General features: G+C 53.9%; 1 protein-coding gene across 11 annotated transcripts; it reads left to right on the forward strand.

Annotated features, from left to right (window-relative positions):
- The first annotated feature begins 998 nt into the window (after nucleotides 1-998).
- Nucleotides 999-82,879, forward strand: DYSF (dysferlin). 11 transcript variants are annotated; one of them, XM_068679482.1, is made up of 57 exons: nucleotides 4,625-5,274; nucleotides 7,274-7,329; nucleotides 7,810-7,901; nucleotides 9,247-9,352; nucleotides 9,712-9,826; nucleotides 9,923-10,116; nucleotides 10,389-10,517; nucleotides 10,726-10,788; nucleotides 10,911-10,961; nucleotides 11,050-11,080; nucleotides 11,645-11,760; nucleotides 11,915-12,041; nucleotides 12,174-12,277; nucleotides 12,574-12,642; nucleotides 12,726-12,769; nucleotides 13,658-13,740; nucleotides 14,840-14,881; nucleotides 15,356-15,471; nucleotides 15,705-15,818; nucleotides 15,996-16,173; nucleotides 16,579-16,703; nucleotides 17,371-17,477; nucleotides 19,578-19,770; nucleotides 20,173-20,328; nucleotides 21,280-21,411; nucleotides 21,514-21,680; nucleotides 21,752-21,866; nucleotides 22,100-22,205; nucleotides 22,622-22,764; nucleotides 23,679-23,852; nucleotides 26,778-26,871; nucleotides 27,080-27,157; nucleotides 30,390-30,571; nucleotides 31,630-31,770; nucleotides 32,832-32,861; nucleotides 33,229-33,255; nucleotides 34,072-34,113; nucleotides 36,805-36,906; nucleotides 38,019-38,180; nucleotides 38,374-38,539; nucleotides 38,860-38,933; nucleotides 42,971-43,033; nucleotides 49,093-49,191; nucleotides 49,863-49,991; nucleotides 50,648-50,803; nucleotides 52,826-52,917; nucleotides 54,893-55,063; nucleotides 55,596-55,738; nucleotides 57,867-58,006; nucleotides 59,719-59,807; nucleotides 60,071-60,166; nucleotides 63,210-63,351; nucleotides 71,364-71,463; nucleotides 73,185-73,363; nucleotides 74,057-74,166; nucleotides 74,504-74,651; nucleotides 79,907-82,879. In XM_068679482.1, exons 1-57 carry the CDS (start codon nucleotides 5,181-5,183, stop codon nucleotides 79,943-79,945), a joined length of 6,336 nt encoding a protein of 2,111 aa, XP_068535583.1. In that variant the 5' UTR covers nucleotides 4,625-5,180; the 3' UTR covers nucleotides 79,946-82,879. The 11 variants fall into 11 exon arrangements, with proteins under 11 accessions (XP_068535585.1, XP_068535587.1, XP_068535586.1 ...); XM_068679484.1 differs by lacking the exon at nucleotides 4,625-5,274 and adding an exon at nucleotides 999-1,147 and having other exon boundaries at nucleotides 9,712-10,116; XM_068679478.1 differs by having other exon boundaries at nucleotides 4,623-5,274; nucleotides 9,712-10,116.
- Nucleotides 82,880-106,402: the final 23,523 nt, after the last annotated feature.

Genomic DNA, 106,402 nt, shown 5'->3' on the forward strand with positions numbered 1-106,402 from the left:
TGCTGCGTGCAGACCCCCCAAAAAGACGAGAGCTTCAAAAGCGTGCAGGAGGAATTCAGACAATCAACCCCCTGGCGGGCCGGGGAGCAGGATTCAGGGTAAGAGAAGCCCACTCGGCTGCTTCCTCCTCCTCCTCCTCCTCCTCCTCCTCCTCCTCCTCTCTCCCTTCCCTGCTGGCAGGGGCTGAGCTCTGCAGACAGTGAGCAGCTGCGGCTGGCGTGCTGCTGCTTAACTGCTGCCTCCCCGGTCTGATTACCAGTGACTCTTGGGCTTACACGGTTCATTTTTAAGAGAATTCCAAATTTCTGCCCCAAATAACGGGGCACAACCTGGAATTTCTTGAGAAGAGTTGGTCTGCGCCGTGCCCCCCAATTTGTGCCTGGCCTCATCATTTTCCCCAAAACCACACCCCAGCTCATCTACCAGCATCTCCGGGGCAGGGGCTTTATTTCAGAGCTGTTTTTTTTTTTTGGGGGGGGCTCCCCGTGCCCCCATCTCCTGGGCACAGCTCTGGGGATGCAGCCGCAGCCTCCCGGCACTTTTGGGTGAAATCCGCGGGCTTTTAGCAAAGTTCCCTTTGCGTTTTCTGGATATTTAGCTTGACCAGCCCCAGCTCCTTACTGGGGGCTCTCACAAAAGGGGCGAGGGTTGAGGGGGGGGGGCATGGGGGGCTCCTGTGGGGGGGGGCACAGGGACAAAGCAGGACCCCAAGGGAGCCAAGGGGACACCGCAGGTTTTGGGGTGGTGGCCTCTGGGTGAACCCAAGCCACAAACTGGGGTTACTGGGACACGGGAACAGGACCGGGGGGGGGGAACACACATTGTGGGGGGGGGACACACATTTCGGGGGGGCCCTCCCTGACCCCCCAGCTGCAAATCCCGACCCCAAAAACCTCTGAGGGACCAGGGGGGCGCCCCCGGATGGGGAAAACCGAGGCAACCCCGGGCTCCCTTCGCCTTTAAGGGGCGGGGGGGCGGGGGGGGGGGCTCTGCTGCCGCAGTGCTTGGCCGGGGGGGGGCCGGGAACGGGGTTGGGATCGGGGTTGGGATCGGGGGGCGATGCTGCGCGTCTTCGTGCTGCGGGCGGACAGCCTCCGCACGCCCGATGCCGACATCAGCGACGCCTACTGCGGGGTCCAGTTCCGAGGTGGGGGGGTCTGGGGGGGGCTTGGGGGGGTCAAAAGGGTCGGGGAGGGGTTAGGGGGGCGTGGGGGGGGGTTGGTGTCTGCGCGCCCCCCACCCCCGTGCTTGGAGAGCCCCCGGGAATGGAGGGGGTCTGATGGGAAGGGGGGGTCTGGGGGTGGGGGGGGTGTTGGTATGGGGGGGTCGCGTTATGGGGGGGGTCCCGGTATGGGGGGGGGTCCTGGTGTGTAGGGGTGTGGGTGTGGGGGGGTCCCATTATGGGGGTCCCATGCATGTATGGGGGGCACAGTGTATGGGGGGGTCCTGTTATGGGGGTACCGTGGGGGGGGGGTCCCAGGATGGAGGGGGGGGTGGATGTTCAGGGGTCCCCGTATATGGGGGGGGTCCCATTATGGGGGTCCTGTGCATGTGCGGGGGTCCCAGTATGGGGGGGGGCGTGGATGTGTGGGGTTCCCGGCAGAGGGGGGGTCCCATTAAGGGGGTTCTGTGCACGTGCAGGGGTCCCACTATGGGGGGGGGGTGCATGGATGTGGGTGGGGGGTTTCCGATACGGGGGGGGGGTCCCATTAAGGGGGTCCCAGTGGGGGGGGGGGCAGCACGGAACCACTGCGGGGCCTTCCCAGTTCCTGCGGGGCTCCCAGTTTGGGGCTGCCTCTGGCCTCCAGCCCCCCCCCCCCAGCAGCGGGTCCGTGTGTCACGGAGCCACCCACAGCCCCCCCTGTGCCCCCCCCCCGGGGGGGGGGGCTGGAGGGCACATAGCTGAGCGGTGAGCGCAGCACTGGGGCTATTTTGGGGCTATTTTGGGACGGCGCTGCCCAGGGGACCCGGGGGACGATGGCTGTGGGGGGCTGCGGGGTCCCAAATGTGTCCCCCCCCCCGGTGACGGGAGAAACGAGGGGGTGTGTGATGTGTCGTGGCTGGTTCGCGGCGTCCTGGGGGTTTTTGGGGTGAAAAATGCCTTTTTATGGCTTTTTGGAGAATGGGGAGCGCGTGTCTGTGTCCGTGTGCCCGTGTCCTGGGCTCTGCAGCCGGGGGGGGCACCTCGGGGGGGGGCTTCCCAGTGGCAGGAGGTCCCCGTCCCGCTGTCAGGGTGCTCGTTTTTGGGACCCCACCCCCCAGGTCCCTGATGCAGGGAACGACCCCTCCTTGCTCCATCCCCAAGCTCTACATTCGGGGGGGGGGGTGTCACCCCTTCACCCCTGCTGCCCCACCAGTGGCTCCCAGTCCTCCCAGCTGTCCCAGTGCTGGGTTCCTCGCAGCGTCCCCAGCTCCTGGCGCTGTGACATCTCCGGGCTTTGTCGCGTTCCCAGGCCCGCTGCTTTGTCATCGCTCCTGCAGCATTCATCCAGTCCTTGTGCCCAGTTATCCCAGTGCCTGCAGCACCTGGGGTCCCAGTGCCCCATTACACCCAGTACTCGCTTATCCCAGTTCTTGCAGCATCCCCAATCTTAGTGCTCACTTACCCTGGTGCTTGAAGTATCTCTGGTCCTAGTGCTTGCAGCATCCTTGGGTCCTGGTGCTTGCTTGTTCTGGGGGTGCAGCACCCTGGGGTCCTGGCGCTCCGTTATCTCCAGTGCTCTGTTATCATGGTGCCTGCAGCACCCTAGGGTCCTGGTACTCTGGTATCCCCGGTGCCCTCTGTCCTGGGGCGTGCAGCACCCTTGGGTCCCTGTGCTCCGTTATCCCTGGTGCTCTGTTATCAAGGTGCCTGCAGCACCCTGGGGTCCTGGTGCACCCTTATCCCCAGTGTCTGCTGTCCTTGGGTGTGCAGCACCCTTGGGTCCCGGCACTCCATCATCCTCAGTGCCTGTTTGTTCTGGGGGTGCAGCACCCTGGGGTCCCGGTGCGCCCTTATCCCCGGTGCCCGCTGTCCTTGGGTGTGCAGCACCCTTGGGTCTCGGTGCTCCGCGTGCTCTACTATCACGGTGCCTGCAGCACCCTGGGGTCCTGGTGCTCCGGTATCCCCAATGCCTGCTTATTCTGGAGGCATGCAGCACCCTTGGGTCCCAGTGTCCGCTGTCCTGAGGGGTGCAGCAACCTGGGGTCCTGGTGTGCCCTTATCCCCGGTGCCCGCTGTCCTTGGGCGTGCAGCACCCTGGGGTCCCGGTGCTCCGTTATCCTCAGTGCCCGTTTGTTCTGGGGGTGCAGCACCCTGGGGTCCCGGTGCTTCTTTATCCCCGGAGCCTGCTGTCCCAGGGCATGCAGCACCCTTGGGTCCCGGTACTCTCTTATCCCCAGTGCTCTGTTATCACAGTACCTGCAGCACCCTGGGGTCCTGGTGCTCCGGTATCCCCAATGCCTGCTTATTCTGGGGGCATGCAGCACCCTGGGGTCCCAGTGTCCACTGTCCTGAGAGGTGCAGCACCCTGGGGTCCTGGTGTGCCCTTATCCCCGGTGCCCGCTGTCCTTGGGCATGCAGCACCCTGGGGTCCCGGCGCTCCGTTATCCCCGGTGCTCTGTTATCACGGTGCCTGCAGCACCCTGGGGTCCCATTGCGCCCTTATCCCCGGTGCCCGCTGTCCCAGGACATGCAGAACCTTGGGGTCCCGGCGCTCCGTTATCTCCAGTGCTCTGTTATCACGGTGCCTGCAGCACCCTGGGGTCCTGGTGCTCTGGTATCCCTGGTTCCCACTGTCCCAGGGCGTGCAGCACCCTTGGGTCCCAGTGTCCGCTGTCCTGAGGGGTGCAGCACCCTGGGGTCCCGGCATTCTGTTATCCCCGGTGCTCTGTTATCACAGTGCCTGCAGCACCCTGGGGTCCCGGTGTGCCCTTATCCCCAGTGCCCGCTGTCCTTGGGCGTGCAGCACCCTTGGGTCCTGGCGCTCCACCATCCTCGGTGCCTGTTGTCCCGGCGCATGCAGCACCCTTGGGTCCCGGTGCTCCGTTATCCCCGGTGCTCTGTTATCACGGAGCCTGCAGCACCCTGGGGTCCTGGTGCTCCGGTATCCCCAATGCCCGCTTATTCTGGGGTCATGCAGCACCCTTGGGTCCCAGTGTCCACTGTCCTGGGGGGTGCAGCACCCTTGGGTCCCGGTGCTCCATCATCTTCGGTGCCTGCTGTCCCGGGGCATGCAGCACCCTGGGGTCCCGGTGCTCTGTTATCCTCAGTGCCCACTTGTTCTGGGGGTGCAGCAACTTGGGGTCCTGGTGCTCCTTTATTCCTGGTGCCCTCTGTCCCGGGGTGTGCAGCACCCTTGGGTCCCGGCGCTCCGTCATCCTTGGTGCCTGCTGTCCCGGGGCGTGCAGCACCCTTGGGTCCCGGTACTCTCTTATCACCAGTGCTCTGTTATCACGGTGCCTGCAGCACCCTGGGGTCCTGGTGCTCCGGTATCCCCAATGCCTGCTTATTCTGGGTGCATGCAGCACCCTTGGGTCCCAGTGTCCACTGTCCCGAGAGGTGCAGCACCCTGGGGTCCTGGTGTGCCCTTATCCCCGGTGCCCGCTGTCCTTGGGCATGCAGCACCCTTGGGTCCCGGCGCTCTGTTATCCTCAGTGCCCGCTTATTCTGGGGTCATGCAGCACCCTGGGGTCCCAGTGTCCACTGTCCCGGGGGTGCAGCACCCTGGGGTCCTGGCACTCCGTTATCCCTGGTGCTCTGTTATCACGGTGCCTGCAGCACCCTGGGGTCCTGGTGCTCTGGTATCCCTGGCGCCCACTGTCCCAGGGCGTGCAGCACCCTTGGGTCCCGGTGCTCCGTTATCCCCGGTGCCCTCCATCCCGGTGCGCGCAGCACCCTTGGGTCCCGGTGCGCCCTTCTCCCCGGTGCCCGCTCTCCTTGGGCATGCAGCACCCTTGGGTCCCGGCGCTGCGTTATCCCCGGTGCCCCCCGCCCCGGTGCGCGCACCCGGCCGCCCCCTGCACCCCCCGCAGCTGCCGCACCGAGGCGCTCCGTGGCACCGCCCGGGCGCCTCCTCCAGCGGCCGGGGAGGGTCGGGGCGGGGGCCGGGACCGGGACCGGGACAGGGAACGGATCCTGCCCGGTGCGGGGGCCCGGCCTGGCCTCTCTCTCGGTGCCCTGCTCGCCCCCCCCCCAAGCCATGCTGCGCTGCCTGCTCCAGCGAGCCAGCCACCTCCCCAACCTCGAGAAGGGGGACAGGCAGAGCGACCCGGTGGCCAGCCTGACTTTCCGAGGTGAGGGCACCCCAAATCTGCCTTTTGGGGCTGGGGGACGGGGGTGGGGGGCAGGATTTTTTGCTTTGCCTGGGGCGAGTTATCTCCATTTCCAAATTTTTTCTGCAAAGCCCGGGGTCCGCGGGGTGCCCGGACAGGACGTATGTCCTGTCCGGGCACCCCGCGGACCCCTGGGCTTTGCCAAGCTCCATCCTCACCCCAAATCCTTGCAAAATTCCCAGGGGACCCCCACGCGCTCCCCACTACCAGGTCCATATCGACCCCCTCCATCCCCATCCTCCAGCCTTGCTCACTGGTGCGGTGCATCCCTTGAGGAGGGGGGGTCCCCAGGGTGGGCTCTGCCCTCAAGCTTTCGGGGTGTGCAAAGTGGGTGGGGGGGGAGTGAAAAATCCCAACGCTTTGGTGGCAGTGGGGTTTTTCCCCAGGGGAGGAGCTGGGGGTGAGCACTCAGCGCCGTCCCCAGCTTGTGGCACAGCGGGGGGACCCCAGAGGGCACAAAGTGGGGTGGTGCTGCAGGGCGCTGCGCCCTTGGGTGCCCTCTTGGTTGCTTTTGTGCTTTGCTCTGATTTAGGGCTTTTAATTGCTAGCAGGAGATTTGTAGTAAATACCTAAATAACCCCATGTCTTGGGGTCCATCCCGTCGCTGTTGGCACGGGGGGGGGGGATGCTCAGAGGCTTTCCCCTGGGGCAGCGGGGCGATGCCTCCGCACCTCGAAAGCGCCCGTTGGGAGGATGTTGTTTCTTTGGCACCCGCTTCCTGGCGGTGGAAAAATGTCCATTTTTAGAAAAAAAAAATAAGGAAAGGAAAGGGATGATGAGTGGCTTCTGAGCAAGCCTTTCCTGTGCTGGGCTGCGGGGTGGGGGGAGCGCGGAGCTGCGAGGTCCCAGGGGGCTCCCAGGGGTGGGCTCCATCCGATGCAGAAAACAGCTCCAGGGCCAGAGCCTGGAGGCACGGGGGAATTCCAGGGCTGTGCACAGCCAGGAGGAACTGCGAGCAGGAGCCGTGCCTGACACGAGGGATGTTCAACGTCTCCAGAGCTCGAGGACGTTCCCCAGAGCTGGGCACGGTGTGGGGACACGTCCCGTGGGGCTGCCTGCCAGTGCCCGGAGCCCTCCCTCCTCCCGCTTGGCTGAGCTCAGGGCCGGAAGGTGCAGCGGTGGGCTCTTGAAAATCTGAAATGGGAAAAGCTGAATTTGGCAACGCTTAAAAAATAAAATCACAAAAATAAAATTAAAAAAAAAATATATTGCAAAAATAAAAAAAACAACAACCAGGGGGGCTGCTCGGAGTGCGTGGTCTGGGCTCCCCGGCGGCACCGCGGAGCCTCTCCGTGCGCGCCTGGCACCGTACGGCGGGGCCGGGGCCACTCGGGGTCCTGTGGGCTTTGAGTCACCGCTATTGTTCTCCTGCTCTTCCTCTTCCTCTTCCCCTGGGCTTGCGGCCGTCCCTTGGGTTCGGTGTGAACCCGAGGCTCCGGGTTTGGGCGGGGGGCACCGCGGGCTCTCGGTGCTGGGCTGCACTCAGCCGCTGCCACCTGGCTCCACGGGGACAGGACGAGGTGGCATCGTCCCTGCCCTCACCTCCTGGGGGTGCCTTGTGCCACCCCCCTGGTGGAGCCCAGGATTTTCTCCCCTGTGCCGTGCGGTGTGGGGGCCCTGGGTCCCGGCTGGGGCAGGATTGAGGTGCAGCGAGGGGCTGTCCCGCTCCCCGTGGTGCTTTCTAACCCAAAAAATTCTCCCCGGAGCATTTTTAAGGGGAGGCAGAGCCTCCTCCCTGCCCTGCTGTGGGGAAACTGAGGCACGGCACAGCAAGAGGGTTGCCTGGGGTTTTCCTGGGGCTCGTGGGGCAGTCCCAGAGCCCAGCCTGTGCGCAAAGTTTGGGCAGATCCTGCCCCCGGGAGCCTCTCACCCCCCTGCTGTTCCCCCGCACACATATCGGGGGAGGGGATCTGAATTTTGGGGCCGTTCCCATCAGACCCATGCGCATTGCTCCCCACAGGCGTGAAGAAGAAGACAAAGGTGATCAAGAACAACGTGAACCCAGTATGGAACGAGGTGAGCGTGGCCCCATCCCCGTCCCGGTGCGCCCGCGGCTGTCTCGGTTCCACGAGGACACGGGAACGGTGCGGGACGCATCCTGCCGGGGGCACGGAGAGCCCTGAGCTGGCTCCGCACGGCCCCTCCGCTCCAACCTCTTCCCCTTCCATCAAGATCTTATCAGGGCCAAGCACGCAGATTAAAAGAAACGGTACAAAAATACAGCAGCTTTGCAGGGAAAACAAGTGGTTTACGCATCAGCCTGGCCCAGGGGAGGATATTTTTTCCTTCTAACCCTGACCCGGGGGGGTCAAGGTTAAAAAAATGGCTTTTGGCGAGCGAGCAGGAACGCAGTTTAGGTGCAGCAATGCTGCGTGCCAGCTCCCGTCGGTTTTCTCCTTTAGCTTTTTAATTAACCCGTGGTAAAAACCTGTGAAAATCACCAGCTTTGGGGCTGAGCTTTCCTCCTGACGCCTGCTCCCCTCTCCTCCCCTGCAGGGCTTCGAATGGGACCTGAAGGGCACGGCGCTGGACCCTGGGTCCGAGCTCAGCGTCGTCGTGAAAGACCACGAGACCATGGGGAGAAACCGGTAGGAAAAGCACCGGGGAGAGCCCCGTGCAGCCTCCCCGGCTCCGTTTTATCTCTCCGTGCGCGCCCGAGGCTTTGCAAATCGGACTCGGGGGGGGTGGTGATGCATTGGTGCATCGCTGCCCCGTTTGCAGCGGGGGCTGAGGTTGCTGGTGGGAGGCGGGCGCCGCATTTCTGGGCTGCTTTGCACAACATTTGGGGAGAAAAAATAAAAAAAACTGCTCGGGGCACGGAGCACGCACACAGGGAGCCTTGTGCCCGCCGCCTCCGCTCGTGGCCAGGCTGGTGCCGCGAGGCCACGGTGATGGGCGCACGGCCCAGGAGGTGCCACGGCTCTTTTTTTTTGGCCAGGATTTGGCCAGGCTCTTCTTGGCCAGGCTCTTTTTGGCTGCTTACAGGAAAAAAAAAATAAAAAAAAGCTTGGAATTGATTGATTTGTGGGCAGCACGTGGTGGGAAGCGCGGCTCTGCAGCCTCCGGGACGGGGAGGATGGCCCTGGCGTGGCCGATCCCCGCTTCCAGCGCCGATGCTGCTGCTGGATCTGCTGGAAATTGGGCTCGGTCCAGCTCGGTGGCTTTGTGCCCTTCTATAAATAGAGGGGGGCAGAGGGGAGGAGGCTCCGGCTCTGGTGCAGGCACCTCTTGGCTGCCTGCGGGGGGGTGCAGCCGCTCCTCTGTGCGCCCCCGGAGCCCCCACGTGGAGCCTCTCCTGTTTGCTGGCCCCTTCCCCGCTGGCTTTTTGCCTTCCTTTCCCTACGGAGACGGCACCGAGCTGCCCCTCCGCCGGGGTGCTGCCCCATTGGGGCAATTAGCAGCGACCCCGCTCCTCTTTTGGGGGGCACGGCCCTATTTCCGTGACCGTCTGCAGAGGAAATGGAAGGAGACGGGGAGGGGAAGGCAGTCCCCTCCCCGTGGGAGAAGCGTTCGGGCTCTCCAGCCCTCCTGAAGTGGTGGGGAAGGAAACGGGAGCAGCTTTGATATCCTGGACTCCTCTGCCCCGCTGAACCCCCCCAGGCCATTTCTTTCCCCGTTTTTATTCTGGGTGCAGCTGGCACAGAAAGTCCATCCAAGGAGCTGGCAGCTCCCTGCTCCCCAGAGCGGCTTTCCAGGTGCTTTTTTTTGTGCTAAAAAGGGCACGGAGCCCCCAGAAGTCCCCACATTGTCTGAGCGGGGCAGGCAGCCCAGCCCCAAGGCTCCGAGCATCCTCCCAGCAGCATCCAGGTGGGGACGTGGCCGTTTACCCCCCAAATCTGGGAATTGAGCTGGGAATTTCCAGCAGCTGCTCCTGTCCCCAGTGTGGTTCCTTGGCCCCTTCCCCCGCTGACCCCCCGTGCTCTCGGCCCCCAGGTTTTTGGGAGAAGCCCGCGTGCCCCTGCGAGATGTCCTCTCCTCCCCCAGCCTGGCGGCCTCCTTCAACGTCCCCTTGCTGGATGCCAAGAAGCAGACCACCGGGGTGAGTCCCTTCCCTGGGGGGGGCCGCGCCATCCGCTCCTCCTCAAGCTGCCCCCTTGGCGTTCCCATGGGGGCAGCAGCTTTTTGCCCCTGGGGCCATCGGGGACCCCGTGGCCCTGGCCCCCCAGCCTGGCAGGGCCCCAGTTTGGGACCCGTTGCCCCATCCTGGGCCCTTCAGCTTTGCTTCACGAGCTCGGGGAGGGGGCAGCAGGAGGACACCCCCCTTCCACGGGGTCTTCCATGGGGACCCCATGAGCTGCGCCAGGGGGGTCACCCCCTGCATCCACATGGGACCCCCTCCTCTGCGCCTTGCAGGCTGTGGAGAGCTCTGTGACACCCCTCCTCTTATTTTTTCCCCAGGCTTTCCTCATCCTGCAGGTGTCCTACACCCCCCCTCCGGGTGCTGCTCCCCTCTTCCCTCCTCCGTCCCCCCCTGAGCCATCGCCGGGGGCTGCCGAGCCCGACACGGTCACCGGTAATGAGGGCGCCCCACGGGCGGCACGGGGGGACACGACCCCCACGGCCCACCCGAAGCCCCCTCAGCAACCTCCCTGCCCCCTGCCCCGCGCAGAGGCGCCCACCGAGGAGGAGGAGGCTGAGGACCGGCCGGCCACGGGGGACGAGACGGAGCCTGCGCCCTCGGGGCCACCGGGGTCCGAGCCCCCCTCGCTGCCCCGCAAGCCCCCGGTGCACCACGTCCACGGGGTGAGGCGCAGGAGGAGCTCGCCCAAAAAGCCCCTGTCCAACAAGCCGCAGGACTTCCAGGTGAGGCGTGGGCAGGTTTGGGTGCATCCTTTTTGGGGTACCTGGGTCTTGGTGCATCCTTTTTGGGGTATCTGGGTCTTGGTGCACCCCTCTTAGGGTATCCGGGTCCTGGTGCATCCTTTTTGGGGTATCCGGGTCTTGGTGCATCCCTCTTTGGGGTCCCTCTTGGGGGTCCCGGGTGCTGGTGCGTCCCCCGTGGGGTACCCGGGCAGTGCCCGGTGCCCACCCCGGCTGCCCGCTGAGCTCTTCCCTTTCTCCCCCTCCTGCTGCAGATCCGGGTGCGGGTGATCGAGGGCCGGCAGCTGCCCGGGGTTAACATCAAGCCCGTGGTGAAGGTGACGGTCGCAGGGCAGACCAGGAGGACCAGGATCCGCAAAGGCAACAGCCCCTTCTTCGACGAGGTGAGGCCTGGGGGTGGGCATCGGGAGAGCCTGGGGGGAGCTTTGGGGGTCAGGACCCGAACGGAGGCACCGGCACAGCTCAGGGGCCGGGGTTTGGCTACAGCCCGAGCTGCACCAAGCAGACACTTTGGCTCCCCGAGGTGTCCCCCAGCCCCACGGCTGTTTGCACAGGATGCTGGTGCTCAGCCCTTTGCCCTCTGCCCCTCAGACTTTCTTCTTCAACGTCTTCGAGTCGCCAGCCGAGCTGTTCGATGCGCCCATCTTCATCACGGTGAGCCGCTCCGGTTCCTCCCTGGGGGGATCGCTCGCCCCGTCCCCTCCCCACGCTGCCCAGGGACCCGTCCCTGCTCCATCTCGGTGCTGCACTCACTGCTCTGCCTTCTCCTCCTGCAGGTGGTGGATTCTCGGTCATTTCGGGCGGATTCGGTGCTCGGGGAGTTTCGGGTAAGGCTCGCGCCTCTTCGCCCCTGATCCCAGCCTCTGGGGCTCGCAGCGTGCTCAATCTCGCTTGCTTTCCTCTTGTTTTTCACAGATGGATGTCGAGACCATCTATTCGGAGCCGAGTGAGTTCAGCAGCTGGGGCTGCTTGCTGCGGTGGGGGTTGATCTCTCTGGGTGACAGTTTTTTGGGGTCAAACATAGGGGACACGCTGAGGCTGTGCCCTGGGACAGATCCACCTTGTGCTGCTTAAACAGTGCTGTGGTGGCTGGGGAGGGGGTAACGCGCCCACCTGGGCACACCGGGGGGCTTGGTGTGACAGCACGAGCACATCTCACCGACGTTGGGCAAACCCATAAAAATTCCTTGGAAAAATCTCACCAACGTTGGGCAAACCCATAAAAATACTTCGGAAAAATGTCACCTACGTTGGGCAAAACCCATACAAACGCCTTGGACGAGCCCTGACCCACCTGGATCACTGGTAAGGGCCAGCAGGGGGTGACCAGTGCGTGGCTGTGCCTTGGTCACCCATCGATCTGTGGAATAAAGCAACAAAAATCTTGGGTGGCTCCCGCCTTCCTCGATATTTTACTTCCATCTTCATTACACTGAAAGAGGGGTCCTGGAGATGACGTTTTTCCCTGCACAAAGATCTCACCATCCTCGGGTGTTCGTTCATTCCCCAGAGCACGCCTTCCTCAGGAAGTGGCTGCTGCTCTCCGACCCCGAGGACTTCTCCGCGGGGGCCAAGGGCTACCTGAAGGTCAGCCTGTTCGTGCTGGGGCCCGGAGACGAAGCTCCCGTGAGTATTGGTTTGGGACGGATGGACGGACGGATGGACGGATGGATGGACGGATGGATGGACGGATGGATGGATGGATGGACGGATGGATGGATGGATGGATGGATGGGATGGATGGAGCGACTTTTTGGGTTTTCCTCCTCTCGCCCCACAGATGGAGAAGAAGGAGGTCTCGGAAGACAAGGAGGACATCGAGGGGAACCTCCTGCGTCCCACCGGGGTCACCCTGAGAGGGGCTCACTTCTGCCTGAAGATCTTCAAAGCTGAGGACTTGCCCCAGAGTGAGTGTTTCCCCATCCCATGGCATGTAGAGGACCAAGGGTGCCGATGAGGAAGCTGCGCCCTCAGCCCTGTCCCCGGGACCTCACCGATGTGGTCCCCGCGGCCCTCCCAGCGCCTCCTTTTCCCCGCAGTGGATGACGCCGTCATGGACAACGTCCGGCAGGTCTTTGGCTTCGAGAGCAACAAGAAGAACCTGGTCGACCCCTTCGTGGAAGTCAGCTTCGCGGGCAAGATGGTGAGCGGCCGGAGAGGGGTCCCCCGGGCTGGGGACGTGGCGGTGGGTCGTGGCACGCCGTGGTGGCAGGGACGTGGGGAGGGTGGCACGCCGGGCGCACCGAGGTGCTGTTGTGTTAGGAAGCCACTGGGGGTGGCTTTTTGGGGGTCCTGGGGCGAGACCCCCGAGCAGCCCGTTGCACCCTCTGCCTCCTGCGCAACGCAGAGCCCCACGGGCCGGGGACATTGAAGGGAGCCTTTATTTTGGGGATGGGAGACTTGAGAAAAGTCACCCCCATCCCGCTCCCACACCTCCAGCTCTACTCGAGGATCCTGGAGAAGAACGCCAACCCCCAGTGGAACCAGTGCCTGACCCTGCCGGCGATGGTGAGCGCCGTGCCCGCTCCCGGCTGCCCCCCAAAACCCCCCGGAGCCCCCGGCCACCGCTCACCGCTCCGCTCTCTTCCCAGTTCCCTTCCATGTGCGAGAAGATGCGGATCCGGGTGACCGACTGGTGAGTGGGGACACGGCCCCGGGATGGGGACAGGGTGCGTGAGGGTGTTGGAGGGGGCACCAGATACCCTTAAAACCCAGGAGGAGCTGAGGGGGTGGAGATGCGCTCACGGAGCAGGGGATGCTTGGCATGGGATGGGTTTGGGATGTGGGATGGCTTTGGGATGTGGGATGGGTTTGGGACAAGATGTGGGATGGGTTTGGGACAAGATGTGGGATGGGTTTGGGATGTGGGTTGGGTTTGGGACGTGGGATGGGTTTGGGACGTGGGATGAGTTTGGGACGGGACGTGGGATGGGTCTGGGACGTGGGATGGGTTTGGGACGGGACGTGGGATGGGTTTGGGACAAGACATGGGATGGGTTTGGGACAAGACGTGGGATGGGTTTGGGACGGGACGTGGGATGGGTTTGGGACATGGGATGGGTTTGGGACGGGATGTGGGATGGGTCTGGGACGTGGGATGGGTTTGGGACGGGACGTGGGATGGGTTTGGGACAAGACATGGGATGGGTTTGGGACAAGACGTGGGATGGGTTTGGGACATGGGATGGGTTTGGGACAAGACATGGGATGGGTTTGGGACAAGACGTGGGGTGGGTTTGGGATGGGATGTGGGATGGGTTTGGGATGTGGGATGGGTTTGAGATGAGACGTGGGATGGGTTTGGGATGTGGGATGGGTTTGAGATGAGACGTGGGATGGGTTTGGGACGGGATGTGGGATGGGTTTGGGATGTGAGATGGGTTTGGGACAAGATGTAGGATGGGTTTGGGACATGGGATGGGTTTGGGATGAGACGTGGGACGTGTTTGGGACGTGGCCGTTTGAGACACGGCTGTGTTTGGGACATGGGATGCATTTGGGACGAGACGTGGCCGTGTTTCAGGGACCGCCTGACGCACAACGACATCATCGGCACCGCCTACCTCTGCATGTCCAAGATCTCGGCGCCCGGCGGGGAGCTGGAGGGTAAGGGCGGGTGGCAGGACGTGGCCCTCGGTGCATGCCCACGGAGCCGTGCTGCACGCTGCTGGCCGGGGTTGGTGCTGGCCAGGAAGGGCTCTGCCAGGTCACCGGGGCTGGGGGAGAAGCCGGGGGGACGCGGGCAGGGTGCTGGTGGTGGCACCATCCCGCGGGGGTGGCTCCGTGCTGTGGCCCTGCTGGATTCGGTCCCTGCTGCTTCGTGGCCCTACAGATCTTCAGGTCCTAATGGGGCCATGGGGAGGGGTGGTTGCAGAGCTGCAGCCGAGGTTTTGTGTCCTCCTTTGCGACCAGAGGTGGCTGCAGGTGGTGACAGCGGTGTCACCGGCGCAGGAAGGTGCCACCTCTCCCTGCTCCCACTGACGGCTCCTCCTCAGGTGGCATTTTGGGGCTGTCGGGGTGGGGGCTGAGGTCCAGCCTGTGCTGAGAGCAGTGTTTGAGGTGCCTGAGTGAAGGGCCACCACGGAGGTGCTGTGAGGGACCGGGTGGGTGACGCCGACCGTGTCACTTGTGCCGAGCGGGGAGGGACGCGGGATGCGCTCGTGGCGATTTCTCTGCTTGTGGGGCTGCTGCGAGCCGCGGCGGGGCTGGAGCAGAGGCTGCCCTAAAGTGCACGAGTGTCCTGCTGCTAACGAGCCTGGTGGCACCTGGTGGCACCTGGTGGCACCTGGTGGCACCTGGTGGCACCTGCTGGCACCTGCTGCCCTCCCGGACCCCTGCACGTGCACATCGTCCCCGCGCCTCCCCGCTTTGAAGTGTGGCTCCCGGGATGGTTTGGAGAGGGAATGGGGGGCCAGGTAGGGAAATGAGGAGGCTGGGAGGGGTCTGTGGGACTGGCAACCCCCTGCCCCTTGGATCCGTATGGCTTCTGCAATGCACGGAGCATCCTTCATCCCTCGGGGCTTTCACATGCGCCCTACGGCCACCAACCAGCCTCACCCTTTCTCTTCCTCTGTTGGCACTGAGAGCTCATGGCAGTGCTTCCTCCTCCTCCTCCTCCTCCTCCTTCTCCTTCTCCTCCTCCATAACCCGCTGCCCTTTCCGTGCGCTCCCCCTCCTAACCTCTCTCCATTTCTTTGTGCCTCAGATGAGTTTCCTGCTCTCGCGAAGCCTCTGAAAGCCGCAGACCGTACGTCCCCTTAGCCTCTCGGTTTGCAATCGCCACCCTGGTAATTTTTTTTTTTCCCCTGCTGTCGTTGCCACCGTCAGGGCCAGAGCGTTGGCCAGAGCTGGGAGCACCTCGATGGGGGAAACCTCCCAAGCTGGGAAGGGCTCCGGTGTCCTCCCCTCGGTGGCTTTGGGGCATCCCCAATGGTTTTGTGGTGTGGTGGCGTGTTGTGTGCCGAGCTGTCGGGGTCCGGCGTGGTGCTTGGGAGCTCGGAGCAGCACCACAAAAAGGGTTTCAGCTTCTCATTGGCTCGAGGTGCCCAAAAACCGAGCGCTGCTGCTCTTCCAAGCGCTGTCCCGTGGCATGAGGCACCCCGGGGCTTCTGGAAGTCCACGCAGCGCCCTGGCAGCTCCTGGGCTTGCAGGAGACGCAGTGTTTTGGTGCCCACTGATGTGGGTTTTGGGTCACCAACGGCTCCTTCCCTGTGCCCCGCAGTGGACGACGGGCTGGGCTTCCTGCCGACCTTCGGCCCCTGCTACATCAACCTCTACGGCAGCCCCCGCGAGTTCACCGGCTTCCCCGACCCGTACGAGACGCTCAATTTGGGAAAGGTGAAGTCGGCTTCTTGCCAGCACGGCCCGAAATAAGTTAACCTTCCTCCTTGCCAAAAGCAAGCTGCTGCTAACCCGACCCGGCTGCCTTACCCGGAGCCTTGCCCCAGCTCTCCCCGCCTCCAAAACACCTCCAGAATTGCTTTGCCCGATCTCTCCGCGAGGCCAAACGAGCGGAGAGGTGCCGGGGACGGGCCCCTGGGTGCTGACCCTGTCCCCGGTCTACCCCCAAGGGCGAGGGCGTCGCGTATCGCGGCAGGGTGCTGGTGGAGCTGGAGACCCGGCTGGTGGAGCACGTGGAGCAGAAGGTGGAGGACATCTCCGCCGACGACATCCTGCGGGTGGAGGTAACGGGGTCGCTGCTGGCACCGGGGGTCCGTCCTAAATCCCACCCCAAATTCCCTCGAGGCACCGCGTCCTCTTCCCTGCCGTCACCTTTGCCATCTCAGGGGCTTTCCCGGGTTGGTGTTTGGGGGCAGTGGGGGGGTCTGTGCGGAGACCCCACGTCCCCGTCCCTGTTGCAGAAATACCTGCGCCGGCGCAAGTACTCCCTCTTCGCCGCCTTCTACTCGGCCACCATGCTGCAGGACGTGGACGATGCCATCCAGTTTGAGGTCAGCATCGGCAATTACGGCAACAAATTCGACAACACCTGCCTGCCCCTGGCCTCCACCACGCAGTACAGCCGGGCCGTGTTCGACGGTGAGCCGGGGGGGGTCCCACGACCCAGCTGGATGTGGATGGTGTCTGGTGGGCTCTGTCTGAGCGAGGGATGGGGCCAGGAGGACCCCGGAGGTGTCTTCAAGCTCAGCCACCGGTGTGCGTGGAAATGGGTGACCAGGGAGGCGTGGGGAAGGCAGGAGAGCTCTGGGCATGGGGTGTAGGGTGGCCACCCAGCCCTAACAGTGCCCAATTCTTCTCAAGGGGGAGCCAGAGCTTTAGGGTGGCCTTTCCCTGGGGGCTATGGCGTGAGGTGTCCTCACCACGCTGCGGTTCCCGGAATCCCAGAACCATCTAGGTTGGAGGAGCCCTCCAAGATCTGGTCCTGAGCAGGGAGGTGCCCGTCACCGTGATGTCCCGAGCTCACCCGTGTGTTGTGCCCTCCAGGCTGCCAGTATTACTACCTGCCCTGGGGCAACGTGAAGCCCGTGGTGGTGTTGTCGTCCTACTGGGAAGACATCAGCGCCCGGACTGACGCTCAGAACCTCCTCCACCACACGGCAGACAGGCTGGTGAGTGCCACAGGGACAGGGACAGGGACAATCCTGGCTGCATCCCACCTGGGGGCACGGGGAGAGGATGGAGACCATCTCCGTGCTGGGTCAAGTTTGGGGTTTGTGGGGTCCCAGGTGCCCTGCTCAGCCATGGAGTGAAAGGGGAAAGGGAAATGGGTGTTCCTTGGAAAATCCCTTTCCTGCGGAGCTGCCTCTGCTGGTGTCAGAGCCTCGGGGTGCAGGAGCCCCGGGATGAGCAGGGGCTGGAGGTGCAGCAAGCCCTGGGCTCTCTGCTTGCCCAAACCCGGGCTCTTTCCTCTCCTTCCGTGGCTTCCAGCTGGTGCGGGGGTCCGCACCGTGCTGGATGGGAAGAGGGGGCCACCCTCACCTCTGTGGGGTGACAGCGGGGTGCGTCGCTGTGCCACCCACCGGGGAGGCTGCGCAGATGCCAGAGGCAGGGCTTCCTTCAGTTTTGGGGCTGTTTATGGGATTTCCTGCTGTGCTGCACACTCATTTCCCCAGGGAGCTCCAACAGGAGCAAATCTGGGGGTGCAGAGCGCTGGCAGGGCCAGGAGGGGGTTTCCAAGTGGGGCGCAGCCCTGGGTGCTTGCCGGGAGGCTCCTGGAGGTGGGGAGGAGCGGGGTGCCGGGGGTGAGCACCCCCTCACCCCCCCCGTGTCGTGCAGGAAGCCAACCTGGAGAAGGTCCAGCTTGCGCTGAAGGCCAAGTGCTCATCGAGCGAGCTGGACTCCCTGGGTGCCCAGCTGCTGGATGATATCATCGCCGACTGCAGGTACTGCTGCCAGCCCCTCCGTGCCGTTTATTGCGAGAGCACTTATTTATCTTGGAAGGGATGACTTCTTCTTCTTTTTTTTTATATTTTTATTTTTTTTTAATGCTGAAAAAAGGGCGGTCGTTTGCTAATGTTTACTTCAAAGGTCGCTGAGCCAAGGCACGGAGTTGGAGAGGTGGCGGTGAAGGCAAGTCGTAAATTCCCAGCCCGGCTCACCTGAATGAGCCGCATTGTGCCGCGGGGCCGGGGCTGGAGCCCCCACTCTGGGGGGGTCGCCAGGGCCAGGAGCCACCCCCTTGGTGGCTCCCCGAGGGGTTTTGAGGGTGCTGTGTGTGAAGCATCCGTGCCCAGCACCTGAAGGCTGTTGTGCTGTGCCTGTTGTGTGTCCTGTGGAGGGGATGGAGGTGTTGGAGACGTGGGGCTGGATGGTGTGGGCATCCCGCAGCCCCCCTGCCTCCACTCCGGGCAGATGCAGGATGGGTTGTCGTGGGACTGAGCTCTGCTTTCATCTCCTACGTGGTCTCCTGGAGTATTTCCAGGACTCTCCCCATCCCCAGGGTGGTTTTTGGTGCTTCAGCTCAGCAGAGAGGGAGAATTTGGTCCTCCCTGTGGTCCTTGAGGTCCACGTTCTTCCCCTCCCTCCCCAATTAATGGGGAGGGAGGGGAAGAACGTGGCTGCGAGCTGTGCCAAGCCCGTGGCTCCCCTTGCTCCTTGCCCCTCTCCATGCTCAGCTCTTGCTGTAAGCAGCTCCGGAGGGGCTTGGCACAGGGACCAGGGTGGTACACGGTGGTGGGGGCTGCTGTGACAGCTCCGATGGCTTTTTTGGGAGGATTTCACCCCATTGCATGCTGTGCCCTGGGGGACGAGCTGATCCATGCAGCTGGACCTCTCTGTGGTGGCTGGGCTGGATGGCTGGGGGCAGGTTGGATGCGCTCAGCCGGGGCAGAGCTCATCAGAAGGAATTTGGGCTGGATTTCGGAGTGATGGGACAACTCCAGCTGCTCCCCGATGCTTCCCTGCTCTGCTGTGAGTGGGGCACGGGTCTCTGGTGGAAGGCCCCAAGTGGGAGGCGATGTCTCCACCTCCTGTTCCCAGTAGGAAAGCAGCAACGTGCCTCAGATCACCTCCCCAGGTCTGTTTTCGCAGCTTTTGGGTGAAGGGAAGTGCTCCTTGGAGCACTTGGCAGTGGCACCCAGACGGACAGAGCTAGGGATAGAGCAGCGGCAGCAAACCCCAGAACCAGAGGCACGGCATTGCAACACGGCTCTTGGTGCCAATGCTCTGACCTGGAGCTTCAGGGGCTGCTCTTGGCTCTGTTCCCACCACGGTGATGGCCCTGGGAGAGCGTTTGGCTCCGGTGATTTGTGCCCCAAGGGACATCAGTGCAGGACCCATGGCTCTGCGTGAACTTGATGCTCCTATTTATCTTTAATCTACTTCATTGTGCTTCTACATTTCGCTTGGTTGAGTCCATTGCCTTCCATTTGCCCACGGGAGCACAATTTAAGTCCCTGGATCCTCTGGGGTTTTATAGGGTTTTTAATGCACCGCACACACCCTCGGTGAGCAGGCTTAACCCATTCTGTGGCTCCTTTTCACAGCTTTATAACAAATTTCCTCCTGGTGTAGCTTTACAGTTTGTCTGTCTGACATTGAATGCAACTGCCGTGGATATTTTTAGCTTGGGTTTATTTTATTTTCTCTGTCCCTGCACGGCTGGTGAGGCACGTTGCGGTGTGCGGGGCGGGTGAGCAGCGTCCTGCCTGGCACCGTGGGGAGCAGCTCCACTTCATCACCCCATTTTGCATGGAAAGCCCTAAATGGCCCCATCCTCCTGAAACCTGGATGCAGCAGCTTGAGTCAATTCCTATTAAAATGTCCACGTAGTGTGCAGGGTGATGTTCACGGCTCGGTCAGGCTCCACGTGGCCCCTTCCAGCGACGTCCTCGCTCTCAGCATCGCCGTGCTCCCCAAATGCATCTTCAGGGCCTTGTTCCTTCTTTGTAAACTTGCCGAAAAAGAAGGAAAAAAATAAAAAGAGAAGCCCCCAGCGAGGGTGAGGCTCCCAGGAGCTGCTGACACCACGTCTCTGCCCGCAGCGTGCCCCTGCCTGATGTGCTGGGGAAGCCGGCCAGCACCCACCTGGACCAGAACATGTACCGCTTCCGCAGCACCAACCTGGAGCAGGTCGTGCAGGCGGCGCTGAAGCTCAAGCACGAGGATTTGAGCCTCCCCGCGGTGCTGGAGCAGGCGGAGGACTGGCTCTGCAGGCTGAAGGCCATGGCGGAGGAGGTAACGTGGTGATGCTCGTGGTGATGCTCGTGGCGATGGATGCGAGCGATGCCGCGGTGCTGCCCTAGTGGGGAGCCGAGGTGATGGCTGGGACCCCATGCAAGGATCGTCCCCGTGCCCCCACCTCCCTTTAGGAAGGTTTTGCAGACAGCCGTTAAGGTTTAGCCAGGCTCACGATGAAGCTTTGCCAAAAAATCCTCAGCCCAAGCTGCTGCAGGGGGCTGGGCTGGCTGCAGGCGCAGGGTGCGGGGACACGCGGGGATGCTCTGCTCAGCCGTGGGCTCACGAGGTGGCAGGGGGCCCACGTGCCATGTCCCCCCCATGGGATTTTGGGCATCCCCGACTCGGATACCTGTGCCTGTCCTCATTCCGTGATGCTCAGCTGGCATCCATCCCTTGCAGCCGCAGAACAGCCTGCCCGACGTGGTGATCTGGATGCTGCAGGGCGACAAGCGCGTCGCCTACGCCCGCGTGCCGGCCCACGAGGTCCTCTTCTCCAAAAACATCCCCGGCTGCTGCGGCAAGAACTGCGGGAAGCTCCAGACCATCTTCCTCAAGGTGCGTGGACTATTTATCTGTGTGCACTTGTGCCCAGATATAACCATTTTTAAAACTTTTGTCCTAAAAACGGAGCAGGGAGACCCGTAAGGAGGAAAATGTGAGTCAGTGCAGTCTGATTGCAGAGTCCGGTGAGCCTGGGGCTCATCCCCATCCCGTGTGGGCTGCAAGGACAAGGAGATGCTCGGTGCCTTGCCCTGTGCTCGCCTGGTGGAGCCCCAGCCCCACTGCAAACCCAGGCTTTGTTCCACCCTGGCCATGGCACCCCAGCACCGGGTAGGGTTAAGCTCTGGCTCGGAGCTTAAGCAAAGATGGGCGCAGTTTGGCCCAGTCAGTGCATTTAAAATTTTTTTTTTTAATATTTAAATTTTGTAACGTTCTTTAATGTTTTTCAAAATTCCTGACCCTCCGCCACCCCATGAAATTTAAGCTGTGGCCACCTCTGCCAGGCACTTACCGAGCTTCTCGCATCTCCAAGGATGTTTCTTTGGCCTTTCGCTGCGTGCCAGCCTGGGAGCAGACAATCAGTGCCGAACAAGCTCTGAAAAAATAAAGCGAAATAAAATAAACTGAACAAATCCCAAAACCCCAAGCCCAGCTGGCAAGCAGGAGGCAAACCAAAATATATTCTGCTTTTTTTTTCTGCACTTTAGCTCGGGATGGAAAACTAGCATCACTCGAGGGAAAAAAAAAGTGACCGAGGGAGAGAGAAAGGGCAGCGAGATGTCTCCTTTCTTGTTCTTTATTTTTTATGCTGGGCTCTCTGTCCTAGCCCTGTCCCCCCACAACGCAGCACCCCAACCCCATGCTGTGTCTGTAGGTTCCTGCTGCCCCATCCAGGGTTGTGGGGGCTTCGTAACCCCCACCCTAAAGCAGATTTTGGCCTCCCATCCAGCGTCCCCCCCGTGGGCATCCCACACGGGGACGTTAACGCGGCTCTGTCTTGTGCAGTACCCCCAGGAGGAGGCAATGGGACCCAAGATCCCTGCCCAGATCCGGGTGCAGCTCTGGTTTGGGCTGTCCGTCGACGAGAAGGAGTTCAACCAGTACGCCGAGGGGAAGCTCTCCGTCTTCGCCGAAACCGTGAGCATCCTGGGGGGACCCTCCTCGCTTTTCCATCATCCTAAGCAATGGAGAGGTTGGAAAGGAGACCCCATTAACACAGAAACCTCTCTGCCCCCTCAGTACGAGAACCAGACCAAGCTGGCACTGGTGGGGAACTGGGGCACCACCGGCCTGACGTACCCCAAATACTCGGACGTCACGGGCAAGATCAAACTGCCCAAGGACAGCTTCCGACCCTCCACAGGCTGGACCTGGGCCGGCGACTGGTTCATCTGCCCGGAAAAAACGTGAGTGATGGTTTTTTTGGTAAAATTACAGAGTTTGGGTGGGCTCTGCCCTGACCGCTGCTGCTCCCCAGGCTGCTGCACGAGGCGGACGCCGGGCACCTGAGCTTCGTGGAGGAGGTTTTTGAGAACCAGGTCCGGCTGCCCGGGGGGCAGTGGATCCAAATGGCCGATGCCTACACCGATGTGGTAAGGACGGTGTGGGGTCGGCGGGCAGGGGCTGGGGGGTCACCAGGCAAGGCTGCGGGTGCAATCCCTTGGGTTCGACCCCGTTTGTGCTCACTGGGGGCTGTCCCGGAGCCTGGCCTGGAGTGGGTACGGCCAAAAGGGCCGAGGGAAGCTGGCACAGGGCTGCAAGGGTCAGTGCCACCCTGGGTTTTTTTTTGGGACTGTTTGGTTGGGATCCCTGTTTTGTCCCGCAGAACGGGGAGAAAGTCCTGCACAAGGATGAGATCGAGTGTCCTCCGGGCTGGAAATGGGAAGACGTGGAGTGGGACACCGACCTCAACAGGGCCGTGGATGAGAAAGGTACAAGGAAGCAGCAAGGGGCAGTTTTCATCCCCTTAGCTCTGCCCGTCGTGGTGTTCCCTCCCACGGTCCCATCGGGTACCAGGGGTGACGAAATCCCCTCTGTGGCTGCCTGAGCTGCAGGAGAAGGGGGTCAACCCTTGGGGGGTCCCTCACCCCCTTTGCTCTGTCCCAGGTCTGTGGGGTGGGCAGCCACAACAGCATCGCTCCCCTCGCTGCTGGGGAAGGGCCTTCACGGGGGGGCTTTTGGGGCTTCTTTGCCCAGTTTAGGGGAATACCACCTTGTGCCTGGACAAAGCTTGTTGTGAAAACTGCTCCAGCTCTGGGTGTGAAGAGAGCCGGGAGGCCGGCGGGGGGTGGTGGTGGGCGGGGGGTGGTGGTGGCCTCTTCACCCGCGTGTCCCCTTTGTCCCCAAGGCTGGGAATATGGCATCACCATCCCCCCGGACCGCAAACCCAAGGCCTGGGTGCCGGCCGAGAAGATGTACCACACCAACCGGCGGCGGCGCTGGGTACGGCTCCGCCGGAGGGACCTGGCACAAATGGAGGCCATGAGGAAGGTAGGCCGGGCCTGGGGAGAACGGGGGTGGGAGCAGCTCATGGCCATGTCCCCGTCCCCGTCCCCTCCCTTAGAGCCTGGTGGTGCTTTGGGGCCTCTGTGGTTCGCCCCTGGGGGGTCGACATCTCCCAGGGGTGGAGGCCTCTTTGTGGGGTGAAGCTGCTTAGGGGAGAGCTGTGCTTGCAACCAGGGCTGGCCCAGGTCCCAGTCCGTCCCAGTCCCAGTCCTGCTTCCCTCTAGGTGGTGCAGTTGGACTGCGAATGCCACCGCAGCACGGCAGCGAGGTCCCCAGAATATTTCCTCCCGGTTTTCTCCATCTACGCACAGCTTTGGATAGAAATCCTGGGGTGTTCCCTGCCACCCCGTTTGCCAAAAGGGATGCAAATGTCCCGGGGAGGTGACAGAGATCTGGGGAGAAAAAAAAACCCTTTGTGTCCTCGTGACTGATGCCCTGGAGAGGTGACCCCATGGTGGCAGAGCCGTGGTGGCCGCCGCAGGGGTCAGAGGCGGTGGCACAGCAGGGGACAGGCTGGGATTAGGGAAGCGGTGGTGCTGTCAGGGCTGGGAAGGATACGGCCCTATTCTTGCTCTGCTCGGGCAGCCCCCAGCCCAGCGAGGACCTTCTGCAGGTGGGCTTCACCCAGCAGAGGGTCCTGAGCTCCCGTCAGGGACCTCGGCACAGCACGGCTTTGGGGACCCCGCAGCAGGCAGCAGCTGGAGGAGGCTGAGCTCTTAGCTTGGGTGGGCACAACCCTGACCCCACAGAGCTCAGGACGACCCCCCACACATGTGGGCATCACCCATCAGCCGGGCTGGGGTCCTGCTCTCACCCACGGAGGGCTTTTGGGGGTGGTGGGACCGAGCCACCCCACCCCGGCCACCGGTGCTGAGCGCCTGTGGGGTCCCGTTTGGCAGCACAAGCAGGAGGAGCTGGACGGGGAGGGCTGGGAATACGCCTCGCTCTTCGGCTGGCGCTTCCACATGAAGCCCCGGCGCACCGATGCCTTTCGCCGCCGCCGCTGGAGGCGCAGGATGGAGCCCCTGGAGCGCACCGGTGCCGCCGCCGTTTTCGCCTTGGAGGGGGCCCTGGTAGGTACCCGCCCGCCGCCCGCTGTTTGTTTAGCTCATGTTCTGGCTTTCCTGATACTCGGGATTTCATAATCCGTTGGCTTTTCCAATAGCTGAATGAAAACCAACCGCGGCAGCACAAAGCCCCTATTATTGGGCTTTTTTTTTTCTTTGTTTTTTTTTTCTTTTCCCCTTTTGGCTCTTTTTTTTTTTTTTTTTTCCCCTTCCTCTGCTCCGTGCTGTCCTGCCCCCTGGCCAAGGGCTGAGCCACGACCTGTCTGGGACGAGCTGCTCCGGGGTGTCCTCTTGCTTTGGAGCTTGGCGTACATCGGCTGGTCCCATTTGGGGGGTCCTGGCTGCCACCCACCCCCACGGGGACCGGTGGGACACCTGGTTTCACCCTCAGACCCATCCATCCTAGTTTTGGCCAGACAAACCTCCTTCTGCATCCTTTGCATGGCACTCATGGGGGCTCTGGCTGGAAAACCCCATAACGTTTTAAGCCCCCCGGCTGTGTTTATCCCCCCCAGTGCTATGGGATGGGGGGGCAGTCACTGGGTGGTGGCTGCCCCCTTGCAGAGGGGCTGCTGGAGGGTGCCCACCGGGCTGTGCTGCTGCAGTGCACCCATGGCTCAATTTGGGGGGTCCAGGTGGGGGACATCTGATAGGGCTGCCTTGGGGATGGTCCCGTAGAGCATCGTGGCCCCAACACAGCGATCAAATCCCCCTACACCAAGCCTGAAGTGTAAATTTTCCCCACTTGAATCTCAGCACAATGCAAGGAAAACCCTCGGCGGTGTCAGGTCCCAGGAGTTTGCAGATTTGTGCCCTCCTGGCTCCTCTCTCACACCCGGGCATATTTCGCAGGGCGCTCCAGTTCCCAATTTCACACCTCGGGAACGAGGGCGCTGAGCCACAGGGGTGCTGAGGATGAGGAACACGGGGTCAGCGCTGATTTTTCTCTGTTTTCGGTGCTTTTGAAGTGCGGGCAGCGGGAGGCAGCTTCCCTTGGCTGAGGCGTGCAGGGTCCAAGGCTCGAAGCACTTCTCCTGCTGCCCGATCTGAGCGCAACGAAGCAGAGCAGGGATTTTGTCAGGAGAGGGAGCCCGGAGCCTCCCCGAGCTCAGATTTTACCCAGGCTGGGGATTGTGACTGCCACTGATTCCTGGAGCCTCCCACAGCCCCTCCTGCCTGCTGGCTCCTGTTTTCCACCACCCTCTCGCCCACGTCCCCGTGCCCTTTCTGTGGCCGTGGCTGGGTTTGCCCGTGCGTGGCGCAGGGAAACCGAAGCGGAGGGAGGAATAAAGTGCAAAGTCAGGCAGAAAACACCAGCACCCCATTCCCTGAGCTGTTCGTGAGGGTTGTTTTCCAACAGGAGGGTGATACCGAACACACCAGAAGGAAGGTGTCTTGGATGCAGGAATGTGCACGGGATTTGGGGTTTCAGGGGGGAGTCTCAGCCCGCGGGGCTGATGCCCACAAAGCACCCGGAGCTTTTGCTTCTCACAGTGGGTCCAAGCTGATGAATGGGGAGCTGGTGGTACAGGAGGCTTTTAGCACCCGAAATGTTACACCGTTTGCAGCACTGTGCTGTCATTTCCAGCTCGTGAGCTCCTCTCCAGCCTGCATTTCACCCTGCGCCCACCCCATGAAAGCTGAGCATCTTTCCGAGTCCTTTCACCCCGGACTGGGTGGCTTGGCCCCCACCTCTGCCATATCAGCCTCCTTCCCTCTTGGGGATGATGTGTCCTGGTTTTTCTGGGACCTGCTGCATAGCAGCTGGCTCGTCTCTGATGGTTACAGGAGACAGACCGCAGCCACGGCTCCACGAGCTCTGCGGCTCGGGGCCGTCTCCAGTTTCGGATGGAAATCCCAGAGGCTGTTCCCTGGAGCTGCGAGCAGCCCTCCCACCCCGTGAGCCTCATTTCTTCTGATCCTCCTCTGAGCAGCAGCTGAGGGAAGCCTTTTTGGCTGGAGGAGAGCTTTGGGGTTTCCGTACCAGCCTGGAAAATCTTGCCTGTCTCCACCGGCTTCTGCGTTCACCCCAGCTTTGGCTCTGCACCAGGTGTGACCGACCCTGGTCCAAGGTGGTTTAGGGTGGTGGGAACCCCCTTTTGCCCTGCTGCATGGATCTGGAGCATTTTGGAAAGGCAAAAAAGCCTCTGCGGACCACCTAAGCTCCTGATCTGTTTTCGGGACCGGGTGGCTCTGGGATCCAGAAACTCCATCCCAAACCCTTTTTCATTTTTCCTTCCCTTCCCTTCTTTTTTTTTTTTTTAAACGCTCCCGTCTCTCCCTAGCATCTGATAACTGAAAATACTCAGAGATCAGCTTTACGCTGCCTGGAAAGCCATCTTTATGCTCCTTTTCCTGCAACTATTTCAAGCGGGACGTGGCAATTAAGAGGTGCTAAGCGGCCAAAACAAGAAGAGGAAAGAGCCTTGGCCAAGGTCGACCCGGGCTCCTTCCAAGCAGCGGCCGGGGCGTTTCTCTGCGCTCGACACCAGCTGTATTGCTGTTTCCCGAGTTTATACCCCATTAATTTTGCTCACAAGGGGACTTTGTGAAATCGCTGTAGCCGCTGCCCCAAGAAGAAGAGTGCTGTGCCTTGCGGAGGGGCTTTGCTGAAATTCGGGTGGGTGGCAGAGGAGCCAGGACCCATCGGCTGTGGGTTGGGGTCCCTCAGCTGCTGGGTGAGGAGGAGGAGGAGGAGGAAGCAAGGCCATCTGACTCGGTGGCTCTGGGGCTTTGTTGACCCATCCCATTAACTCCCAGCATGGTATGGGTCAGGATCTGGGGTGCAGGAGAGCCCCAGGGTCACCCCATGGGTGTCCCCAGGAGCCTGACATCCCCTCGGACACCCCTGTGGACCAGCACCTGCAGAGGTCCCAGTACAACCAGTATCCCACTGTCTCCCAACCAGTCTCCCATTGCTTTGTCTTGCAGGGGGGAGTGACGGACGACCGGAGCGATGACGGCAAATCTGTGTCCACCCTCAGTTTCGGTGTCAACAGACCCACCATTTCCTGCATTTTTGACTGTGAGTCCCCAAGGGGAGGGCAAAATTCTCCGGAGCAGCAGCGTGGGGGCTCCGCTGCGGGCACCCCATGGCCCCAAATCTCCTCCAGTGCTGATGGGTGGGGATGGGGCTGGGCACGGCTCCTTCTTGGGGACGTGGGCACGGACTTGTGGTGCTGCCAAAGCTCACCCTGAGCTTTTTTCTCACCAATTTCCCATTCCCCTGGCAGATGGGAACAGATACCACCTGCGCTGCTACATGTACCAGGCTCGGGACCTGATTGCCATGGACAAGGACAGCTTTTCAGGTGAGCCCAGCTGCGTGCATCCACGTTTGTGCTCATGATTAGCGCTCTGATGAACGCCGGTAGGGTCACTGAAGCAAATTTCTGCAGCTTTGGGGTGTTTGTAGGGGTGTTTGGCAGCCGTGCAAAGGTGCAGTGAGCACCTGGGCGCGGACAGGCACCGTATCCTGCATCCTCAAGAGGATTTCTCCTCCGAGCTAAGAGCAAAGGGCTCATGGTTTGGGGCTTGCTGCGAACCAAGGGGCTCTGCTGAAGGAGAGAGACCCCGTTGGTTAGGAAATAAAAAGCTCTTTTGAAAATTTGGGTGGGAAAGAAAATACCTGAGAGTGGCAGATGGTGGTGGGGACATCTCAGAAAATGGAATGAAATAGGAGTTGAAGTTAGGATCAGGTGCGTCGTGCTGGAGGTCGATGGGTGTGGGTTGCTTGGGTGCCGAGGCTGCAAAGAAGCATCCTAAAAACAAGGTTGCTTGGTTTTAGGAGCATTTTGTTTGCAGCAGGGGCAGAAGCGTGGATGTGGAAGCGGGGACATGCTGGGGGCTGTCCTTTGGAGCCCGAGCTGGGTGAGGACTGGCCCTGCAGCCGGGTGGCCCCATGTCCTTGTCCCCACGGCTCTTTGGTGCTTGTGACTCCAGCTGCCTTTGTGCACGGCCGTTAGTGCTTCCGTGTCATTTTGAGGTGGAAAACCAGCAAAATGGGGATGTTGCTATTTATCCCTGAGTCAGAGCTGGGGCTGGGGAGATGCAAAAAATCCCAAATGCTGCGTGGTGGGGCTGTGTTTGGGACGTGAGCACCCCTCAGCAGCGGTGCCCATGGGTGGGCGCATCCTGCAGCCCCCCAAGACCCTCGCTGTGACCACCCCACTGCGGGGATTCACAGAGGGACCGGGTTTGGGATTCCTCCTGGGGCTGACACAGAGGTGATGGACATTGGGTGAGATTCAGGGACAGTCCCCAGAAGCGGTGACATCCCCGTGCCGGGCAGCAGCACCGTGGTCCCCGGGGGGCTCGGGCTCCCCCCGCTGTTTGGAAGCAGAGGGGTGCGAGGTAGGGGCAGAAACACCCCGGAGAGGTGCAGGGGCACCCAAACAATCACCCAGTGTCTGCGCCCACCGAGGTCCCGTCTCCACAATGGGGTTGTTGTTCGCAACGGTGGGGACCGAGGTGATCTCACGGCCCCGATGGCGGAGCGGGGAGGGAGTCCCTTCCCTCGGAAAAACCCAGCCAAGGACAACATGAGTAACAACATGCCACAATGTGGAATTGTGATCTCCGCTGCCTTAACAAAGCATAAAGGAGTTCATTAAGGGGGCTTTACACAGTTATAAAAATAAACCTTCTGTGCACACGAGGGTCTAAACAAAGGGGCTTTATGGAGGCCTCCTTTAAAAAGAAGAAGGGAAAAAAAAAGAGCAAAAAAGCAAATCCAAACCCATGTTTTTTTTTGTTTATTGTAACGCATTCTGCTTGCCTCTTACTGGAAAAAAGCGCGTAAGTGGAAAAGGTTCTTCCCAGCGTGAATAGTGCTCGCTCCAGCCGGCCACCTCGCAACCAGCCCGGCTCATTAAACACGTCTGCTGCGGTCCGGACGCCAAGAAGGAAAATACATCCCCCCGGCCCCCCCAGCCTCTGGCAGGGGGAGGGAGCTGGGGGATGCTGCCCTGCTCCGCCAGAGCTTGCTGTGGGGTTTTTGGGGCTGAGCTCCATGCCCAGGGCATGCAGGGGTTGGTGTGCGCCCCTGTCAGCTCCCCGTGCTCTGCGTGGGGGGCACGAGAGCTCCTGTGGGGCTGGGGTCCCCTCCTAGGACTGTGGGGTTTTTGCAGTGCCGAGCGTTCATGGGGTCTGCTGTGCTCCTGGCCACCAGCAGCTCTCCTGGGGCTGGATTTGGGGTGACCTGGGGGGGACACCAGAGCGTGCTGGTGGCTCTCCGTGCGCACTGTGGTGTTCCTGCGTGTCGTGGGACGTCAGGCTGGCTGCCCAGAGCAGGGCTGGTCCCTGTCCTTCTCCAAGGGTCCATCAGGTCACCGTGACGTGCAGGTGCCCAGAGCCTTTTTTGGGTCAGGTGAGGTGCAGCCGTCCTGGAGACCTCATCCTCGACGGGGACCAGTAGGTGCTGCCAAATTTAAAAGGGTCTTCAGCCCCCATGGGGCCTTACAGTGTGACCCCAAATATAAAAGGGTCTTCTTGCCAAATATAAAAGGGCGTTCAGCCCCCATGGGGTCTTACAGCGTGACCCCATGGCACAATTTTGGCCTCGGTCCCTGTCCTGCCTCTGAGGCTGCCTGGAAGGGAAGGTGTCGGAGGGGACTCAAATTTCAGGTTTCCGCTGCTAATTGATCTCAGGCTTCCTGTGTTAATTGCTCTTGCTGTTGGGGGAGGCTGCTCCTCACTGCTGCTGCCCGCAGCGTTTCCCCAGGTGGGGGTGAGGCTGTGGGAACAGCCCCAAATAGTGCCCGAATGTGCCCAAAATCCAGGCTCTGTGAGGCACCTGCAGCTCCCCATGCACCTGGTTCAGGGTCTGGTCTTCACATCAGGGTCAGGCTTGAAGTCACTGCTCACCCACACTCTTTTGGGGAAAAGAAAGCCACAAAATAAGCCAATAAATGAACTTTTTGTGCTTCCTTGCTCCTTGTGGATGGGGCTAGGAGTCATGAAAACAACCTGGACCAAGACAGACCAGGTCAGACGGAGAGGAAATTTCTAATGCTATGGCAGCAGAGCGCTGGGAGATGGTCACAGCACCTTCACCAGCTGGAGATACCGCCCGAGGACAGGGTTGCTCTGGTTTATGTGGTCTCAGGGGATATCTGAAAGGTTTGGGACAAAATCCTTCATTAAAAGTTTTTAAGGAAGGGAAGCTGCATTGGAGAAGAAGGAAGGTTTTTGCATGGTTTCTATGATTTTAGAATAGTTTCTGCATAAATAAACTGCTAAGTTGTGTGCTACATTGTGGTTTTCTTGCCCCAAAAAGAGCTGCAATAAGCAGAGGTCTGGACCGGCCCTTTATGAGGAGCAGTTCCACAGGCTGAGACTTTTGAGCTTGAAAAGGGAGGATTTAGGCTCAGCAGGATGGAAACTTGCAGAACTCCAGGTGGCCTGGGTGGGCAGGGGTGGGCTGCTCCTCTCCTCATGAAGGGCCTGGGGGGTTTTGGAGGGAGACAGGACCGCAAAAACCACGAGGGGAGCCTGGTTATGGTCTGATTCAGCCTTTAACCTCTTGCCCACCGCCCCTTGCAGATCCGTATGCCATCGTTTCCTTCCTCCACCAAAGCCAGAAGACGGTGGTGATGAAGAACACCCTGAACCCCACCTGGGACCAGACGCTCATCTTCTATGAGATTGAGATCTTCGGGGACCCCCAGAAGGTGTCCGAGTCCCCTCCCAACATCGTGGTGGAAATATACGACCACGACACCTACGTAAGTGCGCTGGGGCACTATTTCATGTAAACTACAGGAAAATTGGCTGAGCCTTCGTGGTGTGAATGTGCTGGGGTAAACGGGAGAAACACCCAGCACCATTCCTGCCCTCTGGGCTGCAGACCTGTAGCATCTCTGGGTGGCTCAGGCACTGACCTGGACTTTTGGATGATAAAAATCCAGCGAGTGGCCGTGCCAATGATGCCCGTGGTGCCCTGCTGTAGTTTCCAAGGCTGCGTGGATGTGCTGTGTTGCACAGCAGCCCAATTAGCCATGGTTCCTTGTGAAAAAAAAGCTTGGGACAGGATTTAAAGCAGTTGTGGGAGCAGGAGGACCATGCGCTGTTTGCCCAGCTGCCCACAGGATCCAAAGTGCCTTGTAGTGATGGCATTTTGGAGATAACCCCAAATGCCACAAGGGCAGGAGGGCTTTCAGACCCCGTGTAAGAGCAGTGCCTGAACGCACGGCACCACCAACACCTCGGGAACATCTCGGTGCATCTCCCCCCTCCTCTCTTCCCTCCTCGGGGTGGAGGTGGTGTCGTGCCCTGCAAAGAGAGCCCTGACCTCTCTGCTGACCCCAAGGTCCTGCTTCAATTCCTGTAGCTGCTGTGCTGGGACCTAAGTTATCACACTTTTTGTCACTCCTGGGAAAGCTGGAAGCTCCTCGGGGTGGCAGTGAGGGCAGCCGGAGGTCCAGCTGGGGGCTGCAAACGGGCTCGTTGGGAGCTGCTGGTCCTGCTCTTGGGGCCAGCAGCTGGACTCGATGATCCCTGGGGTCCCTTCCAGCTCGGGGTGCTCTGTCGTTGTGTTCTGTCCTTCTGTGTTGCTCTCAGAGCTCCTGCTCTGAAATTGTGCCATAGCAGAGGGATCTCACCTCCCGTTTAAGCCAAAATGTGCAAAAAGGGTGCGTTTCTAGTCCTAGCAGTAACAGGGAGGAGCTGGAAAACCTGGGTCTGTGCGGGCATCCGAAATCCTCTTTGGGTGGACGGGTTCCTCGTGGGTCAGAGCCGTGGCTGGTGTCTGAGGGGGGCTCCCTGTCCCTCTGCTGCCTTGCAGGGTGCGGACGAGTTCATGGGGCGCTGCGTGTGCAAGCCCAGCCTGCAGCGCTCACCGCGGCTCTCCTGGCACCCGGTCAGCAAGGGCAACAGGAGCGTCGGGGAGCTGCTGGCATCCTTCGAGCTGATTCAGAGAGAGAAGGTGAGCTCCCCGTCCTACTCTGACTGCAGTGTTGGCTTCTTCCCTCTGTGTCTCAGCACTTTCCCAGCCTTCGCTCGGTGCTGTTACCCCCGCTGGGCTCGGCGCCTCTCCGGGTGCCCCTGCGCAGCTTGCAGAGCACTGGGAAGAGGCTTGGTGCTGGATCCAAGCCTTGGCTGCTGGGATGCTGATTTGGGAGGTGCTGCGTCCATCCAGCCAGCCTGGCCAGGCTCACTTCGCTCCAAGCCTTGGCACCTCTGCGCCTCCGGAGGAGCCCAGAGCATCCAGCCCCAGCTTGCTGCCCTTTGCTCGGAGCAGAGTTAATTTCTGGAGGGGATTTACGAGAGCTGGGGTGGGCGGTTACTGCTGCAGCAAGCTGCCCAGCTCTGCTGGCTGCTCCCCTAACGAGCCGCAGGGGATGCAGGCTGCACCGCGGAGCCAGCCCGGGCTGGAGAGGCTGCTCTTCGTGCCCCGTGCGCTCTCGTTCCCTTTCCACCTTTTTCATCCCTTGCTTTTCCACTGGCTGCAGCCCAGCTCTGCCTCCGTGCCAAGGGAAGTGGATGGGAGCCTCCATCTGCCCCTCCTGCTTCCCCTTCCCGGCCCCCAGGTGCTAATTGGGAACGGGGTCCCGCAGCTCCCTCCTCTCTCTCCCTGCCATGTGGGTCCCAGCGCTGCTCCTGCATGCTGCTGGGGATGTGCTGGGGATACTGGGGGGACCGGGGATGTGCCCACATGGGGATGCTGACATCGGCCATACACCAATTCTGGCTGCATGGAGCCGGGCAGGTTGGCAGCCACCGGTGGAATACGGGACCTGATGTCCAAGGGAGGTGGTGAGGGGGTGCTGTGCGCCCCCGGGGAGGTTTCTGCTGCCAGGATGGGGCTGAATCATCTGCACGCTGCCTCTGCTGCCTCCTCACCCCATGCAGATGCTGCAGGACTGGGTGGGAAAGATTTTGGTTGATCCCAGCCGAAGGCAGCCTGGTGGAGGCAGAGCCCAGCTCCAAAACGTTTCTCATCTCCAGGAGTGCAAACGACAAATTGTGTGTTTTTCTCCTCCACAGCCGGCTGTCCATCACATCCCTGGCTTCGAGGTAATGCCTCCCTCCTGCTTGTAACTCCTTGGCCCTTCACCTCCAAGTGTCCCCTGCACTCTCCTGCCCCAAAACGCTGCTGGGTCTCAGCAGATGTATTCCTGACCTGAGAAAATTCAGCATTTCCATCGCGGAGGGCTGTGCTTCCCAGCACGCTTCCTACCCAAAAGCCCAGTGAAGGCATTAACTGATGCTGGGTTTTTGAAGGTTTTAAGTCACCTCCACTGATTTCTTACACTGAGCCAGGGGAGGCAGAGATTTGGACAGCATCCTTTTTCCCATTTGGCTATCAGCTGCAGTTTAAAAGTCCTAAAAGCGTATGGTTTTGAGCTGCTCTAACTTGACTTTCTGTCTCTTCTCCAAACAGAACGAGCTCTCCTCCAGTCTGGATGAGGTGAGTCTGGAAGATTTTTTTTATCTCCACGTCTTGGAAATTGTTACAATCCCCGGGGCAGCCACTTTTCGGATGGGTTAAAGTCATTGCATTAGGATTTTAGTAACGAGTGGTGACCAGCAGGATGGGGTGGATGGCTCTGCCCGTACCTCAGGAAGGGCTCCCGAGGCAGGGCACGTCGGGTGGTATTTAATTAACCTTTGTGGGGTGTGTGTGCATGAGGTCTGCTGATGTTCCACCTGGCCAAAACAAAGCATGTGAAAGCCCAAATGCTGCGCTGACCTCTCACTGGACCTCAGCTGGAAACCCCCATGAAAAGCTTGCAACTTTTTTGGGGGGAATTCACCATGAATTGTGGCATGTGCTGGTGTGTTCCATTTGCTCTAAACGAAATCCAGACAAAGCTGTACACCCTGCAGAGCCCATCGCTGGCTGAACCGAGCACTGCCAGGGTGGGCTGGGGTCTTGGAAAGCCCAAGGCAGGGAGCTGAACGAGGGCACCACGCTCTGAGTGCTGCGGTGGCCCTAGGAGCCAGGCAACCCCCAAGTCTGGGAGACGAGCGATGAGGAACCTGGGGCATGGGAAGAACTTGGCCACCCTCTGAAGGATTGGATGGCGTGAACACATCTTTGCAAAATTAGTTTCTTCCACCCAAAGTGGAAGCTTTTTCCATCAGCCGTTCCTGGTGGTGTGGGAGGGCTCGTCTTCGTGCTCCACGTGTGCTGAGATGGCTGAGCTGGTGGAAACGTAACCATCTCTCTGCTCTTTCTCCTCCATTTCTTGCCACTGCCATTTCTGGACTGGGCACTCCACAGCTCTGCGCCCCCGCCTTGTTCTCCGAGGGGCTCCTTCAATGGGTACCTTTTATGCTCGGACACTCGGCTCCCCTCTGTTCCTTTGCCTCTGCCCAGAAAGCAAATCCAGACGCAACCTGGCTTCACCCCCTGCCCTGCAGGAGCCCCCTCCAATCCAGGTCCCTCAGTTTGCATCCCAAAGAGCAATGCCAAGAACCCCCGGGGGCAGCCAGGCTCATGCACACCCCAGATTTGGGTTCATGTTGTGGCTGGATGGCCAGGCTGGCACCAGACCTTCTCCTGCCTTGCTGTTTGGTGGAAGCAGGAGCAGCCCTTTTAGGACGCACCCCCTCCACGCACTGGGATTTAGCTTTAACCTCGAATTGCTCAAACAGGGAGAAGTTGCCAGTCATTGTTTCAGCTGGGCTGAGCCACGTGGATTTTCGCTCACCTCTCTTCTATCCCCGCGTGAAAGGCAGGGTTGGACGAGGTGGTCTCCAGAGCTCCCTTCCACTCTGATTCCCCCCCGACTTGGCCCCACTCAAAAAAAAAATCAGCTTCCAGCTGCCCCCACGGGCCTTTGCATGGATGTCTTGTGCTTCCTGCTGTGGCTGGGAGTTGCTTGTTCCCCACCATGACCCTGAATCCTCCAAGGTGCCTCCCTGTGCCTGCCCATCCCCAAAACTCTCCCCCTTTCTGTCCCAGCTGGTGAAACCTCTGATGCTCCAGCAGCGATCTGGGAGAAGCACAGCCCCAGCTGGAGGCGTTGCAGTGCTGGGAGCCAGCCGGGTGCTGTTGCTGGCAAATCTGCTGGTGGACCCTGCTGATGGGGCAAGCAGGAGCTCTTTCCCCAAGGCTTTCCCCTTTTCCCTTATGGATTTGCCAGAGGACAGAAAAATTGAAATAATCTTTAGTCCAATGGCTATGAGGAAACGCAACACATGGCATTTGTGCCCGTGGAAATTTAGAGGGGAAAAGTACTCCCTTTTGGGGAAGAGACATCATATTTTGAGCCTTCCTTGGGGCCTGGAGATGAGGTGACTTCTCCAGCTGTGTCTCTGGTGAGCAGCTAAAGTGCAACCGAAGCGCAATTAAAGATAGAAACAATTTTATTATTTTTTTTTTTCACCAAGCAAGGACAGACTGAGGCTTGTCCTGTTTCAGCCCCTGCTTGGGCACCTTGATGTGCTTTAGGTGCAGTGTGTGACAAACCTGGGGACAGCTCTCCAGGGGCCGTGCCGTCCATCCTGCCACCCCAAGCCTGACCCAGTACACACGGTTCAATTCAGCAGCCAGCAGCAGCTGCCACTGCAAAGCAGAGCTTAACATCTGGTACATCCAACATGCCACCGTGGAAAACCGCTTTGTAGTGCACTCATCTGCACATGCACATAAACCCCAACCAGTCCCATCCTTGAAATGCATACACGCTTAATTTAATGCAATAATGCTTCAGCCTGAAAAGGATGCCTCCCTCCTAAATTGGTTCCAACTGCCCTTGGTTGAGGGATGCATTTTTAGAGGTTTTGCTTTCATTCCTGCCTTTTCGGTGAGGCTGAACTCAAAGATCCAGGTCAAGAAGAACCCAAACCCTGGCAGGGCTCTGAGCCCATCCTCCCTCAGCAGCCAGGGAAATCTGGCTCCCTCCTTCCTCCTCTCTGAAGGCAAATTTTGGGTCCCTCGCCTGTTGTCTGGACTTGGTCTCACGGTGAAGGAATCCTCCTTCTGCCTGCACCTGAGCCAGCATCATTCTTTTATGGGATCAGTGTTAAACTAGTATCTTAAATCTTATCACAAAAGTCCCCCCAAAAACATACTTTTCAGTGCTGAATTGGGGTTACTCCTGCCATTAGTATCCCAGGAGTACTTTATATCCAACCACTTTCAGTATTAATTCAGAACTGCCCTATTGTAGGGACAGCTGATGGGCAACAAGTGGGCATTCCCCTGAACCATCTGCAGAACAGATGGACTGTTGGGGATTCGTAGGGTTAGTAATTAATTAGTTTAGTATCAGCCACGTAGCTCTGAAAACTGTGCTTTTAGCGAGTTGGTGGCATTCCTTTATTATTATAAAAAACAAATACATATTTTCTCAAATTCCTTAGAATCCGACAGTACCAGTGGGATCAGGGCCACGCTGTGTTAGGATAAAAGGCAGCCCTAGCTCAGGAAAGCTTGCGATTCCCTCAAAAGAAGATATAAGGTGGGAACACAGAAGAATAACATAAATTTATACATCGCACACAACACAGCAATAAAAATCCCGTGCTTTCAGGCAATGGGTATCCCAGGCCTTGAGAGGTGGCAGAGGCGTTTTACTTTGAATAATTACCTCTGCTGGTTGGACTTCGTGGTCGTGAAGGTCTTTCCCAACCCAAATTGTATGATTGTGCCGTGTGCCCCTTCTTGCAGCGGGGGTGACGCCAGCCTGCGTCCCATCGTGCTGCCCCTGCTGTGCCCGCGGGGCTGTGGGCTCACTGCACGGAGCTAACTCCAACCCCACTAATTGTCCCCCTGCTGCTGCTTCATCCGCTCTCCATCCTTCCCCATAACCACCTCACCGTCAGCCTGATCTAGAATTGATGTGGTTTCATCTCCTCCTCCCCCAGAGGAGATTGTGCCTTGGTTGGGGGCAGGAGATGCCTCTTCACTTCTCCCAAGCAAGAGGTGCTTGGTCTTTTTTGGGGTCAGATTAAAGGGAGGTGATGGGGCTGGTGCCCCCCCCGACCCTAAAACCTTTCCACCCCGCAGTCTGCAGACTCCGACCTGCCGTACCCGCCGCCCCAGCGGGAGCCCAACATCTACATGGTGCCCCAGGGCATCAAGCCGGTCCTGCAGCGCACGGCCATCGAGGTGAGTGGTGGGGAGCACACGGGGGGGAGACCCAAAAATGGGAGCCGAGCAGACCTGGTGGGCTCAGGGTCCGGCCAGCGCCGTTTTTTCTGCCTTCTCCTCGCAGCACCTGGAGGGTTTGGCTCTTCCTCATGGTGGGCCAACCTTTGGGTTTGCCTCCCTTTGCTGAGAAGCTCGGGGCAGACCCAGAGGGATGAGTTTGGCCCAGTCTTGTTAGAAATGGCTTGGTCTTCAAAATAGGATTAAATAAAAAAAAAAATAGGATTTATTAAAAGAATAGAGGTAAGCAAACAGTGCTGGGTGCACCGGGAGTCTCCGCTCCACTGGGACGCACACCAGTTACATCAAGCAGATGATTTTTATGCTCCCAGACTAATACATATTCATTCCTACTTCTAAAAAAATAGGTTATTATAATTAGCTTCTGGGGTCCAGTCCCTCCTACTGGAGCATGCGCATCAGTCTCCGGTGGTCCCTCTGGGGGTCTCTGGGGGTCTTTCATGCTGAAGGCTTGGAGTCTTCCTCTCCAAGTTTTTTTCTTGTCCTTCCCCTTTGTACTCCTTGGCACCGTGTCAAGTTTATAGAACATCCCCTGCAGGTCTTGTCTCCCAGCCCTCCTTCAGCTTCTTTTTTTTCTTCTTCTTAATCTCTTGGCCACCTGGCCAGATACCAGAGGCTTGCATAGTATCCCATAACAGTCAGTAGCTGTTATCAGTTGTTCTGAAACCCCCAGACCTCAAAGACTTGATACAAACACAAATAGCTTTCTTATTGACACTTCACCAGTAATTAAAACATTCCTCACCAGCCATTCACAGGGACAGTCACACCTAGAGCTGTGTTAAGTTAATCTCGAAGAAGACAAAAAAAAAGGCTGTAACTGTCAGAAATAGAAATTCGGAATAACAAAAGCAAACGGGTTCATAAATTTGAGGAGTATTTTCTGAAGATTTGATAAATTGACTAGAATGAGGGGGAGACTGGGACGCATCTGTGGTTCAAGGATTAAATTGCCAGTGCAGGGCCCAGAGGCAGACAGGACTGTTCTTTATGGACACGAATTGTTAAAAAATTCCTAACAGTCTTTCCCTCCCGTCCCCATCACCCTGCAGATCCTGGCCTGGGGGCTGAGGAACCTGAAGAGCTACCAGCTGGCCAGCGTCACCTCGCCCAGCCTGCTGGTGGAGTGCGGCGGGCAGCTCGTGCAGTCCTGCGTCATCAAGAACGTCAAGAAGAACCCCAACTTCGACGTCTGCGTGCTCTTCATGGAGGTGGTGAGGACCTGGGCCCCCACGGGGTCATCATCATCATCATCATCATCATCATCATCGGGAAGGGACCTCCGAGGGCCTATAAAACAACCCTGGGCTGGAGCTGATTCTGCCCTGCTCGGCCTAACCTCCCTTTGGGCAGTTTTGGGGTGGGTGCTGTGTGTAGTGACGTGTTCCCCCCAATCTCTACCCGCAGCGTTTGCCCAGCGAGAGCCTGTACAGCCCCCCCATCATCATCAAAATCATCGACAACCGGCCCTTTGGCCGCAGGCCCGTGGTGGGGCAGTGCACCATCCGCTCGCTGGAGGCCTTCTACTGCGACCCCTACCACGAGGAGGCCGACGGGCCCCAGGAGCACGCAGGTACCCGTGGTGCCAAGCCCACCACCAGCTGCCCCCCTCGCCCTGCCCCGGGAGGAGCTGAGGGTGGCTCTGTGTGTGGGTTTTAGCTCAACACGGCCATAGATCTGTTGTAAAAGGCCTGGGAGGTGCCAAGGAAGTCTGGCTCTGGGGCCTGTTGGTGGGTTGTGTCATGGCCAAGCCCCATGGACGTGAGTTTTGGGTGGTGTGAGGGCTCTGGGCATGGTCGAGGCTGCTCCTGGAGCTTGATCTGGAGGTGGTTTGGTTCTGGGTTCCGTAGCAGTTGGGTGTCCTGCTCATGCCCGTGCTTGCTCCGATTGCAGATGACGTGAGCCTCACGCCCAGGGACGACGTCCTCATTGACATCGATGACAAAGAGCCCCTTCTTCCTGCCCAGGTATGGGAAACTTTGCCACATTTTCTTACTTTGCACGTATTTTGACGTGGGGGGACTTGTCTGGGTGCAGGGCTGGGCAGAGATCAGTGCAAATGTGGGGTCATGGTTGGTCGTTGCCTTCTTTTCCCCAATGTTGCTCGTTGTTTGCAGCTCTGTTTTTTTGGCAAAGGGCTGTGGGGGGCACTGGGGCTGCTGGATGGCAACTGGATGTGCTTGAGCTGAGCTGATGAAGGAGAAACGTGTTGCTGCTGTCGCAGAAAGCAAATTTGGGCGTGCTGTGAGTCTGGGGGCTGCAGGACACCCACCTCCCTCTGCCAGCAGCTGTGGCCTTTTTGAGGCAGAGACCTCTCAGTGCCTTGATGCACCGAGCCAGTGGGGACCCAACAGAGGGTCTGGAAACCCTGGCCCGACTGCACGAGTGTCATTGGGAGGGAAAAGCAGCTTGAAAGAGAAAATACAGCTGACGGCCTCATTGGCTTTCCGTGTCCTTGCCGTTGGTGGATTTGTCTTGACTGTTTACAGTTGTGCTTCATCTTGTATCAGCAAAGTAACTGGAGCATGTCTGTAAAAATCACGGCGAAACGAGGCTTGGAACGGGAACCTGCGCTGCTCCAAATGAAAAAGCAACACCTTTTCTAGCCCGGTGCAGAAAGCACTTGACAGAAAAGCGAGGGCATCACCGAACAGCACGGGCAGGAGGGCTGGGACGTGGCGCATGGCTTTACCCCTGGTTTGCTGGGTGATGCCGGGCAAAAGATGCTGCTTTGTGGCACGAGGAGGTGATGTGGAGAGGGCACTGGTGGCCTCGGCAGGGTTTCTGGAGGCTGCTTGCCCTCAGCTGTGCCCTGGGCTGGTGGCAGCAGGGAGAGGTTGGTGGCATTTGTGGCATGGACCTGGTGCTGCAAGTGGGGTGATGATGGTCGGTGTGGTAGCTGCAGCTCGGGAGAGCTGTGATGACGTCAGTTCTGATTTTTTAGTAGCAAAATCTACCCGGATTTCATTTTAGATGGATGATTTTTTTTCTGGTGTATTCTGAAATCTATCGTTTACCTTTTATTTTCTCTCCTCTGAGGGAGCCGGGGCTGCTCAGCCTGCAAAGACACCTGCAAAGTCCCAAGAGAGAATTGTGATTCCCTCTGGGAACCTCTGTTTTTGCCCCAAAGATCCTTTATGAGCTTGGGTGGGCACAGAGGGGGCTGCAGAGGGTGCTGACCCCTGCTCCCCCGCTCTGCCATGCCCACCAGCGCCCAGACTGCCCTGATCAGATCACGTGGGTTTTTAACAAAAAGGCATCTCTTTTTCAACGATTTCACGGATTTTTCTTTTATTTGGACGCTTTCCTCGCTTTATTTTCTAGGGGGGAGAAATCAAGAATGGTTTTCGTGTTAGTTTTGCTGCAGTTCATTCTCTTGCAGTCTCCCCCCTGAGACCCATTCGCTGTTTTCCTGTTTTCCCCAAGTTTTGTTGCACCTGGAGGCGAGGGCAAGGAGGAAAGAGAAACGCAGGGCTCACGCTCTTCAATTTGCACACCAAAAATGGCACAATTTCAAGTTTCTTTTGGCTTCCATGGCTTTTATTGCAGTTAGCTTGGATAAGAAAATGAAAAAAAATCACCTTTATGGAGGGAACAACCCAAGGCATGGCCCTGGGGGTGCATCCCTGCTGGGAAATTTGTGCGTTTTCTATCCACAATCATGGGAAATCTCCCTTTCCCTAGCTCTGATGTTCTTCCCCGAGACCTTAGGGTGCTGCTTGTCCTGGAGGAGACCCCCCACACCACGGATCAATGTTTCATCCTCAGCACAGCGGGCTCTCTGTCCTCTCCTTGCCTTGGAAATTAGGGGCACCTAATTTCTGCAGCAGGGTGGGACCCAGCACGGGGACCTGGTGTGCTCCCGGTGGCTGGGTGCTGGAGCTGGAGGTGACCCGTGTTGGGTCTGCTGGAAGGAAACGAGGTTTCCTACCAACCTGGAGGCAAAAGGCATTTCTAGAAGGTGACAACCAGAAGGTGGGGTGCCCATCAGGGCTGGTGGCTGGAGAGGGGCTGCGGTGGCTGAGCCGAGGTCCCTCAGCCGGTGCGTGCAGAGCGAGGTGAGGTGAGTCCTTGCTCGTGTTTGACTTCCCTTTAACCAAAATAACTGACAGCACCGCGTTATACCCTTATTATTTATTTTTTTAATTTCCAGCAAAGGTCAGAAATGTCTCCCTAGCAGTGTCCCCAGCCCTGGAGGCAGAACCCCGTTCCCCCAGCACAGCAGCAGCACCTCCCTCCCCAGCCTGCCCCTGCTAGCAGGAGATTGTCATCATAATTCCAGCTGTGTGGGCTCAGGCAGGCGTTATTTTGGGACCCCTGCAGCTCCACAATAGCCCCTGGAGCACTTCTGAGCCCACCAAAAGCATCCAAGCCTCGGTGCAGCCCCGGGGCAGGTCAGAGCGGAGGCAGGCAGAGGGAGGTGGCAACGCCAAAACGCTCCTTTTCAGCATTTTCAAAGTGCAAAACTTTGGCACTTCTTCCCTGAAACAAACATTTCAGCAACAAAACACCCTGCCACGAATCGGATCGCTCCGGCTGACCCCAGATGGGTTCTCCTCTGTTTGTTTGTTTGTCTTTCAATCCTGCCCTTTGTTTGCAGGCAGGGGAGGAGGCGGCTGGTTCCTGGAAAGCCAGAGCAGAATTCCCCCCATCTCCCTCCCCCCAGCCTCCAAATCCTGGCCCTGGCCACCGTCCCTCCCCGTGCCCACCCCTGCTGGTGTCGGAGGTTGGGTGACCCACGTGCTGGTGGTCTGGCACCCATGGGATTTCTCCTGGGGATGGTTCCTGGGACCCCTGCCCATGGTCCTCGCAGCACCGTGACCTTGGCCACGGGAGCTGCCCGTGCATGTGTGCATGGGTGTGCTGCGTGGGGCTCCAGAGCCTCTCCTCATCCCTGCCAAGCCTGGCCTCGGTCCCTCCCCTGATGGATGAGGGGAACAAAGGATCATTTTGTTGTCCTCCTCCGAAAGAGAGCAAACAAACAGGCACAAAACCCCTCCGCGCCGGGGCTGCCGTCCGCCTCCTCCAAGCGGGGTGGGCAGCTCAGCCCGAGGTCTGCCTAAAACACGGCTGTGCACACGTGAGCTGGGAGGAACAACGCAAAGAAAAGCTCCCAGGACTCACAGAAAGGCAGTTTTTCTGCAACAAAAGTCTCCCAGACTCTGCCTTTCGGGTTTGCCCCTCTGTGGGATGCGCACGCAGTTTGGTTGTGCAAGCGCTGAGAGTGCTGGGGCTCCCTGAGTGCCTCTTGTCCTTGGTGCTCTTCTCCTGGGTCCCAAACCATGAGGTCCACCTGCAAAGCTTCTTTCTTCTTGATAAAACTCATGAAATTGTCATCACCTGACGGGCTCCCATTTTAATGGGAAATGAGCCCAGGAAATGGGAAGAGAAATCTTTCCCCCGTGGAGCAGCTGTAAATTCAGCATCTCCTGCTTGACCCAAGCTCTGCTGGTCAAAATCAACACCCAGCCCCAGCCCTGCCTCCAGGACGGGTTTCCAGCAGCCTCAGGTGCTCTGAAGGCTGCAGCCAAGGCTTGGGGCTCCCAAAATCACCTCGAAGGAAACTTGTTCAGCTGCAGGACGAGCTGCACCTGTGCTGGGCGTTTTGTTGGTACCAGACCTCGGTCCTGAGCTGCCCCAGCCCTGCTGCCCCCCTTTCGGCTCCAGGTGACCCCAGCCCTTGGTGTCCGCAGCAGGAGATGCTCTCCTGTCCCGGGACACATGGACAGCTTTAGCTTTTTTTTATATCATGTTTTTTTTGCTGCAGTTTCCAGCCAAAGACTGGGATAACCCCTCGCTTTCACCCACCCAAACCCTGTCCCACCTGAGGAACATTAACGAGTGCTGTAACGAGCACTTCTGGGGGTGCTTGGTCCAGGGACGGGGAGGGAAGGTGGAACATGTTGGGTTCATTCCTTTAATTTCTCCTGAAATGTGCTTTTGCTGATGTTTGTTGAGCATTGTTTCTCTAACCCCACTGACAACCAACCATTTTAATTTGTAGCTTGCCGAGGGTTTGACCAGCTCAGCACTAATTAACATGCCAGCTTCTCGGTCCGAACCTCATGTAGGTATTGCTTCGTTTCTAACTTATTTGCTCGATTAATTGTTTTAATGAACGGTACATTGATATATGTAAATATATTTCAAGATCTGCCAACAGGGGTGTTTCTTTCAGTGAAGGATCCCCCTGCTGCCCCAGAAGCAGGGCAGATTCCCCTCCTTTGTCATCAAAACAAGGAGGCTGGGAGGCAGGATCCTGCACGAGGTCGGGGTCTTTCCCTGCAGGAAGGCTTTGGCTTGTTGGTAGGGTCGGTCAGTAGCCCCGTTTTGGTCCATCAGGTGTGCAGGATGGTGCCCTCAAAGCATGGGGACGGGGCAAATAGGGATGGATTCCTCCTTGCACAGCTTCTCCTGCTCCCTTTATGTGCAATTCCTGAGCAAACCATGCTCTGGGGATGTGAGAAGGGCAGCGAGGCTGCTTTGCCTTCTTAGAGCTGACGGCACAGGGGAGCAATTTTTTTTCCAAGGGTGGAAAAAAAGCTGGAAAGAGCAAAATCCAAGCTAGGAGAGCACCTGGGGTAAGAGTTGGGTTGCAGCTTCCCATGGCAGCTCTACCTTTTGCATGCAGAAGCCCCCCCAGGGGCACCTTGGTAGGTTTGGCACAGGGTTGGAGGCACGTTGGCCTCCGGGGTGGCTCTCTGTATGGTAAAAATGGGTGCTTTTTGGCCCCACGTGCACCCCTCCTGCACTCTGGTCTCTCTCTGTGCCCCCCCTTTGTGGTGCAGAGGGTGGCAGTGCTGGATGCCGAGCCTGGAAACAAAAGGTCCATAAATAGCCTCCCTCCTCCCCTGTGTTCATCAGCATTTTTAATTTACACCAATATGTTTTTATTTTACTTCAAATAAAAATCCGAAGGAGGGGAAAAAAGAAAAAAAAAAAAAAAAGCTGCAAACCATTAATTTAAAATAAAAGCTACGGAATATTAGGCAGTAATAAGCCCCTTCTCCTGGCCTGCACCGGGACCCTCCAAGGCTGTGATGAAATGCAATAAAGCTCGTGTTGTAGGGAGCAGCGGACGTTCCCGGGGGAGCCGCGCCACCGAGGCGTCCCGTGCGCCTTCCTTCCTGGCTCCTTCTCCTTTACGGCCGGGGATCTTCGCACGAAAGCAGCATCTTCTGTGGCTGCAGAATGAGGCATAGGGACTGCAGCTGCTTAAATGTTAGGAAAAAAAAAAAAAAAAAAAGCTTTTACGGCCAAAAATTGCAGCCTGGTGTGGAGCGTGCGAGGGAGCTGACCGCGAGTGTGAACGCCCTGGAGCAGGGGCAGCGTGGTGGGACCGCATGGACCTGCAGCCCAGCCCCTCACTGTGCTCCTCAGCAGCTTTTTTGCTTCATCTCGAGGGTGTTGCTCAGCTGCTCCCCAGCAGGGTGCTGAGAAAACCTTGAAAAAACTGAGAAAACCTTGAAAAACCATGAGAAAACCTTGAAAAACCATGAGAAAACCTTGAACCCATCCCAGGCACAGCACTGACATCAACTTGGGGCTGCCGGAGCTGGAGCCAGCCTGAGAGCAAGCCCTGAGCCTGCACTTGTTTGTAGCCGGGTTTGTTCCCCTCCTGATCCCATCCCTCTTCATGCTCCTCTGGTACAGCCCCAGCCAAAGTTGTAGAGTCAGAAAAATCCGAAAATGCTGGGGCTGGAAGGGACCTTAAGGGCTATCTAATTCCCAAAGAGACTCATGACTTCCTAACGCCTCCGAACAAGCCCTTTGGTGAGCTACTTTCCCCTCCCTGTAATTATCCACAAATAATTGTTGGGAGAGCACAGGGGGCTATAGGGTGCCACGGACCGTGGGCTACAGCCTGCCCAGGCGGTGCCGTCCCCAAGGCAGGGTGCTAAGGAGGCACGGCTAAGAGCCTCAGGAAGGCACAGGGATGCTTCTGAAGAACTGCTTGAAAATGTTGGCAGATAGAGCCGTGAATTACCAAAAAGCTGATTGTGCCAACAACAAATAAGCCCGGTATTTTTCGGGGCAATAATGGGGTTGGGGGCAGTTTCCACCTCTGGCTTTCTGCCTGACCTCAGTGCCATCCTTTAAGCTGTCCTGGACCCTGTTTCCTCATTTGTGCTGTTCAGATGCTGCCGTTTGCATGGTTTAATTTGCTTGTCCGTGCTAATTAACCCGAAACATACTCAGATTTTTGTGGGTTCATTTTATCCAGAAACCCTCGTTCTGCCAGCAGGGCTCTGCGGGACTTTGTGCCCCGGGTACCTCTCAGCTGCTCCTTGGGCTGTCCTGGTGCTCCTTCTGAGCAGCACAAATGAGCCCTGGCGTGGGTGGCAGGAGGTGGGAGCTGGGGGTCCTGGTGTGCAGGAGGGGCGTGGAGCATCCTTTGTAGGACCGTGCGCATCCTTTGGGTTGATGCCCGTGCAGCTCCTGCCTTCCCAGCGGTGCGATGATCTGGCCAAAGGTCCCCCCTCCAGCCTCAGCTTGCAGGATTTGGGCACTTCACGACCATTCCCAGAGGAGAGGAGCCCACAAGGAGCCCTCGGACGTGGCTGAGCTGCAGCAAGGAGCCTCCCCGCTCCCTCGCGAAGCGCCACGAGGTGCTTTCTGTGGGTTCCTCGTACCCGTTAGTTTGGCTTGCGGTGCCTTGGTTGTAAGAAATACAAATAACCCATCACATGGCAAGTTAGCGAAGCTAACCCAAGCCAAAAAAAAAGAAAAAAAAAAAGAAAGAAGTCAGAATCTGTAAACTATTTGGAATAATTGGTTATTTGCTGTGTTTGCTAGTTCCAAATCAGAGCACATATTTTACGGCTTATCCTGTTACTGTTAGTTGGAAGGGCTCTGGGTGTTGGATGTCTCCAGCTGAAAATGGGTGCCAATAGCCCGTGCTGCAGCCCAGCCTTGCCCCCGGAGTGCTCTGGGTGTCCTTCTCTCTTTCCTGGCCTTCTGTCCACGTCCTGGGGACATCCCTGGCACTGCCACATCCCCGGTGCAGCACATGGGGTCTGGTCGGGAAGGCTGGTCCTGTCCTTGCCCAGCCCCAGGTGCTTTCTCCTTTGGATTTGAACAGGCTAGAAAACGACAGCAACAAAAACCTAAGAAAAAAACTCACGCCGAAGACAGTTTTGTCCACTTCTGAGCAAAATTAACAGCAGGTGAAAAAAAAAAAAAAAAAGAAAACGGAAAGGTGACACAGGCAGAAATGGGTCATTTCCCTTTTTCCATCTGAGAGTTCACACCGTAAGGGTTAACCAAAGGATGAGCCAAGTCATCTTGCAGCCTCCTGGTGTGGCTGCGTGTGCTTTCCTCCCTCCGGCACTGCAGCAGGAGAACCCCAGGGTATCCCAAAACCAGGTCCCTCCTGGGGAACAGGTCAGAGGCCGAGGGCACGGGGAGGTGCTTGGTGTTTTGGTGCCTCGGTGCCCTGCCTGAGCGCACTGGGGCGGATGAGGAGCACTAATGGGATGCTCTCCGAGGCTGAGATGCAGGGTGTCATCTCCTGCAAAAGCAGGGTAGCAGACAGCTCTTTTTGGAGGTGCATCCCTAAATGCCCAAGCTGTTTCTGCAGGGATCTCCTCATCCCAGCTGCGGAGCTCACTCACAGCAGGAAATCTGCCTCCCAGATGTGAGGTGAGGCAGTGGCTTAGCTTCTTTAGAGGCAATATTTCTTAGTGCTGTGATTAGCTATATTCCCACGGGGAAGACTGTGTAATCATTAGAGACTGCGTAATCATTAGAAGAGCAAAAATGACTATTAGGATTTCAGTTATCCCATGCCTGCTCTGCTCCTGGCTTTGCTGCCTGGCCGTGCCTCAGTTTCCCCACCTGCGAGGTGGCTGAATTTCACCAGGACCCATATACAAGCTCTCAGGTTCTCTCAGCTCCTTTTGCTCCGGACCAAAATGTCCTTTCCAATGCGTTTTTTGGGAGCTGGGTTGTGTTGGACAGCCCCAACATCCTCCTGTCCCATTTGGGGATGCTGCTGGTGCCTGGGCTTGCAGGATGAGGGAACCCAGTGGTAGGGGAGCGAACGGTGCTGGCTCAGCCCCCTGACAAAAACGAGGTCACAACCGGTGCCTTGCCCCCGTATGGAACAAAATGAGATGGAAAACATCCCACAGGTCTGCATATTGGGGTTTGGAGGAAGGAAGGATTTTAAACCCCTCAATACCAAAGTATTTTACCCCTGGGTAAAAGTCCTACACGGAGACCCGGCACAGCTTAAACCCCGTTGTATCCTCTGGAGGGGACTGCTGCTGGCTCTGCTGAACCCAAGACCTCATCCAGAAAGCCCTTCAGGCTGTGTCTGAGGAGCCTCATTGACTTCAGAGGGATTTGCACACTCGGCTGAAGTTAAGCATGTGTCTGAGTGCTGCTGCTGTGTCCAAGCCACAATTCCAGAAATGCTTAAGAGGGAAGTTGCAGCATGCTGGTGAAGTTCTGGTTTTAAAGGTATTTTTATATTTTATTTTGGAATCCAACTGTCTTTATTTTTGGAAACGTTTTTTTTTTGCCCATAAGCCAATCCTGCCTGCAGGGATGCCCTGCCGAAAAGGGCTCTCTGCTGCCCTAAATGCTCACGGAGATGCTGGGAGACCTCAGGGACGGCCCCGCTCAGGCTCTCTCCTGGTGAAACGGCCACGATTCCTCTTCCACTGCTCCTGGGTTATAAAACAACTTCCCCATTTTAGCAGCAAATGCCGAAGCTGGGCACTTTGGAGCTTGAAGGGGATTTCTTTTGTCCCTGCACTGAATGGAGAAGGGTCACCACCCTGCCACCAGGCTCAGGGCACTCGGGGTGCAGCTCACATTTACGCTGGTCCCAGTGGGGGCAGCAGGTTGGGGATGGTGATAGGGAGAAAGCAAATCTGGGAAGCATGACTGCAGCTCACCACGGCTGAACGAGCTTCTTTCTTAGCCAAAACTGTAGGTTTTGGTCACTTGGTGTGAAATATGTCCAGCATCAATGCTCACCCCTGGGCTGAAGACCCAGGGGATCCCCGCAAGGCTTGGCGAGGGCTTGTGGGGTCCTCGAGGTCCCACCCAGGCTCAGGCACAGCTCTTGGAGCATCCTGCAGGACAAAACTACCAGGGATGCTGCTGGCTAAATGAAATCCCTCAATCAGTTGCTTGCACGCTGGCTTTTCCATTTGAAGGCAAATGAAATAATGTCCTTTGCTATTAACATTCCAGCTGCTCCCCTTGCCTCTTTTTTTTTTTTTCTTTTTTTTTTTCTTTTCTTTTTTTTTTTTTTTCCCTTTTTAACATCAGTGGAAATCAGCAAAAAATATCTAACCAAATTCTTTGTCTTGGGGGCTGCAGAAGATACCGTGGGTAAGTCATCGGATTAGTTGAAGTGCTTTCCTTGTAACCCGGTACCTGTGGAATGCCGTAATAAAGCCGCGCTGGTCAGAGTGTAGCTTTTTAAACAATAAAACAGGGGAAGTGATGAAAGGCAACATTAAAAAAAAAAAAAGAAGAAGAAGAAAAAGGAGGCAGACGAGGCCTCAGAGTTAATTTATGTAATATTTCTATTAAAAACAATGTCTATTCAAGACAGCAATTTAGAGTCTGCACTGCTGGCTTAAAATATAAATCCAATAAACCTCTATTATGATCCCTCCATTAGGTCAGCGTGATGGAATTTTGTGGACTTCTAAAATAAGACATCATTATTTTTCAGGAATGTTTCATGAATCACAGGCAAAGCCCCTTCATCTTCGCTTGTTTTAAATTTCAGCAATGGTGCTCTTGTAAAAGGTCTACGTTTTCTGAAGCCGGCAGCCGGCTTGCTTTTCGGAACAGCATCCCCAGAGCTAAAATCCAATTTGCATAGATGAGGCAAATGCACCTTAGTGGTGTTATGTCCATGGGTTGTATAAATTCTGCTTATTTCTGTGTGTAGTATTAATGAGAAGAGGGTTATGTTCTTCCTGGGAGATGTCCAGCACCTGAGGACCAGTATTTTAAGTGGAAGTGGCATTTATACATTCATTTTTTTGTACAGGTGGGGATGGGGTCTGGTAGGGTGGGGAGCTGGATGGTGCCTCTGGCACTGGTTGTCACTGGGGTTTGCTCGTGGAGGTGTGTGATTTTGGTATCCCCGGCTGCCAGGAGGAAGAATTCATCGACTGGTGGAGCAAATTCTACGCGTCCACGGGAGAGAGGGAAAAATGTGGTTCCTACTTGGAGAAGGGCTTCGACACGCTGAAGGTAAGTGGCCTCGGCTGGCCCTGGCTCACTGGATGGGAACCGTCCGGGATGTTTTTCCGCTAGCTTTTGGGTCGTTATTTATTTATTTAGAGAGTTTAAGGCTTTCTTTCTTTCAAGAAAAAAATAAAAAAAAAAAAATAATTTTCCCCAGAGAGCAGGTAATTTTGTTTTTAAAAGTAGCCATTTTATTCTGCTTTGAAAACTTGATTTTCTTTGCAAACTACTGCCTGCTAACTTCCCACTTCGCAGCCTTTAAGTTATTGTCACTTTACTAAGTGGCGGAGGAGATGGGGAGTTGCCACCCTGGAAGCTCTTTGGGAAGAAAACAAGGAGAGCCAGAGACTGCTAAGAAAAGGGGAGATTTAGGTGCCTGTTAACGAGAGGTGCCAGGAGTAACACAGGAGCCCGGGCAGGACTGAAGTGGGGAAAACATTGCCTGGTTGGAAGGAAAATGCTCCCAGCAAGGAGCCCTCTGGTGGATGAAAGATGCTTTGGGAGACCTGGGCACACTCTGGGTCCTTTTTGATGTGCTGTAATTTTTACAGGGTTCCCAAAGGGCAGCAAGGATGTCCCTGGGGGTGGCATTTCCTCCAGGTGGAGAAGCTCGGCTCCGTTTTGCCCCAGGAGCTGTCCCAGCCCTTGCCCCCTGATTCTCCTTTCTCCTTCCCCAGGTCTATGAGACGGAGCTGGAGAACGTGGAGGACTTCGAGCATCTCTCCGACTTCTGCCACACCTTCAGGCTGTACCGGGGGCGCTCGCAGGATTCCAACGATGACCCCTCGGTGGTGGGGGAGTTCAAGGTGTGACAGCCTCTTCCACACTCGGAGCTCTGTCTGGGGGGGGTTTCATCCAGTGCAGGGGAGCGAGGAAAACTGCTCTTTTTGACACATTCAGAGCAGCCCTTAGCCTGCTTTCAGGAGAAGGATTTATTTTCTTTAGCTGCTTTTTCGGAATTCCCCTTCTTACCCACCACTTCCTTCCCCCAGACGGTACCCAGAGACCGATTCCTGCCACTTTAGGAAAAAAAATCAGCTCTGGTGAATAAAACACTTGCAAATTTTCCCATTTTCTCCCTCCTCTTCCCATCCCTCGCTGAGGACACTGCTGCCTGTCCCAGGGACCTTAACGCTGTCCTGCAGCGACAGCCTCAGCCTGACCTTTCTGGGGGGCGATTTGGGGGCAGCAAGGCTCCCAAACACCTTTTCAACGGCTCAAACAACAGTGAAGTAGAAGAGGTAGAGGGCAAGGACGCTACTGGGGCTCTGCACAGATTTATGACAGGGTTTGCATCAACGCTCAAGCACTGGATGAGCATTGCAGGCAGTTTTCCTCCTTGCTTCTTTCTCCCTGTTAAGTTAAGAGCCCGGCAGGCCCTGCTCTGTGCTTGTAGTATCCACATGAGTGTCCCCGAGCACGAGGCCCGTCCCAGCGTGGCTGAGCCCCTGTTTCCTTGCAGGGCTCGTTCCGAATTTACCCCCTGCCCGACGACCCGCGGGTGCCGGCGCCACCTCGGCAGTTCCACCAGCTGCCGGCCAGAGGGCCCCAGGAGTGCCTCGTCCGGGTCTACATCGTCCGGGCCTTCGGCCTCCAGCCCAAGGACTCCAACGGGAAGGTAGGCTGATGGGTTACGGGGTGGCTCGTCCTAAAATTTAGGAACGACGTCGACACGTTGACAGCAACAAGGGGAAAACATTCCCCTTCGTCCTGCCTCCGCTGCTACATCTGGGAGTCCCAAGAGCCATCCCCTCATCCTCCATCCCGAGGGATTTTTCAGTAGGGCTAGTTGAAATAGCTAAATGAGTTTTTTTTTTTTCTTTTTCTTTCTCTTTTTCTTTTTTTTCTTGTACCTCGGTGCCAAAGGAAACAAAATTAGGTCTCTCACATGACTGCTCTCTGCAGAGCTTTGCCAGTCTGAAAGAAAAATTCAGTGCAACAAGAAAATCGTGTCGGTTCAAAAAGAAATGTTCATGTTGTTTCAGTTTGAAAAAAAAAAAACAAAACCCTTAGGGAAAAGTCTTTCTTAACTCTCTTTGCTCTGCTGCAAAATAGGGATTTTTTTTTTAAAAGAAAAAGGTAGGAAATATTTTGACACGAACAACTCCAAATTACTTTTTAATCTGCCCGGTTTTTGAAAATGGCCTTGAACTGAGGGTTTTCAATTTCTTAGAAATCTCCCATAAGAGACTCCTGAGAATGAAAAACAAGGAGCAGAAAAAATGCTTTTTTTACACTGAAAGCCGAAGCCAATCCTGGCTTGGCCCACAGCCTTTCTCCCTGTGCTCTGGTGTCTCCTGAAGCTCGTCCCAGTCGAGGGCAGACCAAAGGAGAGCCCGGTCCGTGCTCATGCTGCTGACCTCCCCCAGGGACATCCTTCTCTTCTTAATTAATCCCCAAGTCAGAGAAAACCGGTAAGGAGCTTGGACTGGGGGTTTTCTCCAGACAGCATAAATCACCAAAGTTTTTCCCAGTTAATTTTTGTTTGTTTGTTTTTATGTTATACGAGTAAGATGCTGGGTCCCTCCAGGTGTTGGATTCAACCTAGGTGAAAAGTTTTAGGTGATTTTTTTTTTACCCTGGAGGAAATGATGACAATTAAACCACTTTTCAGATTTATGTCTTTTTCCCTGAATCACGTTAGTTACGAGCGAGAAGCTAAATAAATAAATAACTAAATAAAAATATCTGATATAATTTTGAGATGCACAATGAGGCTTTATGTTAAAGTACGCCTCCATTCTATTTTATTTTTTTAAGTTATTGCATCATATTGGAGAAAAAAACACATTTTGAGCCACATTTTTAATGAACCAAAATGTTTTTCCTTTGACATTTTGGTCTCTTGCATTCGTAAATCTATTTTTGAGTAGACCCCAAAGTTAAAAAAAAAAAAAATAAAAAAAAAATGATGACCTTAGGGGAACCCTGAGGTTCAGAGAAGGTGACTCAGATGGGTGAACGGGAACATCCTGAGGAATCCAGAGCAAGCCCAGTCCATGAAACAAGCCTAAAAATAGCTCATTTCATGCTATTTCATTCATTTTCCATCCCATGGGCCTCAAAAGGATCTGGACACTTGTCCCACTCATCTAACTGGTCCTTTGGTCACCCCTGAAATGGAATCGCAGTGCATCACGTCGTGTCACATTCAGCTCCCTCACCCCGGTGGCTGTTGTCCCTCAGCATGGAGGGGACACCGAGGAAGCGCAGAGGGAACATTTCTTCTCCCCGAGGGTGGGCAAACACCCACAGAGGCCTCCTGGTGGGGTGGTGGATGCCCCGTGCCCACAGTGCCCAGGCGCTAGGACGATGCCCTCGGGAATGCACCTTGGCTCCTGGGTAGCCCTGAGGTGCTCGGGTGTTGGGCTCATGGTCTCTGTAGGTCCTGTCCATCCAAAATGAACCAAACTGAAGTGTTCTGTTATATTCCAGCCTGCCCTACCCCATCCCATCCCATCCCATCCCATCCCATCCCATCCCATCCCATCCCATCCCATCCCATCCCATCCCATCCCATCCCATCCCATCCCATATCCCCATCCCCATCCCCATCCCCATCCCCATCCCATCCCATCCCATCCCATCCCACTATCGCTGTGCCAATGACTTTTGCATTTATTTTTATGCCCATCTTCAGTGTGATCCCTATGTGAAGATTTCAGTGGGAAAGAAATCCATAAATGACCAAGAAAATTACCTCCCCTGTACGCTGGAGCCTGTCTTCGGAAAGTAAGTTTTGGTTTGAGTTAAGCCTGGATTCCCTGGGATTTTTATGGCATTTTGAGGGAATCGAGGTGGGTTAGCCAGAGCTTCCTCTTCCCTTGGTGCACTCTCAGCCTTGCTGAAGTGGGTCCGACCTTGGCTTGGTCACTGTCCTACCCCTCATGGTTCACGTTCATCTTCTTTTTGGGTCTTCTGAACTATGAAGCACCAGTGGAGGTGACATCAAGAGGGTTTTTTAGACCTGAGATCCCCCTGTGGAGGCTTCTGCCTCTTCCCACTGATAGCAGAGAGAGTTTGGGGCAAAGCTGTTCCTCATTTAGGCACTTCAGCTAAACGTGTGAAGAAAAGAGATGGTGCATGGAGGTCTGTATGATTGTGCTGTGACACGGGACACCTCCAATCATGAGCCTTGAAAAATTTATTTATAAAATTGATGGTGGCTGGTTGAGTTGTTCGCCTAACCGTAGGGCCACAAAGTTGGGGTAAAAGGAAAAAAAGGTAAGGTTGTCTTCAGAAAAGGGTATTCCTCAGGGCTGGAAAGCACCATGGTGGTGAGGCAAAGCAGAGGGAGGCAGAGGAGAGCCTGGTGCTCAGCCTCCACGTGCTGATCAGGGTTGGGTCTCCTCGGCAAGCTGGGGCTAGATGTAGGGTTTTGTGCTCCAGGACAAACAAGGGTCAAGCCCTAAAGCGTGTGAGGTCCCGCTGGTTTTCTTGGGGCCTCTCGCCAGCTCAGGCTGTCAGTGCTGGGACAGCTTCCCAAAAAAACAAGATGCAGAAGGAGATACCCCACGTGCAAGGTTGGTGCAGAAGGGGTGAGGATGGCAAGGGTGACACCGGTGGGGAGCACCGCGTGGGTTTGACAAGCTGCTTCCTCCCCTTCTGCCAAAGCTCTGCCTTTCTTGTGGGGCACAGGGGGCTCTCCCCGTGGAGCAGGAGGGAGCCCAGGTCTGCAGGGAGCTCTGCTCCTGGGGCAGGCCCCCTCTGCCAAATCTGGCCCCCGGCCAGCGGCCGTCTAGACAGCGCGCTGCGCCTCCCACCCCGTCTTTAAAGCAAGACGTAAAAACCCAGGTCCTGGCTGCTGGCGGGCTATTAAACCTCCCGTTTCACGAGCTTTTCCCCGGGGTTGTTGGCTGCCCGCCAGCTTTAGCTAATTACTTTCTGCTGACCCCAGTTCCTCCTGCGCTCTTAATTGGTGGCATAATCACTCACTTCCCCTCCTTAAAAGCTGCTGCGGGGTGGGTGCTGCTGGTGGAAACGGGCATCGTGTTTTGCCCCCGAATTTGATGGTGTTTTGGCGGCAGGTGGAGGGATTCCTGGTGGCACTGGGTCGGACCCAGACTGTCCTGCTCACCCTCCATCCCACCTTCCACATCTCTAACGTCCATGAGCACAGGCTTTGTCTGGATCGGGGTGTTGTGGTTTGGAAAGGTCTTGGTGCTTTGTCTCTTACCACCTTTTGTTTGAAGAGGTCGAGGAAGGTTTGCTCTAGTGATGACAGAGGGGACAGCACAAAATCTGGGTGCATGGGACTGGCAGGGAGGACGAGGAGGTTTTGGGGGATCACTCTCATGCTGACCACAAGCTTAGCCTCCTCTTTTAGATTTCTGCTCTTCGGGCTCAAAGGGCAGTTGGTTTTCCAAAGCTGTCATTTCTTCCCCTTTCCCACCCCATGGCAAGGAGGATTCCTGTCTCTCAGTGCCTGCTTTTTTTACCCTGGGTACTTCAGTGGCTGCTGTCACTTCCAATTAGCAGGTGGGGAAGCTAAACAGGGCCAAAATTTGCTCAAGGGTAATTTAACCACATGCAATGGGAAACCCAGAGCGTGCTTACTTGGTGGCACATCCGTGAGCACAACACCAACAGAACCACAGGATCATCTAGGTTGGAAAAGACCTTCAAAATCAGCCATCAGCCTCTAGTGCTGTCCCAGCATGGCAAAGATGGCACATCTCCATCTCATGGGCGTCTCTTGTTTGCACAGGATGTTCGAGCTGAGCTGCACCCTGCCCCTGGAGAAGGACCTGAAGATCACGCTCTACGACTATGACCTCCTGTCGAAGGATGAGAAGATCGGGGAGACCGTCATAGACCTGGAGAACCGCTTCCTGTCAAAATACGGGGCTCGCTGCGGGCTTCCCCAAACCTACTGCGTGTAGGTATCTCTGGAGGGCTGGGTCTCTGTAGCTGCTGAGGCTTTGCAGCGCCGAGGGGACCCTGGGGACCATGGCAATGCCTCAGCCCAGCCCTAACTGTCCTAGGGGACTTGGCTGCTGCCATATTTCACTGCAGAGATCTGTCTCGAGGGACAGATTCCTGCTGGAGAAGCCCCCCAGTTTATACACTTCCCCCAAGTCCTGGCTCTCCTCCAGCAGCTTCAAAAAACATGAATCTCCTTGGAGAGATTTGCTACATCCCTGACACCTCTTGGGCACACCACTGCCCATGCACAGGACCAGCTACAGGGCGGTGCAGTGGGTCTGGGGGCTATCGGGGTACCCCAACCCTGTGAGCTGGGGCTGAGCAGGGTGTGGGACACGCAGCCCCATTCACCAACAGGTCGAGGTAAGCACAGGGTCGGAGCTGGCTGCACCTTCCTCAGCGCAACCCTCTGGTGTAACACTGCTGCGGCCCCTTATTGAGGCTGGATATTGTTTTATCCCGTGCTGTTTTCCCTCCCGTTTCAGTTCGGGACCCAACCAGTGGCGAGACCAACTCCGTCCTTCCCAGCTGCTTCACCTCTTCTCCCTGCAGCACAACTACAAGGCTCCCACCTACAAGTCCGACCGGCTCATCTTCAGGGAGCAGGAGTACATCCTCTCCGAACTGGGTAAGGGGCTGATTTGGGGTTGCTGTGGGTAGATTCCCATTATCCAGAGCCAGGGTTGGAGCTGGAGGCCACGAACACATCACGGGGGCTTTCTTGCCCAGCTCCTTTCTGTGTGATTTGAACCCAAACCTGGCACTTTGAGCACGGATTCCTCCTTCCCTTGCACACTGAAGACATGCAGGCTGCTGCTAGGCTGAGGACCTCACGTCTCTGCATTTTGGGGCTGGGGGCACTAGAGGGAGACAAGATCATACGCACAAGTGCCAGCACAACCAGAGTGAGGTGTGCTGGAGCTGGAAAGGTGGGATCAGCCAACAAGGATGAGCTATCACGGGGAGGTAGGGAGGCATTTTTCATTTGCACAACCCTCTCCCCAAACAGCGCTCACACCTGAAGTTTTCTGCCCCCCCGATGGCATCCTTGGGGGCAGGAGCTTGACTTTTAGAGGAAACCTTGCTTTAAAGCTTGGAAATGGGTGTTGGGCTCAGAGAGGAGGCGAAACCCCAGCCCACAGAGCCCAGGAGCAGCAGTTTGGCTAACGAAGGCCACTGCAGGGACAGGAGCAGCCCAGGGCTGCTGCCCGCCTGTGCTCTGGGGACTCGGGGCACAAATTTGTGATACTCGCCTTGGGAGGAGGAGTGGGGAAGCCACAGCTCCTTCCCAGCCCCTTGTTATGCGAGAGGTTTTCAGCCAGGGCTGGAGAGGTGTTAAACCGAGCGGGGGCTTCCCCCCTCTCCCAGCCTCTGCCTTTCACCTTCCTCTGCTTTAATGGCAATCAGTTCAAAAAACAGAACAAAGTCTGATGCTTGACCTCAAGGAGATCTGGAAACCAGCTGTGTGCGCAGAGCAATGTCAGATCTGAACCTGGCGGTATAAAGTGAAGCTATTAAACACGAGAGCATGGGTTTTACAAGCCCTGCACCCGGACCATTATTCCATAACCCCCACATTTGTTGTTTTCTGAGAGGGGCTTTTTCTTTTTCCTGTGCGCGCACACACACACACACACACGCACGCACACACGCCAGGTTTCCACTGCTTGGGAAATGGCCCATATGTCTGAAGTTAACCACTTCAAGACATTGCCAAGAAAGGAGCTGGGATATATCACCTGAAAGTTGCCGAGCTGTAATAATATTTATGGAGCGCGTTTCATTTCAAAAAGGTCCTCGAAGGTGCACGGCCTCGAAACGACGTGGCTGCGAGGCAGCCGTGCGCCGGGGCGAGTCCTGCACGGCAACGTTTGGTGGGATGAGGGTCCTGAATTGAGGGGTGGAGAGGGCAAAAATGTCCCTTGCTAATTGGCCTTGTCTAGCAGTGTGTTGGCGGAGGGATTAGGGGCTGGTGCGGAGTGGGATGAGGATGTGGAGGTGGGTTCGGGGACCAGGATGGGTGTTGGAGCTGTGCTGGCGGTGCCTGTGTTGGCCTCAGCTTCCTCTCATCTCTGTCTTCCTCCCTGCACCCAGCAGAAAAGGAGCAGGACCCTGCGGGGAGCTCTGCCACTGCGCTCCTGTCTGCCCAGCCAAAGCTCCTGGCTGATTTTAAATCGTAAAATCACCGAATCTTAGGTTTAGGTTGGCAAAGACGCATGAGATCCTCGAGTCCAACCGTGCCTTAACCAAGTCCACCACTAAACCATCTCCCTAAGCACCACGTCCACACGTCTCTGAAATACCTCCAGGATGGGACCCACCACGTCCCTGGGCAGCCTGTTTCTGTGCCCCTTGGACAAAGCTCTGCTGGGGATGGGATTGAGCAGCAGGGCAGCAGCGTGGGCTGGAAGGCTGCTGGCCCCAGCTGCTGTAATTTTGGGGATCCCAAGCCCTTAGAAGCACTTCAAGCTGGATCAACCCCCAGATTCCCCTTTCCACGTGCTTCAGCTTGCAATGTTTCGCTGTTCTGAGGCTTGCTGTGGCTGGGGTGGGATTGTGTGAGCCCCCTTGCAGGTCCCTGTCCCACGGAGCAATGGTTTGCCCATGTGTCCCCCTGGGACCACGTTGCCTTGTGCGGCTCCTGCTTGCTCCTGGTGCTTCCCCCGAAGCAACAACCCTTGCAGAGCCCTCCCTGGGTTGCTCAGCACCCTGCCCGTGGCATGGCGTGACCCTGCTCTTGCTCTGATCTGTTGCAGAGGACGGCAAACCCGTCAACCCCCACCTGGGGCCGGTGGAGGAGCGACTTGCCCTGTACGCGCTGCGGAAACAAGGGCTGGTGCCGGAGCACGTGGAGACCAGGGCTCTCTACAGCCCCCTCCAGCCAGAGATCGAGCAGGTGAGTGGTGCCGAGAGCTCAGGATGAGACCAGGAGCATCATTTTCCCTTCCACCCAGCGCTAACCAGGTGAGATGTGGAGGAGACGTTTCTTGGAGAGGTTCTGCTGCTCTCGGGCTGGCTTGCTCTGAGTGCTTGGGGAGATCGGCTCCAGCCTCCTGGAATAGGCGTTCACTTTCATCAGCATTTGCCCACAAAAAGCCTTTTTTTTTTTTTTTTTTCTTGGGGAAAGCCATTTCTGATCTGAAAGCGTCGATGTAGGATTTCTCTGTCATGATAATGCTCCTGCAGGCTCCTTTGGCAACGCAGCAGGATTTCTGCAGCAGGAACAAGTCCTTGGAGGCATCAAGTTTTAGTACTAGTGCAGACTGGATATTTTTTCAGCCAAACAAAAGCTAAACGGGCTTCCATCCAAAACCAATCAAAACCCAGGTATCCGTATTTCACCTAACCCCTTTTCTTTGATTAGCGTGTACGTGGCTTTATGCCTTTGGACCAAAAAGTGCTGCTTCCCGGAGAACACCGTGATTTGTCCTCATCTCTCTTACATGTTCCAGTTGCAGAGGCAGTTTCGTGGGACTGGCTCTGCAGCTGCTGTAACCGTGCACAGCCCGAGCTCCACCACTGCAGCACCGTTACCTTCCTGTGGTTTGTTTTTAGCCAGTCCAGTGAATTTTTTGGCAGAAGTAAACGCACTGCCAACGGCTCTAACACATTTTCATGCAATTTCACCCACTGAAATTCAGGATTAGAGGCAGGAGGTGGCTGCTGTCAGCCGCCCAGTGGGTTTGTGCTGTTCTTACAGTGTCATGGTAGTGTTGGAAGGGTGTTTCCTGCATGTCTTGGGCTTGGGCAGAGCAATTTGGGTCTGCCCTGCTCTGGTGCTGCTAATTGGGAGTGTTCGTGGTGGTGGTGCTGGGCTGGAGGGGATTAACCTGGCTGGTTCAGTAGGGATTGCATTGGGCACAGCTCCCAAAATCATAGCCCTGACCCGCTGCAGACCCATGGAACAGGCTGGCTCTACCAGGCTGTTTGCAGCGAGCTTAAAGGGTGGATTTTTAAAGTTTTCTGCTGAAATGGAAGATTTTCTTGCCAAAAAACAAGCAAACCACAAAGCCCTCTGTGACGGGCTGATTGTCAAAGGATGCCTTTTTTTTTTTTTTTTGCTTTAGACCCTTGAGACTGTACAATAAAATATTTTATTGGCACCCATTGGTGGTTTACAGTAAAAGGGACCACCTAAAAAACGACCCCCTGAGATTTCAGCTGCGTTTCTGCTGCTTTTTTCCCTGGAAGGATTATTTGAAAGTGGAATTAGCTCTCCTCATCCCACCCTCCACTCCCATGGTCAGAAAGCCATAAACCAGCTGTTCAGCTGGTGGCCACTGGTGTGACACTGTGGAAAATAAGTGAGCTGCTTCTCCAGCACCTCCCATGGACCCAGCCCTCAGTCTGGCCCTACGTAAAGATATTCAGCCTTGGAGAACAAACCTGGAGTGCACCTTCAGCTAATTCGGATGACCTCTTATCACAGGCCATTGGTACATACCCCACTATCACTAAAATACCCAGTGACACTTCTCCAGTAAAGAAACCTGGGTTTGCAACAAAGGAACCATGGAGCACTTGGTATTTTCTGTCCTGGGTCCTATCGAGGAGGTGAAGGTGACCCAGCAGGCTCACCAGGCTTCACGTCTCTTTCTTTGCTTGCAGGGAAAGCTGCAGATGTGGGTGGATCTGTTCCCCAAATCTTTGGGTCAGCCCGGTCCCCCTTTCAACATCACGCCGCGCAAAGCCAAGAGGTGACTTCTTTTTCCTTTCTGACCCGGAGCAGGGCTGGTTCCTGCACCTTCTCCTTGGGGGGAAGAGGAGAGGGCTTGGGGATGTTGGGTGGGGAAGGATCCACCTGCTCAGCTGAGGGATGTCTGAGCAGGCTTATCTTCAGGGGAAAATTGAGTTGAATCTGAACTCCTCCAGCTAAATAGCTGAATAGCAAGACGGGGCTGTTGGGTGGACTCCTGACCAAGATTTCCCCCTCTCTCATGTCTCTCCTGTGTTCCTTCAGGTTCTACTTGCGCTGCATCATCTGGAACACCAAGGACGTCATCCTCGATGACCTCAGCATCACGGGGGAGAAGATGAGCGACATCTACGTCAAAGGGTAAGCCACCCCACTTCTGTGCCCTCCAGATACTACAGACTGAAGGCACAAGAGAGCAGCAGTGGAGGAGTTAATGTGCAGCAACACTGCTGCGGTAGCACGAAGCCCCCATATACATAGGTTGGCTTGTTTGGGTAGCTGCTTTTTTTGGAATTCCCTTTTTTCCTTGAAACACACAAAAATGTGGCAACCAGCAGTAACTCCTCTGGCACATTCCCTTCTCTGCCTGACTCCATTTATGTTTTATCTTGTGTAAAATGGTGCAATCCCAGCCAAGGGACTTACTTATTTTGTGCGTTCTTTGGATTTATGGACAGGAAGAGGTAGGATTTTGAAACAGACTGTAAATCCCTTTTTTACAATCCCAATTTTCCTCCTGTAAATCCAGAATGCGCGCTGCTTACCTGGTATTCACATCAAGTGCATTGTTATCAGCTCCAGCTAAGCCGCTCTGTGCACCTCGGGGCTCTGAAATAGCAGTGCTTGCAGGGGGCTGCTGGAAAAAGAGAGCATCCAGCGCCTGGGGAACCCCTTGCTGGGCTTTTGTCACCCCCAGTGACCAAGCAAGTCTCGCAGTGCTGTAAATGAATTAAAAATCTTGCTTGACTTCTTCATCTTCCCCCTGCAAATGGCTGCATCATTCCCATTTCTGGATAGGGCATAAATAACCCTGCGAGCAGAGGAGGCAATGGTCCTTCTGTGCATAAGCATCTGCCCCGCAGACAGGGGCTGGTCCTGGCACCCTGTGGACAGAGGGATCACCACCACGACATGGCGGAGTTTTGGTGGGGACCCTGGGTTTGGGAGAACTCGATGGGTAAGAAGCTGTTACCCGGGGCTTTCCTCCAGGAGAGGTCTCACAGCACTCCTCTGAGGAGGTTATCACCAGCGTGATCCCCATTTTATAGAGAAATCACTCACTAGGCAATACCAGGACTGGAATCTCAGTGGTTTGGGCATTGCCTTTTACATAACATGTAAATTGTTGCCTGCCAGTTGGGGAGGTAAATGAAATAAGTACTTTTCTATCATGTCAGTCTTTTATTTGAATCAATTTAAAATGTTATTTATTGATAGTCTTACAATAACATGAAAAGGTCTCAACCAAGTTTAGGTCTGGTTTTGCAAGGCTGAGTACAGAGAGACTCCTTTTCCCAAAGCCTTGTGCTGTAGGCAGACAGAAGTGTAGGGAGACCACGTTCATTCAGAGCTGAAGATGGTTTGGATTTAAGAGCTCTGTCGGTCTCTGTCACAGGTGGGGGACATTTTTGTATTATTTTCATGGTCAGATTTCCAATAACGTTTTACTTCACTGATAGGACAGATCAGCCAGGTTTTGTGGGAGGCGGGAGACTCTTCCTGTGAGGTTTTCCAGATACAGCGAGACAAAATCAGGACTGCTCTGAGCAGGTTGGGCCAGAAGTTTCCAAAATCCCCTACCAGCCAACCACCACTACTATGATGTTATGTGATATTATCCAGTGTCTTTAAACCTCGTCTTCATGCCTTTTGGGGTTCCTAAATGAAAGGATGGCCTTGGTCCTCCCAGATCTAACATGCGCACTGAGCTCAATCAGATGTCTGTTTGCTTCAAGAAGAAAGTCACCTCTTAAATCTAGGAACCCAACATTGCCTTTGGATATTGCAGGTACCTTAAGGTGTGTGGATTCAGAAATAACTGGATGAATTAATGGGCTAGAAATCCACCTGGTCCTGTTAAGCACAAAAACGTTACCTACATGCCCAGAAAGTCTCTGACCTGCAAGTCACTGCAGGCTGGAGAGGTGTTGGGAAGGAATCGTGTTAGGAAGGTGTCATCTTTTGGGAAGGTGTCATGTTTTGGGAAGGTGTCTGTCATCTTTTGGGAAGGTATGATGTGCTTGCCCCGTTCCCATACTCATCCGTGGAAGTCTGTGCTTGGCCCCAGTCAGAGGCAGGGCACTGGGCAAGATGGGTCACCATGATGTTTTTAGCTCTGGGATATCGTGATTTGGATGCTTTTCCTTTCTGGCACTGGGGAGAGACAAAACAGAGCCAAAGAAGGATCTGAACCAGAGCTCTCCTTCGTCCTTTTGCTCGCTTGCAAGGAGAGGGCGCTCACACTGCATCCTCCGAGGAGCCCCGCAGAGCCTGGAGCGGCGTGGATAAACACACAGGCTGGCCATTTGCATCCAATCAGATCAAATCAAATAATCCGGCCACAATTTAAGCATTAGCGTAACCTCATCACACAATTCCCAGTGCCACCGAGCCCTCGCTGTCCGCGTAGCACGTGTGCCTGTGATCTGTAGGGTGAACTCGAGTAGACCTCCCCATCTCCCGCAGCACATTTGGGGCACTTGTATAGCTGGGCAAAAAAACAAAACTTATTTTCAATTTAAGTGGAAAACAATCAAACGAGATAATTGTTTTCATTAGAAATTCCCGCTGAATCTTTCGGCTCCCCTCCAGAAGGGCTCCAAGGACGCAAACGGCTGTGCTTTATTGTGTTGTTTAGTTCCATTGATTGCTGAAGACCAAAAAAAAAAAATTTGGACGGGGGAAGAGAGCAGAATGAAAACCCAACACTTGCAAAACTTGCAGCTGGAAAAAAAAAAAAAAGTAGTTGTGGAAAGTTTTCAGTTTGCCCCTGGACTGGTTGTGGAGGGACCACAGCAAGGTCTTTTAGCACAGGAGGGGAACGGGGCTGCAGCTGGGGACCCCCTGGCCACAGCAGGGTGAGGCCGCTCTGGGATTTTCATGGGTATGAACCCTGGCTGTTTAGGACTCCCAAACAATCATTTTCAAGGAACTGATAGGGAACAGAGGGAAAAAATGACCCTTGGACTTCAGCGTGCTGCCTCCATCGAGAGAACAGGTTTTGGAGGCTGTGAGGTCAGTTTGTTGGGGGGGCTGCAGAGGGGAAAGCAGCTCTCACCAAGGCACATTAGAAGCTGACATAGGCTTATGGATGGGCAAGTGACAACTTGGAGCCAGAGTTTAGAGCTGTGTTGAGCCTTTAATACATCCACAAAGCTTAGGGCAGTGTGTTTGCGTTTTGCAGCTGGCTGGTTGGCCACGAGGAGAACAAGCAGAAGACAGACGTGCACTACAGGTCTATGGGAGGAGAAGGCAACTTCAACTGGAGGTTCATCTTCCCCTTCGACTATCTCCCCGCCGAGCAAATGTGTTACATTGCAAAAAAGGTGAGTGGTGCTGGACAGGCGTTTTCTGCCTTCTCCTGGTGTCCCTGAGCTGATCTGCCTGGCTTAAGACCTGCAGAAATGCAACACGCTGGGGCTACACGAGGCTCAGCCTTAACTTTGTGATGTTTGGGACACAGGGTGGTGGACAGGTGGGAATATTGCTTTTAAAAACACACTTTCAAGGGAAAATCTGCTTAAAGGTGTTGGTGGTGCTGCCTCTTGCTTTATAATTCAGCCACGGAGGGTCTGACTCCACGAAGGAGACCCCAGCTGGAGGCTCCCTGTGCAGCCCAGGGAATATTTGAGACCCCCAGCACACAGCTGGGACGGGGCCAGCAGCTTTCCAGTGCCCCCCACCAGCCTGATCTGCACCTGGGCTGCAGGGATACCAGGGGGAAACGAGTCCCAGACCTCACACAGGGAGAAAAGACTGCAGTGCCCTCAGCTGGAGGACAGCAGCTCTCCTGCCTCCTGGGGAAAGTCAGTGGCCACCAAGTTGTTGCTGGAGCAGAGGGGAGCATCTGCCCCTTGTGCTCTTGTAGCTTTGTAGGGGAGCAGGGGGCTGGAGTGTGTCGTTGATGCAGAGAGGGGAAGAAAAGCTTTGGTTTGGGATTCAGGATGAATCTCTAAGTCAAAAATAGTGATAGATTTTGGCCTCCTTGTTCCTACATCTGTAATTAAGTATTTCTTCTGATATTTCTTAGATAAGCTTAGTGCAGTGATGTGGTGGCAAACGTGGACTGGGAGTTGCAGGGAGGGAAGAAAGCAGAGGGATGGAAATGGGGTGGATACACGGAAAAATGGGACGGGCTCGCAAGGAGAGCATTAGCAGGGGGAAACCATTCACTTAAACCTCCATCTCAGATCACCTGGAGGTTAACAGGCTGGGTCTATGTGGACAGCGGGGACAACCCCTGCTTTGGAGACCTGGTCTTGTTCCGTGACATTTCCTAAAGCTCAGACCCCTTCAGCCACTCTGTCCCAAAGACACCTCGTTGCAGCGAGACCATCTGCATCCGCACAGCTCACCTGGGACCCCCCTCCCAGATTTTTTCCTTGCTGGTCCCAGCACGGCCCGGGGTGGAACTGGCACGCCAGCGGGGAAGATGCTGAGCAAATTCCCAATCCCTGCAGCCAGACGATCCCTGCAAAGAGGCCTCGCTTCAAAATGAATTGCCGGGTAGTTAAACTGATTGACAGAATCATAGCTGTACCCATTTCACGCTTCATGTTAAACAAATCAAAAGTACAGTGTGTACTACATTCAATTATCCCCCTTTGAAAAAGCAAAGACCCCCCTATAAACCGTTTAAGAAAATACATCCCACTGTGCTGATATTGATTCTCCTCCGACCACATGTCTGCCAACACTGTATCAGAAAATAAACAGCTTGTAAAACCTCTCTGTAAAGGCAAAAATAATGAATGAAAAGCCATGCTTTGTATTTGTGGGACACATTCCGCTCTGGCAATTTTTGATCTCGCCATGTGCTGTTTGAACTCCAGGTTCATTACTGCTGCTGTAAAAGCCCATGCGCTGAACTTTAAACGCAGGCGATGGAAAGTGGAATTTAAATCAAAACGGTCAGATGGCAAATTCTGAGCTGCTAAAAGCCACCTGCACCCAGCCTGCCTGGTGTTGGCTCTCCGAGGGAGCCCTGCCGGGAGAAAAGCAGCTTTCAATTTGCTCTCCTTTGTTCGCTCCGCTCGCCTCCTCGCTGCTGGGGTTCCCTTTGGCATTAGAGGATGGAGCGTGGGGTTGAATCACCCCAACCCAGATTGGGAAATCATCTCCCAGAGGAGCAAGGATGCCCCTGAGCAGGGCAGTCCTCGTGATGGTTAGTTGTGGTGTGCAGTCCTATGGGGAGCTGGAGGCCCACAAACCCTGGGGAAAAAACGGGTGCCACCTGATGGAGCCAGCCCCTGCAGCCTTGGGCTGGGCAGCAGTAGCCAGGATTGTTCCGTCCTTGCCACAAAGTTTGGGGAAATTCATCTCCAAAGCTTCAGAGCTCTGGGATTTCACAGCTTTGATTTTCCTCTTGGGGTTTCACAGCTTTGATTTTCCCACTGCACCTGGAGGGAAAGTGGGAGCCTGGAAATCCCACAAACAGCAATTCAACTTATGGACTGGAAGTGTGAGCTCCTGTCCCTGCTTCTCTGAAATTTTAGCCATCTTAGAATGTTTTTTTCCAAACCTATCTTCTCTTGATGGAGTAAAGTTGTAAAGATTTTGCTTTTTAAAGGAATTTACCCCATTCTGGATTTAAAAAAATTCCCCGCAAAAGAGGAATCAAATCTTTGGGATAGCTCATGTGAAAACATATAAATGCATGTTTCTTTAAGCATCCTCTGTCAGTATTTATTTGGAATTACCTTCTTCTGTTCCCCCTTCTCATTTTGCTACCTCTCTAGCAGCCACGGACAGGTCAGACCCTGCTGTTTGTGTCACCACAGCACTCTTGCAGCTCTCTGCATCCTCCAAGAGCCCAGCTTCATGGATTTCAATCCTTCCACTGGTTTGGTGAAAGGGCCAATGCGCAGCACATGTTGGGGCATCAATACATTGCAGGGGGAGTTAGGGGAGCAAATAGGTTCGGTGTCCACATCAACTCGTGGAGGGGTGGCCCCGGCTCCCAGACGAAGGACAAGGTTCTGCTGCCAGCCAGCAGGGAGCAGGGCAGATGTCTGCAGGGTTTAAACCTCAGATCCCCAGGTCTAAGTCTGGCAGCTCTCGACTCTCGCAGACGATGTTATCAGATGGTCATGGTGCAAGCAGAGCCTACGGAGAGCGCCGCCGAGATGGGCTGGATGCGGCTCAGGTTTCTCCGGGCACCCCGTCAGAGAGGCGCTCAGCTCCCGCGTCTCGCAGGCGCTGTGGAGGTGGAAAATGCATGAAATTGATTTTGAAACGTTCGGCTGCAAGCGCCAATTACAGCGGTAGCTGCACAGGGCTGCCAAGTCTGAATTTGAGATGTCCTCCAGGGCAAAAAAAAAAAGCTTGACACCGAATGTCTCGGCAAATGTCATCGGCATAAATGAACACTCGGGGTTGAATTTCAAGAGCGCCTCAACGCACGAGTTAAAAAATCGTGGTGCTTGAGAGGACCTGGAAATAAACCATTGGGTTGGAGTTTCGAAGACCTGGCTGGGGGGTTCATGTGCCAGCTGAAAAGCGTTGCAAAAAAGAAATTCCATTTGATGAGCAGAACGAATACGGGAACATTGTCAGCAATTTCAGCCCCGTGTCGTGCCATGCCACCGGCAGGAGCCAGACCAAAGCACAAAGCTGTTGTCTTCGTTCTTGTTCTGCTACTAGTCTTGGGGGTTTGCTGTCAACAACAGAATGAAGAGCTAATGCCAGAGCAGAAAATGTGCTGTTTTGTGAGGGTGAAGAGCCATTGGAAGGGGAAACATCCCGCTACTGTGGAAGAAGCTGCAAGCATCAGGCTGGTTTGTTCAGGCTGGGACAATTGTGGTGAGGCTCTGCTTCAGGGAGCTCTTGCCTTCATCTGATTTCTTCCCCTGTGTGCTCTTTGCTGAAGGGGCCCATCCCAGGTTTGAGGTTAATTGCAACCTATTTGGGTGCAAAAGCAAAGTGGCTTTAAGTTGGAGGTCTTTGGGCTGGCACGGTCATATAAAACCTAATTTGGATTCCAAGTTGGTGAGCTGCTGCCTGCCTGCTGGGCTTCACGCCACCTTCAGCCGCAGAACTGGGAGACCAATACGAACTGGTGGAGGTCAAAGCTCACTGGGAGACGCCAGGGGTCGGGCACAGAAGTGGCAGGGGAGGAACAGGGCTCTCAGTGATGCTGAGTCAGCAGATGCCAGGAGGGAAAGTTAGGTGGTTGAGTGTGCTGTGCTGCCTGGGACACTGTGAAAAAAAATAAATAAATAAAAAAATCAACAATATTCCAGAAGGTCAAGTCCAGGGGAATCTCTTCTTCCAGTTTTAACTGCTTCTTAAAGCAGGAGGAGGTGCTACAGTCAGCAGGTGCTTCAGGCATGGAGATCCTTGCTTGCTTGAAGATGCTTTGTTAATAATGAACAGCTCCAGGGACAGATCACGGTATGGAAGTGGCAGCAGTGATAATACCAAATAGATGTGATTCGTGCCCTCAGACAGCTGCGAAGCTGGCAAGTGGAGGGAACAGCAGGTTGGTGTGCTGTTGGCCCTGTAACCTGGCAGGAAGATGCTTCCCTCCCCATCCTTTTTAAGAACTGATGCAGGACGTGTGAGTACCAGAGCAGGAGCTGCTGGAAATGATGGAAGCATGGCTGGAAATAGCTGGTCCTAGAGGATAATCCCAGGAATAACCCCGTGGCTTCTCCGTTGTTTAATTTCTATAAAAAAAATTGCCAGGAGTGTGAGGTTCCTGCAGCTGAATTGCTGCATTTTCCCGTTTCCCCTGGTTCTGTTCTGTTTGTCACTGACTCTCCAGGGTGTACCAAGAAGTTTCTGTGTCCTGGCTGGTTTTGGTTTGAAATTCAGCGTATCGAGCACTGATTTTTATGAATAATAGATAATATTTCGTTAGATTGAAATTTTCATTCCTCTTTGGTCTTAGGAAGTGAAAACAAGATTATTGCTTCTGAATTTGGACTTTTTCCTTTCTTGGTTCCCATCCTTTGTCGTGCCCTTCCCTGTTCTCTCAGGGACATGAGAAAGCAAAGCAAAACGCAGCGTGTTCGTTTTCTCTCAACGTATAGCCAAAATGCAACGTTTTGAATGTGCTCCAAGTACTTTTTTCTTTTTTTTTTTTTAAAGAAAATTTAATTACACAAGTCGGTCATAAATTAGGTATTTTAATGGGGTCGAAACCTGCAGACACAATGACACAACAGAATTCATAACACACCGAGGGCAGCAGTCGTGTCCTGGGATGCGCAGGCACCCTCTGTGACATGCCACGGGGAGTTACCCCTCTAAATTTTGCTTTCTGATGGATGTGTGGAAAGGGATGAGCAAATCATCTGATTGCTGTGGGGCCAGGGCCTGGAGCTCTCCTGCCCTGAAATGGGCCAGGCTTGCTTGGCCATTCATGCCTTCCCCCCTCCCCAAAAAAGCAGGGTAGCTCCTCACTTTGTATTCTGCAGCAACAAGCAGCCCAGAAGAAATGCAGCCCTGTCAACACTTTCCTCGTGATATGAGCTTTTTTTTTTTTTTTTTCCCCTGCCTCCCCTGCTGCATTATTCAAGACCGTAAAATATTCACCGGCCTCCCCCCACCCGATGCAAAACAAACCCCCCAAACAATAACTCAAGCCCCCTTCCCTTCCCACGTCTTGCAAAAAAGGCTAGGAAATAAATTTCTGGCCACGGCTTGTTTTTATAGGGAACCTTCAGAGCTAGATTTAATCACGGAGGCAGCTTTTCACACCGCCTCGAAATGGACCCATAAACTTTGCTCAGCATCAAATTCCTCCTTTCCCCCAGCCCGCCCGCCCAGCTCCGCTCCGCCGTGTCCCCGGCTTCACGGGGCTCGGAGGAGGGAAGCTTCGCCACCAGCCAAAACCACATTTACAGGCTTTTTCCACAGGAAAGGCCAACGCTGTAGAGAGCTGCTAGCGTTGTACCAGCTCCGCGTTGCCACCCGGGATGGGGCTGATCCTGCCCAAATCATCCTTGGTGGGGCAGGGGGTCCTTGGCAAGCCGGGGCATTGCTCTCGGGGCAGAAATGGGGTCGCACAGCACCCCAATCCTTTTCTGGGTTGCTGCTCTTTCCCCATCAGGGCTGGCACGGGGCTGGGTCCTCCCAGGGAGAACTTTTCCTGGGGAGCAAAGCTGCCACCGCTGCCACCTGGCTCTCGGAGGGGCTGCTCCAGTGCCGAATTTCGCTCATGTTCGGCTCCGGGTGGATGGGGTGGTGCAGAGGGAAGGTCCAGGGTGTGCTCCTAGAGGTGCCGGCGGCAGCGTTGTGATGCCCTCGGAGCACGGACACGGCTGGATGCTGCAGGAATCAGCCTCCAAATTAGGGACGGCAGCGCTAGAGGGGACGAGTCACCCGTAGGATGCTTCGTCCTTTCCCAGCCTGAGCATATATGGGGTGCCTGGATCGCCCCTGAAAGGCTCTGTCCCTGATCAGAGGGAGCCTGTGCCTCCAGGGGTTCACCACAGGAGATGTCCTTTGTCCTCCATCCTCTGTCCCCCATCCTCTGTCCCCCATCCTCTGTCCCCCATCCTCTGTCCCCCATCGTCCTGTCCCCCATCCTCCTGTTCTCCATCCTCTGTCCCCCATCCTCTGTCCCCCGTCCTCTGTCCCCCATCCTCTGTCCCCCATCCTCCTGTCCCCCATCCTCTGTCCCCCATCCTCTGTCCCCCATCGTCCTGTCCCCCATCCTCTGTCCCCCATCCTCCTGTCCCCCATCCTCTGTCCCCCATCCTCTGTCCCCCATCGTCCTGTCCCCCATCCTCTGTCCCCCATCGTCTTGTCCCCCATCCTCCTGTTCTCCATCCTCTGTCCCCCATCCTCTGTCCCCCATCCTCTGTCCCCCATCCTCTGTCCCCCATCCTCCTGTCCTCACCCCCAGGGGACCCCCCGGCCCCCAGCGATGCCATCTGGCTGCCTTCTGCTGGCACAGCCACCTGGTTCCTTGGGGCTTTCTTCTCGGGATGACTAACAGCCCTTCTGCAGAGCAGGACCCGACCACTATATGGGAAGAGGAAGAATCACCATAAGCTCTTTCCCTTTTTAGCAGTTTTAATTTAAAATGAGTTATTAGCTGGGACTACGCGGCCCTCCCCCTCGCTTGAGTAAACACACGTTTTAATACATCTCGGCGAGCGGTGGGGGAGAGATGGAAGTTTCCATTGACTTTATTTTTTTTTTTTTTCTAGATTATAAAATATTTAAAATGCATAAATAAAATGCTCCGTTGCAAAAAATGCTGGCGTGTTTTTCCTAAGCAAGGCTGGGAACGGAGCTCAATTGAAATATAACCGTTCAGGGTGATCTCTTAAAATCAAACCAGTTTCAATGGGATTTCAGTGCCTCCCTCCACCCACAGTCTCCCTAGTCGAATATTTATGTTCTTACGGAGTGTGACCCATTCTTTTTTTTTTGTCCCTTCGTATATATATATTTATTTATATATATTGCACGATATAATGAATCAGTCTTGTAGCCGCGGCAGTGAATTTATGGTGCTCCGTATGCGTCGTGAATAATGCTGGAGTTTCCTGGTTTTAATTAAATTTGTTCTCTTTATGATACTGCCCCGTTGCAGGGACACACCTCGGAGCGTGTGCTGCTCCTCGTTGCACGCGTTGGCTGGAACCAGAAATAACAGGACCTCAGCTTTGTGCGCGTCCCTGTCCCGCTCCCTCCGTCCTTACACGTGGTCCTAACCTTCAGGCATCTTCTGGCATCCCAAAAACGATATGGGATCCCCTTTGGGATATATTACTGGTCGCACAGAGCAATTTTCGTGGGATGGACAAGGATCCACCAGATGTTATGATGGTGTGACCGCAAGCCTGCAGGCACAGCAATGTGATTCCTGAGATTCCCCAACCTCCTTGTTAGAGAAACCTGGTTTAAATATTCCGCTCCATCGGCATTTTGGGGCGTGATGCTCTGACTACCCAAAAGGCAGATTGCACCGTGCAAGGGCTTGGTAAATTATGATAATTGCAAGGGATGATTCCAGTGCGATTTTCATTCCAGGTGCTTTGCAAACAGGCGTCTGGGACCACTGCAAAACCTTTCCAGGGGTTGGCACAGCAGCTCTAGAGGCAGAAAATAGACAAAAAATGCCCATGGGATAGAAAAGAGAAGTGCATATAGTCACAGACCTCACATTATTATAGACCTCAACCTCGGAGGTGAGCAGAAAAGATGAATAAGGTCATTTGAGAACTAAGGAACTCATCACTCAGTGAGCTGATGTGGAAGCCTCAATCTTGGTTATGTTATGGGATTTCCACGGCTGTGAGATGAGAGTAGCCTGGCTCTGCCCACGTCTGCTAATGAGCCTTTTATTTTTTCCCTGGTTTCTCTTCTGATCTGATTTTAGGAGCACTTCTGGAGCTTGGACAAGACAGAAAATAAGATTCCGCCGCAGCTTATCTTCCAGATCTGGGACAACGACAAGTTCTCTTTTGATGACTACTTGGGTAAGTCAGGAGAGGTTTTGGGCTCCGTCCCCACCGAGGCAGACACAAAGGAAACAATTACTGAATCTTTTTAGGACACAAGGAATGTGCACAAGACCAATTTAAGCCACTGAGCAGGATCTGATGACAGCCTAGGCTCAGGACTGGGGATAACTGGTTCCTCTCGGGCAGATTCCCAGTCTCTGCCAGCAGCAGCCTTTTCCTGGGCTGACCTGAGCTCTCGAGAGCATCACCAGCTCCAAAAGGGCCCCAGTTTCCATGAGAAGAGCTTTTATCCTTCTCAGTGGGGGCACTGAGAGGCTGCTGACCCCACTACAAGAGAGAGCCCACCAGAAACAGCAGCAGTGTTGTCCTAATTTCCAAACCTCTCCTTGTTCTCTTTTAAAATCTCTCTTTCCCCACTTTTCCATGATTTGGTCTGTGCTGAAGTGTGCTCATCAGGGCTAACCTTGTGCTTGAGCTGCGACCCCCGGGCAGGATCACCTTCCTGGCTAACCTGACTTGGGTTAGACATGAACACAGCTTGATCTGTGGGGCACTGCCAGCCTTGTTCATCATCCCCAGAAACCCAGGTTTAGGCCAACTGAAAATAAAGCAAATACATCCAGTAGGAAAGACAGCGGAGCCATGCAGTAGATTTTCTGTGCAGAAACTGGAGGCTCCAGCATTATTATTATTATTTTTTGGTTGAACGTTGTTCTACCTTTCTTTGTGCCACCCCAAAAATACCAAACATCAAAAGCTTCACTGGGGTAGTACGTGATGAAGATCCTTTCAAATCCTCTCTTTGATTAATTACGTGGGCTGAGTGCCAAGCTAACCTTTCACAAGGTGTGTTTTCACTTCTGGCTCTACTCATGAGTTTTTGTTCACTCACCCCTATGACTGCCAACGGTGAATTCTCTGCAAATTTCAGCAAACAAAAGTGGTCCTTGGCTTTTGAAAAACACATTTCGTTAAAGGACCTCAAAAGTGAGAAACTGCAGCACAGAAAGGGTAAAATGCAAACAGGCTCCTGCTTGTGCCACCCAATTAAAAGGCTGCTGGCTGTTAGCTGGGCACCAGGAACAGCCCCTATGCTTGGCCCTGGCCCTTCCCAGCCGAAAGGTAAATTTCTGTAACTGGGAATTAAATGCTGGCACTCTCAGCTAACGCTTGAAGAATTGAGCTCAGATTTCCTAAAGGCTAGAAAAAAAAGTGCTAATTGTGGGATTGTTCTTTGTACGAGGAGGAAGCTGTCGTTTTTGTGGGATATTATTCTTACATAATCTGCTGCAGTTACCAACCTTGGTGTGGTGATAACATAACCGTGATCCATGAGCCTCCTGACCAGTATTATTCTACTTGCCTGCCCTGTGGATGTGGACAATTTGAATTTCACCTAAATCTCCTAGTCCTCTCTGAAAATCCTAGCCTGCCTTGTTGGTGCAAGCCATCCCATGTTATAGCTGGGTACAGCCAGCAGATGTTTTACAGCCACTCCTGGAAGGACTTCATGGCTCAGGTCTTCCAAATGGTGATGCTCCCACAAAAGTGCTCGAGCTGTAGGCAGAGCCACGAGCTAAACCCAGTGCTGTGCTTAGAAAATTGAACCAGACTGAGCCTGCTCCCCCCCCGTGTCGTGTGGGTGTCTGCCCAAGCTGCCGGAGGGTGCTGCAGCGGGTATTTCTTCAGGGGAATAGTCCTTGGGTTAAGGACCTGTTGTGCTTTCCTCCCTGCAGGCTCCATTCAGATGGATCTCAACAGGATGCCCAAACCTGCCAAGACCGCAGAGAAGTGCTCCCTGGAGCTTGTAGATGAGAGCTTGTCCTCAGGTCGCTTCGTGTCCCTCTTTGAGCAGAAAACCGTCAAGGGCTGGTGGCCCTGCGTTGCTGAGCAGGATCAGAAGAAGATCCTGGCGGTAAGGCCTTTTGCACCCCCGGGTGTCCTCTTTGTGCTTTGTCTTTGGGGACTCGCTCAAAGTGTTGAGGAGGAGCACGGCCGGGCAGGCACATGGGGGAAGTCATGGCCAGGGCAGGGAACCCAGTCCTGGCCAGCAAATCTGGCAAACCAGACCAGATCCAAACTGGATTGTTTCCAGGATTTGCTCAGCAACATGCAAACACCTCAAAGTAAAATTGTTTGTTCTGTTAGAGTTTTAGCTGGTGTTTTTGGAACATGCCACCTCATTTGACCTCTCCACGACAATTCTTAATGCTTTTGTCTTGCGACAAGTACAAGGGAAGGGGTTCGGCTGTCAGAGATTCACCTAAATCCAAGTGTCCAGGCTCCAGCTGGAGTCAGTGGGGGCCGTTTGATGCAGGTGAGGGAGGCCAGGCAGCAAATTAAGTCGTTCACCAAAGCTCCCTGAGTCGGTTGCCTAAACTTGGCTGTCGATGGTACCTGAGATGCTGTGGGATATCTGCTGGGATCATCACATTGGGGAGGTGAGGGATCTGTATGAAATTGCTCTTGCTGAGCTCCTCAAGGTCTCAGGTAGTGGCTGTGCTACGGTCAAAGTGCTTTTTTTTCCCCCCCGTTAGTGTTTTGCACCATGCCTTCATTTCCCACCTTTCTGCTTATTTATATCCTTGGTTTTGTTTAACCCCCGCAGGGCAAATTGGAAATGACTTTGGAAATCGTGGCCGAACAAGAGCATGAAGAGCGGCCAGCTGGCGTGGGTCGGGATGAGCCGAACATGAACCCCAAGCTGGAGGACCCCAAGTAAGAGCATCTTCGGTGGAAAAATAACCCCGGGGGCACAGAGTTCTCAAGGAGGAAGCTGAAAAGCTGGGTTCCCAGCCTGAGGTCTGCCACCTGCATGGGGCTTGCTCCCATGTAGGCTCTGCTGATGCTCGGATGTATGAGCTGAGACAGTCCAGGGGGGCTGGGAGGCCGGTCTGGACCTCCAACAAGGCCATTTAATGTAGTCCACACATGGGGATGTGGGTTTCCAAGGGGAGCAGCCAACTCTTATGGAGAGGAGCACTCCTGGGGTTGGGATCCAGCAGGATGAAGGTACCACGAAGCTCAGCAGTGACCTCAATTTATTTGGCTGCAGGCGCCCAGAGACCTCCTTCCTGTGGTTCACCTCCCCGTACAAGACCCTGAAGTACATCCTGTGGCGGCGGTACAAGTGGGTGCTCGTCCTGGCCATCGTGCTCTTCATTTTGCTGCTCTTCCTGGGGATCTTCATCTACGCCTTCCCGGTATGAGGGGGCTGGGAGAGGAGAGGGGGGCTGAGCAAGGTCTCGGCTGCTCCCCCAGCTCTCCGAGGCTGCTCGGCCGCTGTGCTGACAGAGGTCCTGGTGTGGGTGGCTCCAAAATCCCAGGGAACAGCCCTGTGACATGCCAGAAAGGGGTCTGTGCTGCCCCTGGGTGCTCCCATCCTTGTGTTTCAGTCCCAGTACCGATGCTGGGGTTAACTGGGTGTTTCCAAAGAGGTTTGAGCTGCCGATGTCGGAAGCGTTGAGCGCTGGTGGGAAAATCCCCGACGAAAAAGGCAGCCTAATTAGAAATACAGCCATTTTACAGGGCTGAGCAGTGGCAAGAAATGGATGGGGCTGTAATTGCTTAAAGATGCAGGGGAGTTCAGAGGCATCCAGGCAGCCCCCTCGCTCATTATCAAGGCTTGCAGCACGTTATCCCAATGTAACATCTGAAACGAGAGGGAGGGTTTTCACCTCGTTAATCAAGCAAGTGGCTTTTTCTTGCCTCGCTGTCAGTTCCACTGGCAAAACAAAACAAATAAATAACGGAGCCCTGGCCTTCCCATTTGGCTTGGGATGGGTTTCTCTATCCTCCTCTGTTTCTACAGCACTGGCATAATTCATGCCGGCTCTTGGATGCTTTTTCCCCTCCTCCCAGACTGATAAGAAAAATGACCCGCCTCGCTCTTTCCAGCACTTAACAAATTCTGCTCCATGTATACGATTTTTTGTTTTTTTAAAGAAAATAACTCATCGGGGTAATTTATAACCCCGTGCGAGAGAACGTGGCTGCTTTCTGCAGATGGCTTTGTGCGCTCGCAACGCGCAGCCGACGAGCGAGGTGTGGAATTTCTCCTCGCCGTTGTAATCACTTTCAGATGAGCTGACCTTGTGCATGCTTGGCTGTTCCCATCTCAAAAACGGGATGGGATGAGATCACGGCTCTCCCCGTATCCCTGAGCCTTTGTGACCAAGAAGAACTCAGAAAACTTCAGTGCTCCCCTGAAGCTGCAAGTGGCTTTGCAGCCGTTCCAGTGGTATCATATAAAAACAATGTTGAGAGAAGCAAAAAAATTCACAAACTATAAATATTGATTTACGCTCATTATTACTTGGGTTTTTTCCCCGTTTCCTGGCTAAATGTTGTTGTATTTAATTTCATTTTGGTTGGGTCAATTTTTAGTCATATTTCGAATAAGTGAGGCCGTGTTTCATGGAATTTTTCAGTTTTTATGTGTTTGGCCAGCTTCCCCTAGATTTTTGAGGTCACTGGTCCTGTATCTACCCGGAGATTTAGTTGCTTTCCCATTTCATCCAGCAGTGCACTTGGCAGGAGCGCTGGTGGTGGTTTGCTGTGAAGGGTGCCCCTGGCGTGCTGACCTTTGGCAGAGCTCACCATTACATCCCTGATTTAAATGCACCAAAAAGCAACCAAAAAGCAACCAAATGCACCAAAAATCAACCCCTCCTCACTTCTTGTCTGATTTGCATGCTGGTGGCACCGTCAGGCCCTGTTTAAAATCAGAGCCGTGCTCTGCTGGGTGCTGTCTACGTGGTCCTGACCCCGTGCAGGGGTCCCATGCTGCAGGTGGGGGGCTTTGGGTGCACCCTGTCCCCCTCCAGCTGGGCAAGGGTGGTGGCAGGAAGACCTCAGGGGAATCCCATTAGGGTCCACGGACCCTCAGTGTAAGCAGGCTGGGGGCAAAGACCCCAAAGGGCTGCTACAGGGGGCACGCAGAGGTGCAGGTTTTCTTCTTCTGGTTCTCCTCTCCTTTTTGCTGTGACTTTGTGTGAACATCTCATCTGCAGCTTTCTGCTTCTTGGGAGCTTCTCCAGGACCTCCAGGGTCCTTCCAGTGGTTGCTTCTCAGGAGATGGTCCTCGGCTGGGCAGGGGTCTGGGAAATAGATGCCCACCACGTGTCCTGGGAAAGTAGAGGTCCCTCTGCCATCCCAGAGAGGTGGGAATCTCACCTGAAAATGAACCTGGGGCATTTTCATTGGCTTCTGGTATAAAAATAATTTTTTTTAAATTTTTATTTCTTCCTATCCCTCATTCAGTGATGAAAGCCTCAAACCACAGTCCCGGCTGTGTGGTCGAAGTAGCTGGGAAGTCAACGTGTTTGAGAGCCTCGTGCTCCCACCTGAAGCAGTGACGGGCTGTCCGCGGTCCCCGACAGCAGTTCCCAAATCTGTGGGTCCCAAAAGCTCAGGTTTTTCACTGAATGTGAAGAAAATGATATCTCAGTCTTGTTCAGAATAATCACTGAGCAGCGTTGTACACCCCCAGGAAGTATTTTGCTCATTGGGCAGAGAAACAAAATATTCTGCAAAATTTAGGGCTAATTTAGGGAGTTGGAAACCTTTGAAGATGGTTTGTGCTTTGAATCAGAGAATCAGAGAAGGTCCCGAGTTGAAGTGAGTGAAAAATACCCCGTGCAGAGGTGAGGAGGGTCTGGGGGAGCTGTGGGGTGATAAGGAGGTTCACCAGGACCCGTGGGGAGCTGGGAGTGCTGCGGGACGGGGAATTTAGGCACAGGTTCCTAAGAAATGGGTCGTTGTTCGTGCAGCTGTTTACAGAGCAGCTCCTTTGAGTGGGCGAGAGGCCACTTCCAACTGGACGGCCTTTTGGGTTTGGGTGGAAAACTGCGTGGTAATGCAAATTTCCATAAAAAAAGACTGTCTTGTTTTTACAAAAACGGGAAAAAATGTTGACAATCCGATATTCTGAGGATCTTTGCTTTTAAGTGGGGCTTTTCCACCCTGTCTTAGTGTCAGGTTTCTCGGCGGCTTGCCTCGGCTCTCTTTGCAGAGCGTTTGTCGTTGTGGTCTGGGCGAGTTGGGGCACTGGGAATGGCATTCCCTGGATGCTTCCTCCGTGATTTCCTTAGGCAGGCCTCCGATCCAACCTGACATCAAGAAACCCTTTCAGCAACAGACATATAATGCGACCCAGAAGCTGGATGTCGGAATTAGAGGACACTAAGTTTGGAAATAGGACGCTAATTTTTGAGACCGGGGTTAATTCACCGTTGGAACGGTTTGCCAAAGATTGTGGTAAATTCTTCATTGCTCCAGGCATCCACGTATGGAGGTTGAATGTCTTTCTACCAGATAATGCCCTAATTCCACCCCATGTCCCTATCCAGCAGGACATCCTTGGCATGATGGGGGCTTTTTGGAGAGGATTGCTGACCGTGGTGGGCTTTTCCTCCACTGGTACCACCACCAACATGAGCTCTGCCTCTCTGGGGGAACGCTTAGGGAAAGTCTTGGGATGGAGCTGGACACAAAATCAGAGCAAAAGGTTATAAAAGTCCAGCCTTGGCTTCTGCAGCCCCAACGCACGGGGAATATTGCGGTGAAGTTATCTCCCTGGAGCAGGGATTATTGTAAAGATTTTAGTGGCTACCACCGTAGAAAAATGTAGCGCGGCTTCCAGCTGGAGGCAGCTCTGTTTTGCAGCACCATGAAAATGTTTACTACCTTTTAAAGCTCTGTTTGTGTTCTGCAAGCCCAGCGTTGCTTCCATTGCCATTAATTCTAATTACAGCTTGCTTTCTGCGCTGATTGATAATCCTGCTTGGCTTTCAACACTTCGTTAATACAAATTCAGAGCTGGACAGCAAACTTGCTACCCTCCAGAATGCAACCAGTCAAATCATAAAAAATAGAAGCGTTTTGGAGGAGAGACTCCGAAAGACAAATGGATGGATAATTAATTCGAAGGTTATATTCCACTGGAGGCTTTTCTAATGACTTCTGGTAAACTGCCCTAAGTTTCCTCGCCTGATTTATGGCATTATTAGAAATCCTCAATTGGCAAACTGCCCCCTAATTTGCTACACGGTGTAATTTATCAAGATGCTTTTGCTCAGGCTTTACTTGTGTTGTTTTTATTCTCTCCCCTCCTCCAAAGAGCTTGCTGGTAAACCAGCGTTATGCTTTGTTTCCAGATACTTTTTTTTTTTTTTTTTATTTTTTTGTTAAAGCACCGGAGTGATAGAACATCCTGTACCAATTAACTTCAATATGCTTGGGAGGCTCCTTCCAAGCTGGCTAGTATGTGGTCGCGGGTGTTTGAACCAGAGCTACTTTAAATAGAGCTCTTTCCAAACAGCCCAAGCATGTGTCTTTGTCTGTACTTTTCTTTTTTTTTTGATAAGCGGCATTTACACAGCTTAGCCTTTTTTTTTTTTTTTTTACAGCGTTGTCATCTTTCAAGGAAGGAATTACACGTGTAATAGGCTAAAATGCCAGAACACCCTCATTTTCCATGGCAGCCCCATGCTTCAGTGCACTGTAACAGGGGCAGCAGAGATCCCAGGAATGGTCACGGGAAGGTCTTGCCTGGGGTGTGCGCGCTCAGGAGCCAAAGTGCACCAAAGGCTGGTGCTGAAACAGAGGGCTGAGATGTTGAGGGACACAGACAGGGCAAAGAAAAAAAAATCCAGCAGTGGGTTTGCCTTCAATGATTGCCTTTGGCAGACTCCTTGGAGGCGGTCCATGGACCCGCAGGCTAGGCTTGTGCTGAGAAACAGACCCAGGATGGTGCAGGGCTGGGGGACCGCTCTGCAGATGTCCTGGCACAGATGCCTGGGGACCAGGGCCAGGGCCCATTTCCAAGGGTCCACCCCAAAAGGGCAGAGCAGACAAGGTCACCTCTTTTGGGGGACAGCGAGCCCTCAGGATTTGAGGTCAGGGCTTGAGTAGTGAGTACAGCATCAGGGATCAGAGAAAGGGGGGAGGTTGCAGCCGGGCACCAGGAGGATGCTGGCGGGGAGGTGGCACGTTGATGCAAGGAATGGAGATGGGGAAGTCAATCTTCCAGTTCTAAACTGCAAGAGGGAAGATTTAGATTGGGTATAAGGAAAAAATTATTTATGTTGAGCGTGGTGAGGCACTGCACAGGCTGACCAGAGGAGCCCCATCCCTGGCAGTGCCCAAGGCTGGGCTGGATGGGGCTGGGGGCAGCCTGGGCTGGTGGAAGATGCCACGGTTTGGACCTGATTTTGTTTAAAAGTCCCTTCTAACCCAAACCATTCTGTGATTCCGTGATTGAGTGATCTTAAAAGCTGGTGGAAGGGGCAATCAAAGTCCAGGAGTGACTCCTGGTGCTCGTCCCTCTCCCCTGTCCTGAGCACAGCCCCCCTGCAGTTCTGTACCACGATCCAAAACATGCTGTGACGTCCACTTGCTGCCCTGCTCTACCTGCTTCAAATCAGCTTTTCTCTGCCTTGTTTTTCCATTCCCCTAGAACTACGCTGCTATGAAACTGGTGAAGCCTTTCCAGTGAAGCTGTGCTGGCAAACGCATGAAAGGTCCGGTGCCTGCCTGGGGATTTTGGAAGGAAGCTGCGGCTCTGCGCTGGATCTCATCAGCAGATGGAGCTGGAGATGGGGCAGCCTCTCTCCAGCCCAGGCTGCTGCCAAAATGAAGACACAACTTCATGACTTTCCCCGGTGCAGAATTCCACCTGCAGCACTCACCTCGGAAGCAGTGCGTAAAAAAGACCTACTCTAAGATATTTCTTATTTTCCTTCTTTTTTCTTTTTTTTTTTAAGTTAAGCTGTCCTGATCTTGAAAGCTTGAACACCAATGCAAAGCTGAAGAGGGTGGGTGAGAAAAGGACCTTTTCGTGCATCGCCCGTGAGCACACAAAGATGCAGCAGACCTTAGAGGGGGAGCTTTGGGCTGCTGGCGCGAGCAGCGTGTGCCTGCTAAAATCTCTCAGGTTCTGAGCACACTTTTCTTTGCACTCCGAACAAGCCTTAGTTTTCCTTTGCCGTGTAACGTGTATTATCTGGTTTATAATATATAAAGTTTACCAAAGATGGAATGTGCTGCACAGCCTGAAACCCTGGGCTCTTACGTTGCCTTCCCAAAGAGCAAAAGCCATGAGACAGAGGACCCAGGGGAAAGGCTCTGAGATCCCAAACCGGGCTTGGTGGCAATTGCTAAATCAGAGCAACTCTTGAATTTTGCTCTCGTGAAGGACCGCACAGTCTGGCCCACGTGTTTTGGAGCTTCTTTTTCCCCCTCGGTGGCTCTTTCCCCTCCAAGTGCCTCCCTTCCGAGCCAGTGCTGCGGTGGCAGAGAGCGCGGGGCCAGGCTGAGCCCTGCCCCGAGAGCAGCCCCAGAGCAAAGCAGGGCACGGGAGCTTTGCTTTCCTGCTTTTCCCTGCCAAATGCAAGCCCTGCAGCCACAGCTCAGTGACATATCGGTCTTTTTTCCTCCTGTGCTCCCAAAAATGCTTAAGCAAAGCAGTAGAAAAAGCAGACTGCAGGGCAAGCTGTGAAACTCTTCCTGCTTTGTGAACAAAATATTATACTGCATATCCTGCAGGTCTTGCCCTGCCACAGAGCAGCTATGGCAGGGCTGGGATGGCAGCACTGGGACATTTCTGCTGTTCCCTATTCCCTCCTGCCCATCTGTCTCTGCTGCTGCAATCCCACGGAGCGATGTGGACTGAGAGGGACTCCTAGTTATTAACAGCTCTGGCTCATGTCATGCGAGGATGCTCATCAAAACAGCATTACTGTCGAATTTTCATCCTGCATCCTCTCACCCTGCAAGGAGCCATCTCCCAGCACGGGGCCACCAAGTGTGAAAGCAAAACGTCCCCATGTGAGACAGCCGTGCTGCTGCTCTGCCCCTGCTCCGTCCCCCCGCAGCACCTGGGTCTGCCTTCAGCAGGACGAGGCACGGCTGCCTCGGGTCCTTTTGACCCCAAAAGCTCAGCATGACACGTGAGAACAAGTAGCAGTGAAAAGTGATCCTGGGGGATCAGAGTTCCTCAGGACAAACTGTGCTGCTGGAAGCTCCTGCCCCGCTCCAGCAAGGCACTTAAGCCTGTTCTTAGCAAGGAGGCAGGGAACAAGCACAATGCCTAATTGCTTTGCTGGATGGGGATGCGATGCGTTGAGCATTAAATCCCTTGTTATTCAGTACTGTAACAGCACCCAGATTGTCCGGGGCAGCTCTCTGCCACGTGTGAACACAGCGTCTTAGACATGGAGAGCATGCAGCTATAAAACCTGTCCTTACTGCGGAGGTTTGGCTCATCCAGCATCCCCCTTCCAAAAGCAGCTGGTGCTCAGCTGGTAGAGTCGGCTCTGGGCTTTCCCACCCCAGGGTGGGTGTTTCATTTTACTGGCATGGTTAAATGCTTCATGTTGGCATTTGTTCATTTTTTTTTCCCAACCCTTATTCGCACCCACACCCCATTTATTAGCCACTGCCAGGCTACCAGGTCTCGGTCATTTTTTCTGTGATGCTTCCCTGCTGAGGATCTGGTGAGCTGAGGGCAAATGGTGCTTGGGTTTGTGCCTTTCTGAACGAGTTATAATTCCGTGAAAATGCTGAAAATGCTGGCGCTGGTGCGGTTGGTCCTTGCACCTCTTCCCCCATAACCCAGCTCTGCCCAGGGGTCTGGGTATCTTGCTGCCTACCTGCGTGCCTCGCTCCCCCATCTGCAGTGGGAAATCAGGCCTGGTATTTCATTTCTTTGCTTCAATTTGCAGAGTCTATAAAGTTTCCCACCGTGGCATTATTGCTCCATGACCCTCACCTGTTTCAGAATCACAGTCTTGGTGCCAGGACCCCCAAAGAGACGAGCGACCCAAGCTTGAGTTCAAAGCAGTGCTCGTACCTGGATGTTTGCCATCCAGCCTGCCACAGACAAGCAACCCTACCCAAACTCACCCACGTGCCACCTCCCAGAGCCTCTCCCAGTATGAAACCTGATTTTATTTCCCAGACCCTACCAGCAGCTCTTCCCTGGCAAACCAGAACTGGTTGTCAGTGGTGTGAGACCAGGATCCAGTGGAAAAGGAAAGGGTTACAGCCCCACATGCCATCCTCCGTGTTCCCAAACCAGGCTGTAGAGCTGATTTTCATGCCAAGAAGACTCCATGGGCCTGTGGTGGGCAAAAGCAGGTCTGAGCATCTGACAACATCAGCTCAATCTCATTTTTTTTTGCTGCTTGAACAGCCACAGCCATCTGTTCGCCTGGCAGCGAGCCCTCTGTAGCTGGGTTAAGTCTCTCCACCGGAGCCAGCCGGGGGTAGGAGCTGTGTGAAGTCCGTCCTGTGCCTCCCTGTTATTTGGGATTTGGACAATTTGGGGTTTGGATGATAGCCGGATGATGTCTGTATCACCTGTCTATGCCTTATATACAATAACGCGAATTTCACTGTGGTTACAAATGAAATGCTCTGAAACCTTCTACCTCCTTGTGTGTTTTTTTTTTTTTTGAGTTGATGGAATTAGGGCGCCTTCCCTCCCTGTTGTGGGGATGCAAAAACGCAGCTGGGAGGACCAGGACGGGGCGTGATGGTCACTGAGCTCCTCTTTTCTCACCTCTTTCCTTATGTTGCACAGGAACAGAAGCTCCCTTTTTTTTTATAAACCCAGGCACCCAAAATAAGCCTGCTAAAAACCAGCAGTGACTGGGGAGAAGGTGGAGGGCTGGGGAAGGGGAGAGGGCAAGAGACTCACAGATTTCACACTCCTGCAGCAACGGGGAGGGCAGGTTTAGGAGGGGAGAAGGTGGAGGGGTCAGAGACGCCCAAGGATTAATTCTGGGATGTTTTTTGGAGCTGGCTGTGTCAAGGAGATGCTTCAGATGTGCTGGGGAGATTGCTGATGAGATTGGGGCCATTTGGGAATCCCCAAATGCCTTTCCTTTCCCTGGCAGGGTGCGGGTGGGTGCTCCCTGCTTTGGCACAAGACACCCCCTCCACTGCACCACATTTTGGGATGGCGCTTGGGATGGAGGGAGGCAGGGGATGGGGGGACCCAAATATTCTGGGCTTTGTCTGAGGATGATGCAGGGCTTTGAGTGGGCACTCTGAGCCAGCAGCATCCCAGCCACATCTCCCCAGCCCCACCACAGCCTCTCACAGCCCTCAAGTCCTGGAGGAGAAAGTCCAGGAGGTCCTGGGGGGGAAAGGGGACGTGTCCCCATGCTGAAGGCACGAGAGGGGGGGTCCTCACTAGGGCAGGAGACGGGGGGATGGATCTCACGTCCCTGCCTGTGCCTGACCGTCTGTGGGTGAGTGCAAAAGTGAACTGCAAAATGTTCCACGGCTTAAACGCGTTTGTGCCGCTTGATTTTCTGTTATTTCCTCGGCCTTCAGCTTGATGCTGCGTGTAATTGAAGGCTGGAGATGGGAAATGCGAGAGCTCCTCTGGGGCGGCCGTGACAGCTCCTGGCCACGAGACGAGGAGCCGGGGAGCTGCCACCCCGCACGAGGCTGAGCCCCATTGATCCAGAAAAAGCGTAGCAAAATTGCTGAATTGTTTTTTTCTCCTCAATAATGACAGTTCCGTATTAATCTCCCGGTCTGATTTGCTCAGAAGAGAGAGGTTTTCACCCAAAACAGGGGCTTGTGATGAAGCTGCTTGAGTGGGCAGTGGTGCAGGCACAAAGGGCATCTGTAGAGAAGATTGTTGTGGCCTCCTGGCCCCTGAAGCAATAAGATTCAGGGTGGAAATAGCCTTGAGTGACAAAACTCTTTTGGTTTTAGCTGAAGGTATAGCCCCTAAAACCACTCCCAGATTCCAAAGGGTGTTTGCTGGTCCTGGAATATCCTCCCTGGTACATGAAAGCACAGAGAGGGTTATGATGAGTCCAAAAGCTGCTCTGTTGCCTCCGGAGCTCCCGGAGAGACATCCTGAGCTCCTCGGTGATCCTGTAGCACCGTGCCACTGCAGCTGGGCCACCGCCAGCCCCGTCCCTGTTGCTGTGATCTGGCTTTATCCCAAACGAGCCAAACTTTGTGCGCTTCGGAGGCGACCCGTGGAGATGTGTGCACCGACTGCCGGGCTCCGCTGCGCACCGAGCGGGGATGGAGACGCTTGAGCAATGGGGCGTGAAACTGCCGTGTCCTCGTCTCCGCCGCGCATTAGCTTCCAGGAGGAAAATGAGCTTTATTCACCCCGTCTGCTTTTCCCATTCACCCAGCCTCCTCGAGTGAGCAATGCTTTCAGCACGCGGTGCAGCAGGCCAGGCACAGCCCCAAACTCCCTGTGCCTTTGGGTGCAGCTCGGGCTCTCCGTTTGCCTTTGGTTTTGCTCCAGGGGGAGACCCCGGCTGCTCTGCTCCATGGCACTTGGTGGCTCCGTCCCTGCCTTGGAGCAGCGTTAGGGCTCTGTCAAGTGGGGGGCATGGGTCATGCTGATAGGGGTGGGGGTCCTGGCCCCAAATCCTGCAGCTCCTGGGACCTCGGCATCCTGTGCGTGCCTGACGCTGCCCTCCAGCTCTGCTGGTGGAGCCGGTGCTTTGCTCAGCGGTGTGAAGCTGTGAGGTTGGCGTGGGGGTGTTACACTGTGAATGGCTTAACTCCATCACGGGCTAAATTTTGGGGGTGAGAACCCACATCCAGCAGTGCCTTTGGGTCCTGCCCACATCCCGGTGGGGTGAGGAGGCAGAAGTGTACCCCAGCCTGCTTTTCTGCTGGAAAGCTCCGGATAAGAACTACCTGATGTGATAATTACTTGGTACTTACATTTTTTACAATTATTAATGCAGTGATAACAAAACAGTCATGCTGAATTTGCTGGAGTTACCAGGGGCTCGGTCTGGAATCAGGGATCTGAGGTGCTGGGAGCTTCCCATGCTGCATAAAAATGACCACGGTCTCCATAAATGTGAAATAATCAGTTTCCCTCAGGCAGTGAGCTGAGTGGGGACTGGAACAAGACAGGGGCACAGCCGTGGCCCTTCCCCACATGGGTATCAGGTTTTCCAGCTCTTTGCAGCCTGGTTTAATGGGAGTGTGCAGCGCTCGTCCCTCTTTCCGTGGGCACCTGCTCAGCCTGACATCTCCCACAGCCCTACACGTGTGATATCCATATGGCTTTTATTTCAGGCAATATACACATCATCTAGACTATGGGGTGATAAAGTGGTCCCCATAGCTGGTGGCTCTGGCTGCTGCTGCTTTGCTGCACCATTGGAGCCAGGATTGAAGGTCTGACACTGCCCCAACCCCGTCTCTTGCCTGGGGCGCAGGGCGCAGACAGGCTGTCTGCTCCCACGGCCCCCGGGGGAGGAAGGGGCATGGGGACCGTTCCCCCTCCTGGCAGCACTGGCAGCACTCGGCTGGTCCAGGATCAAGACATCAAAGCGTCTTGTCTTGCTTCACAGTCCTGGAGGAGTCGTGGTGTGTTCAGCCCTTAGGAGCTGATGGGACCCAGCTGAGATGTTTATCTGTGGTTGAGTGAATCCCATCAGCAAGTCTGGAGAGCATGGGCTGAAAATTTCTTATCCCCTCGAACCATGACTCTGGGATGCTGTGAGACACAACAACTGGGGAAGGAAGAAAACATGACTGTGGTCCTGGCTGGCATCCTTGTACCCTCCTGTGAACTTGGTGCCACGGAGCGAGGCAAAATCTCCGAGCAGACCCTGAGGGGGGCTGAGCTTTTCTGTGCAGAACAGGGACTGTCCCTCACCAAGCTGCAAATATAAAGCTAAAGGACTGCAAAACAAGCTACACAAAACACTCGGTGCTGATGGGCATTACTACCCCTCCTTTGGCATTTCTCCACCCTCCTGCTGGATCGGAGGCAGAAGAGATCAAATGGCTGGAAGGTGCTGCCCATGTGCTGTGTTGTGAAATAATTGTGCCAGGAAAACATGAAAGTTGACGATCGTAGGTCCCACACTTTGAAGAGAATCAATGCCACACCAAGGAGAAGTGCCTTGTGCTGTCTTTCCAGCATGTCCATGGGTTTTCAGGCACAGAAATGTCTCAGCTGCAGCCACCCAGCCTGCAGGCAGGACACCGACGTGCTCCATGCCTTAGCTGTCCACAGCCGGAGAGCTCTGGTTTTCAACATTTTAGCAAGGGCCTGAAGACAGATTGTAGACAGGGTGAGTCAGTCTGCTCTGAGGGATGAGCGGGGACGTGGAAACAGAGGGACTTTCAAATCAGAGGTCAGGTAGGTTCACAACAGAAGTGCTCCTCTAAGTTGCGTGTGGCCACGCTATACCTTCCCTCTGCTTTCCCCCTCTCTTTGGTCTTTTCCCACTCTCTGCTCCATCCTCTCCTCCTTTTTCACTTGTGGTTTGCCGCCAGCTTGCATCCAGACCTCATCAAAGGGCGCCATCCCGGGAGGGGTGGAGAGTTACAGCCCCCAAAATGAGGAAAGCCCAGCCTTTGCAAAGCTGGCTTTCCTCTCCCGCTTCATCCTTTGTTTCAGAACATGTGTGAAAGAAATTAATCTGTTCGCCTGCCTCCTGACGATGGGACTTTTTTTTTTTTTTTTTTTTTTTTAATTTTATTTTCCTTTTTTTTCCCTGGAAAATAGCATAATTCCATGCTTATGAAAATAGGAGGCCAGGGCACTTAAACTGGATCAAGTGCTCGGGGCTGGCCCTGCAGCCAGTGGAGGAGGCAGCATCCTCTTCCTCCTCCCCTTGTTTGGCCTTTGGAGCAGGCTCAGGGTTGTACTTCTGTCTGAGGCGAATCCAGACAAATAGGATTTGGTGGATATGGAAAAGGGGAAAAAACCTGAACAATCAAGAGATTTATGGTTGTTGTTTGCCAACAAAAACACAGCGGGAAGAGTCATCTGCTTGCAATGTTGATGGCTGTAGGCTGGAAAACAAAGCCTGAATTGATTGTCCTCCTCTACAGTCCACAGATGATAACTGGCACCTGCCAGGATGAGTCACTGCAGATGAAGAAGGGGTCTCAGAGTGGTGGGACGGATCTGTCCAGGGACTCTAGAGGGAGGGGAAGGTCATCGGTGTGGCTTTGCCATCCATCTCTTCCACGCTGGAAGGTTGGTAAGATGCCTCCCAGCCCAGATCTGGTGCAGTTTTCCTCACCACAGCATGCTGCAATCCATCCCTTCTTCATCACCCAGGGGCCCAAGAGCAATCTGGAGTCAGACTCCTCATAATTTATTTTAGAAGTTATGCAATCTGAAAAAAAAATAATAGAAAAAATAATATAAAGGCTGCATTTTTTTTTTTTGTTTCTTTCATAGCTGTCTGAGTCATTGTGGATTTGAAATTCCAAGATTTTCTTTGCAAGTACAAATACTAAAAATACACATTTTTACACACAAGAACTGCCATTTTGACATCTCCTTCAACTCCAGCACCATTTCTTTTAAGAAACACCTGAAACCCAAGTCTTGTAGGCAATGGATACAGCTGATATCAACTTTCTCATGTCTTAAACACAGGAAACCACACGGTAATGTCGGAGACCTTTACTAATCCCCAAGTGGTTCATAAAGAATGAGACCCCGAAAGAGTAATCCCCTTCTTTTCCTCTCTTGGCCATCCCACCCAGGTGATGGGGGATTGACTCAAAGCAGGGATTTGCCCCAGGTTCAGCCCATTCTGGGCAGCTTCAGCCGTCCTACAGAGCTTCTGGAGAGTCAGGCAGGGACCTGGAGCAAATGCAGGGAACAGAAACATCTGGGAGAATGGAGATTCCCTAAAGGAAGAGATTAGAAGTTGTCGCAAAGGCCTATGTTTGTTTACCCAGCAAGAGGCAGACTCAGAGGACTCCGTCTGACAATCACAAAACCCAGTTTAGTAAATCCCAACTGAGGACGTGAACTAAAAGGAAAAAGGGAGCAAACAGAGTGGCAGTAGATAAATTCAGGCTTTTATTGCATCTAGAGACATCGTTTGAGGTCGTGCTGGGCCTTGGCCTCCCCTCAGGCCTAGGCCCTCCTCCATGCTTCCTCTCCCCATGCCCCAGGCCTTCCACCACAGAGGGGGCATTGCGTTAGGCCCAGCAGTGATCTTCAAAGCCCTCAGCTCCTGCTGGGCTCACCAGGCTCTGCTCTTCAGCTGCTGATATTGAAGCACGAGAGTTGGCTCCAGCTGCCAGCTTGCTTCGCCCTGTCCCCAGCACGCTCATTACTACCTCCAAAGGAAAGATGTTCTGCAAACCACTCACACCATGAATCTGCTTCCAGGCAGGCAGCAGGATTGGGTAAAAGCAAATCCAACTGCATGCTTGCCTCTTTCTGGTAAAGCTGAACCTGCCAGGTGCTTCCAATCCCAAAACACCACACCGGTGGGTTCAGGTGGCTGTGAGTGATTGCTCTGGGCCAGCCCCACTGTCTTTATCTCACCCACACTGAAAGACCATGTTTTAAATGTTCATTTTGTCAGTCACAAGTGAAGTTCATGAAGAACTAAAGCCTGGATTCAGAATATTTGAAGCTCCATTGGTGAGGGAAGTTGTATGTTTTGTCCTAGCTTTCATTATGGTGTGGGGAAAATTCCCCTTTGCAAAGCTATGGGCTCTTCTGACCTCCTGCTCTACAGACTCGAACAAAACCAGGCGACCTGGTTAGACCATGGGCACCACGTTGGGCTGTATAAAAATTAAAAACCTTTTGGTCAAGTCCTATCCTGTCCCACCCGGGCAAGGAGAAGCAGAGTCCAGGGAGGATCCATAGTAGGAAATCCATTTCTGTTGTGCTGGTGGGTGTATGAGATGTGCCAGGCTGCCTAATTCAGTGAGGTCTGCTTGCTATTAAAGTGCAGGAGACCAGCTGAAGCACTGGAGAGCATTAAATGATATTTTTGAAACTGCCTGTTTATTTTTATATATGGAGAGCTGTGCAATGAAGACACCAGAAGAAATAAAAACAGAGAAAGAAAAGCTAGCGGGTCGCAGAATGGAAAAACATCAAGCTAACAAACACGTCTTCCTTCTCCTGCATCCCAGTCGTGGATAGCCCCTTAACAGATATATCAGCTTCTTCATCACTTGAGGTAATGGAGTATCCAGACTTTGTGGCTGGAAAATAAATAATTTGTGCGGGGTGAAATGTGCTTTTTAGCTTAGTTGGAAAACACTGCCTGGAGCATGGCTGGCAGTAGGCTTATCGTCCAAGCCTGCCACCTGTGAGGCCTCAGAGCAGAGCTAAAAGGGAGGACAGAACAGGAAAGAATAGCTGAGTTGGAAGGGACCTTCAGAGGCCATCTAGCCCAAACCTAAATGGTTTGAAGCCTATCAGTTCCTGAAGGGGAACGTTCGCTGTGTTGTGCTGGGACAGGGTGGCTTTGAGGAACTCTCTGAAGTAGGTTGGCTGAGGAGAAGCAAATACTAGAAAGGGTGAAATACTTTTCCTGAAATTTTAGTGAAAGAAGCGTTTAAAAATGATCATTTCACTCAGAAGTTCTCACAGGAATCCGGGAGGTTACTGGTAGCAAAACCAACCCATTCTGGTTTAAAATGGAACAAGAAAAGGTCACATTTGGTGGTTTTGCGTAACCCTTACTTTTTGCCACCTCCTGTGGTAGCAACAGCGAAACTCAAACTGGAAACATGCAGCCAAACAAAAAATGTCCCCGGTTACTCTTATTTTAACCAAAGCACTGAGGATGCTCCCTGTCAAATGAGTTACTAACATTATTATTATTATTATTATTATTATTATTATTATTATTATTATTATTATTATTATTATTATTATTATTATTATTATTATTTAGTGATAATACCGCAAATAATGGTCTTCTTTCCCTTCCTATACCCTCCCACTGCCCCTTGAGATGCCTCTGCTGAAACCAGAGGTAGAACAAGAAGGGAGAACCAGAAGCAAGATAAATCCATAGCCAGGGATGCTGAGGGCTTGTAAATCCCTCAGGAGAGATGTCTGGCCGACTTGGGCTGTCCTGGGGTCCAAGTGACAGAGGTATTGGGTCTCACACTTTTCCTTTGGCGTGCTCATGATCCAAGTACAATTATTTTCAACTCAAAGTTTTCCTCAAAGTAAATGAATCCCTGCATGAAAAGGTTTTTGTGTGACACTTTTTGTATGCTTTGTATATGCCACTTGATAGACCTTTCCAACTACAGCTGAGAGTTTTTTTTCTTGATGAAACAAGAACTATGAACTTTAAACCTCACTGCAGATTGGCCAGACTGAAAACTCAATATTTTTCTCAGTGAAGTGAAAAATGAAACAAAGCCCATTCAAATCCCTCTGCCCTACACACTGACTCAAAAAAAAAAAAAAAGCCATAAAAACTTAGCTAGACTTTAAACTTGATGAAACTTACTTAATTAAAAACTTTGAGATTGAGAATGTTAAAAGCAAAATGTAAAAAAAATCTTTAAAAATTGCTTGTTGGCAAATTCTGACATGAAAAGGAAAGGTTTGAAGCTTTCAATATAGATTTAGTAAAACATTTCAACTTCCTCTGTTCCCCTCCCATTCTCCTGAGCTGTGACCAGTTGTGGTTTTTAATTATAACATCTGGGACCCCAGCAATGATGGAGAGACACCACACCACGTTGATGGCAAAGGAAGCCCACTCGGATGAGACATGTCGTGACTTCCCTGTGCAGGCACACAAGTGTGGAGGCAGAGCCCAGCATCTGGAAATCACAGGCAGATGGACCTGGGAGGAGGAGATGCCTGGAGAGGGAGTGGGAAAAGCCTGGAAAGACCCCGAGTGTGGGCTGGGAAGAGGCAGGAAGGGCATGGAGGCCATGTGTGATCCCACAGCTCTGGAGCATCACTCCTCTGCAGGGAGCGTGGGCTGGGAGAGCATCCCAGCAGCTGCAGCAAAATTATCTGGTGTGAGGTCTAATTCTGAGCCATAAAACCCATGGCAAGAGGGAGCTGGTCTGGACAGTGCCTTGGGCATGAGGCAGAGGATGATGTGGGGGGCTAAGGTCCTGGGAAGGTCTCCTTCTGCTAAACGGTCATTTAAAACACTGAGGTTTAGGTGGGTTTTGGAGCTCCCAGGTCTGGACGAGCTGGGTTTTTACTGCCTTTTGAGCAGTTTGTGTCCCTCTGGCAGCACCCATGCAGACTGCCTGTGCCATACAATGCAAATAGAATGTGGTGAGGCTCAGCAGGATGGAAAATAAAGGATATTGTGACTGTAGGGCTGAGACTGTGATGAGGGACAGGTCACCCACATGCTGCTCAGAGAGAAGGAAGATATCTTATTAATATAAGTAAGATAAGCCAGATCCATGAGGAATAGCAGCAGTAGCACAAGGTCATTTTGGTGGCTGCTGTCAACCCACCATCTGCTCTTCAATCCCAGGACAGGGCATCCCTCTGTCCCCTTCCTACAAGCGTGATGGAGCAGGAAGGCATGGGCTCACTTATTGTAAGTATTGATCACCTCCCACCTTCCTACCAAAAAACACCCAGTGAACCCACTGCTGAAGGAAAAACCTATCTGTATTGGCAGCAAGAGTATGGAAACAAGGTGATAGAGGGGATGAGGATGGAGAAGGAAAAATGAGGTTTATGACCAACGGAGTTAAACTGTTGAGACCTTCCTCTCCACCTCCACCTCCTCACCAGGTTATTCCAGCGCCATAAATCATCCAAACCTTGATGGCAAGAGAGCTGCCAACTTGGAAAAAAAAAATAAAATTGGAATGATAGGGGTCCTTCCCTTCCCTTCCCTTCCCTTCCCTTCCCTTCCCTTCCCTTCCCTTCCCTTCCCTTCCCTTCCCTTCCCTTCCCTTCCCTTCCCTTCCCTTCCCTTCCCTTCCCTTCCCTTCCCTTCCCTTCCCTTCCCTTCCCTTCCCTTCCCTTCCCTTCCCTTCCCTTCCCTTCCCTTCCCTTCCCTTCCCTTCCCTTCCCTTCCCTTCCCTTCCCTTCCCTTCCCTTCCCTTCCCTTCCCTTCCCTTCCCTTCCCTTCCCTTCCCTTCCCTTCAACAAAATGGGATGAGAAAGGGTGAGAAAAGCTCAGGGACTCGGTGAGGATGAGGAGGAGAGAGGCTTCCACTCTTCTACCAGTGGAAACCTTCAAGGAGCCCTTGGATATCCTCGTTGGAGGGGTCAAAGAGCAGAAGGCAGCTTACAGAAGAGCCTCCTGCCCTCTGAGCTCATTTATGGCTCATTCAACGTAAGCCTTGGAGCAGCTCAGGCTCATGAATGATGAATCCTCCCAGCCCTCCTGGAGGGAAGGTTGTAACCAGTGCCAGGAAAAACACTGGAATTGGTTAGGATTTTTTTTTTCTTTCTTTTTCTTTCTCTTTTTGGTAGCAAATAAAAATTTGGTAAAACAAAAGACTTTCTCTGAATAGAGTTTGGTGACACCAGACTGTGCATTTGGAGAAAAGAAGTTTAAAAATAAAATAGGAAAAGAAAAAAAAGCCCATTTGAAAATGTGGAATTACTTTGTTTAGACCTTTTTGGAAACAAAACATTTTGATGTCCTGATGTGAAGCAATTCCCTGTTTTGAAATTTCCTTCAAGTTATTTTAAGAACACTAAAAAAAAACAAAACTGTCTTGAGATTGAAAGAAAACATTTCATTTCTGGTAGAATTAATTTTAAAGAGTGTGTTTTTCAGAATTGCTGGTGAACTGGAAAATTCATTATTTTTTCAACTTGCCTTGTTACCCCTATGGGAAAACGGAGTCCAGGGACACGAAACAATTTATCCAGTGACTGTCAGGGCTGGGACTGCTGTCGAAATGCTGGTTAAATACACCCGCTAGGAACACACACTTCTGACAACCTCTGATCTCGGGGCGCTGCCTCTCCATGTCGGAGCGAAGCAACCCTCAGGGGTCAATTCGTGTCATCCCGAACGTGGGGGGGTTCGTCTCTGTTGCCCCCTTTGTGCAATAGCAGTAATAAAAAAAGGGATCCTGAGAAGTTTTAAAGGCTGTTAATCATTTCCATCCCGCTCCGTAGCTTGGAATAGCAATCATCGTCATCGTATCGATGGCTGCGGGTCATTTGCCTTGGCCTTTGTGACAGCGTGGATGTTCCAAAACCCAGCTAAAAACAAGCAGCTCATCGGGGAACATTTTCCTGACCCGATGCAAACAGGCATGGGGGCAGCCTGGACTTAGCCTGGGCACTACCCAGATCTATTTACCTGAGGAAAAATTGGAAATAATGATGCTTTTTGGAGAAGGGAGCCTCCAACATCCTCCACTGGGCCACCTTATTGCGGGTTAATTAATTACAAAGGCTTCGTTACTCATTTCAGCACCCATGGTTGAGTTTGCCGGGGGTCTTTGCCACTGCTGCCCCTCAGACTCCCCCCAGAATAAAGTAGGGTAACGCACACAGCACTCACTGCTGGCCAGGCTCTGCTTTATCACCTGTGGGAGCTGAACCCCTCTCCGGGGTCTTTGGGGATGCTCGGAGGGAAATTCAGCTCTGCAGCAGCCGCAGGTAAGTTATGAATGGTAGCGATCAGCCCAGCAGCCCCTGCGTTAGCTGGTGTGATATTAAAGCCAGCATACCTCACACTTAATTTTGGAATGCGCCGCAGACTCTCGGTTTTAATTGGAAATGCTGTGTGAGTGCTGTGGCGCTGTGGAAAGGTGTGTGCTTTGGCCCTCGAAAAGGTGTGGGAGACAATGCAAGGTCTCATGGGGAGCTCACAAACTGGGCTTTTTGTTGCTGTGCTGGGGAGAGGAGCAGGTCTGCCCAAACCTCCTCCAAATTCTGTTTCTGGGCTCTTCCACCCGCTGCTTGCCATCACCACATAGGTCTATATTAATGTATATTTTCATCCCAGCTCGACAGTAAGCACTGAGTCTGAGTTTTAACTTAGGTGGAAGGTCAGATCCCTAGCAATCCTGTTGTGTGAGGAGCTTTTCTTCTCCAGGGATGGCAGAAGAACCTCTCCAAGGTGCGTGTATCACCTGGAGAGCTGATCCTGCTCTTCCAAGGATGCTCAGAGCTTGCTGGTGTCTGGGTCTGATGGGCTTCATGCAGTAGTGGCAGGGCTCTTCAAAACCACATAGGGGTGCACCTCTTCTCTGCTGGATGGAGAAGGAGCTGGGGGAAATGAGTTCGCATCGTGCCACCTGCCCTGTAGGTGCATAAAACAGTGCAAAATGGCCCATTTTTTGGTGCTAAGGAGTCTCCATGGGATAAACTCAAGTAGGTACAAGGAGGGATCTTACAGACCACACATTTTGACATAAGCTCCCACACCCTTCCTCAGTCCCACTGTACAAACAGATGTTTTTCTACATCTGGGCCATAACCACCCTGGCCATGGATCTGCTTTTGGGTGCCTCTTCCCTGCTACAGCAAAGAAATACCAGCACTGCTCGACCTGGCAGGGGATTTATGTGGGTAAGCACAGCTAAGTGCCTGTGCCCACTGGTTTCCTGCAATGACTTCTCCCTTTCGGGCCCTTCCCTGCTCGAGGAGAGCAGGTTTCCCCCGCTCCCTCCCTCCAGCAAAGCCCTTGGAAGAGCAGCGCAGCTCCTCTTACAGCGCCGCAGCCTCCGCATCTATTTTTAAGCCTCCTGAGGACAAGCCTGTGCGAGGAATGGAAGCCCAGCTGTAAGGGGAAACCAGAAGAGAAGGTGCCAAGCAGACTTTGGTCTCGAATTTATGCATAAAAAAAAAAAGAAACAACTCTCAGAAATTGGTTCCAGATAAGGGGTGACCTACTGGGTCTGACAGCTGCGCCGAGCACAGCTGCCACCGCGCCGCCGAGCGCATCCAGATGTGCGCCCCCCGCGCGCCGCCAAACTTTCCGCCGGCACCGCGCTCCCCCACGCCAGGAGGGGCCCGGGACAGATGTGCTGACATGATGGATGGCTTCTTCCTTCGCCCCTGCCTCTGGAGGGGCGATGATTTTGGGTGCTGGGAACTTCGTGGCAGCTCGGTTCTCAGCGTCACCACGTCAGCTCTCTGCTTGTCCCTGCGCGGAGCAGGTCAGGCTTTCAGAGGACTTTCCCCATCTTCGCTGCTGATTGTGCCAGTGGACCCCTGTCAAGCCACCCTGCTCCTTATTGCCCCCCTGCCCCTTCATCAATCTCCTCTGGGTGGGCTTGCAAGCTCCTGGAGCTTGGGCTCCTGCACCTAGCACCTGGGTGAGCTTTGGTTTGGGGCAGGGTGCCTAGGAGCTCCTGGGAGACACAGCGAGTGAACTCATCTGGTGGGCAACTACCACACAGCAGTGGAACTCAGCTTGTGTTTAGGAGATTACAAATATTTCTGTGGTTAGAAATAAAATAAACACGCCATAAAAGACAGCCCATCAAATAGTCATTTCTAGAGATTGCTGCCATCCAAAAAAACGCTGCCTATTTCTGCTCCCATGCCCATACGAAGCTAACTCCTCTTTCTTGAGGTTTATGTCATTGAGAAGTGTATGAATTAAATGCATTGGCCTCGGGGACATCCGACACCAAGTATCACTAGACAAAGACCATGCACAAGTTCAGAATGGGCACTACTCTGCCCCCAGCCACAGAGCTGATGGCAAAGCACAGAGGAGAAAGGCAAAACAAAGCGGCAGAGGAGGCAGAGCAGTGGCAGCAGACCCCTTAGTTTCACAACTATTTTTTCCACCAGCCAGCATTGCTTTTACCCTGTGCAAAGGCTGGAAGAAGTGTCCAACCATTTCCTTCCTGTGGCCACTCGAGTGACATCTCCTGCCACGCAGAGGGCTGTGCCATGGCAGGTTGCACAGCAGCAAGTGGCCCCACCAGGCTATAGGATGGGGACTGAGCTTCAGCTTTCCACGTGGGGTGCCTGCCTTCGAGAGGTGGTCCCAGAACATCTCAGTGCCCCCTCATCCCCTACCAGTGAGCACTTAGTGGGGAACAGCAGTTACACGGGTGGTAGATACCAAAGTGAAGGCTGTAGCTTGCAGTAAAGCAGTTTAGTCATCCAAACGCTTGGCTTACAAATAGTGTTTCCCCTGATGCGTGCTCTCTGAGCTATTTTTCCCCCCCAGTCTGGCTGTTCATGCAGTAAATGAGATGTTCACCTCCAGGTCCAAGCTGGCTCTGCTCGTCTGGATGCGCTGACTCCTCCCAAGTGCCAGCTCCCAGCCTCGTCTGCTTGTGGTTCTGGCATTGTCAGAGGGCTCAGTGGGCCAAATCCGCTACCCAGGGACCCTGCACAGCAGCTCCACATCACCCTGACCATCTTTTGGAGCCTCTGTTTTTTGCTTGTGTGATGGCATGGCTCTGCATGCCCCAGCCCATAGTCTCGGAGATGGATCTGGCTGATAAGGTCAGGCTTGTATGTGGATCAAGGGTAGGTTTCCAGACCAAGATGTCACATATAGCTTAGGCTCTGCAGGCTCAGATATTCCCCATTTTCTACCCAAATCATGTGGCACGAGCCCAATGGATCTCATTTGTTCAGTGCTTTGATTTGTGGATTACGTGGTCAGGAAATTTAGTCACCCTGCCACAGGGGGACAAAAGTCAACTGTCTAGTGTGGAGGTTGTAACGTAATTAGGTGGAATACATCGGGAATTCAGAGGTTTCCTTGCAGACAAGCCATCCCAGTAGCTGTTCTCCAAATGTCCCTGCCAACACATTCATCCATGGTAAGGGAATGTTATATAGTCCTCAATAAGTGGATTTTAAGTGAATATTGGAATGTAAATTAAAATGCACCAGAAGTCTCTGATCTGCATTACCCCAAGGGCTGATGGTTACTTAGCCACTGGAGACAGCAGAAGAGAAAGGCCCCTCTTCAAATTGTTGTCATCCAAGCTGAGAGATTACCAGTTCTTCAGTTCTCCTTGTAAATCTTTTTGCCCTGGAAAAGAGCACGAAAATCCAGCCGGCATTTAAGTTCTGTGGTTTGGTAGATGTTGCCAGAGGAATGGGAAAAATGGCACATGGAGAGAAATCCTCCTCTGCTGAGAGAGGAGTAACAAATAGCTTTCACTGGGGTGGAACAGCCAGAAACCCTGGGAGCAGATGTCCCAGGCGAGGCTCCCAGCTGTACTGGTGACCTGACCGGGAGTCCCAGCAAGGCACGGTCCCCTTCCAGAGCTGAACAGGCCATAACAACAGAGAGTAGCTCTGGTGTCGTAGCAGGAGACCTAAACCCAACTGGAGATGGTTGGGTTGCATCCAGAGGCTTGGCTCAGCTCTTCAAGACTGATGAAAGTTAGTTGGTCGTGTCTCCCCATGCAGTGCTATCTTTGGGTCTTGCTACACCTGCCCACAGCAGCTGAAACAACACCCTTTGGGTATGAAGAGATGTTTGAAATATCAGGGATCAACCCTTTGGAAACCAGTGCCCTTCGATTGCTGTTCCTCCAGGAAATACACAGGGTTTCTCTGAGATGTTTTCACTGGGTTAAATACGGACCTACTGGCCTAATTCACCCAGAGGTCTTTGGGTGTGTCAAAAAGTTCTGTAGGTTGCCTTTAAATTCAGTACAAGAAATTATTTGATCAAGCCCCAGGGCGTAATAAAGGGTTTTCTTCTGGACAGGACCCACAACCATCCTCTTTGCCTTTTGCCAGCACGTGGCTTCCCCACCGAATGGTACCAGAGTTGGTTCCTGAGGATGCTTTGGGAGGGGAATCGTGTCAGCCTGGTCTTGACCCTGTGCAGGACATCATTTTTTCCTGCCCTGGTCTTACAGTCTGATTTGGGCATCTGCTTTTGGTCACAGTGAAGGAAACACAGGTCTGGAGACATTTTGGTTTGACCAACATATCCACGCTTCTCTCTGTGGTTCTTCAGTTCTTGGTGTCCAACGGGACAAGGGATTTTTTTTTAGAAAGCTTGACCCTAGTTCATGGAGTGCAACAGCTTTCTCATCTTCTACTCACATCGAATAATTGTATTTCCCTGGTGTCTGGTGCTAACAGACCTCCCAGGCCTCCTGCCCTGGGCAGATTTGCTCCTGTCTGGCACTGCCCCACCGTTCCTCCAGGTCCTCAGCCCCCCTCATCCTTATTATTTTGTGTAGGACAACCCAAACAAGCTGGAGGCACAGCTTTAGGGGGATTGATGACACCGCAGCAATGCCACGATGGCCTTTCTGGTTGGGAATGAAACCATGCTCAGTCTGGGTGGGACCCAGCAAATCTCTTGGCAGGCACCTGGAGGCTCTGCAGGAGCATCCGCGTGGCAGCCAAACCAAACCACATGCAAATGAGTTCGGAGAAACCCTCCTGGTGGCTGCCTATAACGGGGAAGCGTTTAGGGCTGCAAAGTGCCCGCAGGAGTTTTCAGCACGGCTGCACCCTCGGTCCAGTTCGCTCTTGCAAAGGGTAGCTGCTGATTTTGGGTTAAAATGATGGGCTCTAATGATGGCTGCAGAGGCAACCGTAACCCCAGAGAGGACACCGTCTCCCCCCAGCTCCCTGCTGCTTTTCCATCTTCCTCTGTTTATTCCTTCCTGATGAATGTTCATTAGCAGCATTGTTAGCAGCTGTTGGCAGAGGGCATTTTTTGTCAATTTGCAGCAGGGGCTTAAGAGGAGAATGAAAAGCAATGCCTGGCTTTAATTTAAAGCAAGGCCACGAGGCATCTGTGATTCTGGGTACAGTAGGCAGTTGCTGGTGGGGAGGACTTAAGTTTCAAAACAGCCTCATGGTGTAGCAAGATTTGGAGGCCTGCTTGCAATTTTATCCCTATCCCCATCCCCCAAGAAAAAAAAAATAAAAGGGAGAGAAAGCAAAGAATGTACTCTCAATGTAGCTGAGTTTTCATATGAAAGGCCAAATTCAGCCCAGACAACCTGTGGCAACTGGTATATTTAATTGTATATGGTAACGCAGTTTTGATTTTTTTGTTTGCTTCCTTCTCTCCTTTTCCTTTTTCCCTGAAGGGTCATGACTTGTGAAAAATCACAGTTGGATACCATGGGAATCTGGCCCATTTAGAGTCTGGGTGCCATTCCCTGCTGCTCCATAAATACCTGTTGCAAAGTAAATTATGGGGTAAACATGCTCGGGAGGCAGTTTGGGATAATTTCCACCTTTAGGCTCTTTCCCATGCCCTGAGCATGACCTTCGGGAAGAAGAAGGAGGAAATAAGAAGAAAAAAAAAAGAAGAGTAAAGACTAGAAAGAAAAAACAGCTTTCTTCCTTACAAAATGAATGAAATATTAAATTGAAACTGAATCATCATAATGGTTAGTTTTAATCTCATTACATTTTCTGCGAGGAGATGGGAGCAACTGTTTTTTTGCACCTGGAAGAGAGCTGCTGCGTTTGCCACCGATGGAGCCTGGGATGGGTTTGAGGTCTGTCTGTTTTTATAGCACTAACTCACCCTATACTGTCCCCACTTAAAAAAATAAAAATTATTGGATGTGCTGGAAATTAGAGTATGTTCTACCTCTCTTCTTTGTGAAGGCAGTTTCGGATGTCCCTGCATGAGTTATGGATCCACCTCTCACTTTAAAATCTGAGTTTGTCTGCTGAGAAGTGAAGTCTTGGTGTTGCCCAGTGCCACGGACCCTCAGCCTGACACCCCCGAGGGGTCACACATGCAAGTAGTGGTTGGTGATGGCAAGGTTTGGTCCCCAGATCACTGGGGGCAACAGGCACAGAGGAGCATTTGATGGAGAGCCAGGGGACTTGCGTTACCCATCTGCAAAACCTGCGTATCTGACTGTAGCTCCCTCCAGTGTGGACCAGTCCTGCCCAGTGCAGCCCAGTGCCAGAGGCTGTGTCTGGTGTGATCATCACTGGTGTCAGACTTCTGCTCCACCAGCTCTGGACCCACATTGCCTCTCCGCAGCTCCTGGGTGTCCCGTGTCCTCTGCACTGCTTCTGCCCAGAGCTTTGAGAGACCTTTGGGCGAAAATGAAATTTTCCACAAAATGTGGGCAACGAATGATCTTGAGGCACTCGAGAAAGGTTGCAGATCTGTGAGGCATGTTGAACAGGGAAGCTATTTTTAGCCCTGCAATAGCAGGGCCATGGCTGAGCATCGTCTGTTCGTGCCGGATTCTGGCTTTAAGAAACCAGAACCTCTCCCTATCTGTGCTTCTATCTGGAATTTGATTTTTGGCTAAAAAGGCAGGCTTCTTGACAGTGTTTTAATGCTTACTTGACCCAAATCCAACTTCACTTCATCTTGGCTTCCTCAGTAAGAGTTTTCCCCTCTCTGCTCTGTTTTATATGGTTTCCATGCCCTGACACGACCCCCATTAATTTCAGCGTAAAAAGCGTTTGTCTGAAGACAAGAGTTCCCCTGGCTTTTTTCACCTTTTTTCCTCCAAACCTCTGTTTCTGGGCTAATAATTTTTTACGAGTTAAGTGATTCCTAGTGACTAATTTGCAAGCTCCATTCATTATTTCCATGTTGGGGTTTTATTGGCAGGGAAGGTAAACAAGCAGCATTTGGTGCCAAGCAGCCCGCAGCCCCCCGTGAGGTCCATTCCCTCCTTGCCTCCAGGTCTGGCTTCTGTTTGTCTCGTGCCCTGTGCCCACGGGGAAGGGACGTCAGAGCAAAAGTGTTTCTGATGCCTTCTTTGTCGGCTCCATGTGCTGGTGAGGTGTGTGCACCTGAATCGAAGGATAATGGGTCATTTTGGGTGCCCATGCCCAGGTTTGGAGGCTTTAGCTACTTGCTGTGCACAAAACCAAGGCACAAATTCCCTTCTTTTGCCTCCTATTTATTCTCATCTTCTCCTGCTGAAAAAAAAATAAATATATATTATAAAATATATATATATTAAAAAAAAATAAATATATATATTATTTTTTTTTTTTCCCAGGCATTGAAGGTTGTTCTTTTGCACAGGACTGTAGACTGGAAGGGTTTTTTCCTTCATCTGCAATCAGAGAGACTTCGAGTTGGCCTTGAGGGAGCTGGATTCAGCTCTTGGCTCCACCATCCCTGCCCCACTCCTGTCCTACACTGCAGGCAAGGTGCAGTTTAGGTCCCTTGTACCTAAATGTGAAGCCTGCATAAGCCATGGTTTAATGTCATTTAATCCAATGGAAACAGACCCATTTTTGTCACATTAAGAGCACGTTCAGCTCCCATCATGCTGCCATCAGAAAGCTTTCAGGCAGGGAATTTTCAGTACGAAGGCCTGGGTTAAGTTTTTGAGAGAAATAAAAGAAGGAAAAATCCATCACTTGCCACTGTTAGAGCATCTTGAACACATTTTTCGGAGTGACTGATATGTCCAAGAATCTCGTGTCTAACCACAGCCCTTTTCACATTTCATCCGCGTGTGATCCCTGCCCTTTCTGGATGCTTTGGCATTTACACCCCGGCACCACGTCTGGGCTCTGGCTGCGGGATCCCAAACACTCCCAAGCGGTGACATTAATGGGCTGTGTGTGACACCAAAACCACGGCAAGGAGCGTGTCCTTGCGAGCAGAAACTCAGCCCAGGCACCACGGCACCCGTGTGCGTGTCGCAGGGGTATGGTGCCAGGGGGCTCCTGAGGATGCTGGGGAGGCTCAGATGCTCCCCGTTGCTTTGGCAGGAGGAAAGGAGTGGAAAATGGGATTAACTCTCCAGGGAATCCCAACTGGATGAGTCCAGCAGCCCTTAAAATAACCTTGTCCTCGGTGCCACGTGGCCGATTGATCCCAGATTTTGGGGTTGCTTTTGGGAAGTGAGGAACGCAAACAGCAAGCTCAGCTCGAGGCTAAGGGGGCTGTGGTGCCTCCTGCCAGCAGCGTTCATGTCCCTGGTGGGAGAAATGCCCACCTCTAGGACTGCCAGGATGATTCCAAGATTTCACCACTTGCGTTTGTTGTACCTTGGTTTTTCAGCTGCGCAAATGGTGATTTATTTACAGCATATTACATTATTTCCTTATCCTCTGCCCCTTGGTTTGGTGTTTTAATTTGGAGGTACCCACCAAGGCTGAGCTTTATGGACTTGGAGGTTCAGGACAGCCAGATGAGCCTGAATGGGAATTTTGAACAGAGATAAAGGGCCACCAAACATTTAATTTTTTACTGTTTTATTACTTTTATTATTTTCTTCAATACTTGGTTGTCAGGTTCAGAAGGCATTTTCTGAGCCGTTCTCACCCTCCTTTTCACACATCTTTCACAGCTTCCTCCCCATGCCCCCTGCCCTCCCGCTGCTTCCTACTGCTCAGCCCAGCCGCGGTGATGCCGTGATCGTGGTGTGGCCAATTATTTTCCTCACCCAAAGGGGAGAAATAGGAACCCCAAAGGGGAGAAATAGGCCCCCAGCTCAGAGCTGTGCAGTCAGGACGTCTCTTTTTTTCTGGATTTTAAATGAATCTGCACTGTGCTGCTAACAGGGGAGCCCGGTGTGCCTGAGGATCAAGCAAAAAGCAAACATTGACCTGTCTGGGGGGCACTGTGGGGGAAAATGGTGATTTGTGTGAAAGAATTTGTGCAAATGCCCAGATCTGGAGCAATCCAAGAACGTCCAGATGCTTCTAAGGAGCAGCAGAATGGATTTGTAGCACATAGAGATAGAAGAATAATGAATCTTTCTTTTCAGCAAATGACCTGAAAAATTGAGAGCTGGAGAAGATTAGGATATTTGATTTTGTTGTATATATAACAAGAAATCTTTTTCAGGCTTTTCAAGCCTGAACAAAAAAAAACACCCACAAAAACACCAAAATAAAACAAAAAAAAAAAGAAAGAGTGTTTATGTGTGTGGGGAGTTTATTACAACATTTGGTTTTGACTTGAAACAAAGAGTTCCCTTTTCAGATTGTGGAAGCCTTCTTTATTTAATTTGCAAAAACAAAACTCAGCTTCTAGTTGTTCACCCTGAAATGACTTAAAAAAGAGCCACGTGAATCACTGCAGGCACAGGAGCAGGCACCGACCTGTGCCACCCGGTGCAGTGAGTGGCTCCTCTCGCTTGCGTGCCTTCAGGCCTCTCCCACTGATTATAGATGGAGATCAGGGAGCTGATTTGGACATTTTTTTTAATGATTAAAATTAGTGAAGAGCTACCAGTAATCTTGACTACATTAAAGCAGTCAAATAAATTGAGTTTCTGGCCACGCAAGGTGCGTTTCTCAGGCTTCCAGTCCCTGCTCTTGTCTGGATTCTCCAGTAGATCACAGATCCGGGGTGAGGACGTGTTGCAGCTCTGTGATGACACACAGGGAGCGAGACACGTGGGGAAGACTGATTAGCCAGGCTCAATGGCATTTCTAGATGGTAGCTAGACCAGGATCTTAATGGAAAGTCCAGCTTCATTTGTCTCTCATGAGCTGAAGGCCAGGTGTTGGAGGCTGTAACCAGAAGGAGACCCATGCAACGTGTGCCATGGTTGTAGGTTCTTTCTTTTTTTTTTTTTTTTTTTCTATGGCCTCTGCAGGAAAAAGGATGCTGGGCTAGGTGAATGTTTGGTCCAAACCATTCCAGCTGCAATCTTACAAAGCAAGCTGAGAAAGTAAGGGAAAACCTTTAAAAAAGAACATCTTTCTTCCTCCTGTGTCCTGCAGGTTCTGCCCAGGAGTATGGGACTCTTTAAGCCTGCATAAATTCCAACCCCAGGCAGAACTGAGGGATTAAACTGGCCTCTCTGGAGAGAGGAGAGGATGATGAAGTGTTTCCCTGCGAAGCCCAGATTCCACAGAAACCTCCAGTCTCATTATCTCCGCAGAGGACATCCATGAGGTTTGACAAGCCGTAATTGCTTGGTGAGGTCAGGTTCCAGATGCAGCTCGCTTTTTTCGCTTTTTCTCCCCCTCCATCCCCAAGGGCACAAGTCAGGGTTACACTTACTGTAACTCGACTCTGGCTGCTGCTGTTGTGAGCAGATGGAGCCGTGCCTGACATCCTCGGGAGCGCTGGGAGCTCTGTTGGTCCAGACCCACCTTAGAAATTGCCATTCTAGCTCAGGGAGCAAGAAGGCAACACCATGAGCCATCACCTCACCAGCCTGTAACTTGCTCACCTGGGCAACCCCATACACCTCTGCCTGAGGCAGACAACATCCTAGAAACAGTCCTCAGAAGGCTAGCAAAAAATTTGGAATTTATCAGTAAATGCTATTTTTAGAGCCCAGTAGCTGAGCTTGATTTTAACATTTTTTAATACCCCTGGCAAGTAGCCACGCTTAAATCAGTCTTGATTTTAAGCTAAATAAAATCACTGCACATATACATCTGGCTGCTACAAAGCTGTGTTCAGATTTTACCTTTCTCATTATAAAAAATAAAAGCAAAGCCACAAAATTGCTCTTATTAGTGCTTTATGGTTTATATAATATAAAAGTCTTTGCTCATATTTATCCTGGATAGTAAAGGCAATGCTTTTGAACCATGATGGAGAGCTGTTTGCACCTGTAGCCTAGATCATCTCAGAGGTTCATAACTCGGCACTTTGCCTCCTCTTCTCTTGTCACAGGCTGGGGAAACTGAGGCAGGAACAGCACCTGGGATGAAGAGGCAACCTGCAGAGGCAGTGCTGTTCCTGCTGCTGGTGTTATTTACTGCTCTTGAGGCTGAAGCCCATCAGAGCTGAAAGAGGCAATGGATCCCCTCTGCTACCAGGTGAAGCAGGCTGAGGTAATGGTTGTTTTTCTCTAAAGAGAAGAGAAAACCCTTGGTGGATCTGCTGATGCTTCCCATGGAGAACATAGGAGGGGGTGAGGACTCTTCCCAGAGGTGGCTCACCAAAAATTCCCCTAGCTTTTTCCCTGAAATCCTTGTGCTTTTGCTGTAATCTTTTACAACACTGGTGAGCAGAGCCTGCAGCCCCTTTCCTTTCCATCCCTTGTGGAGAGCATCTCTATGAACATCCCTGGGGGGATTTATTGGGTTAAGCATGGACAGTACAGGTGAGAAGTTCATTGCTGCTAAATGCACTTCCTCGGGCTGAAACCCAGCTGCACGCAGGGGGGACTCACCATTCCCCAAACCCAGCTCCACCAGCTGCCCCTCCAGCCCTAACCCAGCTCGGGGCTTCCTCCTTTACCAGCGGGTTGTAGGTAGGGCTTGCAAACACCATAAAGCAGGCTCAGCCTCCCCCAGGACACCCGAGTCATTTCTTCCACTGCTTGCCGTGCTCACCCCGTGGTACAAAAATAGAAACTTCCACAATGAACTCAACTTTATCCTACTTGTCTGCGAGCCAGCATTTAGGCTACGCTATAAATTATGAACCCAAGTCAGCTTGTGCCAGCCCTTAATTTGCAGTAACTTTATCCCATAAATGCCCCCATTGTTCGGCGAGGTGACACTTTTGCTTTCATTTCTATATTTATAACTTGGTTAATATCCCCTTTTACATACATTTTCTTGGATAACAAAAGTCAGCCTGCTGCCCTCTTCCTCCCCTTCTCCACCCCACCTCAGCTCTCATCCCCCCGGATAGGAAAAATAGTAAAGAGGAAAAGAAAATGAGCTGCAAAAGAAGAGGTGGCTCCAGCCTTGTGGCGAGCAGGGCTTTCCTACATGGTGACGCAAATGAACATCCACTGCATATAAATGTCATCTGTGTTGGGAATGTGTCAACCCACCTATGTGGCTGTTGTCTGATGCAAGAGAAATTACATCCAGGGAGCAACCATAACCTCAGCTTTGCCACTATTTTGTGATTTTGGCAAGACTCAGTTCTCCATTGGGGAGTCTGGAAAAGCAGGACATCCCTCGCTGAGGTCTTGCCACAGAGGTTTGGAGCTGGGTTAGGTTGGTTGGGGCCCAGGTGGCCCACCATAGCCTTAAATCAAAGGCTCGTTGCTTGGATGCAGTATTTGGATAGAGAGGTCCCAAGGGACCACGAGGCCAGCGTATGGGATGCGTGCTGGTGCTGAGGGTTTCCTACCTCTTTGCATTGATGCCTGCATCTGGTTACAGCCAGCTTGCATGCCATCATCAGAGGTTCATGTGGGCTTCAGATGTCTGCTGACGTCTTTTGCTGCTGGCTGGTGACTCAAGGCTGTGGGGGATTTCTCCTGTCCACAGGACCCTTTCCAAAATCGGAAGGCTGCTGGGCTGTGGCAGCAGCCAATTTCAATTAGACATTGATTATTTTTATCCACTGAAATGGGGAAGTCCAACAACTCCCTCCCGGTGATGGGGACCAGGAGAACACCCAGAAGGTGCAGGACAGAGGCTGGGTGT

This window comes from Anas acuta, chromosome 4 (genome assembly GCF_963932015.1).
Source record: "Anas acuta chromosome 4, bAnaAcu1.1, whole genome shotgun sequence".
Classification (NCBI taxonomy): Eukaryota; Metazoa; Chordata; class Aves; order Anseriformes; family Anatidae; genus Anas; species Anas acuta.

What these genes read in the sequence shown, in the direction of transcription:
- DYSF (XM_068679478.1), top strand. Translation starts at nt 5,181, where the DNA reads ATGCTGCGCTGCCTGCTCCAGCGAGCCAGCCACCTCCCCAACCTCGAG. An exon ending in CCGAGGGGCTCCTTCAATGG is followed by an intron (nt 34,114 to 36,804) that starts GTACCTTTTATG and finishes TCCACCCCGCAG; the next exon opens with TCTGCAGACTCCGACCTGCC. An exon ending in TGCAGCGCACGGCCATCGAG is followed by an intron (nt 36,907 to 38,018) that starts GTGAGTGGTGGG and finishes ATCACCCTGCAG; the next exon opens with ATCCTGGCCTGGGGGCTGAG.